Source organism: Sturnus vulgaris, chromosome 9, assembly GCF_052056855.1.
Source record: "Sturnus vulgaris isolate bStuVul1 chromosome 9, bStuVul1.hap1, whole genome shotgun sequence".
Taxonomy (NCBI): domain Eukaryota; kingdom Metazoa; phylum Chordata; class Aves; order Passeriformes; family Sturnidae; genus Sturnus; species Sturnus vulgaris.
The window spans coordinates 12,593,580-12,737,758 of record NC_142251.1 but is presented as its reverse complement, the minus strand read 5'-3'; the positions used below and the strand labels follow the sequence as shown (position 1 = coordinate 12,737,758).

Here is a 144,179-nt window from a genome sequence, read left to right as displayed (position 1 = left end):
TGAGCGATCTGACACCTTTGCATGTCAACCAGGCTCTGTCGAGGGTGTGATATTGATGTCTGTAACAACATAGTAAGAAAAAGTATCGGAGTGATGGGATGGATTTGGTTGTTGAAATAGATACAGTTGATTTATCTTATGGTTGTCTAAATCTTGTCTGATGCTGCTGCCAAGCTCAAATCCCTCTTGGAAACTCCTCTGCTATGAAAGTGAGTCTATTCTAAGCAACCTGAGTGTCACACACCAGGGCTCGCTCTTACACACCTGTAAGAACTGGCCCATTCTCTGTACAGGGAGCCAAACCTGCTCTAGGAAAGTGATGTAAAATGTCATCCAATGTTTAAAGAAATACAGGAGTTATCCTAGGAGAAGCAGCATCTCAAATGTAAATCCAGTATGTGGATGTGAAACTAGTCCAGGTGTCACCTAACAGTTTTGCCTCCATATCAAGCACAATTGGGACCAAACAAGACAATTTTTGTGCCAGCATGCCAAGGCAAATACAGTCAGAGACAGAAAGGAGAACTGAGACTGAAGCGCAATGAATGCAAAGAAGTTACCAGGGATTTTTTAAATTCAAATTATTTTCCTCTGAATTCAGGGGAAGTATATTTCTCTGAATAAAATGGGATCCTACAGAAATTTTGTTTATTAGTAGAAAAATTGATACATTGTTTCAAACTAATTAGTCCAATAGAGAAAACTGAGGGAAAAAAAAAAACAACCAAAACTCAGTAACATTTGGTTTTCATCAAGCTGACACAGCTGTCAGCTTGAGCTACCACAATATCTTACATAAGTTAAATTCTAACATTTTAATGTTACCATTTTTTGTATATTGGTTTTTGGTGTGTCATCCTGGAAAAGGAAAATGGAATAATAAAACCATTTGTGTGTTAATGATGTGCATAGCACTTCAGTGACACAGATTCATACTGAAACAATCCTATTTTGTTTAGTTTAATTGATTCTTAACATTTTGATGCTGGAATATGATATTTGGGTTTTTTGCAAAAAAAAAAATCCAAAACCATTATTTCTTTATTTCTGTTTTCCGTTTTAAATATAAATGTGCTTTAGGAAGGAAAACAACTTTTCATCCTGATTCAGGGAGGAAAGTCAGAAATTTCCCATGAGCCTGAAATTCAAATCTTTATTAATATTTGTCTTTGAGCAGCATGAGTCAAGATCCCCTTCTTGGCAGATAATACAGTGGATAAATATTGGCATTGCTTTTTCTTAGTGGAGTCAGTGTTAAGTTATTGGAGTTTTTGCTCAGTTTGGTTTTTCTCAGTGTTGTGTTTTGGGGAGGGTACTCTGCTATAAATGAGGATACTTGACATTTCTAACCCTTTTAGCTGTGAAGGACTGGATCAAATTATAAAGGGTTATTACTCTGGAGGAGATAAGATTGTAGTATGCCCTTTTTTTGGGCCACCCAGACTCTATCCTATAGAGTATACATTATAGAATATACTTCTTATCCCCCTGCCTCTAAGCTGATTGCTACACCCAGCCTGAATTCTTTTATATTGTTAAAAAAAAAAGCCAGAAATTTTGAAGATGAGCTGATAACCATGTCAAATGTTGCTAAAAGAGAACATATATTAATACTCTAAATAATTGAATATGTTTCAAGTTCTGAAGAATTAAAAATAGTTTTAAAGGTTCTATAGATCAAATTAATTTCTTGATTAGAACTAGAAATTTCCCTTTCAGGACAATAAGTCACTGGAAAATCTCCTTGATACTTTCTATTCTCTTCAGTACTTATCTTATTCATCTCTTTTACTAAAAAGGATTTATCTCTTATTTAAATAGCACTAGATACATTTCATATGGAAAACCAACTTCAAAAGTGTGGAGCTTTCTTCTTACCAGCAGTTATTAAAGCCCTCCAAATGCTTAGTCTTCTACAAAATTACAGAGAACTTCTTAGGTTTATGACAGATTCAGGGGTCTTATTTAACCAAGAAATTCACCTTCAACCTCAAAGACTTATCTACTCCTGGCAAGGTGATTTTTGGTTTAATTGTCCTCTTAACCTGAGGTTTATTATCCCTATATATTTGTGTATAAATTAGGAATCTTTTAAGGTTCTTTAAGTATCCAAATGAGGACCATTTACTTATTTCGCTGAAATTGTCATGACATAAAGCTCTTACAAATGGAGAATGTAAGGATTTCTTTAATGGTCATTAGAGGGCAAAGGATGTAGGACCTGGTGCCCTCATTGCAGCCAGACTCCAAGAGCAGCTGGCACTCACTGCTCACCCACAGACAGCCTGGACAAACACTGGGGGCAGAACTACAGGTGGCTTCTGAGTGCTTGTAGCACTGCTGCAAACATGACACCTCTGAAAATCAATTCAGACTTGTGTTGTCTTCTGTTCTCTCTCTTTCTGAGATTTATTTCAGCTGAATGGCTGCCAGTGCTCTCAGTATTACTGGCTCTTGGAGCCTGCAGTTGCTTTAGCAAACCAACTCTGTCTGACTCTCTCTTCAGTATGTTTTGAAGTTGTTTTGGCTGAAGGAGGAACTGGTGATGGCAGAAAAAGCCACTTTTTCTCCAAGCCATTGCTGGGCTTTACATTTTCTAACGCTGGAAAGAGATCAGAAAAGAGGAGGGGTGGCAAGCTCCCCAAAGCTTTTCTGTAAGACTGCTCTGCTCCCACCCTCAGGACAGGCTCTCTGTGAAGATCAGCTCACATCTGAGATGCAGCAGCTTCTCAACACGTGCCAGCAGAATCTGCAGAGTCCTGGCAGAAGCATGCTAATGTCTTTGGGGTAGTTACTTTATGTTCATTTAAAATGCAATTAAACAGAACAAATACTGTGAGGAAATGGACAAGATTTTACATTTACATACAAAAATTAGGGGGAAGATCTTCTCATCACATTATAAATTTTATATAAACATTTTGGAAGGGAAATAATATGTGGCAATAATATAGACTGACATAATGAAATAACTAGAATGATGGCATTGTCGTCCATAGGGTCAAAAATTGTTCCCAGGAAAGAATTAATAATTTATGGAAGTGTTTATCCCTGTAATTAAATGCTGGAATTGGGAGCCATATCCTGCCTGGTTGTTTTAGGTTCTGCAAAAATTAATCCTAAACTCTAGAAACAGAAAGTTGAAGGTTACTGTATTTTTGTCTAAAAAGGCTCCTTTGCTCTGATTTATAATGGGATGAGCCTGATTTTCAGACAAAATGCAGGATGCAGGCAAGGGGAATTGTCTTGGAAAGGGAATTGGAAATGAGTAACCAATCTGTGATTTTGGACCTGTAGTGCAGTTGTACTAAATGGTAATAAGATATTTCAATGTATTTCTTAAGAAGTTTATGGTGTGTAGTGCTAGACACTGTCAGCTGGAGCACACCTATGTACCTACCCACTGATAAACGTGACAAAGTTCCTTAGGTGTTCTTGGTGTTCTTGAGCTTGTACAAGGAATTTCTGTATAAGGTCACAGAACTAACATTTTAATAAAGAAGTTATGTTGAATGCTACTTTTCTACAAGCAACTTCTGAGCCAGTATGGCTTGTACAGTTCTTTGAATACACCAGGAGTTCAATTCTAATCCAGAGTAAAGGGATGAATTGCCATTTCAATGAACTTTACTTGAATGAATGCAAAAGTGAAGGCATAGCTTTTGGCAGGTTACCTCCTGCATTTTTTCTCACTAATGTTAATGAGTTAGATATTATCATAATGTAACAACTGCATTTCATTTTTAATCTGAATAATTAAAAAAAAAAAAAAAGCTGGAGGCAGGGGGAGAATGGGGGAGTGGGAAAATTACTTGAAATGCAATCTGCCCTGGTTTCAACTCTTAGGTATACTAATCTCTCTTGGCTAGGAGAATGCACTGGTTTATTTATGCTGCTGAATGTAAGTTTGAGAGAGCACAGGTAAGTGGGAGAAAAACAGGAATTCCCACTTGCCCTTGAACAACTGGCCAAGAAGTTCAGCCCCATCATTCCTTATGCCCCATAAATCCACACAAACACAGGCACAGGGGAAGGCTTTCCCTAAATAGCCAAGAAATATCTCTAGCAAGAGGGTTTGGAAACACTGTGTGCCTGTGGGAGCAATGAGGAAATGCTAAAGGACCAAATCCCTCTTGCTGCCTCTGGGTCTGGAAGGCCATGAGGTTGAATATGATACTGTGGGAGTCACACTGACCCAGGTAATACCTGGCCACATCCCCATATGCTCCAGCCCCCAGTGAGCCTGGTAAAAGTCCCATCCTTCCTCATTACCACCACAGAAACACACAAGTGCCACAACTGGGCACCATTAAAAACTTCCTTTTGGTCCAATGAGCACTGACTGATACAGCTGTGGGGTCATCATACAAAAGCAATCCATTATTTTGATTAGTGTAACACTTAAAGGCCAGCTTGCACATTAACTATTTTAATTGTCAACTACAACAGCACTGTGGTGTAACATTAAAGATGCTCTAAAGTTTTCTGCTTGCTGACAGTGCATGACAGTTCTGCAAACCATAACACTTTCCCAAATGCTCTGAGGCAGGCAATATATATTTTATTTTTTTGCCTGTGCAGTTTGAATTAACATGAGTTTGTCTGAGAGAAGTCCAGATGGCTGGTTTGTTATTAGTCACCCATACACACTGTTCTCTTGTAGAATGAAAATTTAAGTTCTGAAAAAATAAGGATGAGGTTGTTTTGTGTTCAAGTCTTTTATTGGTTTGTTTTTAAAATAAAATTACATCAATCCCTTAATGAAAATGTTATCTTTCTTTAATTTGAATGAAATATCAGGGAAGCTGCTCTAGATTTATTCAGTAGAGGACCAGTCCCCTTCCTCATAAATGGTTATATGTATGCCCTCCTCAGCTGCCTTTAGATGTTTTTTGAATAAGTTCTATATTTTGATATTCCCTTAACCCTTAAAGGTTAGAATGAAATTGCCAAGGAGTCTCTTGCTTGTTTTCCTGCCCTCAGGCAATGGTCTGCCTCTGACACCTTTATCATCTTCCTGCATCACCACCTGGGACAATATGAAGTGGCCTTGTTTCCTTAAAGCAAGGAAAAAATACCAATGATGCATTTTTCTCTCTGAATCCCACCAGTGTCCTCTGAGGCAGCCTTCTTCCCTCAGGTCTATTTCATCCTTTTTTTTTTCTTTTTCAAGTCTATAGACAGATAATTTTTTATTTATTTATTTAGCTAGTTTTAAACATTCTTATGAGGTCAAACAGGCCAGTCAGTATCTGCTGGAGCTGCTGGCTGCCCCTGCAGCCAAATCAAGTCTTCTACCATCACATATCCTATAAACTCTTTTTTTCTTTGATGCCAGTATTTGAATTCAGAGTTTATTTTGTAGTTTTTTAGCGTTGATGAGATAACGGAAGAGATTTTTTCAAAGGCATAAACAAGACTTCTATGCCCAAGTACCTTTAGTTTTCAGCAGGACTAGTTGGTGCCAGAAGCATTTTGTGCCCTTGACAATATTCCCGTTTCTCAAACAAAGGTGGTATAAATAAAAGGTTCTTTCATTTTAAAGGCATTTATAGAGATCATAAATTGAGGCTTGGACAGATAAACAATTTAAATCCAGTGTGCTTTGTGGTGCAACCATGCCCCAGAGTGCAGTGTGTACCGAGACCCAGAGCATGTTGGATCAGCAGTGGGGCCTTTGCTGGGGAATGCCAGAGGTGCCCGACCCACCAGGATCCCCAAATGCAGGGAATGGGGTGACAGTGGAGCCTACTGGGAGGGACAGTGGGAATCAGTCTGGGACTGGGAGGACAGAGGTGTCCAGTGTGAGGAAATTAATATTAATGGAGAAACCAGATGGAGTAAGGATTTCTATTCCTACCTGGCTTCTCTCTTTATTTGGGGAGGTCTCTCACTGCAATATCACGGGACACAAAATTTGGCATTTGTGGTGACTACTGAAGGAGGAAACTGCTAATAATATCAAGCTTCTAGCAGGTGAAAAAGCAATTGGATATGAACTGCTTTCTCCACCTCTCACCTCCACAGATCGAAGTACTTAACTGTATACTATTCATTAGGTAAAATCCCACTGCTGAATTCTGTTTACCTGGTAAAGAGACTTTTTTGTCACTGTTCCAATTAATCAGTGTTTCCTGTGCACATGGAAAGAATCTCTAAGATCTGATTCATCTAGTGAGTCCCCTGCTGTTGCAGATAATAGCAGGGTGTGGGTGGGCATGGCTGAATAATATGCCTTTAAATTCCTTTTGAGTTATAAGCTCTTGAGGCATAATGACTTTTTAGGTACTCTGTCATATGTCACAATGTCACATCATATAATGTAAATATGACTCATGTAATCCAGTTTGATATATTGCCATTAGAATATGCTGAAGGGTTTTTTATGCAGTGAAATAATCCACTAAAAGTGTTTTCCCCCTGCATTTTACTGTTTCAGGTGGCAATGTTTGCAGAAATGCAACCGATTCTTCCCATTTACGCTCAGACTGAGGAGTCTCAAGAGCCTTTTCAGTCTCTTGACATGGCAGAGCATGGCACAGTCAAAAAACCTCCTGAAAATGGTGTAGAAGTGGCAAGTTTTGACCCTCAGGAAGAGAAAAAAATGGCTATTTTAAGAGAAAGAACCACTTAAATCCCTCTGGTAAACAGCAGGAGATGCAGTCTGTCATGTCTCGAAGTCTCTGAAATCTGCTGAACCATTTGGCATTGCCTTATACTTGAAAAGGTTTTTTCTTCATATGATAATAGGAAAAGAAGTGATTTTGTTGGGTTTCTTTGTTTTTGTTTTGTTTTGTATGGAACATCAAGAAGATGCCTCAGAGTAGTAAAAAACTGTCCCAAACAGATACTTTTTCTACATTTGCTTGCCAGGTAATCATAGCACTGATTTGGCATTCTAGCTAACAGGAGGTAAACACAGAAATAAGGAAGCATTTCAGCAAGCAGGTCACTGCTATCTCTTAAAAGAAGTGTCTAAAATAAACTTAAAAAAAAAAAAGTTCTTCCATAAACCCCTGGAACAATAGATCATTATTTTCTCTCCCGTTTTGGTGGGGGTGGAGTTGCTGAGATGGAGGCGATTACCCCAGCTGCAGGCAGTGTGGCATTGCACAAACAGCAGAGCACAGGCTGTGCTTTCCAAGGAGAGCCTTTGGATTGTTTGGAGTCCACCAGGAAGTCAACTCTGCCCTGGCTTCCGATGCGATTCAATAGGTTATTTTCCAAAGATGTTTGGAGCCAGAATAAAACCCGTCTAACAGGGCCATCAAAAATATTCCCATGATTATAAAACCACAGGGGGACAGCTTGTTTTGGGAGGTGTACTGACAACGAACAACAAAACAGTGTATGCATTATCAAGCAGATATTGTGTTCTTGAATAAAAGACTGATAATGCCTGGGCACACAGGGCTGCTTTCTGCTCACAGCTACAAACAGACTACTACTGACTTCAGACAGCTGCATGTAACTTGGAGGAGAAACTCAAACTTTTTCCTCTGAGGTGTACTTTATTTATTATTAATTCTCTCTGGGCCCTCCACATTTCAAAACTCACTTCTGCAATGCACTCACTTCTTTGATCTGAGCTGTAGCCTCGTGCACCTCCAAGAACGGGGGTACAGAGTGAAGAGCTTTGCCTTCTGAACTGTTAATTGATGCAGTCACAGGACAGACAGTGCCACTTGTCCTTTTGGCACCGGTTTTCCCCTTCCTACAAACTTCCCCTATAATGGTGACACAAGTGAGTGAGACACCACTGTCCCTGTCCCGCCCCTTCTCACAGCTGCCTTTGTCACACAGGGTGGTCACAGTCTCCTTCTCACTGCCTGTCCTGCCCTGTAAATTCAAACTCACCTCTGGATAACTGGGGCGCTTGTGACTGTGCTTTTCTTCTTTCCCCTGGTGTTTATTTCTTTTGTTTGTGATGCTTCCTGCTAGGTACGTGTTATTGCAGTCAAAAGGGCTATGCAGATATGAATTTGTAGCCCTTGCCTGGAGTAAACTTTTGCTACAGTCATTGTGACAGAGGCATCTGGACGTGCACAGAGCCATTTGACTCAAGTACAGCAGTCCTAGTCCCTTTTACTTTGTTCACCTACTTAACACCACTGGGTGATTCTTGTTAAGGCTCCTCCTTTGGGCTGAGGCTGAGTGAGTCCAAGCATGTGTAACACACTTCCCTCGTGGAGGTATTAATGTATCCTGAAATCCTACTCCTTCCCCTTTGGGCACAAAATGACTTAACAACTGATATTCTTCTGTGCAGGATGGCCAAGGGAGACACAATGATACAGGAACACTTAGGAACCGTATTCAGTGACATTTTGTAATGATGCTGAACAGGGACAACAGGGTGTTCAGTTCATCTGGTAATTTGGAGACAGACTTCCTTGCAGTGGGATGGACCAGGATTGCCTAAGTAGCTGGAATATTAACTAGTGTCCATGAAATAACTTGAGAAAATAATAGTAACAAGTGAAACTATTCTAAATTTCAAGTCTTGTCAAGGACATATTCACGACTCCCACTCTGAATAGTGGTTATGGGGGAAAAAAAGTATCTAGAGCACTCATGTCCTTCATTGTGTATGATGCTGAACACAAAGTAAAAATCTGCACCAGCTAAAGGCTAACGATGCAATTCTGATAGACTTGCTAAAGATATTGTACTCACTGTTTAATATTTTCCCATCTAATATCCTTTTTTACCCAATACCTTTGCAGGGAAATGTTAGACTGTTTCACTCTGTCAGTTTTTAATTGGGAGAATGTGATCTGCTGTAGTATCAGTTCCAAGAAGCATATACAGGAGTTTAAGAACTTGTCTGTTGCTTCTGCCAAGTACTTCTTTCAGAGAGGAGAGAGAAGATATTTCTTCTCTCACTGAAAGCAGTGGGAATCAGAGCAACTCTCCTGAAACCACCTTTCTGTCTGTTGCAATGATCAGCAGAAGAGCAAGAGTGGCTTTTAAAAAGACTGCTGGCATATGGGCAACACAAAGGAAGCTGCACATTGTGGTACTCCTAAAGAAAGAGGCAAGAGGTTCAATGGTTGCTTTATGAATATCACAGATGGATCACTAAGGTAGGAAACATAAGCAAGCGATCATGTGACTCTTACAGGAGTGGAGAAAAGATCCTCTCACTGCCTGGAGATGCTGAGATGCTGCAGTACTTCTAATCAATGCAGGTTATATAGAGTATTTCTGAGCTTCAGCTTTAAAAAAATGAAACCACAAAAGTGCAGTGTGCTACAGCTTGTGTGAGATTGTGGTTGGGTTACAAAAGGATTTCAGATGAGTTTTTTTCTGCTAACACACAGCCTTGCTGATGTGCAACTAGACTGACTTGGGAGTATTTAAAGGGGAATAATAAAAAAATTGCTTAAGGGCTTGAAGATTAATAAGCATGCCAAAACCTTCCATAACTAGGCAACAGTCTCAGGCCTAGGTTGTTGCATGCCTTTTCCAGTCTTTTTCTCTAATCCTATTTCACTGCAGATGGATGCGGGGTGGAACAACAGTGTATGACGTCAGGACAGAGATTATCAGTAGAAATTAGTTAAACTTTCAGTGTTCTCACAATGCAACCCTTTCCTTTCTCCAAGAGAAGACTCCTTTGCTGGTTTTCCCATGGCAGGATGATGAGCATTACCAGTTCTATGTGATGGAGATACACAAACTCTAGAAGAGAAATATCACTATATTTTTTCAGAAGATTTCAGACTAAGCAGCATTTTCCAAGTAATATCTCTCACAAAAGCCTTTGGATTTTGTGTTATTTGAGAATTGAAAAGACTCCTCTTTATGACTGGTATGTATGGGCTTGCATACAAACATGCTTCTCTCTCGTACACTTGCCAACCAGTAATACACTGAACAATTAAAATATTTCACTCTCAAATTACTGGATGACACTTCAGTAGTCTTCCAGTATTTCTCTATTTTCATTCAGAAGAGCAGTGATGCCTTAGAAGTTGCAAAGACACAAAGAAAAAAGTTGACATTTTTGATTTTTTTCATGGAGAGTGGTTTACAAAAATCCAATGTGCTTTTTGTTTCTGCTATGAAAATACAAAACTTGTAAAATGGAAAATTTATTTTAAACATTTTCTTAAATCATTCCTCATGGCATGTCTTTCAGAGTTTTTTATCTAAGAGTTTTGCTTTTACTAAAAAAATACAAAAAGCTCACTGAAGTGTCATAATACTAGTACTCCGCTTTTGTCTCTGAATGCTGAAATTAATTCTGTTCAGGATTTAGCAAACATCCACCTTCAAAGAAATCAGAATGTTTGAACTCAATTTATACTACAGTAAATGCACAGGGCTAATGCATATGGAAGAAAAGGCTATGCTTCTCCACATCTAAAATTGTGTAATATGTAAAGGCACAGGGGCTTTTATGTTGGCCAATACTTTTGAAATATTCAATTGCCAATACTTTTGAAATATTCAATTGCCAATCAAAAATGTCAAAGAAATCATGTCCTAAAGCCATGTAAATCTTTGTAGTCAGCTAAACTCAAGATACTGAGTGGGAGGCAGAGTTTCTGGATCTGGTCAGAGTTAGGTATATATTCATGCTGGGAATATGTACACTAAGGTGCTCATACAGAGAAATAAGAGTAAAAATACAGCCTGAAGGTTAAATGAAAAGCAGTGGTGTTAACTTCTCTGACTGATCTTAAAATTCTGTGAGAAGGATATATAAAGTCTCCTAATGCAGGGGATGGTTGCACAGGGAGATGAGGAGGAGGTTAATGATGATGTGGAAGGGTGAATGAGTTCAACAAAGGCCAATGAGTGATTTTTAAGTGTATTTATAATTCTACAGAACATGCTTTTTAGAAATCCTGAGGATTGATGAATTTGCCACATTGATGCAAACTGAGTCTGTTCAATCAAAATAATACTACTTGGGTAGTTTTTTTGGGCTTTTTATTGTTTGAGTTTTTTTAATTCAGGATGATTAATCCAGATCCTAAGACTGACTCATTCAGAAAAATGCATTTGAGTATATATTACAATGACATTTTTTGTGTCATTTGCCCAATGACATTTTGGGCAACATAGCCACTGAAAAGCTCATGCAGGAGAGAGAAAAGTGATATGATTTCCTGAGGAAGGTGGGGATGAAAGTAATATTTTTTGCAGAAGTTTTGGAAACAACTCTTAAGTGGGAATGGTGCCCAGGAGAAGGTGTGGTGGGGAGCAGGGCTGCAGGCAGGGGCAGGATGTTCTGCAGTCAGTGCCCAGTTCCCCAAAGGCCCCATGGCAGTGCAAGGGGATTCCAGAGCAACCTGGGCAATTTTTGGAACCTCCTCCACAAGCTGCCTGTTTAACAAAAGATTGTTTTACATAGGGATTTTTACCAGCTCTTTTCATGCAACTTATACACCTATTAGATTAGGTTCAAGTTTCACTTGCATTCATGCTGTATGCAGAAAACATGGATAAACTGTCCAGGCCTACATGCTGTTCTGCACATTAATTAAGATCCATAGCAGCCTAGCAGAGCAGGCTGGCTGCCTGGCTCCTACTTCCTACCCCTTTCTCAGCATCACCATGCAGTCATAAAGGGGAATGTGTCTGTTAAAAGGTGCTTTTTTCTAATTGAGGGTGAAGTGTCTCGGCCACAAAGGAAGGATGCTACTGTGCAGAGGCTCTGTCTCCAGAGCTGGATTATTCAGTAGAGCATTAGTCCCTGGATTGTTATTTTTTTCTTAAACTTTGAAATCCCACACTCATTCAAGAAACTCAAAGTGTTAGGAACATACTTCATGTTTCAGCAAATGTACAAGAGGTTCAGGGAACTGGCTACCACATTAAACAGTTACCCTGTGGCCTGCACTGTAAATGAAGAGGAATAACAGTGGTTATTGAAAGTTGTTCTACTTTGTCACAGAGCTACTGGAGCTGCCTGAGCAGCATTGCTTGCTTTTTGGAAACCCTAGAGGAGAATATGACCTAGGAACAATCATACCTTTGTAGTCCAATTGTTCCCATGCTTTAGGAAAAAAAAAAAGTGAAAGGAAAAAGTGATCAGGGTAGCAATATTGTACAATGTGGCTATGTTTTAAAGTTACTCAGAAAGTCTATATATTGTTACATTGCTTTCAGACACAATAAAGGGCCAGTTATTAATCCTGCAATTATCCAGCCTTATCACTGCTATCCACACAGGCTGACTGAGGCTGGACTTCTAGATGATGTTTTCATTACAGTGACCAAAGTGAAATTTAATTAGAGACCCATCTCTCAAATGGACAATTGAAAAATTTAAGGATTAGGAAATTAATCCTAATTCTTAATTACAATAAGATATTTTGCCATTCTGGATGGGGGATTTTTGATAGTCTGGGTAGCTCTTCTATTAATTCACTCTTTAGTGGCTGTAAAGCACGATTATGGGGATGAGGGGAAATGCTGTTCATGACATTAAAAAGCATATCCTTCCTGTCAGCTCTGAGCATGGAACAGGAATATCTAATCAAAAGGGTTTGCACTGGATCATATCAGTTCCTTACTGCAAACTCTAAATCCACATTGTAGGAGCAAGACAAAATGATCTACAGGTAACAGAAATGGAAAAAATGAATTGATAGGGAGATCAGACTGTGACTAAATGGAAGCAGAGAGGCTGAAAGACAGCATTTTAATAAGGAAGGCTTTTGTACGGTTTTCAGGTACAATTGGGCAGATTTGTATGAAACAAATTTAAATGGAGACCATTTAAATTTCATTGATAAGAATGCACTTCATTGCTTCATTTAGAAACTTCCACTGTGGCTTTCCCCCCACTTATTTCTTTGTATAAAAATAAAAACCATCTGTAGGAAAAAAAAATAAAAACCCACACAATTTGTTTGTGTGACTTCTTTGCTGTTGTTGTTTAGATTTCTAGGAAACAGATGCATGTTTCTCATTTGGGGAAAGCATACATCTGTTCTGCCAAATTCTCTCCAGAAATTCTTAATTTTCCAGTAAGAGCTCATTCAACTACATTTGAAAATAAGAAACTTTCCCTCCATCATCTGTGTACACACAGATATGTTAGAAGGAAAAATGGTCATTTTGACACAGCAAGGAATTGTTTTCTCAGCAAATCCATAAGTGTTTGCAAAATGCTATATAATAATTTAGGTGAGAAGAAAAGAAGAGAAGGTAGCAACAAATTTGCTTCTGTAATATGTGTAAGAATATTTGCACAGTTGGAGCTCTTACAGTCTCATATTGAAGAGAGGCATACAATTTAACAAGGCTGAAACCAATAAGGTTGTATAGAAATTCATGTGTAAGGTTTAATAAAAATGTAATTCTGTCTACAAATTACCTAAATCATTGAGTGGAATTCTATAGTAGGAGTATTATTCTCTTTCATGGTTTAAATATTTTGTAGGAAGGTTATCATTCTGTTACATTTACAGGTCTTCTCCAGAAGGGGAGCAGGGGAAATAATTTCAAGAGTTGTAAATATTAGTCTACTTTTGGATCTACTTCAAAACATTACATTGTATATTTTCCCGTTGTTTCTTGTTTTGAAAAGAAACAAGAACTGCAACAAAACTGGTAATAGCACAGGACTCATGTTCATATGTGCCCATTTCAGGGTTTGGATTAAAGTATCTTGCATTAAGGCATCTTCCTTTGCCTAGGGGATTTTTATCTTCAGCTTAGAAATAGAAGATGAAAAAATGCATAATCAGTAGTCAAATCCCAGTGCAGAAGAAATCTATGAGTACATCAAGTAGAGCAAACCTATTAACTTGTTCACCTTCAGGGAGAAGATCCTACAGCAGCGATGCATTTTGGAAATGAATTCGAAGCAGGTGGACAGAGCAGCAGGAGGGCAGGATCAGGCTAATACAGCAGGAGGGCAACACCAGCCAGTCAGGAAAAAGTGAATCGTATGGACTGTGGGGAGCTGCATATTAGAATTGCCAAACCAAATATTTCCTACTGCAGGTCTTAAATAAATTAGACCTGCACAGAAATGAGGGCAGTGATATCTCCCCACATGGCACAAATAACAATGGAAAAGAAAGCTGCCCATGTGTGCTCCAGTAAGGCTCTGAATGCCCAGGTGGGGTGTTGCTTCTGTCCTATTTAAGCTTGTCACTGTAAGTGAAGCCTGTGGCTGGATGTAAATAGGCCCATAGGTATTTCTTAACGTAGCTGGTATTGTCTACATAGCAGTGAATTTCATTCAGTGCAACAAATACAGCTCCTTCTGCTTTATATTCCTCTCTAAATCCAGTACTGATGCCATCAGGTGGTGGTGGTGTGGGACTGGTAGGAGATGAGAGCTCAGCAGGAGGTCATGGCTTCCTGAAGGAATGACAGGAAGGGAGAGACATCCCAGAATATACTGGAGTGAGAAAGCTGTGCTAAGCTCCTGCTGCAGCCTGTCCAGTCAAGGCACCCTGCAGCCTCCAGACATCCTTTCCCAGGTCACAACAGGGACTCTGTTTTCCTTTGAGCAGTGGATATAAACAGCTGCCTTGAGTTAAAAGTGAGTCTCCAAGTGGCAATACAGGGATGGAAGCTTCAGTGCCAGCCTAACCACTAACACCTCAGAAAGGAGTGGAAGGGGTGGCTTTGTTCAGACACTCTGATAATGGACTTAAAATGGGCCTTGAGTGTACTGCAGGGCTGCTACTTGAAGCAGGACTGATCCACTCATCCTCAACCTTTGTCTGTCCAGAAGAGTCCCCGAGTCCCTTGATTTGTCACGCTAGCTAAGCGTGGCTGCTTGCACTGAAGTGCATCAGTTTGTCTGTGCATCCACACCTCTGCTGCTCTGCTCCTGGAGGCCTGGGCTGTTGGCTGCTGCTCCTTGGGCAGCGTTGGCATCCGCTCTGCCTGGATGTTGCCCACCTGCTCATCTGTCCAGAGACGCTGATATTCTGCCTGCTGTCACTCTGGCTGTATCTTTTTTTTTCGTCTGTGGCAGCTGGCCTGGTTGTGGGTTGATTTGTTGCATGCAGTGTTTTTTCTCCCCTGACTGTATACCTTAGGCTAAAAATTATACTCTGAATTTTCCATCCCATAAGGGTGCAATGGGAAGCCAGTTGAATGCAGAAGAAATCTCCTGCTGACTTCAATGGGACACTAATCATATCCCAAATCACTGACGCTACAGGGTTCATCACGAAGTTTAGCTCCTTGCTCAAAATACTGCACATCTGAGAATAGTTTCCAGCAAATTATATTCTTTTGGAAATGTCCCTGCTCCCTTATTGAGGCTTCTTAGCATTTGCGCTTCCAGGCTTCACCTCTTCTTAAGAGCCACTCTTGAGAATGTATCTTTAGCAATTTCAGTCTGAAGAAAATTCCTCCTACTAAATGTCCTGGTCAGCATTTCATTCCATTTAACCAGTAGAAATGGTTTCTTGCTGCTGAAGAAATTGTTCTTTCAAGGCAGATATCCTCCCTTTAGCCTCCTGAGAATGGAGCTGAATTTTTGAAAGAGCAAAGTTCTCTGCTGCACCTTTTGAGAGTTGCTGGAGTTTTCCTGGGGTTTCCACTTTGTCCTCCCAGTAGATTACACAAATTAGTGAGACACTCAGCATTTTTAACTCCATCCTCTTTAATTCACTGCTTCACAGAGAAGCTTGAGATACCGGGAGAGTCTGCCCACAGCTGCGTCCCCAGCAAGCTGAGGTGCCTTAATTTGATTATGCAATGTTGTACCATGGGTACATTTGCAATGACCTTCTTGTGAAATTCTTTTCCCTCTAATTAGTTGAGCATCAATATTTGTCTTCTAACCATGGATTTAGTAGAGCTTCAACACTCAGCTATAAATCATAATCTGAAAACTGACAAGTATTTTAGTGCAGAAACATGTTCCTAAAACCTTGGTGTGATGAGTTTGTTGTGATTAGGTTAGAGAAGGATAGCAATAGAGGCATCAAACAGATTTAGGTGGGGTTTTTTCTGATTTGTTAAATTAAAGAACTTATGCTCAAAGTTAATTCATAATGCTAATGTTGGAGCTTTCTGGGATGTGTTCTGCTAAGGCAGAAATTGCATGCCAGAATGGAGCCTCACGATGACTGTGCTGGGGGCTATCCAGGCAAATAGATTGGGTAGAGCAGCCTGTGATGCTGGTAGCCTGTGCAGACCCCTGCTACTCCCACCTTGCATCACCACAGACCATGCAGAAAGCAAAAGCCCTTGCAAAAATGAGGTTATGATGTCGTACTCTCAATTGTGAGGACATCACTTTCTAGCAGTCTCTACTTGCAGACCACCTAAGGAATAAAATAACTTCCCTAACTATAAAAAGAAGATCTCCTTTGCAAATAATTGTAATGAGGTTTGAGACTTCAGTTGTTACAAGTTAAAAAAATTGCAATTGAACATAACAAAGGTGATCTATGCTAAATCAATTTTATGTTCACAAAAGCCATTCATGGATGCTTATTGTTAACATTCTAGCAAAAAATGGCATGGGCTTTGGGCTTCTGCTCCATTACCTGCTTTATTTCTTGGGGTACACACCATGTCTCAAGATCATGAGTTTTAAAAGTTTTCAAGGGGCTTGTTCTGATTGTCCTTCATGAGGTCTGGTTGCCAAAATGTAATGACTGTGTCGACATTGGTTTATTTCTTATCATGCTAAGGTGTAATTTGGGGTTTTTTTTGCTTGAGAGTTGGGATTGCACTGTAAGGTTTTGCTGAAGTATTTATTAAAAAAAAGTGTTAGTGACTATGGTGTCAGGTAAAAGTCCCAATTTACATCCATTTTTTTAAGACAGGAAGCACATTTAAAAATTCAGTTTCTACAATAGGTCTATTGTGAAGCTGATCTGGAGAGTAAAGTTGCCTACAGAACTGACCTACAATTGTCAATAATTACTGGAGGCTCTGCAGCATGTTGACTTCTCTGTCAGATACCCATTTTGAATTTGGTACCTCAGGAGAAAAGGGTCAGCTCTGCCAGTTCTGTGAGAGACATTTGCTAGGAATCCCGTGGACACAAGCTCTAGCTCATCCATCCAGTCAAGAGAAGAATTTGGTGGTACACTCCTCAGACTAGACTAAGGAAGTAGAATGAAATTAAAAACAGAATTTACTGAGTTAAAAAAAAACCAAAACCCCAGAAGAGTTTAAGTTGTACCTATTCCTTTCCATAGAGATCCTAAAATGTAATGGATGACTGAGGGATATAAAATCAAAGTCCTTTTCTTCAGCAATAAGTTGACTTTATCACTTAAAAAATATACAAGGTACAGTGTGATCAGAGTCAGGTTTAAAATGATTAATGTGGTTGTGCTAATAGAAAATCAAACTTCACTCTTTTTTAAAAGTAAACTGCCTCCAAAATATTGATTCAATACTTAAGGGAAAATATGGAATTCTGAAAAGTTTAACAGGTTCAAAGGCTGTTTCAACCAATGGGGTTAGCTATTCCCCTTATTTTCTAGATATTCCCTCAATGAAAAGAGTAGAAAACAGAGGTGCACTACAATCACTGATGAATGAGAAAGAAAATCAAAAGCAGGGCAAAAAGTCTCATACACAATTGATAAAAATTTTGCCTGCTTCACCCGACACTTCACTATTGACTTTATATAATGTGGAAAACAATCATAACAGAAATAGTAATACACACTACTGGTAACAGAAAGCAGCACAAATTGAGTGCAAACAACATGAAAAGAGAAAATCACCAGTCCAGTTAGTCAATAAAGATCACAATTTTCAAGGACCATGCTCAAATCCTTCTTATTAATCAGACTCCCAATTTACAACAGATGATACTGTGCAGCTGGTGATTGATAAACCTTCCAGGCATAATGTTGGTTCTTCCTTGAACCATGAAGACACAGCTTGTATGTGTTTGAGAACTCATAGATTGGTGAGCTCCACAGTTCACCAGCTGCCCAAATTACTTTCTATTGAAAAAAATGTTTTTATTTGGGGGGTGAGGAGGAACTAATTCATAATATTTCTCTTTTCTTCTCTTTTCTTTTTTTTTTTTTTAGATATGGAGGTAAATGTGCAACACTTTGAACATAGAAATGAAAGCTATTGGAAGCAATAATGTTGCTAGAATACAAACATCTGTCACTCATGCAGACATGATCCTGTAAACCCACCTAACTATATCTAGTTTCCCTTCTGATAGTATGGGGGTAGCTTATGGCATGGCAGTGATTTGAGTGACAGATGTCCAATGTGGAACAGAGCTATGCATATTTATATTTGTTTACAAGGCTTCATTTCTCCTGAAAGATGTACATTTTAAAGTTTGTTTTATTGAGAAAAGAAATTATGAGGAAAAGGTTGTTACCTTGGAACACAGAGTCAAAGTTATTGTAGGGCTCTGGCTTTCATAAAAATTTCACCAAGTCTTTAAATTATCTAATGAAAAAATACCCATGAATAATTTAAATGGAGACTGCCTTTTCTATATTAGAACCATACTATGCCAATACAACAGAAGAGACAACACTTGAGACAGCTTAAGTTAATCCTCTTCCTCCCAGACTTTGATTGCAATTTTCAGAACTACTACAGAACCCCTATATTAATGGCAGATTTTGCCCTATCTTCCTATTAAATTATTTTTAGATTATTGGAATGCAATCTTAATAAGTTTAATCAATGAGATTTTAATTTTTGTATGCAGCCTCAGTAACATAATGAAAATTGGATAACTATTTAAACTTTTAGATACAAACCACTGAAGACTTTTACATTCTGAGATATTAAACCCTTTCTATGTAATTTTTAAAAATATTTGTTTCATCAGTTATAACAAATTAATTCCCAATTCTGATGGATCTGTGAAGAATCAGACAGTTTTTTCTGTGGTAGGGGCTTGATAATCCAAATACTTTCACTTTTAGTCCTATTTGATGATATCTGTATTTTCTTTACAGTGTACCAGATGTAATGGGTTACATATCCCCTATAAACAAAGCTTTCTGCCAGAGATCTGCAACGTAGGCAAAATATGGTCCTCTGCCAATAAAACCATGGTCTCTCTTTAATAATACCAATCTGTAAGTTGGCATTTTGCATTACATGCTTATTTGTCAAGCAGTAAATTGATTTGTTCAAGAGAGAAAGAGAATAATGTGCAACCTAATAATCCTCAACTACTGCAGCATATGACAGAAAGGTTTAGGTGCTTATTTTCCAAAGGCCATGCTCTCATTTTAAATCGGTGCTCTCTGACATGAAATAAAAAGAAGGGGAAAGAAAGGTAATTTCTACCTGATCAGTGTTTCCCTATCCTGGGCCCTCTAATCTGCTGTCCAACGGGTAATCAGCCTGATCAGATGACCTCTTTCAAAACTGCACCCATTTCTCTTTCTTGCTTGAGGATTTTTGCAGAGGAAGCCTGTGAAGAGAGAGAGAAGAAGGTGAAGTGCAGGTGAATATCTTGGGAAGGATCTCTGGATGGAGTTTTTTACACGGCAGGAGAGAAAGCTGTCTCAATTAAAATTACTAGGAAAAAAATTTAACTAAATGAAAGTAATGTGTAATCAATTTTAACTATTAGTCTTAAATTAGAGATGCAATCTTTATACAGTGAGCCAGAATATATAATTTTAAATATTTGCTCAGGATACTGGACCAACAAATATTCATAACTATAGCTGGCTATACTTTTTGTGATAACCACTTATTCTGTGATAACAATGCTTGTTTTCACAGAAATGAAAAGCTTGTGCCTTGAACAGTTTTTCATTTTGAAGCCTGTGTTACCTTAAATCAGGTACTAAATGACTAGTGTCTGATTCTCCCATAGTAATAATAAAGCAGCCTCCCCCAGTGGCTCCCTTCTCCTCAGACCTCACTGATTTATGGCCAGCTCTGGAGCACCAGTTTCTGTCATGTCTATTGCTTATTTTATTTCTTTTAAATTATTGTTACTGTTGTGATAGAGCACAGAGTATCTTGTTGCAAATGCTATGGGCACTGGTTAAAAAAATAGAAGACTTCCCTTTCCTTATCAAGTTTAAAATTACTGCATCTGAAGATAGAAACTGTGTAAGAAAAACTAAAGCTATTTCAAGAAATAAAAGCATAATAGTGAAATGATTATGCTTCCCATCAGAGAGGTGGTCCAAAATGTGAAAATGTCATCAAGTATCTTGGGAAAGACATTTTTTGAAATTACAGCCAGATCTACACTTCAGCCAACAGAACAGGCAAAATGAGATGTACTCTGACTCTTTATACAGAGAAAAATGGAGGTCTCTTAAATATCTGCTAGACAGGTAGAAATTTTGGAACTGCAATTTTGTGATTGAATTAAACTGTTCCCATTCCTAATTTTATTACAGGCTTTGTCAGAGGAATGGCTAAATGTCTGCTCATTAGTCCTGATCTTAATCTTTATCTCAGGAGACTTTTATAATAATTAGTGTTAATTTTATTAAGTTAATTGAGAGGTTGTTATTTTCGTCTCTGAATGGTGTGTATTTTTGATTGATTGGTCAATGACAAGTCTCTTTTCATTTTCCACTATAATAAGGCTATGAAAAAGAAAAGTAGAATAGTTGGCCAATTACTTATACAATAATGACAAGGTCAGGGCAAAGAAAGTACATTGTGGTAGTTTACAAATTACTAAGGCATTTGAGTTTTTCATGTTCCTTACAGAAATTGTAATGAAAATAAAAAGTGACACATGAATCCATTAACATGACAGCACAATAAAAGGGAGGAGAAATAATTTTAAACATACAAGTATGCATCAAAATAGTTTGAAGGGATCAGAGACAAACCCACAAGAGAATTGACTCTTTCCAAAATAAGACAATACACCACAGAATATATACATTTCCCATTCCCTCCTAAACCCCTGTCTTTCCCAGTTGGTTTCCTGTATTTCAGGAATGCTTTCCCTTGCTTTATCTCTTCGATCTGCCCTACCTCTGAGTAAGACCTCTGAGTCATGCAAAGATGGTTCTATTCATTGAAGTCTTGATGTTGGTGTAATGAATGTGTTGTTTTGCCAAGAAAAGAGCAGCTCTCATAAAAAATGTGTGAAGCTGTGCCAGTAAAAAGTGACACATTTATAAATATGGAACAATGTAGTTGTACTAAACCTATGCCTGCAAACATCCTGCATATTACATCACTCTGGTTGAACTGCTTTACCCAATAGACTCGTGGAATTCATTTGCTGAAAAAGAAGGAGCTGGGCTCCTGTCTTAAAGTTTAGCAGAAATAAAAAGTCTGGAGGAGGAGAGTTGTACCACTAGCTGTTTGCAGCTTTTTTTGTGGTTAAGGTGCAAGCGCATTGTGTTACAAAATAACCATGAAGGATTTGTTCTGTTTTGCCTTTATAAAATAAGACAAAAAATATTACTTCATCTGAACGTGCCATCAACTGATGTAAATGTCCTCTTCAAAGATCTGGGGTACTCTAGGTTTTCTAACAATAAAATTAATATTGTCCATCATTTATCTTGCTCAGTACCTGCACAGGAAGCTCATGTGAATGGATGACAAAGATTTCTCCTTAATGTATTAAGAGCATGGTCAAAAAAGATAAAAGGTGGGCTTCATGCTGACTTTCCCTGAGAACTTTGCTTCGAATGAAGGTGACCCCTAAAACACATAGGGAAGTTAAGAACTCTTTTAAAGTCTGCAGAATGGGAGAGATCTTTCTGAGTCTGTTGTGCTCTACCAGCACAGTTCACTCTGCACCTGGCCAGAACCTTTCTTTTGGGCCCACCCTGGATTGTTCCCAATGACTGTGGGTGGCATAGCACTGCCTATATCAAAGAAAACACCCACCATCCTGTTAAAATAGCTCTTCATTCTCTTGGCACGTATGGCAGAGTACAAAGGAGACAGTCAAGGTCAAACTTCAATACCTCATTGCAGAATATTCTCACACTGATGCTCAGTTCATGTAGGTACAGCAGATTTATCTGGGGACCTTAGATTATTTTGCAAATCTAGAGCAAAACAAACTCTTCTATTTGTAGATCTTGACTCCATCTGATGCAAATAGGTGCTGCCTGAGGTCAAGCTCCCAAAGGGATTTTTATGTCTGCTTTGCCAGGGAACCTGTATGGTCTTGCACCGAGCAAGGTGACTGTTCCAAACAGTTGTTTCACCAATACTCTAGACTGATATAATCATTTTCCCAACACAATTACTCTCTCTGGATGCCTTATGTAAATGTAACAAATTAGCCTTGCTGCTATGGTTGCAATGTTTTAAAATAACAGAATGCACAGCTTTCTGCAAGCTGAGTCTGTAACACATCCCATCCAAGTTGACACATTAGGGTGTCAGGTTTCAGACTGTTCAGTTATCTCCTGTTCTTGTGATAGCAAATTTTGTGGGATTTTGACACCTTGTCTTTCAGTCTCTCTCTCATTCATCCTTTCTTGCCTTTTGGGAATGAAGAAGAAACTTTCCATCCTGTGTCTCTTTGCAGATCAGAGCAGATCTCTGAGTGATTCCCTCAAGACAGCTTGTGAATTCTCTGACAAAGAATGAATTAATGTGGATTTTTTTTCCCTGGCTTAATATTAAAAGGAAAAAAAATACATCTATTTATGTATCATCAGCAAAATTCATTGACTTCATCCAGATTTTGTGTGTCTTTTCAGTGAACACAGTTGCTATCTCCAAATAGTATTTGGTAAATCTGTTCTTTTAGTAGATAGTATTTTCTCTTAGAAAAGGATATTAATGTGCTGTCTTTGTCTCTCATTATGAATTTGAGAACCTGATAAGGGTAAAGATCATCAAACATCAGAGCTGCAATAAATCTTTCTTTTTTTTTTTTTTCTTCACCTAAGAAATGTCTGTGAGGTTTTTAAAAATGCATGGTAAGCTCTGGCCTCTTGATCATAGAATAGTTGAGGTGGGCAGAGATGTCCCTCTGGACATCATCTACTGCAAATACCTGCCCAAAGCAGGGTCAGCGAGAGCATGTTGCTCTGGGCATGGTCAGGTGGATTTTAAATATCTGCACAGATGGAGACTCAACCTTCTCGTTTAACCTGTTCCTACTTTTGATCATCTGCACAGGAAAAAAAAATAATACTTTTTGTTAAATTTGAAAGGAATTTCCAGTGTTTCCGTTCATTTTTTCTGTAGGAACCATGAAGAAGACTGGCTACACCCCCTTTACTCCCTCCCACCAGGTATTTTTATACATTGGTGAGATCCCCTTAAGCAATTTGTTCTCCAGGCTGAAGAGCCCAAGTGTCTCTTTACATAATGGATGCCCCAGTTCATCTGTCATCTTCATGGCTCCTTGCTAATGTTTATTAATTTTAGGGCTCTATGTGTCACCAAATTAGAAACCAGTTAAGATCACATCCCAGACAAGCTCACGTCATCTCTGGAGAGAAAGGGGCATCCCTGGAGCTTTTTAGATTGCAGAGCATGGAATTTCTAAATTGGAATAGATAAGTTTTTTCTGCTAACTACTTCCATGTAAATGCTATTCTTAGAAAACTGTGATCTATAATCTGATTAATGAATTTACCTGGGTTTTCCTCAGAGTAAAGAGGCCTCTGCCTCTTTAGGTAGTATTTTTATGAGTACCTTATTTGATTGTGCTTTAGAAGAACATAAATAATTTTTCCTCCAAACACTAGAAGACTAAGAGATGGATGGCAAAGTCAGCTTGCAGGGTTAAAATATGATTCTGCTGATGAAAGAGTAGGTTTGTAGTGCTCCTATCTAAATCATATACTGATGGCAATAATGACTTGTCCAAACATATATCTTCATAATCATTTTCCCCCTACTGATTCAGATATCAGGAACCTAACACAGAGAGAGAAGGTATGGGTAGAACAGGAGGGGACAGAATCACACAGCCCAAGCTTTCTGACCCTTAGTCTTCCAGATGGACACTGTCCATCCAACATTCTTTGAGTTATTTTTTCATAAATAATGTTAGGTAGATGCTTACTGAATACTCAATTTTGTTTTCACAGCTACTGGACTGCAGTAAAGAATATTCTTTCTCTCAGGCAAGGATGATAAAGAATCCAAAAAGGCAGCACATCTCAATTCTGTCACTGCTGGCTTCTTGAGCATGAGCTAACACACACCATGGACTTTGAAGATACAATGATTGAATCTGTGCAGAGTGGAGGGAAAATACATTTGAATTCTATAGCCTAACACTGTCTTTAGCACAAACTAACACAGGACATTAAAATTACCATGGAAGAGAATGCATAGTTAAATGTATTGACTTTTTTTCTTCTAAAATAGCTTTTATAGGATCTTTTTTCATAAATAATAACAGAATAGAGCATAAAACAATGTTGCAAGCCAGTGTCACTATATGGTGTGAAGTATAATTGATGCACTGTGACAGAGAAGGCAAAAAGTATGCCCAAGGATAAATTTCGCAGTAAATTGACTAAAGGACAGCAAAAGGCATAGGAAAAAGAAGCTGGAAACATTGCTTATGAGAAATTTATTTATATTCAAATATGCTGCCACTTTTGTACTCTCACTAAGCCTACCACACACAGTATTTGCAAAAACATCTGTTTTTCCCATACTTTAGCTCAATATTCTTTATTGCTATTTTCTTGTCCCCCATCCAATCAGTAATTTTAATTATTTCCATTATCATGTACTCAGCTAAGAGTTTAGTTTCAGTAGATTAGACTGAGTCAGTTTGCTTTTATTATTTTCTATTTGTTCCACTTACTGCAAATTGTTCTCTTTGGTTGTTATTATTTTTCATTAAGTCCTTTGAATCCTTCAAATCCTTTCTTGAAATACCCAGCAACACAGATATTTAAACTAAATCTGTTTTCAAAATTTATTTTATGCTTTCAGTTTAAAAAAAAAAGCCAGAAACCAAACGACAACATGGTCTAATTCCTCTATTCTAAAATCTAACACCCAGTATTTCTGGGGACAGAGTCATGTTCTTTCCTCATGGAAGTGTTCCATCATAATTCTTTTTAGCTTCTTCTCTGCTACAATATGATTGTTTAATATTACAGATGATGCCTTCCCTTTTAGCCTCCTGATGCAAAGGATGTATGTATGCAACAGATGCAAAGGATTTATGTATAAATTACCTATGTCTTGCAATGTGGAGTGACCCTCAAGATGTTCATCTGGTTTCCTCAGCAGGGAAAAGGACATGTGAGGCTCAGCCAAAGGCAACAAGAAGGCAACAGAAGACTCTCAAGCAAAGTAATACCTCTTCTGAGCACACCACATGGCATGTCCAACAAAAAATGGGAAAACAGCCATGAATCTTGTACCTTTCCCCAGGTCTGTGTGATACACGAACCTCCCTGGCTGTCGTGATTGTCCTCTGAGCTCTGGTGGCTGAGTGGCTCCTCAAGTGCACCGAGCCTCTGCCAAGGTCTCTGGCTCAGCACACTTTGGTTTCTGGAGCTGGATGTCTCACCTTGTTGAACTGTTTCAGGACAAGGGTGCCCTGAGAGCTGCAGCCCTGGCTCAGCCCAGGGAGGAGCCTCTCCAGACCAGGCTGCATCCACATGGGAGGCAGCTCCTCAAATCAAATATCTGTAAACAAATTGCTATCAAATATCTGTAAACAAATTGCTATCAAATATCTGTAAACAAATTGCCAACCATTGCAACTCCCTTGCACATCTTGTAAAAGATCAAGATTCTTAGCTTAGCTGGCAAGGTTTTTTTCTCAGCACAATCAATTTGTTTCAGTCTGTTTTATCACAAGTTTTATATCTACTATTTACAAGAGAATTTAAACTACGTAGGTTATTTGCTTATAAAATACATTTTGCAAAGGTGGATCCAGGAAGGTTTTTGGAGATAAATACTGAATCATTGTTTATTCTCATTCTCCAAGCACTGAATTTTTCTGTAAAGTACAAAACTCATTGCCACAGTTGTCATGGATTTCTGGTATCCCATACAGTAGTAATTAAATATCTGTAACAAGAAATAAAAGGCAAAGATGCACTGAATGAACATGTAGTCAAAAACACCTCAGAAATAATTGATTTTAGTGATTAAAGAAGTTGAAAGCATACAATAGAAGTGCATAGCTTTAGCTGGCTTTAGAGAAGAGGCAATACTGTCTGGCTGGGCTTAGCACAGCATAAGTCATCTCAGGTACATAAATAATGAATGTCACTGTTAAAAATTTTTCTGTGTGACAGTCAACAAAGTACGAAAGAAAAGACAGAGGAGAGCAGATTCAACAGCAGAGAGGCATCTTCATGCAGAAATTACTAATGTTTTGATGTGAGGTAATTTCAAGCAACAAGTCCTGGATGTGCCTGTAATGATTCAACCCAGTCCTTTTCCTATCACAATGAAGAAATGTAACAAGGAGAGAACAAATGACAGAACTTCCCTGCAAATACCAGTGAATCTTGATTGTACTTTCATCTCAAGGCACAGCTGAACCTGTGAATGGAACAAGCCTTGAAGATGTCTCAGCATAGCAGACACATGCAGAACTAACTGCCCAGGAGCTTCTGTGAGGTGGAGGGGGGGAAGGACTAAATTCCACACATGTTGGCATTTTATTAATGCACATGTAGAGCAAATGTAAAAATTGTTATGCTTGTTTGAAATATCTTAACATTACATTGATATTCAGTACTTAATATTAAGAAGAGTCTAAAATTTGGAAACAGGATGCTTTTTCAAACATAATACTTTTTTTCCTTAAGCACATGGCTGTCGGTTTTTTTTTCTGATCCTATTTTTAATCCCTGAAGGTCTGCTGTTACTTTTTCATTACCTTTTTAATTGTCTTCATCTAATGAGTCAAAAGCTGACCTGTAAAACACTGGTCTTTAAGTGTACAATTCCTAACACCAAAATTCATACTAATTGCAACAGAAGAATAATGTAATCATAAAATAGCAAGAACTAGCAAATTTGCAACAATCTAATCAGGTCAATGCTGCACACAACACTATCTCACAAACTTGCATGTCTTCTCCCAAGAATTACTACTTTGTTTGCAGCAACTTGCACACAAGAAAACCTGATGGGAGTGTGCTGGTTGTAGGCAGGTGTAACATCACACTGCTGCTGAGGAGAAATGGATGGGTCAGTACTGTCTGAAGGACCAGGCATAAAAATTAACCCACACATTTCCTAAGTGAGACAAAACAGCTTGGGATGTGCTAATTTACAAATGTGAGTTTTTGACAAGGTATTCAATTTATGTCCCATAAGCTGTGCCATTAGGCAAGAAGAGAAAGAGATGAGAAAGGGCAGGAGGGAGTGTTTAAGTTTCCATGACTCTATAAAGGCAAGGAAAGGGCAATTTAACTTTGAGAGTGTGCTAAGAGGGTTAATTCAGGAGAAGTTCTGCAATTTATTCTCCTTCTCCATAATGTTGGACCTTAGGGCTTAATGTAATGGAATGTGATTTAGAGTTCTGAATGTGCTAATTTTGTAATTCAGGTGTCCTGTGGAGAGGCTGTGTTCATGCCAGCTGTCTGGGGAATTAAATGCAGCTGATTTGTGTTGGGGAAAATGTGAGGTTTGCTTCAGGCCAAAATTGTTGTAAAATTTAAACCAGTGTATTTTTCTCTCTTCTTAATTTAAAGTATGGGATACAGGTGGGCCTGAGGGGAATTACCAAGGGCTCTCACATACTTCCTGATGTTTAGTATAGAAAATTCTCATATTGTTAAATTACAACACTTGATAACCAACATAAACCAGTTTTATTTATATCACTGCTCTTCCGTTTTCCTTGTGCCCTGCTTTGGGTGTCCATCTTCATCAAACACTAATTAAAGTAGGATTTTGAGCCTCATGTTCTCTGCAAGGGTGAGATGTCTATCTAATGGCCAATTTCTTCAGAAGAAACTCTTGTGCTAAATAGCAATTTGATATTCCTCCACGATAGAGATCTGGGGTGGGAAAGTGGTTTCCATAATATTCTTGAGTCAGACTGGGTATTTGTGGATATTGCTGTGAAATTGTGAGTTAATGGTGCCTGTCAACTGAAAGGGCTGTGCTCGAGCCTTGGCTCAGCACAGCGAGTCGAGCTTGCCAGGTGAATAACACAGCCTTGAATTATTTATTTATTTCAAAACATATCCTCAGGATATTACAAAACGTGGTTCTGGAAACACAGGACCATGTTTTTAGTTTATGTAAATCAGAGTTGCACCACTTGGTTCAGTGCGACTGTGTTGATTTATGGCAGCTGAAGAGCTGGGCCACTGTTCCTTGGGCTATGAAAATGCTTGTTGCTCTAGAAATGACTCTGCATCTCAATGGCATTATCACACCATAACACCTGACCTCAGAGGTGAAATTGGTTAGCTTTATTGAAATCAAAACAATTATATGTCTATCTTTACTGCTTTCCTTGAGCTGCCTCAGGAAAATATTTTAGGAAAGCAGGAAGATGAAGTTCTTTCTCTCTATGTTTTTGCAAAGTATTGCTTTTTGGAAACACAGCAAAGACCTCTTACATAGAAATGTGTTGAACAGAAAATAAAAGATGTCTCCTTTGGTTTTTTCTCTACCTCCATCTTAGTGCATTTATCTCATCTTTGTGCAGATAAGTATGAGGAAAATCTCTTAAAATTAAAAGCAAAATTCTGGGAAAACAAAAAACCTCAAATATGTTAATAGCAAAACAGAGTGAATAAAGGGATCTACCCAAACCAGAATCTGGAAGTATAGCAATTCAGACATTCAGCACATGATACCTATGTCCATTAGACACGTTTTATGATGCACTTTTAAGCAGCAATATTCTATATTTCCTAGAGGGGAGATGAAGTTTGCAGAAAATACAAAGGAAGCAGTGTGCAGAAGTGATGTATGTGCTCCAAAGTGACATTAAAATCAATTTCTGTTATACAGAGAATATGTATGAGCTGATTTTTATTTCGTTCTGTTTAAGCATGACTTAAAATATCTTCTTCACAAAATCATTTTAAGATGCCAGTGTGTGAGAATGTGGGCACATATTAGCATTCCACTAATATCTGATAGATAAAATTTCATTTCTAAAAGGGCAAAGCCTGGCACCATGGTACAAAACCCTTATTTCAGAGTGGATAAAATAGAAGATGAAAGTTGCCCTTAACAGAAATCAAAATTGTTTCAGATTGCAAAATTATCGCACTCTGACTTGACCCTGTTCCAAAGCTTTGCATGTTGATACATTTAGTCCCTGCCTTTAGATTTATTCAAAGTTCAAGAAGTTTGTGATAACTCATCCACTTCCTCTTATATTGCCAATGACTACTGAACTTAGTATTTATGTATTATTATGGTTTTAATCTGGATGTAATCCTCTTGTTGTCACTTCCTAATTAAATTATCCAGTCAATAGCTAAAATAGGTTTCTTCCTGTGTCACTTTTGTAATGAACACCTTTCCCTGTTTTTAAATTGTCAATGAAATGGTTGCCCAGAAGTGAGAAGTCAGTCACTATTGAATTAGACCTTATCTGCATGACTACCAGAAAATTAATCTGAATTGGCCATTTAAATAGTGGAGCTAAAGCACATTAAGACCTTCCTCTGGACACTTGTATTCAAAATTAAATTAGTGTTAATTTGATTTTATTTCCTTCACTTCACAATATGATAACACTTTGTTACAACACTTTCTATTGTAAGTCTATCAGAGGTTTTAAATGGGCAGAAAAAGAAAAAAAAGAAGCTGTAGGAAGAGGAACCAGTTATTCAATGCACATCATTTCAGCATCCAATTGTAATTAAATTAAAGATGAAGGAAAGTACTTGGGGTAATAAGCTATTGAATATGAAAATCCAAAATGTGAAATTGAGGTCTTGACCACTCTGCATAAAAGTATGTCCAGACTACAGCTCTGAAGTGCTATTGCTGTTTCCAGTGGAGAATAGTCTTCCCACCTGATTAAACTTTTGTGGATTGTTTTTGAGTTTCACACCAGGGCAGTTTTATTTCAGCTTGTAATTATCCATTCTCTGTTGTTTGCATAAGTGAAGTGATGTTTGTAAGTCATCCTGGCTTCTTCAGAAAAAGCAGCTGCAGAAGTACAAACTCTTACTTACCTCATCCAAGACAGACACTGGGCATCATGACAAAATATTCTGGTCTTTTTCTGGCATGTGAGTTTATCAGAATATAATTGTATTACATGGTTCATCTGCAAATCATAAATTTAATCCAAGCCTTTTTTATTAGAGCTAACTAATTTTGCCTTCAGTCAGAAATTTGCTGTTTCTACCCCTGATTATGCCCAAGGATTATTAATATTTGGCGTCAAGTTCAGTTTTATTTGGTGACTGTAACAGAGATCAACCTTGTTTGATCCTTTGCTTTTCCTTTAGGGAAATTAATTCCAAATGATGCAGCTAAATTGAAGAACTGAGAATTTAAATTTATCTTCTCTGATGGGTGAAGGAGGATGCATATTTATAACAGGAATAGCAAACTCTACATCTTGACTTCCCATACTTTTTTACTTGCACCAGTAGCAAAACTTCAATGCTCTCAGCAACAGCATTTCTAGTGAGTTTTGGGGGGTTTTGTAAACTCTCATATCTAGGAGTTAGTAGTTCAATCCCAGAATTTGATAAAGGAATATTCTTCTGCTTTTATTGATTTAATCTTTGTCTTGAATTTTGTCATAGATGGGTGAAAAAGAAACATGTCTTCAGTTCCCCCTTATTTCTATCTGTTCTCACTGCCTTGTTCAAAGTATTCAGATTCTTCAAGTGCACTTCATGTTCTGTTTCTTTACTTTGTCCATATGTCAGATATTGACACAGAATTCATTGGTAACTCCTTTTGAAGGTTACTAATGGAAAAAGACAACACAGAAAATTAGTGGGCGGTATTAATATTGCCTTATTTGGCCTGAAATATAATAAGAATGTTGTTCAAGTCTTTTTATAACCTCCCCCACCAAAGAACATTGTCTTCTTGTGAGCTGCATCAGTTGCCTTCTGGTCAGAGACTGATGGGCTCTTCCAGTCATGGCCTTCTTCAACCCCAGAGAGCCACCACCTTTTCTCTTGCCTGTCAGACTGAGTGATTCAGAGCAGACATATGCTCTCAGCTTTCTACATCAAGCTGATTAACTATTTTACTTGGGTGCTTTGCATCTCTTTCACAACTTTTTTCCTTCATCCCCTAATCCATGGTAAAGTATATAGGAAGCATCACTGTTTTACCTTCCTGTCACTTCTCCTACAAACACAGCTTCTGCAAAAGTCCTGGAAATGTGTCCAGTGAGAAAAATGGGCCTAGTCAGAAAATCCCTTCCTTCTAGACTTGTGCTTTCTTTCCCACAGTGACTCCCATGATGAAAGCAGGACTAGCAGGAGGTAAGAGGCAGAGTTCCCGAGCACAGCAGGACAGGGGTGCCCCGAGCTTCTCGCAGGTGTGATGGCTCTGCACAAATCCCCTGCCCATGGGTGATCACAGGTGTAGCTGGTAGAGATGGTGTACAACCCTTACAAAGATTTCATCCATGCAAAAGGAGGGAGAGGAGAGCCAGCAGCCCTCTGTGTGCTACACGCTGGTGAAGGAATTTTATTTCATGCCGGCTCCCTTAGCACACTCATTTTTGTTCATTTTAAATTCAGTAAATGCAACAATCTGTCCTATCCTGACTCACCATAATTAGCTGGGCCAGCAATGGATACCACCAATGAATTTAGGGACCAAGTTGTTACTAAAGATTAGAATATTTTCTGTGCCCTCTCCTCTCTTGGCAGCATTACAGGGAGAAATGTATGGTTATTTCAAGGTCTTTTGACAAGGGGCTTCTGTAAGACATTCAAGCATTCTAAGCAACTGACCCCGATCGTGCTTCTTTTTCTGCTTATAGAGCCAATTTTAGTCATAACTACAAAACATTTAAAATGTCCGTAAAATTGATAGGGCATTAAAATGACATGTTTCCAAGGTGTCTTTTTATTATTGCTCTGTGTCGGCCACAGCCATGCCCACTATGTTATAGAACTATTCAGCAGATCTGCCCACATGACCATGAGGCTTTTTCAAAAAGCACTTTGGATTTAGAATAATAACCACAATCTGCTACAAGACAAATGTTGATGAAAAAAGGATGCCAGCAACAGAAAATGTGACAGAGCTGGAATTTCTATTAGCAAAGCTGTGTGTGCAGCAGTGTTATTCACACTTCAAAATGCAATCTCCCTCAGATAGCACTGCCTTCTGATCTGCAGCATGGGCCTGATCTAAAGCCTATTTAATTCAGTGGACTGATTCCCAATGACTTTAATGGGCTCTGGATTACACTCTAATTGCACTGATGTTCCTTTTAGTAAAGCTCTTAGTTATAATGAAGCTCAACAATGCTGTTTGTTTTTCCCTCATTTCCAGGTGTTAATATTTTCCATCTAAGCAAAGCCTCAATTACCAGGGAGGAGAGGGGAAAACCCACTTTTTTCACCAACTGCAGTGATCTGCTGCACACAGATCACTAATGCCCAGTGCTGAGTCACAGCAGCAAGGTAATGATTATCATGTGAAGGTGGTTAATAAAAGCGAAAGTGCAGTGGCATTTCAAGCCTGATTTGACAAGAAACGTCTCCATGTGTGAATGGCTCACTCTAGTGAGAAAACCCAAAGTACCTGTGAAATAGGAAATGACCAAATGTGAAACGGGACCAGAGATCAGGGGGAGAAAAGATCTTAAAAGAATCAGTGAGGGAATTTCTCCTTTGCTTGTAAAAGCATAAAGAAAACAACTCATAGTTCACAGGGCACTGACAGCTTCTAGAATTTTTCTCTAAAAGGTATAAAAAAACAAAAATCCTGCCCTGGTATGCCTGTTTTGAACAGGTCTTGTAACTGCTGGCATAAATTGTCTTCCCTCCCTGGTGGGCAGCTGCCATGAGGACGGGGCTGTATCCTTCCACTATAAACAAAAGGTAGATGAGATGTCCTGTCCCTATTTCCGTGATGTAAAGCAGGATTTCTGACAAAATACCAACATTTACATCATTAAATTCTCATCTGACAACTAAAAATCATCTTCCCACTAGTGAGATGGGATACTCCTATGACAGCTACTTGCTAACTAAACATATTGACACAAGCTGCCTATAAATTAATTAACTGCTTAAGCAAATTAAACAGATGGAAAATGGGGAATTGGCTATGAGGGAGGGAGAGAGGAATGGACAGACAGTGACACACATATGCACACTGCTGATCACAGCATTCCCTTTCTCTTCCTGTGGTCTTCTCCTTTCTAAACAGAGAATATAGAGTTTTGTTCATTCAATAAGCACTGGTCCAGTGAAGTCAAGCAGTAGAGACCAATGAAAGTGGATGAACTGTAGTATTTGTTTTAGGTTCTAACTATAAGCAACAGATGTAAGCAAAAAAAAATTAGAGAAAAAGCATAGGTCCACAAATAATGAAAACTGGAAAATGTTCCTCTTATGTGTTTTCTTAAAGATAAGGAAAAAACATTTTTCTTTTACCTTGAGCAGAATATTCTTCCTCATTTAAAGAAAATTTAATTTTTTTGAGCCTGTTTTTTCAAATAAAAAAATTAATTTCAAAATAAAAATTCAGAAATGTTCCCTTAGAAAATATCAAAGTGAAAGATTTTGGTATTTCCATAAAGGAATATTTCAATTTCAAACGATGTCAAAACAAAATGTTTCATTTTTTGAGTAAAAATATTTCCATAAGTCAGCCTGAATTTGCTCATAACTTTTCTCCTCCCACACAAAAAGGAAGGGGGGTTGTTTGTTTTACTGAGATTTTAGCAAATTTGTTATTCATTTTCTTTTCAGCTCTACTCTTGATTTAATGGGAGTAGTTTTTTGATGTGGAAAATATTATTTTACTTAAGGAAAAGGACACTATCACACTTTCTACACTAAGGTAGAAAGCTTGATGTGAAAAAGAAAATGGGTGAGATGGACCAATAGAATGATTTTCAGAAAGCATCTTACATACCCTGGCAGGTAACAAACTCTTTGAAGAGTTTAAATTTCCATATCTCAGTATTTCAAAGTTTGCCCAGAAAAGGGATGTGTATTCTGTATACTATTTCTAACCACAGATTGTAAAGCATGTTATTATTTCTAGGTACAATAAAAACAAACAAACAAACAAACAACAAACTTCTAAATCTGAAAAATCTTAAGAAATGAAAAAAAATTTAAAACATTAAAAAAAAAAAAAACACCTCTCTAAAGTACAAGTTCCTCAAAGATTTCCAAGAGTTAAAAAGTTTAATGAAAACTTGCATTTTCAAAATCTTTATGGGACCAAAAATACCGTTAAAGAATGTTTCAGCAGCTAAGCATCTCTTTGCATGACTATGAATCACTGTTGTTATTTTTGTTCTTATAGCAGGAAGACTCAGTATCTGATGATAAGTTCTTTCTATTATTTTTGGGTTCCAGTTACCTGTTTTTACCCATGTGAAATGCCTGTATTAAGCTGATATTCTGATTCAGCTGAGGAATTGTAGAATGTTACTTGTTTAATAGTAAGTTTTTCAGCTTATAACATAACACAGTTGTTCTTGTAAAACAAACAAAAAATTATTTATCAGTAATATTGTATAAAACTATGATAAATGACATCTAAAAATTTGTTTAGTTTTTAAGTAGTTTAGAAGAGACACTGACTGTCCTGTTTTAATAGAGAATTTCCCATCTCCTTCTGCTTTTGTGCTGTATATACTATGCAGTAGCTGGGTGAGCTATGCCCATCTCAGCGAAATGTACTTCAAACTTAAAATCCCACATATAACACCTTGATCACTTCTATTCATATTACTTACCTACTTGTGTATGCCACACCCTTAGTGCACCTAATTCTTCAAATATTAGGACAATCATGCAATATTTACTCATTTTAGCTGTCTTTTTGGTATATGATGCTGGACAGGAATTAAATTGTGAGCTCTAGCCTAAAAAATACTTCAAGACAAACCTATAGTCCAATTTTTGTTGCAGCTATAATAATTTTCAAACATTTCTACAAAAAAAAATTAAATTAAGTTAAAATATGTGGAAATATTTGTTTTCAGTCCTGTCTCTAAATATTCATCACTTCAGTTGTCCCCTACTTTGCCTACACTGCATCACCATGCTTTTTTCTGACAGTCACTTGTTTTCCCTTCCATGACCTGCAGCACTTTATTGTCATTTGCACTCACTTAAAGTGCACCACTGGTGTCTCTTTCGCAGGCAGTTAGGGCTTCTGAATAGGTGATTTACACTTTCCTTTGGTCTATGCTTGGCCTGGCAGCTTTTCTCTTAAAATGCTGCTGTGTCAGTGGAAGCTGCAACAAATAATCAAAGGCTATCTGCATTAAGGATAACTGAAATCTTAACATTTTTATTTGATTTTAAAAGCATAAAAATATTTAGGCTAGTTAACATTGATAAGCTATATTTCCATTAACACTGAAATGAGTAAAGTGATGGTGAATCACACACTGTTAGTATGGGTTTTGTTTGATCTTGGTCATAGATGTATTATTTTCTTCTGAAGTCTGAGTGTAATTTACTTGTCAGGTTGAATGGTCAGAGAGAAAGTTGTTCATTGACCCAAAGAAATGTATGGTGTCTTCATGATGATGAAGAACATAAAAGAGTCTCCTTCTTGGGAAATATTAGAGTTGATAGGGAGTGTTTGAAGAATAATGTGTCAAAGAGACTGACAGCAACATGGACAAAAGGAGGAAGGGAAATAGAAGATGAGAGGCTGAATTTGTTCTCTTTGGGATTTCACATTTAGGAATTTTAACAAAGAAAGGGTCATTATCTGGGCAGCATAACTTCCTGGACCCATCTTTTATCTCTCCTTGTCCTTTTATGTAATTGAAAAAAAAGGGGTCTTTCACACAGACAAACAGTAGAGGAACTGGAGGAAGCACGATGGACAGAGGAGAAAATCCCTGTGGCACAGCTTTTCAGTGCTCTTCATGGGGATGTGGCAACCTCTCACTTGCACCCAAGGTTCACTGCTCTTTAGAGCCTCTGCTCTTCTGAAGCTGGGAACTATTTGTTGCACTCTTTTAATGTTCTTCTCTCTCTTTTTTTTCTTTTTTGCTAGTTGCTAGGCTTCTCAAGAGCTGTGCTAATTCTTTCCACAAGCTGTTTGATCTGAGGTTACTCGTTTCCTAATCCAGCACTACTTAATCAAAGAGAAATTCGACCTATTATTCATAATCCAATTGTAATATTATACATTAAACCAAATACTTGCTATACTGTATGGAGTCCATATAGGTTTGTTGTTTGCTTTCTTTTCCGTGGATGGGGTTATTGGATTGTACATCCCAGTAATAAGAGCTGTGAAAGGCAAATAAGCTCTGAAGTTACCCGATATTCTCCTGGCATTTGATTTATTATTTCTCTCCTTGGCCTCCTCCTTTACCCTACCCACCTTAAACTTAGTCTAATTCAAATCCTCACCTCTTGCCTGTCTTCAGTCTAGTGATTTTCTTCTGGCTTAGTACAAAAGAAACATCTCACATCCAAGTGATGAAGCACCCAGGACTGAGACTGTCCTGCAGCAGGGAGTTTGGCCATTGGAATAAAAAAGGTGAGGAAGTGAAGGAGTTATGGGGCTATCAGGCTTGCAATGAAAAGATTCCAGGCAGGAATGAAGAACTAAATTATTCACTCAGATCCTATACAATTTCACAACCCATTTTTCCAGTCCTTATGATTAGCTTTGGGTACGTTCTCTAATTCTATCACCTTGTTATGCGTCTCTGCAACAAAACAGTGTTATTTTCCCATTACAGTTATGATTGCATGGATCAAAGTATACAAACATAAAAATCCATGATTGTAACAAGCTTTAATACAGTAGTGATGATATGATATGATATGATATGATATGATATGATTGATATGATATGATATGATATGATATGATATGGATGGATATGATTATGATATGACAGGAAAAAAGGACAAGTGAACCCAAGGAACAAGAGAGTTATTTTAAACACAACAAGAGCCTGGGTGAAAGGTCTCCCCTACACAGAGCTCCAGTAGGTTGGTTGGCTGGTTTGGCAAAACAGCAGTTTGTGCTTCATTCAGAATTTCCAGATTTCTATGTTGGCAGTAATTTACCAAGTAAAAACATACCTGAAGGACTGTAAGGTGTGCACATACATATATATGCACTTAGATATTTGTGAAGTTTCCTGGACTTGAGAACTGTAAAATCTAAGAAAATGAGACACAAAAAGAAAGCTGTTTCCTTTGCAACTTTCGTTTGCAAATATTTAATAATTGTGCAGTAAATATTTACTAAAGAAAGTAACTAGCAAAATTCTACTCTGAAGTTTTACTGTGCCAAATTTAGAGACTACTCAACCATTAAAGTGTGAAATAAGGCTGTTTCAGCCTTGATTTAAATGCAAATCTCTGCCCAATCTTAACTAGGGAGTCATTAGTAATACACCATTATAAAAGAAATCATTCAGTGTATTTACAGTGTTCAGTTTTCATGCCATCTTCCCTCCCTCAGGGCACTATTCACCAGGAAAGAGAGCTTTCTACCTGATAAGGCATTGGATAAAAGATGTTGCTGGCCAAAATCCAATCCTCCTGTTTATAAAGGTTTTAGATTAAATTCTCCAGCTTCGTCCAGATATATTTGTAACTGCTATATATGACTGATAACATAATTTATGTTGAAAAGTATTTAACATTTATAACCTCCTGTGCACCTTTGGAATGGCCAATATTAATGCAAAAAGTAATTCACTTTTTTTGAGTGTGTGTGTGAAATACACAACAGTTTTGCTACAACATATTAATTCAGAAATGCTCATGACAGATGTTGAACCCTTTCTTTTGTCTGAGGTTTTGGCTCCAGATTGTTTAGGGCAGTATTTAGGTTTACTGAATCTTTAAATTCAACTCCAAAGTATTGAGGAATCCAGGCATCTCAGTTTCTGGTCCAGGTAAACAAGATGTGAAAGAACTCTTCTTACTTTCAGACCTGCACTTACAGATTTTTTTTCTCATTTTAGCTGATCAATGAAGTGCAACCTCTTCTGACTGACTGCAAGTTTCCATTTATACAATGGTCCATCATACCATTTCTGATGGTCTTGACTATTTGCTATAGGTCAGTCCAGTTATAAAGCCAGCTTGCATGAAGGCAAGGCTTTAAACATAGATTTTTCAGTTTAATGCCCAATCAATTTCATATGACAGCTTAATTGGCTCTAGTATGGTTTTTTAGTGGATAAAGGAGCAGCTTCAAGGACTGTTCATGAAATAAAAAAGAAATACTTTGATGTTATAAGAGAAAGGGTCTTGATCAGCAATCTGCAGATTCCAGCCCTGATCTGATGTACCTGAATGCTCAAAGGTCTTCCATGAAAGTGTTTTTGGGGCTTAATTATCTCTTACAAGGAGCTAAAAATGGTATCAAAGCAGGAGGGTCCCAGGCAAGACAGGTGTAAGCACTTAACCTCTCTCTCAGTTTAATACCTGGGATTCAGCTCTTGTGAGCACAGAAATACCATTCATTGAAAACTCTGGGATGAGGTAATTCAATCTTCCAGGCTGCAGGGCAGAGGCCTTAATCAGAGTTAAGTTTACAAAAGAAATGCTAGTACTAGTATCTAGATGCCGTAATATACATATGCATATACATATATATGTATATATGCACATATGTAAGGGAAAGAGAATGAAAGGTCATCATTTCACTGTTACTGGGAATAGCTGTCAGTAGAGTTAAATAGAAACTTAAGGTAAACATGTTGTGATCCTCATATATTGCCTGCAACGGAATGTAGATTTTGGCTTATTTTATAGTCTTTCATTATTTGAAAGTATTTATTCATTTTTAATCAGTGTGCTTCCTTTTAGAATAGCATTTCACATTTCCTCCAAGCCAACTCTTTGTACTTTATTTTAAAGTGCCTGATAGAAGTGAATATCTGATTATGGAAACTCACTGCAAAACACTGCCTGCTTACTCATTGTAAAAACAAATCAAACATCCAAACATGATTTTTAATACAAGCTTGAGATCAAAGGACAAAGTGGCTATGTTCTTCAGAATACAGCAAAGAATCCTTATTTTAATGTATTTGAATAGGACAGGTGGCACCAGCAAATTACATTACAATCCCTGGGTAATGCAACAAGGAAAATAAGCAATAAAATACACCTTATTGAAACTCACAGCTACAGTGAATAGTTGGTTCTGTTTTAAAAAGCTCTGTCCTTGCCAGTGTATTGTCATGAAAGACAAAAATTTTGTGGGGCTTGCTTACAACCTTTTCTTTTCAAGTAAGGATCCTACACAGCTGTATCTTAACTAAATCTTATTTAAAGATTTGTTAACAAGGCTTTCAGGTAGCAAGTAGATCACAGACAGTGATTTCTTATTGGCCTCCTAATTTGTTTTGGGTGTGAATTTTGAGATGTAGGTTCCATGAGAGTTTGGAATCATTCTAATGGGATATCTGATCCACGACAGAAATGGTCAGAGGCAGTGCACCACCTGCACCCCCAGAAATTTTGAGTCCACAAAAGTGACCAGACTTCAGAGGAGACTGGGGAAGGTAAATAACCCACCAGGTCAAAAATAGCCTGAGTTTTTGGTCCTGACAGCATGCAAGTGGGAAACCTGAGGAAAGGACAGAAGCGGGGGTGGTGTCTGCAGAGACATAAACCTGCCATGGTTTAGGTTCATGATAGGAAAGGAAATTGTGCTCAATTTGTTGCTGGAAGAGTTCTGCTGGGAAACTGAAATAAAAGACTAAATTATATCTGAACATTGCTTTTGCCAGAACTCAAAATTCTTCATGCACTGGAGAGACAATGGGTCCAAATAACTGCCAGAAATTACTGTTGTTTGGGGAAGGGAGAAGTGGGGAGGATAGGAAGGCATGTCAGAGTTTCATAACATTTCTATAGCTTTTACTGGAAATGTCAATGTATATTGCTTTATTCCTGATCTTAAACTCACCCACGTATGCAAGATGTGCTATAAAACACTGAGCCATAAAAATAGATAAATAAATAAATAAAGACATTGAAACTGCACTTGATAAAAACAAACTAAATCCAGAAAAAATTAACTTGACTCAGAGCCAAAACACTTCTTTTCGTTGGAGTTGGCTCCTAATTGAAGATGAAAATAAAACAGATGCTAGAAATGTCAATTAAACACATTTTTCAATCTGTTTTTTATCGTTTTTAGCTCTTTATACATGGACAGACTTCTGTTTTCAGATCATTACTAGTCCTTTTTATTTTATTTTTATTTTTTAAGTAAAGGAATTTTGTTTCTCCCATGGAGCATGACTCAGTGTATACACAATTAGTATGCCCTCACAAGACTTTTGCATGTCACTTTCCAGCATTTAATCATTTATTTTTTGTAATAACTTTTTAATCCATTAGAGCCATCATTTGTAAGTATTTCTACAACGTCTAGTGCAAATTACTGCTACCTCTACTGCTCACCTTCTTGCTGCTTTATTTTAATATGAATTATAGAGTTAGACCCTGTGATAGCTGCTCTGAAGACTCATTGTAAGATGAGAACCTGAAGAAATTATACATAAGAGACTTCAAAATTTTCATTCACTTCTTGTTCTATTTGTTTCCAGTTTTTTCGAACTAAACAGCATGACCTGAGAAGTCTGCTTTATTGTCTACTTCCCTGTTACATGTGTCTTGTGAGGAAGATTTGCCAGAGCTTTCTAAAGAATCAGTACAATAAAATTTTAGAAAATATACACAAATTGCTCTTTTGGTTTTTCGGGCTTATTTGGAAGAACTCTTGAAAAGTGTCAGCCAGGACCTGTATTTGATCTTTCTATTTTTCTAAAGGCATGGTTTTCTTCTTCAGTAGAGTGGTTTGAGAGGTTTGACGTTCAAAATGTTTCCAGTCTGGCAGCTGGTTGTGTAAAGAGGCAGCTGAATTTGGTGCTGAATTTTGTGCACGGTCTGTAGAGCTACGGAGAGGAGAGGAGAGGAGAGGAGAGGAGAGGAGAGGAGAGGAGAGGAGAGGAGAGGAGAGGAGAGGAGAGGAGAGGAGAGGAGAGGAGAGGAGAGGAGAGGAGAGGAGAGGAGAGGAGAGGAGAGGAGAGGAGAGGAGAGGAGAGGAGAGGAGAGGAGAGGAGAGGAGAGGAGAGGAGAGGAGAGGAGAGGAGAGGAGAGGAGAGGAGAGGAGAGGAGAGGAGAGGAGAGGAGAGGAGAGGCTGCACCTCCTCCCTTCCACCACTCCTGTGGGCAAAAAGCATTGCAGTCACACACAGCAACCCACCACACTGTGTTGGAGCTCTGGGGAGAACTGACCTGGAACCTCCAACTATCATTTTCAACTTGACTATTCCCAGCTGGAATGGCTATGGGCTTGTTATTTGTAAAACAGCCATGAATTTCACCTTTCTAGCAGCACAGAAGCATCAGTGAGTCCAGCTGTTCCCCAGCTGTTGGTTGGTCCCACCACTCTCCCAGAGCACATGGCTCCTGTGCATGGCCAACTTCCCATGGGAAGGATGGGCTCATTGCTGCCAATAAAAACTCCTTGCCAATGGTTGGACTCCTTCAGTGCTCGCTGGCACCTATGGATGCTTCAGTGTCAGCCATTGTTTCAGTCCAGTCTTTGCAGGCCATCAGAAGCACACAGGGTGATTTCCTACCTTAAAAAAAAAAAAAAGTGTTTCCATTAGAAGAAGTAAATGAACAAAGACTGTGGAGAATTGAATGAATATCCAACAAATGTTGTTCGAAGCTTATCTTCAAATGAGCAAATCAACTCCAAAGTCCTTAATAAATGGCCTTATCAATAAAACTCAGAAGTTAACAATTTATTTTTACAATGTGGATATATTTTAGGTTTTATTTAAAAGCTTTTACTGATAACTAAATCGTAGTACTCAGTTATTTTTAAGAAATACATCACATTTACAGATTGGTGAAAACTGTTTGGAGCTTTACTTAGTCGGTTCATTGTTAGACAAGGGCAATGGAAAAAAACATCAGAGACTAACAAGGGACTTCACACTTGGAGAGAATTCTTTGATTTTTCAAGACTATCTATTATTGTTTTAAATTACTAACACAAGACATCTGAAGACTGTCATGTTCAGATAGGAATACAGAGACTTAGGAGCTTTCCAAGGTTTCATTGGAGTCTGCCTAAAATCAAAGCTGACCACGAATTTTTTAGGTTTCATCCTGCAAGACACAGGGAAATACTTCTGGTTTAGAAAACTTAAACAAAATTAATTAGTCTGTGCTATTGATCAGAGAGATACATGGCCTTCCTCTGTGTAATGGAGAAGCCCTAGTCTCTCCATGCATTGGAACAGAAACTTGTAATTTTATGATGAGAACTGCCAGGCCCAAAGTGTACTGGGTTATTACTGACTTTAAGGGATTTTGCATTTGATGATGATGGAGTCATCATTCTCTTTATTCCCAAGAGATCTGCAGATTTTTTTTTCCAGGGGAGGAGGTCACCCCCTAAATGTTAGTTCATTATTTAAGATATTATAAACTTCTCAGGTGGCAGTGACAATGTAAAAGCAATTAGTGAATTAAAATATGGGATTGGATTTTCATATTTTTTAGTCTTGTTTTTCTATGGGTAATTTTATCACGGGAGACAGCAGAATTCTCTTGCAATTCATCTGTCTCCCTGGGCAGAGGAGAGAAGAATAAGACACATACATCTTGTCTGATACAGCCTTTGAAAAGAGCCATCAAACACTGGTGACATATAGCCTATGTAAGACATATTTACCTGGAAACTGAAGCAAAATGGGACTGAGACTTGCCCAAACACATAGCTAGGAAAGAGGATTTTGCTCTGTTGGAAGACAAACTGTGCCACTGAAGCAAAGAGTTAGAATTTCCTACATTAATGTGTGTGACTTCTTTTCCATATGTGACCAAATGTATTATTTTTTATTACTAGTAGTAGCAACAGTATTATACTCTTACTTGTGTAGGACAAGTTTACAAAAATACTGTGCTGTTCATTTTATTCTGGGCAGTGATCATCAAGCTCTCATTGAAGGAACCTTCACACAGCCTTCACTGATTACACTGAATGTATTGGTTCTTTACTCCTGAAGATAGATACCAGCTATCTTCTCTGTGAATATTTGGTGTCAGCAGGAAACACCACTGCTTTAAAAAAAACAGAACAATCCACTGTGTCACGTTTTTGGAACTCTGTTCCTGGTGCATATGAGCCAAGAAGAGGCTTCAAGTCCTTAAAGTTCAGAGAAAAGAAAATGACCAGCTGTGCAAAACTTGGTTTCGTTTGTTTTAAATTAACAAATAAACAAAAATTTTTTAAAAAAACCAAACCAGAAACCCTCAGTCAATGTTTATTGTTTTCATTCTAGTTTTGCTGTAATATATCTTTGATATTAGGATACCTAGGTTATTGGATCATCTCAGAACATCTAACAGTGAAGGGGATCTATTTATTTATTTTAAGTGGTCATTTATTTCCTTTTCTTTTCTATTCTTCAGGCTTATATTCTGACCTTCCTCAGCTAAAGGTGTTGGATGGCTTAGCCTAAGTTTTCTGAGGAATTTTTTACATCAGTTTTTGTATCAAAGAGAATTTCAATCACTTTTATTTCAGAGACTTTTAACCTAGCTGAAACATTATATTAGGCATCTGAGAACACGTAGCATTTGTGTGTTTCTTCCTCTCCCTCCCTAGTAATATATCTGCTATACTGGTATAAATGAAGATACACTGTAAACATATAAAGGCATATTTCTTGTACCCTTATCTTGCAATGCTCTTTAACGTACAGGTTTGGTGAGCACCTGGGAGCAGAACAGCCGGGTGGAGCTGGTGCTTTCTGCCATCAGCAGAGAATTGTGTGCAGGTCACACAGGACACCCCAGCTGGGTGTCCCCACCGTGCTGCTGCACAGCCCAGCCCCAGGGCAGAGCCCTCCAGGCCCAGCTTACAGCCACTAATGACTGTGCACAGCTGCATCACAGCAGCTCTTCTCTTAAGACAATTCCTGGGAATAGTTTTTCATTTTTCTCAATGAATTAGCTAGCATTTCTGTTCCCTCCATTTAGAAGATGAGGATTAAGAGGAACATCATACCACAGGTATTATTAGACAAAAACAATGGATATTAAGCCATTATTTGTGCATTAGCAAGTTTTCCCCAGGTAGGCTTTATCATTTCAAGACATTTTGTTTTGTGTTGTTCTTCTTTTTTTGTCTAATCACCTCTAAAATTATGAACACTCCAAGAATAAAACATTCTGAATAGTAAAGCAGCTTGAAATATTCATAACTGAGAATGCAACTGGTAATGCTCATAAACAAAGTTGTTTGGAGACCCCTTTATTAATTTTTAATTTATTTTCAGTCAATTCCTTATTACTTCCAAATTCCTGTAGGGGATTCTGTTAATTAGTCATGTGTAAAATATTCATTAAAAACAGCTTCCTATTTTCTTCTTTTATTGCAAATTTACATTTCTAATCTTATAACCAAAATAAATGCCATTGGGTAGAGAGGCCACATTAATTTTGATCAAACCCTTGAAACAGAAACCCAGAGAACAAAAGATATGGTAATAAAATCGTAGTTACATTGTGCTTTCAACTCACTGGAAACAGGTATGCATATTTTAAACTGTTGTCTTCTTCAGATATAAACAACAGATACTTTAGATTATTTTAGGAATTCTTGTTAGGGGAGAGAAAAAAAACAGCAACAAGCAAATGGGAAATCACAGTCTCTCACTGGCATTTTCTGTGGGTACTTACCCTGCTGAATTTGACACTGTTTTAGAGATCTGGTCCCAAAATGGAGGCAAAAAGGTTTCCAAACAAATTGAAGTTTTTCTTCAATCTCACTTTTTATCTAATGATTAAATAGGAGAAATGTGCTCTTGTGATTTAGCTGGATCTCAGAGGTCTGAATTCAATTTTTCTTCTGATATATAGCCACTTCCTGGCAACTGCATCCCTCTGGACCTCAATTCTCTCCGTGTAAACCCTGATTCATATTTCTGGCCCTGTGAGTTCTTAGGTCTTATACTCAACTTTAAATATGTGATGAGGCCAGTGGAAAGGTTTGATTACTATTAGTAGTAGAAGTTGAACCTGTGCACAAATGTTTATGGGTCAGAATATCTGCGCTGTCTATTCCAACGGGGAGGAAAAAGGAGATATTTCTCTTGTAACTGTATCAAGAAATGTGAACCACAGCTGTGTTTGAACCACAATCTTGTAATATTGTGTTTATATTATTGCATTTATATTATGGTATGCTGTGATATAGGTCCCTTCTGTGGAAGTAAGGCTAAAACAATATTTCTTCTTTTTCCCATCTACTTTGGTCTCTGTCAGCATAAGCATAGAGGAAAAATTCCAACAAACCTGTGAGCATTGATAAATATGTGTGCAGATCAGAAGCCAAGCCCACGGCCTGGCAAAGATCTCCATAGAATCAGGGGTGATTATTTCCTCTCAATGGGGCACGTCTCACACTGATATAAGGCATATGGTTAATTTGCTAAAATATAGCCAACTTGGTTTCTTTGTCTTTTTTTTGTCAGGATGGCTGACACTCCTAAAAATGTTATAATTTTTCTTCATTTTCCCAGAGAATAGACACTAAAAAAGCAGGGAAAAATACTTTGGAAATAGTATCTACTGTTGAGAAAAAAACTCTGTGAAATGAATAATGGCAAAATATTGTCCAAAGTCACCATCTTGAATCTTTTATCTCTTTTTACTTTAAATACAGAGAGGCTTGTCTGGTTTCCTGCCAGGAAGAGGAGTCAGGAAAAAGTAAAAACACATCCTGTTAGAGTTATGGGAATACAAAATTTTGTATGTATAAAGGAAAAATCAAGAAAACATTGAACAACAAAGACTGTTCTTCCAGTCCCAGCAGATCTGGATTGGGACTGGAATGACTGATTTCTGAATGAGCACACAGAGGCAAATCAGCATACCTTTCCTACTGCCAGCATTTCTGGGTTTGAAATCTTTCTTCCCCCATCAAACCAATCCAGTTGCAAGAAAGCAGGGCTGGTACAGAGCATTCATAAGGTGATCAGTTCTCTTATGAGCTGTTATCAGTTCAAGTATCCTGAACACCAACCAGAATGGTGAGTAGCATGGGAAATAGTAAGACAAAGAGTCCAGAGGCTGTTCCCTACCCAGGGAGAAGCAGCTGAAGCTCAGTGCAGAAGTAAAAAGTGTCAGAGCTGTTGAATGTTCCCCCTACCCAAGTGCAAATTAGTTATTTCAATCTCCAAAGTAATGTACTTTTCTCTAAATTCTATCCTGGGCACTAAACTGGAGGACAAAGAATAGGACTATGTGGAATGGTGCTGCTGCCAGGCAAAGTAGAGCCTTTGTAAGATTGTTGTGGAGAAGGAGGCTCAATGGCATCTTGACTAGGGAAATCTGCATTTCATGTTAAATTTCCATTTCAGGAACCACTTTTCCTTTTGTGACGTCATTTACAAAAAATCCACTGGACATAAAATGCATATTTTGTGGTATTCTAAATGTAATTGAGGCCATTTAGAATGGCTTTGAAGCTTCTTTCTGAATTGGGAATGCTGCTGACCTGAATTCTCCACTCAGTACCACACACAGTCTGTCACACTCCTGGAAGCAGTGAGAAACTGCAAGTGCTTCTGCTTGGTGGTCTTTTGTACTCAGCTCGAGCTGAATACACATTACTATGCTATAAGCATAGCTTATGTCCCCCTGTATACATCCCAGGAGAAAACTGGCTTTTCAATGGCCATTTTATGTGTATTCTTCCCCTTCTTTATTCACTGCTTTTCCCCTATCAGTATATTTGTAATCATTTTCTAAGTAACACTTAAAAAACTGTTTTATAAATTGTGACTCACTATCTCTTCCATTCCTTGACATAAGAGCTCATAACTGCTGCTCCATCAATACCCAGAGTCCCCCACAGATGCTTTTAATGTATATAACAGTAACTCTAAGAAAATCTTTATTGCTGCTCCCAATTCCAACAATAGATTTGGCCAAGACCAAATTAATCACTGCCTTAAAATCACTAGAGATTATGTAGTACGGTGCTGGCTGAGCTGAACCATGACTCAGCCTGATAATACTCTATCTGAAAACTAATCACCATCCACCATATCATCATCCTGAGCCAGCAATTCATCTCCATTATCTCAGTGGCTCTTCTGATTGCAACTAGATCAACACATCTTGCTGCAGTCCAGATTAATTTTACCTCATCTTTTTTTCCCAGTTCAGTATGTGGAAAAAGTCGATTGGTGATGTTAGCCTGAGTTCAGCAATGCAAGCTGATTCTGCTGAGATGCTTTCCACTCCATCAGTTCTCATAAATTAATTTCTCTGTGATCTTTTCAAGTTCTTCACCTGGAACAAAAGCCAGGTTAAAAGTTTACATGTCCCGGTCACTCATTCTTTCCTCTCTGTTTAGACTCGAACACTACATTTTGTTTAACATTTGGGTGATGGAGCCTGATCTGCAAAATCAGTCCCATCAGCAGATGCCCCCTGCTATCATCTCTGCTAGCTCCTTGTCCCCAGGTAGCAAAACCCTTCAGATGCCAAAATATTCTTTGGTTGACTTAAGTATATGCTTACATTCCCCTCACTGAAATCAGTTTTACATTTTCCTTTTGTTTTCTTGGATTTTGCATCCAATACATCTTTCCTTCTGATTAATTCCTATCATAAGTATGAAGAGAAGTGTTTGCACAGTAGTTTTGCCATGCCTAAGTCTTTGGTGATTGTTTTTCCTTCTCAGTTATTCAAAAATCTTACTCAGTCTTTTGTTTTTCTTTCCCTTGGACATTTTTAAAAATTCTGTTCTTTTGTCTTTAATATTACAGCATAGAAGTTCATTATATTTTCAAGAATTTCATTTCCTTCCTTCAGTTCTTGACTGCTAGCAGGTATTTTAGGTGTTGTAGGGGCATTTTTAATCACGGTCTCTCTCTTAAGAAGTCTTATGCAAATCTGTTCTGTACTTAATACACTTCTGTTCTGAAGGAGAACGTTTTTAATGTTCCAGTTAAAATTCTTCAAATACAAAATTCACAACACAAAAATGTTAAATAATAAAAAGTGTGACTTTACATCACAGCAAAAGTTTTAACAAGGGACTTCCATAGGTCTCAATGAAATAATTAAGAAAGGAGCCATGGGATATATTACTCCAATCGCAAAGTTGTAAAGTACATCTCTTTGGAGATATTGTGTATTTGCACAGAAACTGAGACAAGTTCCAATTAGGCTCACGTTTTGATTCCTTTGCCCTTTTAATCTGGTCAGCCAGTACAGGGACAATTTGGAAAGACTGAGAGTAAGAATGTCTGCCTCAGCTCTCTGTTTGGGATTTGGCGGAGATTTTCCATTTTTTCCATTTTTCGATGTTTTCTGTGTATTGCTGTTTCCTTTTACCTACCTTTTTATTCTTGATTTCATACTAGTGTGCTAGGACGATAATTGTGCTGGGAATTTTATACAAAACACATGTTAATTTTTTTCAAGGATATTGTGCATATGCTGTAGGCTATAATTGTTTTGGAAGATTGCACTGAATTAGAAAGAGTACTTCAATTCAAAATGAGACAATATTGTGCCCTCTAGGACTCTCAAGATGTATATTTAGATCCTGCCTTGACAAAGACTTTGTACATAACCTTGGCATGTCCCCTCATGTCTCTGTTCTTCATGTTTCCAGCTACCCAGCCAAGACAGAAATACTCCCCATCTCTCATCTCTTTGGGGTAGACTGCAGAATGCTTTGGTGTTTTGCACAATTTTTTCCCCAGAACAATCACTTCGATTTTAGTGGGATATCTTTGATGCATGGAGACTCTGCCAAAGGCATTTTTTTCCTAGCACTGGACCTCATTAGATGCTTAAGAGGTTTATAAAGCTTTATCCAAAATAATTTCAGTGCTATATGACATATGTTGTCTCCAAGAAAACACTACATAAATTTGCAACTAATATGTCCTAATTAAAAGCTGTAATTAAATGATGTTAACCTCTGAAATGAAAACTATCCAATAATTTTCTTATGAAAAGGCATAAATTTTGAGCTTTTCCCCTGTAAGCTTGAATCCTTTCCTTTAGCTCGTGAAATCACTGTCCAGTTGTTTTCTTTCACAAGTGTATATCCCTGTTAGAGAAGGCATGTTATTTCTATCCAAAGTGCTTAATATACCATATTGTAAATACTTTCCCAAAAGAATCCATCTTCAGCCTTAAAGGTTACTTCACTTTAGTGTGCAATATACCACAATTTCTGCTGTTTGATCAGTTTGAGCTGGGGAGTTGCTAAGATTATACATGGTTTATACTGCATGGATTTTTAATGTTTCACACATTAGCTTTTAAAAATTGCCTTCATATTCCCTATATTGATTTTTGTGGCTCCCAACATACAGCACCTGCTGAGTGGCTTTGCCAAACTCTCCTGATGAAAAGATATAGGAATAGATATAGGAATCCACAGCAGGGGCAAAGACAACCATAGATTAAAAAATCTAGCATTCAGTTGACCATTTTTCTTAAGCCTCATTGTAAGGGTTTTTTTCCTTTCTTTTTTCTTCTTTTTATGATGGCATGCACAGTATAACTGCCTAAGGGCATGCTTATTATAGACTGTATTTTAAAGCTGATTAAAAATAAATTCTCCATGCCTGTCTGAAACTTATTCCACAGAGAATCTTGTTTCATATCGGATGAGTAAAAGGATCTGTTGCTTATGTTCACCTTTTACCTCAGCCCACATTTAAAAACTCATATCAAATTTCCATTACACTTCGTTTATTATCCAGTCTTTCTGCTTTCATCAGAGGAAGCATTATAATGACTGTGACTTTGAAAACTTTTATAATTAATGTGTGCATGTGTACAGAGATATTTATATATTATTATATTTTATTTATACTCCATATAAAAATTAGGCTATCAAGTCTGACAGAATGATCTTGCTACCATAATAAACAGACCTCTCTTCACAATCATTCTGCAGCACACAGGACTTGGCAAACTGTCAGATGGCAGGATGAAGAGGTAAAGAGCAGAATCTGCAAATTCTGTGTGTGCACATGGGAATAGGTTCTGGGCTTTCCAAGAACTTGTGGAGAAAATGAAACTTGGCAGGATCCATTCGGAAATTCATTTCATCTGTTTTCATTTTACACTGTCTGTCATCTAGTTTTTGATCACTAAATGAAAAAGAAAAATGAAGTTCTGCCATATGCATTCTATAAATTTCAATTTAGCTATCAGGTGTCACACCTGCCACAATTTTGCTTTTTGCTGCATTTCAGACAACAGACATAATCATTTGTTTGTGTTACCAATGTTAGTTCAGGAAAGTTTATTTATGGTGGTATTTGCAGTAAATCTGCTCATTTCCAACCATTGCTGTATAAACCTACCACTTGAAATATAGACAGTTGTGTCAGCCTGTATAGGAAACATATTGTACAGTGTTAATTAAAGGGCATTATTTGTGGTCTCTGCCCCTCCACTGAAATGCCCTGAATCCTGAAACTGGCTGCTATGACATTTTGAACAAAGCCACACTCTACAGGTTTCAGGCCAAGATCCTTTGCATGGAAGGAATGGTTTATCTGTTCTGTGCCAGTCCCTTGCATGGAAGGAGTGGTTTACCTGTCCTGTGTCCTGCATCAGGCTGGCATTCCCTGCAAGGACAGGTGACAGTCATGTTTGCTGTCCTCCACCTCCCCAGGGGACTCCTTTTCCCTGACCCCTCAGGCTTTGCTTGGGTGAGGTCAGTGATGGACTCTTGGGAGCGTGGCCATTCCAAATTTCCCTTGCTGCAGTTTCTCTGGCTGTGTAACATTGGCAGGAGCCTTCCCCACTTCACCCACCCACAGGTGCCACAGCCCCACCACAGCTTTGGGATTTGCTCCCTGTGATGCTGCCCACACCCACCCTCACTTACCCAGCCTCAATGCACCTGCACTGTAACAGCTCACTCACTTTTTATTTAATATGTCCAAACTTGGGTGTTCATACCTTAAGAGGAGGACTCTGTGCAGGGTAAATTTATGCTGTTATTAGCCAGCGGGATTAATAGCAGCAAGTTATCTCTCCATGAGCTGTCAAATATATTTATGCTGGAACCTCTTCCCCAGTTGTGCTTGTTTTTTTCTATAGAAAAACATAAAAAGTAAAGTTGAAAAATTCATAAATAAATTAATCTCTTTGCCAAGCACAGGAGAAAGTAGGGGTAGGTCAAATTTTCTTGGAAAACACTGATTGGGTGGCAATGAATTTTTTCTTGGCTCCATTTCAATTTTTCTGAATTGTTTGGGTCAAGAAGAGATTGATGGAAATTTAAATAAAAACTGAAATAGAAGTTAAATTGCTTTGCTGTGATTCAATATCTTGATATTCCAGTATTCCAAATTGAAGGATTTTTCTACTTGAAGGTCTTTTTTCTTTACCATTGTGATTTTTAAACTGCTATCTTATTTTTTCAGGTAGTTCATGCTTTCTCATTCTGGCTCAGGTGGTTTGGAACTGTTTCAGATTTTTGGAATTGCTGGAAAATCAGAAAAGGTTCATGTGGTTCTACACAGAGTAGAAATATAAGCCTATTGAATTAATTTTTTATTTCCTCTTTTCATATTCTCTTCATTAAAGACTAAATATTTGAGACACAATATGAGACCAGGTATGCAATGCAAAGTGCAAGAACTATCTATTAAATACTATTGTATTAATAAAACACAAACCATATAGGAGTCTTACTAATGAAACAGCATGATACCATGTGTCATGCTGTATACGTGGGTATTGTTATTTTGGATCATAGGAGCACAAAGTCTTTTTTATTTTTTAAAGTTTGGGGGCAGGATGGAAGATTAACAAAAGCATTCTTGTTCTATAGTTTAATTTATACCGTAATTTTTAACGGCATTTCATTTTAGGGCTTTATTCTTGCCTTCAGATAGGTAAGGAATTTACAATCAATTACAGTAATTTTGAAAAGTCCCAATATATGTTCAGATAAATGTTGGTCCAGGATTTAAGAAAAATATAATTCACATTGAGGAAATAAAGCAGAGGACTCATAGGGTGACAGTGAACATCTGCAGTGACTTACTGGATACATAATTTTGAAACTAACCTACTTGAGTTATAATGAGAAAGCAGCTGTGGGGGAAGTTGTCACGTTAGGCATTAAGCTTGAGCATACTGATAAGCAGAGGGGCCAACACCCTCCTCACACACACACACACCCATGCACTCTGTCATACTTATCTAAAGGGGAGCACATCTCCCAGTGCAGGATTCATACATTTGTTGGTTTCTTAGAGCAGAGATTCGGAAAAATGGTGATGAAATTAAAACAGCAATTAGCCGGAGTTCATTTTTTCTCTTATTCTTTCTCTTTGATTTCCTGGTATTTTACAGCTTGTGTTTGTTACAATTTATTGTGATTTCTTTCATGGAACAATGGCAATGTCCCTGGTCTTTAGTGACAGTCAGCCTCACTCCTGCTGCTGTACAGCTCTGCAGCCTCAGCAGTTCAGCAGAGCCAGCCCCATGGACAGGCACGGTGTGCTCACCTTGTGAGTCACACTGTCGTGTGCCTTTCATAGGAAATCTACTAAGTGTAAAAATATACTGTGTTTTATATCTGCATCTCTAAGGAAGCTGAAGCACCATACAGCTATTAATAAAACTGTTGGGAGTCAAGTATATCAGAGCATGTATCTCTGGCTTTTTTAGAAACTGACAGATTTAATCAATTAAACTCCAATGTTCTATTCATAGCTCAGGTTTTTATGGTACAAAGATTTGCATTCCAATTAGTGCTTGCAAAAAAGTTTTCATGTTAACCTGATCAGTAGTATTTCCCCCTCCTTGGTGTCTGTCTTATTCCAGTGAGACTGCAGCGATGTGTCAGGAAGAGCATCTCTGTTACCTTCTGATTGAACAAAACTCTCTTAGGGTTCCTTTGAAATCTTGAGGGCTTGTCACTTGAGGCATTATTTTTTTAAGCATGAACAAGTCTTGTCAGCCTAAGCTGAGAAATCAGCTGTATTTTATCAGCACTTTGGGATCAAACTTCATGTTCAGTATTCAGCAATGGGTGCTGTGTGTGAGACAAAACTGGAGGTTGCACTATGCTTTAGGAAGACCACCTCTGGTGACAGGGGGATCAGTTTAATACTGTTTCCAGAACACGTTTACAAAAAAAAGAAAAAAACTCAGATACTTTTGCTAACATGCTATATAAAGTGCTTAATATCTTTCAACCCTTCCTTATTTATGTAGGCATATTATGTTGAATTAACTACAGCTTCTTTGACTTAAAGTGCCTTGAATCCACACACAACTTTTTAAAAAGAATTAATTGGCATCATAGGTCTTTTGTAATTAATCCTCCTTAAGGCTGAGGTAATGCTGCTTTGCAGCAGGTCTATCACTTACCCAATTACTCACTGATTGCTGTGCACTCTAGTCTTCCATCTGGACATCTGTAGAGCTCTGGGACTCAAATAGCTGCATGCTCAGTCCCATCTGGAAGGGTGTCACAAAAGCAAATGTCTACAAGATGTTGTTGGAATAAATAAAACTGAGATGGTAATTCCTGCCCCTACTCCCTGTGCCAAGTCAAAGAAAAAATATTCTGTGGTAATGACTGAAGACAAGAGAGGACCAAGCCTCAGTCAGTGCTCCCAATACCTCCTTGTTTTCCTGGAAAACAGAGAGCACTTTGGCAAGCTGTTCTATCACTGCACACTTACCAACACGCTGGAAAGTTTCTCAAAAATCGTTGAAGCCAAACAGGAACCCAAGAAAAGGTGACAAATTCCCATGATACCATAATGAGAGAAAAACAACCTTTCTACACAAATGCTGAGATCTGACCAGGAGGATACTTTTAACAGTGCTCATAAAATATATGACCTTGCAGACAATGAGAGCTCTTCATGCACATCATTTCTGTGTATGTGTTCTGAAATTTGTAAGAGTCAGGGCTGGAACTTCGCTCCCAAGACTGAGCTGTGCATCAGTGCAGTAGTGCAGACAGAGAGCACTGGATCTGAAATTCTGCATTGATGGGTTAATGTTCAAAGTAGGAACACTTTTTAAGACATTTTTTATAATTTTAAAACATTCTTTTTATGTGGGTGTGAAGTGAGATGTGTGGGACTGGATGTCAAAAAGGACAGCTCACAGCAAAACAGACAGTCTGTTTTAGTGTACTTGTTTCAAGACAGGTTTTATCTTGTGAATTGTCCAGCTCTTCTTCCATTTCTGAGGCAGTCATTTCTCACCCAGAGGCAGCACAGTATGTTACAGACCTAGCCAAATGTCCTTAATGTCTGTAGGGGACATCTATAATACCCAGTGCATTTTCCACTTGTTGATGCTGACTTTCAAGCTTTTATTTCTTCAGTATTTTAAGCAAGAAGGGTATTAAATTATAGGGAGAAAAAGGTTTTCATGTGGATACTCTACCTTCAAATGAGCATCAAACAGCTTAGTGGGATCATCACCGTCTCTGGCATAAAATTCCTCAGCAGTGCTTTTCCTCCCAGGAATTCATCCTATCAGACACTGACAGCTTGCCAAGGAAAGCAGCAATGTTGCACATTCTGAATGCATTTGCAGAGAGAAGCCTCCAAAGAAAATCAAAACTAAACCAAAACTAAATACACAAAACCAAAACTACCAATAACACTACGAACCACACACTGGTTTTTACTTCATCCTCCAGATTTCTTTCTTCTGAAATCTTAGTGCTGCTCCTCCAAAGCTACATGGGCAAACCCATCTGACTGCATGAGTGCCAGTACAAGACATTATCCTGCTTATATTGAAGACTGCTGTAAGTGAGCAGTGTGTCTTCCAGGCTGCTCTCATGGCAGTTTAGAAATGGAGCTGGCAAAACACAGCTGAGTTATGGGGAAAGCACCATGGCAGTTTAACACAGCCAGTCCCAGGCCTCCTGCCAGGTGTCGGAGACATCTCCCAAAGCACGGTGAGAAAAATCACAAAGCTGACACACAAAAGTTTGCACTGGGTTCCTTGCCAAAAATGACAACTATGAAGTCAGAAAAAATCCAGAATCTGTAAATGAAATGGTTAACATATGAATTTCTGTAAATCAGCTCTAGGTAGTGGCATGGGAGTGCCTTCTTCCATTTAACACCATCTAGCATAGACTTCTTTGACTCATTCTAAAATTCCCATGTAGACAAACCTAATACACTAAAAAAAAAACAAAATAGCTTGAAGTTTAGAAAGCATTATGTAGAGTAGCTTAAATCAGTTTCTTTTGGCCTTTTATACCTTACATCAGAGAGAAAAATAATTAAAAAAATTATTTAATCTAGTATCTTGAGAACACAGATAAATAAATCTTTTAAAGAAATGCTTAAAACATTTTTATTGTAATGTAGACCAATGTGAGAACCCTGAGAAAAGAATAAATTACAAGAATGTATAACAACCACATGTCAATTTTAAAACCATGCAATAGCCAAGCATGAAGGGGAGAGTTAAAGGATTATATGTGGAAGAAGTAACTCCAAAATTTGTATTTGTTTAGGTTTAAGTCCCACCATTATAATTGTTTTTAGTGGTGTTTTTATATGCTGTTGAGTAATAGTTTGTCCACACCCTGGCTTTTATCGAAGGAACTGCTTGCATCGAGATTGTGCTGACAATAACCTCTAATACAGCTATGGTCACTTAATTAAACAATTTGGAAGCTTAATTTAGGTGACATTTAAAATTGAAATTTCAAATATGTTATTCTATCGTGTTCTCTCTTGGTATTGTTCAGTAAAATACTGTATTCAAGGAAATCCATGAAATTACAATTCAAAGACTGTGATAAGAATGGATTATTTTTGTACCATTTTTAGCTCTCATTACAATTTTTGTTGCAAGACTAAGTCTACAGATTGCGTATAAAGCATATCAAGCTTTAAATTTGGTGATAAGTCATTGTTAGGAAAGAGAATTTTGTGATAACACAGGCAGTAGATTAATCCACTCTGATGACAGCCCTGCAAGTCTATGAGGAACAGAACACAGAGCAAGATTTATCCTTTGCATTGACAAGGACGGTGAGGGGAATGGGAAATGGAACAAAATTAGTCCATTTGCATGACAGCCTAAGACTATAATCATATGGTTCCACTCAAATCCTACAGTAATGGAACATAAAGAAAAAAGCATGAATAAGGCACATCATTTAGAACTATATTGTACTCATCAACCTCTCCAGCGTCTGTAGAAAACATAATCAGGGAGGAAAAATTAATTTCAGCCTGCTAAATTGCACTGTAAATACAGAGGGGATACAACAGAATTGTTCAAACAAACTTATTCATGTGGCTTTCATAAGTTTGGATGAATTCAATCTGCTCTGTATTCACAAAGATGAGACTATCAAACTAAATCCCCAGCTTGCATAAAGCAGCATAGTTCCCTTGACTTCAGTGAACTCAAAATCTCAAAATCTCCAAGGAAACCCTCTTCTTGATAGAGAGGCTTCAAAAATATTGAAATAAAAGACAATTCAAGATACCTAGGGGAGAATTTTTAAAAATGAAGATTGACAAACAATGTGAAATATAGAATTGCAAATGTATACGTTCATCTTCTGCATCCCTTTAGTTCCCTGAGACACACTGGAATTTCTCACGAGCACCCATTTGTGCACCCAGATGTTTCTAGGATCATGGCTGTGAGGTTATAGGGAAGGCCTTTGTGTGCTGAAGTCCAGCAGATCACCATTTGAATTAATGAAAGCAACTGGGATGAGTGTAAGGGTTATAAGACATCTGCTATATAATGCATATACTATAAATCTGTAGTTGGTTTATTCTTTAAGCAATTAAACTGCAAACTAAGGCATAGGCACCAAGTAAATATGATGTCACTATTGGAAAGCTCTTAAATGCTTTGTCTAAAGGTCAAAGTCAGAATTACATTAATTTAGTCATGAACCTTTGCACTTTCTCATCTAAACAATGGAATCTCATTTTAATTTCCTTTCTTTTTCCACTTTAAATACAGGCATTTCTGTGAAGGAAGTTGCATATGACTATCTGCACGTCTCCTTTCCTGCAATCTTATGAAAAAAGCTGTATCATATGATATAATCAGCACTGACTGGGCCACATACATACAGCAGCAGTGTATTCTGAAAGTATTTTAAATATTTAATCTGAAAACATCTGATTTAGTGAAGACTTCAGTGTACTAGTGAAAGCAGTTCATGAGCAGACTTATTGTATTCCAGTTCTTTTAAAGAACAAGTCTTATAGCTATGCATGAGCAAAATTTCCACTAAATTTAGCTTGCAGGCGGGAGTTTATTCAGGAAATGCCTGCCACACCTGGGTGTTCAAGCACAGAACTACATACAACTGAGGCAAGCACATATTTCTTGCTGCTTTTTAAGTACTGCAAACCATTCCGTCCTGTTTTTGTCATTACACTAATGCGTGGAGCAGACCTTAAAACAATTTAGGCTAATCACCCAAAAGGCCAAATTGTCCACTATGAGTATGTGTGTGTGACATTGTGTTCACGTGGAGCATAGATTTGAATTTACTGGAGCAGCTGTGATGCCGTTTAGGAAGATGCTCTTTTCCTTGTATGCACACTTAAGAGAGTATTGATACCATTTCTAAAAAACTGGGAATAAAATATAGGGACAATCAAATTAAACTGCTCATGAGCTACCTTGATTCAACTTCTTCTTGGCATTTGGAAGACAAATCAATTTAATCACCTGGCTGCAATGGTATTTCTCATGCACTGTGTCACAGTATTGCAGATAGCCTGCCTCATTCACAAACCTTGCTTCTCTTTCTCTCTTTTCAGCATGTACATGGATTCCAAACATAACTTTGATCTAGGTTAGAGCTGCTGTGCAACTCTTAGAATTTCTAAAAGACTGGATGGGTTCTTAACTGCCATTATAAAAAAAGCTCATTCTTTTATGGTCTTCATTTATGACACATCTTGTTATGCTGTTTCAGAAATGCACAGGGTAATGTTTTAAAAGGGTCTGTGCTTGGTGTAAGCAGTGCAACTTCTGTACAGGTGAGGGAGGCTCTTGTTTCTTGAAATGGCAAAGGTGGCCAGGGAGCCACGAGGTGCAGTGAGCTGCCCAAAGCTTTGTCCGGGTGTGCAGCTGCAGAGCAGAGCAGGGCCCATGGCCAGCAGCCTGCAGCTGGGCACGGCCAGGCAGTACCAGCGCTGGCAGGGAGTCCACCATGCCCTACCATGGCACTGGAACAGAATGCCAGCATGCATGGAATAGCCAATCATAAACCAAACTAGCTGGAAATAGGGCCAGGAGCCCATGCAGATGGCAACTGGGCAGAAGGCTGCAGGTCTTTGCTTTGGTGCAGATGTTGAAATGGGATGTGTCAGAAATGCCATTCTCTCCTCCCTTGTCTTGTGTCAGATTGTCTCTGCACGAGAATGGAATAGGCCTTTCAAATATACTCTTAGCTTCTGGGATTTTGTCCCCTTTCCAGAGATATCTCCTCTACTGAAATGTGAATTTTATCTAGAAACATGCAGGTGGAAATTTTAGGAGGAATTATTTGTATATGGGAACAAAATGTGAATCTTCTGCATGCATTTACACTAGTAAATTTTTAGCACTCAGTTGTTTGCAGAAAGTGAACAAGGGCTAGTCACGAATGCTGTGAAAATGGAATTTGCTTTTAACTTCAAATGAATATTCATGAATAATTTCCTCCGCTATTTGCTCACCACTCATATTTAATGATATGGGAAATGGAATGAATAACAAGGTGCTGAAATTTGCTGACAATACACAATTATTTAACTTATAAACCAAGGAGCAAAGTAAGGAATTTCAGGAGGAGCTAATAAAACCTGAGTGACTGACTAACAAGATACCAGATGAAGTTCACTGCAGACAGGTACAAGATAATGAACACTGTAAGAAATAATTTAAACTACTTGTGCCTATTGATGGGGTGTAAATTAGCTCTAACCTCTGGGTTAGGATGGACGCACTATCCAGCAGCAGAGAGGAAGGAAAAGTGTTGTAAGCTAGGGGGAGGGTAGGTCCAGAGCAGAAATATCTCTTCAGTCCTTCTCCAGCCATGAGCAGGGCTAATGTAAGATAGAAGTAGTGACCACTAGACCTGTAAGGAGTCCAAGCTGGGAAACAACAATCACTAGATTTATTTATTTATAATTAATTTCTTTTTTGGGGAATAAAATTACATCAATTTAAGCTAAAAGGCAACTCTGAAAAGACACAGTCAAACAGCTCCAAGTGAAATGGCAGGTACATGTGAGAAGGGGTCTGAAGGATACAAGTTAAACTTGCAAGTTTACTTTCAAAGTCAAGAGAACATCAAGAGCACCAGCACTATACAAAACATGCAATTCTGTGAGGAGCATATTTTGAGTTTCTTTAAGACATGCCACAACCCAATGTCTAGCATGATAGAACAGATAGAAAGTTTTAGCTATGAGTTTATAGACTTATATAAGGATGCTAACCATTTCAGCATACTTCAGGTTTTCATTTTAAACTGCTCCAACAGAAGTTGTCAGCACTCAGCCATCAGTGCCCCAACAGCAGAGAAACGTGACCCTGTAGCATGAGTGAGAAGAACATGGCTCTAAGTCACTGGCCCAAACAAAAAACTTGGAATTTTTCCATAGCTGCTACAAACTCTCTGCTTTGTGGTACTGGGGTCCAGAGAAACCTCTTTCTGGAGTCAGTCCACATGAGGAACATGCTTTACCAAGTGACTGATGTGATAGAAAAAGTAATTTGATAATAGCAGGGTTGACTGAGGACCTGTATTTCCTGTCCAAGCTCTCTCTCAAAGCATAATCTGTGCTGTCATTGAATGGAGAGGCCTCATACTCTGCATGCTACAGGCAACTTTTCTCCAAACATTACAAGTTCCCAGCAAATTCTCATGTTCCTGAAACATTTAAGGAAGGAGATGATATCACAGAGAAGGAATATTACAGGATAATAGTTTTATTGGCCCATGCATCACAGAGTACTTTCTGCCTGGGAAGGGATAATGCAAGAAGTCAGTGATTGTTCTTCGTAATGCAGATGTTTGGGTTTGACTTAAAGCACTCTTGGCAGTTCATATGATGAACTTTCCACTCTCAGTCCTAAATGATCATTCGTTATTTCCCTCTTCTGAGGATTATTTTGTTTCCTGTCATGGTCCTCAAGTATTTTTCCTTCTGTGAGAGTTCTCAGATAGGAAATGAACAAATTCTTGAGGAGTCAGTGGGAGAAAGGATGAAGGGGTAAAGTGGTAAGAAAGGAAGGAGGGCAAGGGAAGAGGGCATTGGGCTTGGCAGGGCTGTGAGAAGTGAGGCAGAACACAGCAGCAGCAGAGCGCCAGAACTTCTATGAACTGTTATCCAGGACATCTGTAATTGTGAGAGACTGAGAGGATGGAAAAGAGCACCTTCTTTTCCAGTAGTGTGTATACCTCATTCTGACCACAGTTCTGTCCATTCCTGTGGTCACACCTGCTCTCTGCTCCTTTTGACCTGCATCACTGCAAGATACAGCCCCATGGTACATCAAGGTTCCTGGGAATGCAGGACCAAATTCCAATATCCTTGCTTAGGATCAAGTCATTCTTCAATAGACATTGAAGTAAATTGATAAAACCCCAAATCTATATAATAATTTAACCTGTTTTCAGAGTGTTACCCGAGGACAGAAAATTCACGGTGGATTTTGTGGGATATTGCTCTGCTGGGAGATTGACTGTAGCATTGAGAGGGGTAAACACCTGGACAGGTCAGGACAGGCTCTGCCAGCCTGGGACTGTGTGGTAGGCAGACAGGAAGTGTCAGAACTCTTCTCCCATGTGAAAACCACAAAGATGTCATTGTGGGCCTGTAGGACCCAGTCTGGTTGTCTGGTGGTTCAGATGTGAGCCTGCACTCTGAGAGCCCTTCGCTTCTGATGCTCTGGTATAAAATGAGTGCATTCAAAGGAACTGGTAGTCTGGCATTTCATTGGTGTAATTATTCATGGAGTTCACTCTATTCCTCCTGCAGAGATGTGACTATTGTTACAATTTCACTGTAGCATGACCAGGAGAATACAAACAGACACGGAAACTGAATTACTTTATCCCTTTTAGCTGTGGGGAACTTTATACTCAATCTGTACATCTCTGCTGTATTATAGCAGATGCAGAAACAGAGCCCAATTTCAGGGCAGTTAATCTGGCTTTCAGAAACATTGCATTCACTTTAAATTCCCTTATTTCATGACTTCATCCGAGGTAAAACAAAGAGAAGAAAGGAACTGTCTTTGAGCACTGAAATGTGCCATTTCCTTCAGATGGACATAGCTACGCAGATTTAGGAGGATGTGTGCATGCATATGTTTATGTGACTTTGTGTGTTTATTGCTTCAGAATTGCCTAGAGTTACATCATCCCAAGAGATCTATTCAGCCCTGTATGCTCAGATGGAATATGATGTTTGCACATAAAATGATAAGGATTTGTAAAGCACTCAGACAGGAAGGTGAGGTGAGACAGTTATAAAACAGATGCTGACACTACTTTTGAGCTAGAGCCCTCTGAGATCGGCTGTCCAGTGATTGAGTAGCCTGTATTTGAAAAATACTTTCCATGGATTTTTTTTATTTGAAAATAATTTTAACCAATAATGGAAATTCATTATTTTGATCTGACATTTAAGTACATTTTCAATTGTATCCAGATTTCTGTGACTAGAAGAAAAAACCCTATAATTTTCCTAGTGACAAGGATAAATGAAATATTTCTGAAGTATTAAAAAGACCATCTAAATTTTTGAAGTGATAGGACTTGATTTGAAATCAATAAATAAATTTGATATAAAAAAAACACAGCAAGCATAGCAAGCATCAGAGGAAAAGCTTTATCTGATGCATGTGTGCATCCTCTCTCTGTTTAACATAATATTTTCTTTTTGACAGGAAACTTGGTGACTCAACAGTCACTCATAAAAAAAAGGCAAAGACTGAAAGATCATTATCATAATTATCATAATTTTATTATTGCCATTAAATATTTATTATCCCAGTTCAGTAACTGGTACATGAATGTACTTTGTGATAGAGATAAATGTGTGTGTTGCATGCACATGCCTTTGACTGTTCTGCACATGCAGGGTGGATTATACTGGAGCCATATATATCTATCTGGGTTAGATACTGGCATTTGAGGGTGCTGAAAATACACAGAACTCAACACCTAGGAGGCTGAAGTTTTATCAGCCCTACCCTGGGCATTCAGGGTCTCTCAACCTGATACACCCTCTCACCATCTCCTTTGAGGATGATCTGTTGTGGTCTGAAAGTGGGGTCTGCAACCTATGGCAAACTGCAAATTTAGTGAGATTCTTTCTTATATATTCAACTAGTAGTCCAAATTTGATCACACCAAACAGTATCTTTAATACAGCAGATCATGCTTCTGCTCATTTAAAAAAACACACCTAATACTAGCTCCGTTCAGGTTGTTTCCTTTGTTGGCACGATAGGCAGTTTCTGGAATGAAAGCAGTGCTCTGTATTTATCTATATTTATCTTTTGAAAGCAATGTAAGATTGAGCTCTAGAAAGTCATCAGCTGTTCATGTTATTTTCACAGCATTGTCTGCACAATCAGCATCCCAATTACCTTTAAAATCACTAGAAATAAATGGGTTTTTTCATGATACAAAGCTTGGAAAATACCCAATAATTTATAAAACCAGGCTGCTGTCTTCCTATCAGTTCACCAGCACAAAAATCAGCTTGAGAATTCTACAGTCACGTGTAAGACGTTGTAATCACTGTCATCAGTAATCAGAAATATGTGGTTTGAAGTCAAGCATGTTAACCTGTGTATATTCATTTACTTATTCCTTCCTAACTCAGTCCTGCAAAGATAAATGAGCCTATGTATAAAATGATCAACATAGTTAAGTATAGAACTGGGGTTTTGTTCTCCATGGATAAGAATGGAAAGATTTTTGAAATATTTCCACAAACCATTAATTTTTAATGTTTCTTAATGATGGATTCTGCAGTACTGACATTCCACATTCTTGTACCCATTTTATTTAGCTTAGACATATTCTCGGCTCTTTCAGGAATATGCACGTTTGTGCATGTCCCTCCTCCCTGCCTATAAAGACAGGAACTCATCAATACTTCAGTTTTGTGACACCTCAATATTTTTTTCTCAGCATTTTTTGAAATTTTTGACAGCACAAATTTGAAAGTGTCTCCTTTTCATGTGTTCGCTTGCTCATCTCCACTTAGTTTAACTCCTGTCCCTGTATGCCAATAGATATTATCAGTAAATCCTCCTGGTTTAATCTCCAAAATGTCTCAGAAATCTCTTCTTTCCTCTTCATTCTCCCCATAAAATCTTTGTCAAGTCCATCCTTCTCCACATCCATTCCTATTGCGACCTTGCTGTCTTCAGCCTCTAAATGACACTCACATTAGCCAGTTTTTAAAGCAGTGTAATGCAAAAGTAATCCACTGCTCCCAGTATTGAGATCTCATTAAGATATTCCTAAATCCCTCTTCTTCACTGTCTCCCTATTGCCTTCTAAATCTGATCGAAGCTCCTTTTATCACCGAGTTGCTCTTGACCTAGCCTACCTTCTCCTATCCTTGCTCTGTTCTTCCTCATCTTTCTTCTTTATGTGCTCCCTCCTCACCCATTGCCAGTCACAGTGCAAACCAGTTGCAATTAGACCTGTGCACTGCCTTCGATGTCATCCACGACACCTGTGAGTGCAGCGAGCAGGCCAACAGCACCATTCCAGATGGAAAATTCCTGATGTAATGGGCATAGTCCCCCTTGTAATTTTGAATCATTGACTAGTGAAAAGGTGTTGTCACATCCTCTTTTAGCAAAAAAGCAAAGGAGGCATTTGTCTCCCAATAGTTAGACCATGGGGTTTTTCTGAATCATCCACAATTTCTCCTTTGAATCAGAAAAAGTTTTTTACTATAACTTTACTATCACTGGCATTATGAAATTGCTCTCCAACCAGTCTATCTGGACACCCCTCACAGAATACTGATGTCTAGATAAAATTGAAATATACATCTTTGACCTGTAAAAATGCGTTTCCAGCTCTTAAGACTTAAGTTGCAACTTCCTGCTCTCTTGCTTACTGTTAAAATCTTTTAGCTTGATTTTGGGAAATAAAAAGACACAGAACAACAACATATATTTTCTGCATTATAAGCTTTCAGCCCCTATTATTCCACTGAAGTTTAGCAGCAGGATCTGTAAGTTAGTACAGCCTAGCTGAGCTTACAGCACATGCCAGCACAAGGGACAGGACGTGCAGATCAAAGCTGTCCTCAGGTCATCTGATTTTCTGTTCCTCTGTGTCTCCATGCACTAGATTACGGGAAAAGTTAACAAAACAAACAAATTCCTAGTCCCTTCCTCTCTTACCCTTTAAGTCCTACCCCTATCACAAAGTCAAACAGGAGGAAAAAAGTCTTCCTACACCTGGACCCTTTGTTCATTATTCTGCAGTTCATCAGAAATTAACATCCGGTTCCTGGAGCTTCATCTCCAGGACTTTTTTTGTTTGCCAAGGTATTCCAGAAGTACTTTGTGCCAACCAGACACCTACGTGCTACTTCTACATTCCTCACACCTCCCTGGCCTGAGTAGAGTTTTACCCACTGAACTCCAACCAGCAGAGACCATGAGGCTGGAAAATGGTGGTGAGCAAATAGTTCCTAAAAAGTTTAGAAAAAATTGTTGCAAAATCTAGAGATAATTCCCAGGAGCAGACTGACCCATCTGGTACCTACCAAAGTCCCAGCCTCAAAACTTTCTAGTCAGACATGACATATTTTGTCACAGTGACATTCCACAGCCTCATGTGTTTTATTTACCTTAGAGAGATTCTCCATTCTCCCAGCAGCACGGCTGTTTGTGCACATCCTGCAGCTTGCATCTATAAGGACAGGCACACGTCATTGCTTCAGTTTTACAGTGTTCAACATGAGAGCTGTCATCTCCAGAAAGCTGGGAAAGACTGTAGGCACATTGTCCCTGGCAAGATTAGAGAAAATAGTGCCACATCAATGCATGATATAAGGACACGCTGAAGTCTCATCATGCTATAATGAGAATAAAACTGCTCTTGCATTAAACACAGACATGACAAATGCTGTATTGAACATGTCTTATTACACAATCCACAAACTCGTAGAAATTTGGTCTCCTTCAGTTTCTGAGTTTCCTGCCTCTTTCCTCCCTGCCTATGTCTTTGTTTTCCTCACAAAGCAGAGTTCAGTGATTTCCTGTACCTCCCTTACATCCCATTACCCTTAAAGCAACCTTGCTTGACTGCAGTAAAGATCCATCTCAAAACTGAAGAAAGCAGTAAGAACAACTGCAGTTAGCCCAGATTGATTCCAAACAAAAAGAGTCTGGGGCTCACATATCCTCATGTCAGCAGGAAAAGGTGGAAGGAAGCATGTAGACCGTTACCTCTGAGTCATAAACACTGAGCAAGTTACTATTCTCCTCCACCTCTTCCTCACTCTCCCTCATCTGCTCCACCTGCTGCTCCTGCACTGCCACAGGCTGCAGTCACCCCTTCCAGCTTCAGCCTGCCCCTCTCCCAAACAGCTCCATGCTCCTCTAACCTCCTCACCCCGCAATCCTCTCTGATATCCTCTGCAAGACGCAGCCTCTTCTTTCCCTTTTGCTTTCTCCTTGCTTTCCTACTTGCCAGCAGACCAAGTCCTCAGCCCCTCCTGACCCTTCCTGTCCTGCCTGAGAGCCTCAGGAACTTCTGGAAGCGTGAGGCTTGGGACAAAGAGCAGTGTCAGGGCTGTGCCTGTCCCGGGACATCGCTATCCTGACAGTCATATGTGCGTATTTTGCACATGGTCGTATATTTTAAAGCAAGGAGGGTTTTTCTCTGACACAGGGGCTCTGCACCAGGCACTGCATCAGCACAGCAACAGCATCACCAATGAAACTGCTTCCATTCCTAGGTAGGTGAAATCTCTGTCTCTGGGGAGTGTGTGGCAGGTGAGAAGGGAGTGGGGTCTGGCAAGGAGAAATTATTATATTGGGGATGGTTGGAAGGTGCTGGATACACAGGACTGGAAGTCCTTGTAGCTTTGATCAGTGCTGATGCTGGATTTGGTAATTGCATGGTTAGTATCACCCCACAACCAAACCCCAAAATGCCTCTCTTTATCTCCCTGTGGCTTTTGTATTATAAAAGAAAAACAGAAACATTGTGAGTTTCTGTGCATTTGTTTTGCGTTTTTTTTCCTTCTCCCTCTCCATCTGTTTGGGAAATTTTTAGATTTCACATGCTGAAAACAGTAAAAAGACAACAGAATCCCACAGGTTTCTGTTTTTATCCCTATGGACGACAGTTCTTCCTCTCAGAAACACAAGAGAAAATGTGAAATTTGTTGATATCTAAATTGACTTGGATTAGATAGAATTATTTAAAATTTGTGTGTAATTTTTAGTCTTTTGAATTTTTTGTGAAGGCTTAATTTGTCCAAGAAAACAACATATTGGTGAGATTTCATGAGGCAACTAAACTGTAACACTAGGCTAGCAAATATCTGGAATGGCATTTAGGTAGGGAAAAGCAGAACTGCAAGGGAAGAGAGCACCCAGAAAGATCTTAATGTTCTGTAACTTTCACTACATCCTGCTAACAATTTGTAAACTGCAAAGTAAAAAACTTATTTTCCCTTCTGAGCTAAATGCCTTATAACTAACCAATTATTGGGTGTGTGTGATAGTACAGTGATCTGTAAGTTTTCTCAGAAGGGGAGATTCCTCTTTTACTTTCTCTTGAAAACCATATGCATTCATACAATGACAAAGTAGTTATGGTATTTTAAGAGATTAAATTTAAATAATTTGCCACACCATAAATAACTTTTAAACCACACTGTCATAATGATGTAAATATGTGACATTTCATCTTAAATCTACCAGACCATGCCTATGTGCTACCTACAGAAGTATAGGAATAAAAAGAACATTTATTGTAAGAATAAAATGTCTGATCAGGGGAACCCTATTTGGTATTTTTCTGTCGGACCTGTAGGGCAGTTTGGATTACACTCCATGCATAATTCAGAGTGCAAATAAATGCCTGGGCTTTACTGGAAACTACTAGAGAGCTTTGAAAGCCATCCAAATGTTTCCCTCAGATCACCGAGTAACTTCTATGCTGTTTACCAATTTGATACTGGTTGAGAACACATTTGAGTCGTTTATTTGTGGTGTCTGCTGTTTTACCAAAGGTGCCCCTGTAGCTGGTGGCCCTTGCCCTATCCTGCACTACAACTGAGTCTGTGATGATGTTTACTGGAATACACCCATTTTGTGGAAACTTTTGGCCCAGATCTTATTTTAGAGCTCAGAATAAAATTTTTAGATAATGAAACAAGTCTGATTTTCCTTGTTCCAGTTCTGATTTCCAGTCTGCTGGACTATGGCTGCTCTTCTCCAAGCTGCAACATGACATGCCACAAAGATGCCAGGTGTGAAGTTCAGGGTGGGACAACAGGCTGCTATTGCACCCAAGGATACACAGGAAATGGCATAACAGTCTGTAAAGGTAAACAGATTTTACCTATAAGTTTTTTTGTTATTTGCTCACTTGAAAAACTTACCCAAAAGCCCACTAGCTCAAGGATTAAACTTTATATCACAACAGTGTCAGACACTAACATGTTTTCAAAGCAAAAAATATTAGTATTTTCTGAGACATTGTACAAATTACACTCAGCCTGGTGTTTTGATACAGCTTGTCATGTATGTCAGTTGAGTATGACCTGTTTTCCAGCTCTCCTTTTCCATGAGAGCTGCTAACTAATCTTTGCTGATTCACCTTTGGCAATTTCCCTTTGGCTCAGGATTTCTGAAGTTAGGGCTGGTGTGGTGGCTCCCTGCCTCACACACACAGCACTTGGCCACTCTTCCCAACAGCTGATCACCATCAATCAGCAGCTCCTGGGCTGCTCTAGAAAACCAAGGAGGTCTGTATGCCACAGAGATGTCCAGCGTTGATTTTAATACTGCAGCTTCTTGCAAGAGAAATATGCCAGAAATCCTATGAAGGGATCTACTTTAGGATGACTTTGTCTTTCATCTAGAATATTTTTCCTGACATCATATTTGAGTTGTCTTCCACTATGAATAGCTCTAATGTTTATTTTCACTGTTAGGTATTGCTGTGTCCAGCTGCAGACAGGTTGAAATTCACATAGTCTTGTCAGTTTTCAGTATTCTGAGAAATAGTTATGAGCAGTAACCACCTACCAGATCGGTTTTTGTGTTTCAAATATCTTGGGAAATTTAGCAGTTACTACTTAGCAGTAACCCTTTGGTTTGGTATGAGTGTAAGAAAACAGCCCACAGGTATTTTGGATTTTTATACCTCATTTGCCATGCTGTGTTTTGAAGTATGTTTGTTTAGGAAAACTTAGAATGCAAGGGCCTGTTTTCTAAGAAAGGTGTCTACCCTTTTATAAGGTGAAGATGTTTAAAGAGAAATATAGATGGCTAAAATAAGAAAAAAATGAGGAATCACAAAATCATAGAATAATTTAGTTTGGAAAAGACTTCTGCAGGTCATCTGGTCCAACTCCCCACTCAGAGCAAATTCAATTTATAACAGGTAGCTTAGGGCTTTGGCCAGCTGAATTTTGATTATCTCCAAGGATGAAACCTGCACCTCTCTGGGCCCTTGTTTCAATGTCTGACTGCCATAATTCTGAAAATATTTTTTCTGATATCTGGTTGAGGTTTCTCTGGTTGCAGCTTGTAACTTTTCCTTCCCATGTGCCTTTACCACTACATATCTAATAATAGTTTAGCTTCATCTCTCCATAAGCCCTCATGACCTCCCATCAGGTAGTGTAGGCAGCATTATTATTTGCCCTTTGCCTTCCCTTCTAAAGTCTGAACAAACTCTGTTCTGTCAGTCTCTTCTTTGTATCATGTTATAAAGTTTCTAAATGTATTGCTTGAATTTAATGTTAACCTTGCATGATCACTTAATCATTATTTGTCTATCAAGCTGGTCAAAAGAAAGTAAGAAATGACCTTCACAACACTGGTTTTGCTCTTGCAGTCGTTCAGTTTTAGTACCATGAAAGCCACCTGGTTTCAACAATAAGTGCACATCATGTTTGCAGAGTCAAGGACCTACACTTGTGAATAATGTAGAGAAAGAAGAAAACCAAGTCGATTTTAACAATACTGCCTGGAATAAATCAAACCAGCATTTACTTACCTAGCATCATCTGATACCCACTCCATTGTCTGTACTGGTCTAGAAAGTCTTTTTTTGTGAATCATCAATTAAATTTGCAGTAAAGACACCTGTTGTTCTCACTGCCATGACTGATGTTCTTAAACCCACCCATTATTTATGTACCTATTATAATGTTATTAAATCCAAATTTGTGAAGACAGATTTATCTTGCCTTCTATGCTCTTTTATTTCTTACACAATACCTTTTTCTTACTTTCTCTTTTTCCTGTATTTTCTTAGAGAAATCTACATTCAAATTTCATAAAAACATTTACTGAGCCCTTAAAGAAAATTCAGTGTAGTGAAATATGCATTCACAAATCTTGTTAATCAGTTAATTATTTATTAAGAATTATACTCAGTGTTTGAAAACTCAGTCTTTAAAATAAAATTTCCAGTGTCAGTCCAGGCAAACAAGATGCTAGATATATTTGTGGTGCTTTGCAGTTAAGTGGCAATGGTTTGAAGCAAGTCTCGTGTCTGGAGACCAACATTTTCTCTGGTAAAATACCTCAACAGCCACCAAAGTCACTTACTCTCCAGCAAGGCAGCAAAGCTTATATCAGAACTGTGTGGCTGAAAGACAGACAATGTTTCTCTAGGGTAGCATTTAACACGGTGCATTACTAATACTGTGCAGTAGTCCTCTAATAGCATGAAGGAGTAACCAGAATTTTAATTGGGTAGGTTCTTAAAAGGATTAGAAATGTAGGCTACACCCTATCATAAATAGTTTAAAGATGAGAAAATGTAAAGCAAAGCCCCGGCTGTTCAATGATGTATGAGATCTTGCTGTTCTGTGTGGCAAAAGCAGCAGGTGTGTCTGCTGTTCTAGAGATAGCTACCCATTTTTATTCAGCTAATAATCTTAGGCGTTTGCAATGATAGTGCACTCACCTTCAAAGGAGATCATCAATTAAGTGCTAATAGAGGCATTTTCGAAAGTGCCTATATAGTACATTGTGTTTAAATATTTGCCCCTTTAGTTATTCAGATACATTGTGAGAGTCATAATTAGTCAACAACATAAGTAATTTTGCATAACATAGAACCAATTTCTTCATTGTGCTTATCCTGGTAGACAATTAAACCAGAACAGTCATTGTTTTGGGACTTTATTCTGAAACAAGCAATTCAAATTCTTCCTTCTTATAAACATGTTGAACAGAAAATGTTAATTTTCAGGTTAGTCCTCTTAAGCTTTCATAGCTGAGAAACTCTTCATTTTTATTTACAGGTACATTCTTACACTGAAAGGTTTACATTTGTTTCTCTACTTCCACTTGCTTGTAACACCTCTTAAATACTTGTAAAAGTTATTTCTTTGCTAGCGCTGTCTTGTCACTGTGACACACTTAGAGATTTTCCCTTGAGTTTTCTCTGCTGCAAAAGGCAATAATGTCCTCTTACATTTATTTCCTAGCACCATTATTGATGAATCATGAATCACTGATGTCAACATACCTTAGGAATGGGGTTTGTTAGTTTTGACTTTGCTCCCTTTGCCAGCTGGCTAAGTGACTGCAGAGAGCTCAAGATTATTGGATTTGCTGTGTATAGATAAAGACACATAGATATGAATTTAATTTCCTGGTGTCAAAGTCATGGCTTTTAAAATAATTATCCTTTTACAATCTTTCCCACAAGATTTCAACCACTTTAAATTAGGTCATGTTTTGGACTTTCTGAAGGCATACTTTGGCCACTCTAACAAAAAGCTAATCCTCTTCATAATCTCATTGTCTTCAGCAAGAATATATGCAGGAATGCACATAGTCAGGAGAATAACTGATTGTGGTATCTGGCCTCTTTTATATATTGGAATTATAACCTACATAGCAATAAATTCCCTCTGTACAGTATCTTCTAGAAAGCCATAAATGAGTCACCTTGTCAAGCTTTACACCTCTGAGGTACAAAATACTATACCAGTTTCCTTACTTTTTCTTTTGTATTTATATTCCTTGCTTTATGTAGTATTAAATAAGAGAGAATGACCTCTGATAGTACATCTATTTGCTTTTTAGGACTGTTCTTGGGTAGATGTGTATTCTGCTTGTAATGCACCAGGCTTAACATCATCATACACCTAATTGAAATAACATGGGCTAAAGCTCTTGGCATAAAAAATAAAGATATACCCAGAAACAACTGATTTATAGACAAGTTAACTTGCTCTCATGCAAAATGCCACGGATTTTTTTACAGATAAATAGACTATATCTGCCACAGTTGTAAATGTATTTTTTTATATAAGAAGAGTTGGACATATAAATTAGGTGTTGTTCATAATTCCAGCTTTCTTCCAAAAGAAAATTAAAGGAAACAAACAAAATTTTAGATCCTTTAGAAAAGATAAGAGTAGAAGTAAAACTTCATAGAAGCCAATATTTTATTTTTAAAACAAAGGGGAAAATGAGTTGGCATCAGTGATGCTTTCCTAAGCAGCTCTGCTGTTTCAAATGCTGGCTGCTTCTTGATTGCTGACTGCCAATTTGCTGCTTTGCTGGCACACTGCAGGAAATTAAAGTAAACAGTGTGATCACAGTGTTTACTTTAACTTTGTAAAATACGGAAGGAAAATGAAGCAGTGCTGTTTGTTCCAGGAGGGTAGGCAGGCAAGCAGGAAAAGCCTGAACACAATATCCCTCCCAGATATCCCTACACAATATTCCCTTGTAAATGTCACTTGCAAATTATACTGCAAGATTAATCAGTGTTACTTGTAAAATAGTTACATCTCTTCCAGAAATATTGAGCGAGGACTTAGGCTGTCAGAGAAAGTTTCTATTGGAGCAAGGCAGTAACTCTGTTCTGAAGTACAGCGTAGGAGGATTTATCATTTTACAGAGGTAAAAAATACATCAGTGCAAAGTGGTATTTTGTATCAAAACACAGAATCCCTGTTAGAACACAGGGCGATTTTTATAAATCCAGCTGAATCAAATTGAAATCATGCTCAATATCTGAACACAAACATATTTTCTTGTTTTATGGAGGGTCAAAAGACCAACTCTCTGGCTTTTGCCAGCTATAAAAAAAAGTTTTCCTGTGAGACCTCAGTTCCTGGTTCTACTGTGATATTGCTGAGTCCCACCATTGACTTTTATTGCAGTCACTGAATTTGTTTGGATTCACTGGTGTCATTGTTGCCATTCTGCAGCACCCAATTTGTGTAGAGTTTTTATAGAGGGAAATTTTGCTTTCAAATTAAAATGACTCTGTAAAACCACTGTGCATAATAATTTTATTCTATCTAAAACTTTTCTTCAATAGAAAATTATTTAATTTAAATGTTGATTTACCAAAGGAGAATTTTATTTTTATTTTTTTTAACAGCAGGCATACATCACTAGATGTCACTTCTGTGTTTACCAAATAGTCTGAAATCACTGATATGGAAGAACCAATCTACACACTTCCTAAATTCATTTCACTGCTATCAGTTACCACCAGCTATAAAAAGGCAAATTGCAGCTGCTCTAACATAGCACAGCAGGAGAAAGATATGCCTTAGCCAAACACTAACAGGGCTCAACTCAGCGTGTGACAGCTCAGAAAACTTGGGATGTGCTATACAGGGGGCCAGAGAAGATCACTAATTCCCAGCCCTTTTGACATACTCTTTACCCTTTTTCCATTCTCCTTCTCTTCCTGCATCTCCTAATCTCTACTGCTTTGCCTCTATATTCTGCTGGAGCTTTTACATTGTTTCAGGGAAAGAGCAGGAGTCACCTTCAAATTCAGAATTCCTACTGCAGGTTTAGGTGTTGGGCATTTTGGTGATCCCAAAAGTTGTTGGGAGGCAGCATTCTGTTTGTTGCATATTTAGGTATTTTATATTTAACTGAGCCCATGCCTTCAGGGTTCCTCTACAGGGGACAGAAAGTTTTCTTCCCTTGTGTGTTCTTTGGTAATAATATAGCTGAATGGTTTTTTACTTTTCTTGGAGTGCAGAGATTGACTGCTGAGCTGTGAGATGTTACCCAGCTGAGGTATCTTGATTTCACATTCCAGATTAAACCTGTAGGCAGATCATGGGATTGAAAAGTCCCGACAAATTAACTGGGAGGATTTGATTTTCTGGTGCATAACAGTCCACTTGCCTAGGAAAGTGCTGGTGCTAATGTTAACATAGCAGGCTCCTGGCCATTTGGGGACCTACAGCTTTATGTATGTCTTTTTCCTTTCATGTGCAAGATGTCACACTTTCCTGTGAATTTGGGAAGGGCTGATGGCTGTGATGTCCATAGGCTGCTGGGGACTAACCAGCTGTTGTATGGTTGCCTTCCAGCCACAAAGGCTGGAGTTATGTTTATGTTCCTGAAAATAGCCATACTCTTGGCTAACAGTATTAGTCAAAACAGCTTCTGTAGCACTGAATTCATTTTTTATAGCTACTATTCAAATTATGTTTTAGTTGAATTTTTTAAGAGTAGGTCAGGAATTTGAAAGGGGAGCATGTGTTACAACAGTGCCCGGTGATGCATGAGAACATGAGTCAGGAAGAAAGCAGTGCAGGATGTCTGGAGTAAAAATACAACCCTGCTGAATAAGGCAAGGTGGAGGCTGCCTCAAAGAGTTTTATGTATCCAAAGTGTCAAATCCAGAAAGGAAGAAATCCCTCCCAGTTCCCCACTCAAATGAGAGGGACGGGGGATTAGCTCTTCTTTCTACTGTCAGAAAACAGATTTCACCAATAGGCCAAAGACACAGCCCACAATAACCATTTGTAACATTGACCCTAACTTTAAGAAGCCTTGGACAAATTCCATTTTAGGGGCGTTTTAGATAGACTCATTACATTCACAGATTTGAGCCAAAACAAAAGAAAAAAAAAAAAAAGAAAACCTCTATTTTTTTTCTTTTTTTTTTTTTTTACATTTCCTTGAAACGGTACTTTGAGCATGACTAAAATACAGTAATGCATTTTTGAAAGGACCAGAAAGAAACAAAACTTCCTCTTTTTATATCTTTAATCATATCCAGACTCTGTTAAATTAGTCCTGTTTGCATCTAAAAAAAGTTTTTTAAATCTGTGTAGATGATGTGGTAGAAAAGAGTTATTTGTCTCTCTCAAAAATTTACCCAAACTTTTAGGCTGATCATCTGCACTTGGATGGTTTCTTACTTGTTTAATTCAAAATGTGTTTTAACCCTTGCCAAATAATGCTAATTTCCTTTCTTGAGAAAATAGTCCTTTCATCCTGCTTTATAGTAGTAAGAATCAATATGTTACATGTTTAGAAGATGTGGGAAAATTCATTTAAGGAGCTATAAACTTGTTATTTCAGAGTTTGCTTACTTTGTGTTTACCAGAGATATGATTCCCTTCCTGTGTCCCTAACATCTGAAGTAATCCCAGGAGGTCCAACAGTAACAATATGTTCTTCTCACTTACTGGTTTGAAGTGAAAGGATGAAAAGTATTTCCTGAACATATATATTCATACATGTATATTAAATGAACACAACCTTGTAGACAGGGACCTGTGTATAAGTAAGCATGTGAATAAAAGCAGACTTTTCTAAGGCAATCTCAAAATTGTCAGTTTTACTCATTCTGTGATTGTATAGTCAAAATTAGCTTTTGTAAGGGAAAGACCAGGATTTATTGTAAAAAAATTGCTTCCATACATTCCACTTCCTTGAGATTTCACAACCTAGACTCGCCCATGGTAGAGGCTGCTGCAGCCATCAGACTGTGCAGCTGCCTTTGGGGTGATGCAGTCAGTGTCACCCACAGAACAATGGCTGTATCATCAGGAATTACACACATGAGATGATGTAATTTCTGCACAGCTACACTGCTTTATGTATGGTAGCCCAATAATCTCCTATACTAGTTTTATTTTTTTTTCTATAACTCTGTATTGAACTCACAGAGTTCAATTGCAAACGTGTTCCCTTTGGGATTTTTTTTTTTGCCTTTTTTTATAATTGTTGTTTTTTATTTTCTTCTGCCAGAATATACAGGAGTGGTGAAGTTTTATGTAACCACATTTGAAATGTGTAATTTATCTAGGATGATATGCTGGTGCACAATTTTTCTGTGTATGACTGTGAAAAATTGCCGACTGAGCTGTTGGCAGACAGAATATCAAACCCAGCTCAGCCCTGCGTGTATGAAAGAGTTTAAGAAGGTAATTGACACTTTGGACCTCTATTTGCCAAAGAAAGAGATAATGACGTTCTCCAAGAAGATTAGAATCTAACCAAACATTGTGCTCTAAATATAGAGAACAAAGCCAGGTGATGTTTGTGAAAATGCTGCTGGGCTGCAAGAGAAGGAGGGGGCTGAAGGACTGCAATTTTGCACTGTATATTTTTTAGGTACACAGATTTAATTTAGAGATTATGACTTGAAAATTAAATTTACAGTATGTGTGTTTTTCGGTGATAAGAAATTGATTTTGTGACCTTGGTACACACTAATTGAAATATCTGGCCCTGTGTTTTGCTGAGGTTAAAGGAAGCCATACATGCCTGGAACCGCATTCTTCTTTCACCTTGAACTGCGCGGTTAATCACAGCCCCAATCAGGGGCAGGAAGGAAGCTGCTGTTTACTGGGGTACAAGGAAGCTGAATAATCTCTGCTCATTGTCTAAGGGATAGCTTGTTGTGTGATTACTTCTGGCTGGGTTTAGGAGATTCATGATTACTTTAAAATGGAGAATTCTGGTGGAATTGGCATTCAGGGAACAGCAGAGGCCAGAGGCTCAGCAGCTGCGGTGCCGCAGCCGGAGCAGACACGCCGGGGTGCAGGGGGCTCTCCTTCCTTCCACCTGCCCTCCACAAACCTCCTTTGGGGCTGAGACAGCTCTGTCCTGTGCTCTCTGACGCTGTGCCAGGACAGCAAACAGGGAAAAGGTCCCCTGGCTGTGTTCTGCTGTCCCAGAGGCATGGAGAGCTCTGCCCCTGGACTGCTCCTCCTGTGCATCCTCCTGCTCTAAAGGCTGATTGCAGCACTAAGGAACAGCAGCTGTGTCCCAAGGGACTGGACTGGTGGGGTTTTGATTGAAAATGTCTGCTTAAATTAACTGTTAAAGGGTTTCTGCCTTAGCTTGGACATGTACAACTGTGACACTGAGTTTGTCTATAAACTAGTGTGGTAGGGTGTCCTATTATTTAGTTTATTATTTAATGTTACACATTTGCTAGGTTGGCACAGGATCTTGTTTTTCAAAAAGGAAAATGAAAGCTCCTGAAAAGCCTTGACAATAAATGGTTATTTGTTCGAAACAGCCAAGTCTAATCTTTGTTTATGTTACTAGGCTTCATGTAATGATGTTGCAATAAAGAAAAACAATTCTTCAGGATATGTCCTGGCTTTTATGTTTTATTTGTAATGAAAGCTAGACACATAGGCAGCAATCTACATAAGTTACAGTGAGGGAGAACATAAACTTGGATGGTGACTTGCATGTTTATATATTTACCTTTTATTTGTTGTAAAGTGTCTGAACCTCAATTTTAAAAAATGTTAAATTAGCCTGAGGTATTGCAGTTTTCCTCCCCAGAATTTTACCAGTGGAAGATGAAAAGGTGACTTCATCCTTTGCTAGGAGACCACTGCTGCTCTCCTGCCCCATCTGTGCAGATGAGCTGTGGGTCCATTCCCACGACCATTGTCCTGTCTTCTCATGTTCATTCCCCAGCTGGGACAGAGTACAATCATCTACAATCACCTTCCCTGCCCTCCTCATGTTACAGTGGGTTTTGGGAACCCCTAAAGCTCAGAGGGGCTGAGGGTAGCACAGCTTTGGCTCACAGTTTGCATCAGGAGTGTCGTGGCAGGCAGGGAGATATTGCAGCAATAATCTCTGCAGACATGACAGTCTTCATCACTGATCCCTGCAACATCAGAGGCCCTAAAGAAATGCCAGAGAAACTTCAGGATGTTGGCATGGACTGAAAGAGAAATTCAGCTAAGCTCTGCAGGCCTAAATAGGAGCTCCGAGTCCTGCATTTCTTCCTTGTGGTCATGGGAAAGGAGTAGGTGGAAAATTGTATTACAATGAAGGCTTTGCCTTACTTTTTCTCTTGAATAAATCATTTTCATGGGTAACATTGATCGTGAGGAAGCTCTACCTTTCCAAAATCGGCCTGTAAGTTCAGAAGGGAGAGGAAGCTGGAGGTACTCAGACAGTTTCAGGTCCTTTGTTCCTATCCAAAATGTTCCATTATTTAGAGCTGTGATGAAGCATGCATCAATTCATAAATATGACCCACTGTGCAATATGAAAATATCAATATTTCTCTCCCATTGTGTAAGGGATATCTGGTACATACAGAAAGACTCTCATCTCCTTAGCTACCACAGGGAAAATGAGAAAGGCAAGTAGCCTTCAAAAGTGACTCAAAAGCAGAGATGAGAAGTTTCTAAAACTTAACACAGCTTTTCATCTGAGTGGATCAAAATAGAAACTGTGCAGGGCAGCAGTTGTAAATGATGCAGAACTACAATTGGGCTTCTTTTTCTGTATTGTCATGCAAATCTTGGTATGGTGATTCCACAACTCTTCCATCATATTCAGCTCTGTGGTTAAAACCTAGGAAACTCATAGTAAAGCTTGTTTTAAAAAATGAGGTCGCTTCAGGGATGCATCATAGGGAATCACTGGTCTCACAGAAATCAAATATTCAGTCCTAGGCATGTTGGGACATAGCAGTGGGTTACACAAGTGTTGAGCTCCATTTATATCATTTTACACACTATGTCTGGGGTTTAGGTGGATGTCAAAGGAGAGACTGGGATAATATTTACACAGCTGTAGACTGAAGAAAAAAAAGAACTGTTAACTGAACTTTTTGTATTTCCTATTGAATAAACAGGTAGTATGTTAATACCACCAAATGCTTCTTGTTTGAGCAGAGGTATGTGCTATAAAACCTCTGGGCTTTATTCTCTATTCTTAGAGAAAGCTACTGCAGCTTTCATTTGCTGTAAATTATTACTCAAGTTTTGGCCTTAGAATGATGACTGATGCAGGAAACTTTTAAGCTGGCAATGGCACATTACCCTCAAGGAATGCCATGCAGACAGCAACGTTCCATTTTGAGCTCGGTATTCAAGGAGTCTGTGCTGTGATATGTACATCTGGCTTTGAGTGCTGCAAGGGAAATCCAAGAGCAGGGCTATTGCTGCTTTCACTGGCAGTGTGGTAAAAATAGACCTGCTGCCTCTGTTCTTGTAGCAGCAAGCAGTGGCAAGGGCACGGATGAGTACAGTCAGGTATTTCATTACAGTTCCCTGCAGAAGGGGTGATGATGGTGACATTCCTCCAACAGGGAGGTAGGTGACTCACGACTGAGTCTCGCTAGCCACAATGGCTGTAGGACACAAAGCCACAGTTAGGGATGGATTTTCCAAAGAAATATGTGTTGAGCACTTTTGAACTGTGTGGCTCTATCCGAGGTGCCTAAAGGAGGACTGAGTTGTTTCAAAAGAATACTCCCAGTTGTGGATGCCAAGCAATCTGTCCCTGAAGTGCCTTTTATTTTCCTATCATCTGATGGCAGTTTTGGTCTTTGATTGATATAGTTCTTTATTTTTAACTGTAAAGACCTTTTAATTAGGGAGAGGAGCTATGTGAATGAGCTGGAGCTGCTGGTGGTAGCAGCTCCTTGCCATTAGAGATTGGGTCATTAAATAAGTAGATAATATCCTCCTTATTGAGGAGATTTAGAAAATCATAAGGACTTTGCATTATTACAGTGTTTAGCATTCACAAATGGAGTAAAAAACCCCATAATGGCAATTTTCATCAGCTGCAATGCATGTGGAGGGCTCTTTTCTTTCTTTGAACAGCCAAACACTAAACAATCCCTAAATCCCTCCTTGTTACTTATGTTTTCTTCTTGGTGGTTAAAAACCCCATAAAGCAGAAATTGAAGACTTGCTATTAAAATACTTGCTGACAGCTCCATTCAAAACATCCTTTCAAATAGTGCTATACCACATTGTGATTCATCTGCTATTCTGATAGAGTTGCTTTAACAAGTACCTTCCTTCTTGGTTAGGGCCCATCTCTTTTTACTGGAAAATTCTTCCTTTAAACACTTTACTGAATCTGTGCTGTAAACAAGCCTTTCTCTGGTGCTGTACTGTTTGAGCTGCAGAATACACGTAACCCCTAAAAGGCACAGTAACAGGCTAATTTGGCATGAAAAAGGAGAAAACAGCAAGAGAAAGAAACTCTAGGTTTTTTTCCCCTCCTCACCTGTGTTGTGGGGGGGCGAGCATCCTGTGAAATTAGCCCAAGTCAGGGTTTCTGGCTCAGCCTTGTGTCCCCAGGAGGACACACTGCCCTGCAGGGCTGCCACACCTCCTGGCACCTGGGCACTGCCTCTGCCAGGGCCAGACCCTGAGCAGCAGCACCACTGCAGCACCAGCGTGCAGCTTCCACCTGCTGAAGACCAAACCCAGGAACATCCTGGGGACTAAGTGGTCCCCAGTGAAGCAGGGTGAATTTCACTGTTGAAGCTTGAAGTTAGAATTATTTACAGTCATTTTAACAGGACAACAGCTGCTCTTTACCTAGAGATGAGCCAAGAGCACTGAAAGAATTTGGATCTGAATTGCAGATGGATGGATTTCAATTTGATTCAAGTAGCTGGACTGCATGAGTCTGTACTGTAAGCTCTCAAAGTCAGAGCTTGAGAGAAAAATCATTAATTTGGAAGCTGATACCCTGAAAGACTTTTATGAAGCAATATATTTTCATAGCAGACACAGATCAATTTAAAAGTAGTAATCAAGAGCCATGTGCTACGTGTTCACAGACAAAAAATGTAGGGAATCCAGCCAGAGCCAGACACTTAACATTCAGAGCATTCAGACTAGCACTGAAGATATTGCCTCCATGGAAAATAGTAGGGTTCAGAATTAAAGTATTGTGAATTTGTGAGATAATCACAATGCTGTGCAGATATAAAGATGCTGCCAGATTGCTGCCAGAAACTAGCTCAACATAACTTTTCTTAGACAAATTTGTGTTTAAGTTCTGTAGAAATGTTGGAGGAAGGAAGAGTCTCTGCAAATATTCCACTGAAAAGATGTGTTAAATTCTTGAGAAAAGAGAGAAAATTATAATATGAGAACCCATTAAAAACACTTTCTATCATATCTGAAAGGCATTCTCTAAATTTAAAGTAACTATACAAGCTTTCATCAGATGAGATTCAGGTCTGGGTACTTTTCCCCTTCCCAGTCTTAAGAAGTTTTAGGTGTAACATTCTCTTAAAATATAAAGCATCCACACATCCGTGTTTTATGCCATGCAAGTAATTGCATGGCATAAAACCAAAATTTATATTTACTTGGATAGTACTACAACTAAACTCCTCCTAGAAATTTTTAGCCTTGCTCCCTAAGTAGTCTCTGAAAAAAAATAGAAGCCACTAGCAGTGATAGGCATTTCAAAAAGTGGATTAAAATCATCTCTTATCAGCTTCTCAAACATTTGGAATTTGTACTTGGAGCCAGGCATGATTTTCATTCCTCTGCTGAAGTTGTCCTCTGTCATGACTTCAAGCAACCTGAAGAGACTTTCGTGTGTGCTACATACACTTTCTTAGGTTCATTTTGCTCTAGTTTTCCATACCAGTGTTTTCCAGCCAGGAAGGAAAGTAGGGAATAGTATAATCTTTAATGGATACCTTAGTTTTAGCTGACATGTTAAGGTTTTCAGTGTGTCATGGTTCAACTCCAGGCAGACACTCAGCCCCACACAGCTGCTGCTTTTCCTTCCCCAGTGGGGTAAGGGACAGGATCAGAAAAGTAAAAGTGAGAAAACTTGTGGGCTGAAAAAAAAGACAGTTTTACAAGCAGAGCAAGAGTAATGCACACAAGAAAAGCAAAGCAGTGCTTTCATTCACCACTCCCATGGCCAGCAGGTGTTCAGTCATTCCAGGACAGCAGGGCTCCATCATCTGTAACTCAGAAAAACAAAAGCCATCACTCTGAATGTCCCCCCTCCACCTTCTTCCTCCAGCTAAACATGCTGAGCGTGACACAATCTGTTGGGGAATGGTTTGATATAGTTAAGCACTCTGCACATATTACATTAACAGTGGCATATTTGCATGGGTGTTTCCATAGCACACACAACATAGTGCTTGGAAAAAATCTTATTTTTCATGAGGAGCCTGGTTTAGTGAAAGCCTGCTCATAGCTGAGAGGTAAGAACTAGATCTTTATGATTCCTTCAAATCCAAACTATTCTCTGATGATTCTATGATTCTGTAACATAGGACCTATTGGGCACATGCAGAATTAATTTTTTCCTTTTACACTTCTAGGCAGATTCCATTTGGGTGGATTTTTTGCTTGTGGAGAGTGAAATTCCTAAAAGAGCTTACTGCCTCTGTGTCAATTTTTACTACTGTTCTCATCATGTTGATAGCATATACACAGAAGTCATACAAAGAAAATGGTAAGATTTTTACCACTGGTTTCTCCTCAGAAAAGAGATATATAAATATATAAAGACACATGGCTTTGTATTACATTGCTACATGCTACTCTGTAGCGTGGAACCACACAAAATCTTGGAAAACCACAAACATTGAAATTTACTGAGACTAGAAAATGGGAATTAATATCTGGCATCTTTAGGAGAAATGTTATAATTAATAATTACCTCCTAGCTGATTTTGTTGTTATTTCTCTACTCCAGCCTTTGACAGACCAGATGTAAGCTGCTTTTGGCTGGACTTTCAGTGGCCTCCCATTATTATCAGCTGGGACATAAAACCCTTCCTCACATATTTGTATAGCTGAGTCTGTTCACAGACTCTTCCCATTCCCATCCTCTCTGCTTTCCCTCTACAGAATAACTCTGATTGATTTTGAAAGCATCTAGTATCATCCATGAATTTAATTCTCAGAATGTTCATCTCTTTTTCCAGAGCATTAAGAAATATGTAAAATGAAACTGGGCTTTACACCAGCTCCTGGGGAAACTCAGCTGGGTTCCCCTTCACAGCTCAGTGCAGTGCTGTTTGATATCACCCATTGTCCTTTGTTTACATTCCTGCAGCCTGTTTGCAATCCCCATGACAGCACCCTTATCCAAGACAGTGTAAGATATTTTTTTAATAAGATTTTGTGAGCCACTGTATCAAATTCTGTGCTACATCCCAGATATGTTGTATTTTCAGCCATTGTTCAGATTCACACCTAAGGTTTTCAGGCAAAGGGAGTAGTAAATCCCAACTCATGTACTTCAGCAGTGGGAATCTCATATGAGAAGTGCCACCAGAAAACGAGGAATGGCAGACAGGTGGGACTAGTTACATTTAGGAGAGACAGTCAGAATGAAAGGACAGCAAGGCATGGTATAGCTGATAGCAGAGGGAGGGCTGCCATGATGGTCTGAACAGAAGAAAGGAGAAGGGCGAGCCAAAGAGAGTCTCAAAACTGGGAATTAACTCGATGGGGGAATTCTGGAGCTGTCAGCTCCAAGGGAGGATCTCCAAGCTGTCATTCATTCAGTGATTTTGTTTGATTCTATTCAAACCAGGAGCCATGCCTTACTCTCCTTCATAGTAATTCTGCTGCCATTTGCATCACATGCTACTTGGGGGTTTGGGAAGCAATTTCAAAAGTATCCAGCAATTCTCTGCATGAATTCAGATGGAGGCATCTTGTGTGTGCACTGTGCAGTTTGTACCTGTAGGACATCTCTTCTCATGCCATCAGGGCCATGTGGATTGGTGGGGTCAAGAGCTTTTGCTCTCATAGCTCCATGTTTGGGACTTGTCCCTTACTCAAAACGGAAATACATGGACAGACCTTGCACTGGCTTTACCAAGAGCTACTCCTGCCTGAGAATGGCAAGATCACACTGAGGATCAAATCCTCTTTCTGAAGGGATTACATTTCCTGCCAAATATGTGACATGGTTCAGTTTCAAGAACATACAAAATAAATCTCCATCAAAACAGACATTTAACAGTGCCTTAGTATCCAGGACTGTCATGGGAGACAGCTCTCAGCATCCAATCTAGCAGGATCTTCTGGCCAATGTCTCCAGGACCTTGGGATCTAAGTCTCTTAAATAATTTATAGGGATAATATCTAATGAAGCTTTTGTATGAATTTATATGTACTGCTCCAGTGTGGATAAGAAGAGTTAAAGTTTTGGGGGAGATGACTTCTGAGAAGTCACTTGTGAAGATATTCGTTTTCCTTCCTGCCAGCTCCTGTTGCCGCTTGCAAATCCTCACTTTCTTCTTTGTGTCACTTACCCATGTTCTTCCTTGGACTTTAAAATGCATTCATCAAAGAGATAATAGATTTCATTTTGTACATCATCAAGGATTATCCTGTAAAAACAATACTACTGAAAATATGTGATGGCTGATTTGTAAGTTATGTGTGGACACTTTATGCATATTACACAAATTTCAGTCCAGCTCCTGGGAAAAAAAACAAGAAGCAATATAATCCTGCTCAAGAAATTCCTGTTTCTGGCAGTGGTGGGTGCCTGTTCTGCTGAGAGCTCCCAAAAGTCATACTTCCTGTGCTGGGACAATCAGAGGCAGATGCTGTCATTTCCACCCTGGAAACTGAGTGCTAATATAGTTAATACCCTGCTCAAGAATACTCACATTGGAAAGTATGGATAATGGTGTCATGAGATTTTTTTCCCTTATGAAAATATGCAAAAACAAAAGAAGAAAGAAAAGAAAATATAAGGATGTTTAAACTAGATATGCCAGCCTTAAATATTTCACACCACCTTCCTCCCCTGGAAATTACGAATGTTTAAAGCAGACTAACATAGGGGTCTGTTGGCATGGCTATGTAATCCCAAAATCTAATCCATACTTCAAGATTGCACCAGTTGGAAGAATGCTCTCATGAATAAAATAATGGGGGATAAAGTGTTGTTTATGATTTCTCAGTAGATTAACTATGTACATCTTGTAACAAGACTGACTTTTGTGGAATATTAAGCACTTCAAGAAACCTGTTTGAAAATAAATTACATTATCCAGCCAAAGCAATATCAGAAACGTCCCAAAGTCTACACTATCTTAATGTTGATTTAAAATCATATATTCATATTACCTTTTTATGTCTAGTAAAGCAATGTGATGGAGCATTTCTTTTGCCAAAGTTGTATTATCTCATTTCTCTGAGTTAGGTAACTGTAATGTGTCTGCTTTACAGATGGGTAAAGTTAGCATAAAGAGAGGGAAGCCACTGCTTTGAGTTAAGAAAGCCTAAATGTAAGCACTTTCATCTATATTGGTCAGTCATAGTGGCAGTGGCTCCTAAAATGAGCCTCTTTCCATTCATTTGTATGACGGATTATTTTACTTTAAACAATTCTTGGCTAAAATACATTAGGCATCCCTAGGGCAGGAACCTGAAATCAAGACTGGCACATGAGACATTACCTGCCCAGCTGTAGAGATGCACTCCTGGGCTCGGGGTGATTGAGCTGCTCTTGCCAGCTGAAATAGCCTTGGTAGGAAGGATGGGGTGGAGTTCAGGCACTGCCTGCAGCTGGGTGATTAGAGTGGTTTTCAGGACAAGCAGGTTTGTTTAGGACTGCCTCTAAACTCCTTCATGCTAAAACGCTGCTAATGAAGAGGATGTTGTCATTACCTCCTGTCTTTCTCCTTTTCTTCTTCCTGTGCTTGAATAAAAGTGACCACAGCTGTGCTGATCATAGTACAACCTCCCATAGGTGTTTATAGGACCCCAACCCTTTGGCAAAGGGTTCCCAGTGGAATTGAGGCATCATTACAAAATAAAGAGTGCCCCATTTATTGTTGACAGGGTCAAGACAGTCCTGAGCATATCAAGAAGCACAATACATGCATTTTTCAAAGTGTTTTTGGTGCCAAAATTCTTTCTTCAAGTTGTGATTAAAGAAGGAAGTAGTCATAGAGAAAGGAATTAGAGTTCCCGATTCAGTAGCCAGTCTTTTTCAGCCAGCATTTTGAGAAATGTTGTAAAAATTATAGTATAGTATAAATTATAGGCATGTAAATTACAACTAGTATTATGAAACATTGGACCTGCTGGGGGTTTTAGCCTGCATATATGGAATAGTCAACATACTGTTTCCATCATTTTAATAACCTATATAGAGCAGGTGGCTGATGCAGTTAATGCTGGCATCATTTTTCTTTCCCTATGTGATTTACTGTGATGACAGTTCTGTCATTTCATTTTGACTATTTAAGGCTATTAGGAAGCATTTTTAGGTAATCATCTAGTACACATATTTTCAAGCATGCCTAAAGCATATAGGATGTCACCACCTTTCACACTGCATATTTCTAAATAAGTATATGATATATTCTTTGTTAATCAATGAAAAAACTGTGGACAAGATCACCAGCTGTGATAAACTCCTAGTTTCATTTAGTTAGATGGAGTTATACTTTTTTGTTCCAGATGGAGATCAAGTCCAACATCGCACAATTGTAAACATTTCAAAGAAGCGAAACATTTCTAAGATCATTGAAATATATATTTTGCATTTCAAAGATAAAACACCAATATGTCATCAAACCATTTAATTTTCTTCCAAGTCTGAAAGTAAATTGAAGAGAGATCAGCAATTGGCAGGAGAACAAATGAAACATATTGAAAGAGCCAATTTGCTGGTGTCGAGGGAGGCAGATGTGTCAGTTTTACATCTGCTTCAGCAAAGTTCTTGTTGTTGTTTTTTCTCCCTCCACCTTTCAAAACATATTTCATTATCTAAAGGTTTCATTATTAGATAATTGAATAATCCTTGATAAATGGCCAAGTAGCACTCTGTTCATTAAAGAGCCCCTTTTATCTCCATGCTGTGATTCAGGTTCATTTGGGGGAGTTTCTGACTTTTTTCTCGGAACTCTTCGCACCTGACACACACACAAGATTTCAATTCCAGCTGAGAAGTTTCCCGGGCCCCAATACTCCAGATGCCAATCTATTACCCCTTTCCTGAACTAGCTATTAAAAGGGAAGGAAGTGGAAGCAGCACTGAGATTTCCACTGACAGTCTGTTTCAGGGTATAGGCAGACATGGCAGTGAGCAGCAGCAGAAGGAAGAAAAAAAGCAGGAAGGGTAAGTGCTTCCGTGATTTTAAATGTAGAAAGCAAGGTGAGACCCTTCCACAGTTATTTACTCTGTGAAGCAGGTAGGCACACATGAGCTAAGTCTGTCAGTAGGTGTTAGTCAGAGCTGCAAGACTGAAGTGTGCCAGAAGCTGCTGTTTGAAGAAATGTCTACAGGTAATGGAATGAGTGATTAACTGCCATTGACTTTCCTTTGATTATTTGCTGGTCTCTGACTTCTTGTTAGTTTATCATCTGTCGCGTTCTTGTGAGGAGCTTCTCAGAAATGCATCAACAAAACAAGGAGGCAAAATTATTTAGCTCAATATTTTATTAATTTTCAAGAGGTTTGATGGTTGGTATGCCCAGGATGTATTTGCAAAACTGAAAAACCAAAGAATTTAATGAGATAAATGGTAGGACCACTGGATTTGTAGAGTTTTTTTACCAAGTTATATATCTGTGAATCAGACCTCATGTGTGCATTATCCTGAATACCAGGAAAGTAGAGCCATGAAAATATTTGACTTTCTTTTATTTAAAATAGATTAAAATTTCTGTTGCTGGGAGCTGTTGATACTTGGGTTTGGGGGGGGGGGGGGTTGTTTAAGTATTAGAGTTCTTAATGGGATTTCAGGAGCTAAAGCTTTAAGTAAAAAAAATACTGAATGTTGTAAGAGTATTCATTTCATATACTGGAGGCATTTCTAAAGACTGAGCACTTTAGCCTTTAGGTGCCCATTGATGCATGAAAATAACAAGCAAATCTGCTCAAAATAGACTATCACAACCCTCTTTTTGTCTGCAATTTTGACCTTAGATTCTACATTAAAACATTTTTTCCATAGGACAAGGAACTTTTCTTTAGACCAGGGTTTAATCTGCTTGAGAAGGTTGCTGTGAGGGGGGAAGCTGCTGCCTGGGCTAGAGGACCTCACCTCTGTGTCTCCAGGTCATCTCCAGAGCTCAACAAGGGAAACAACATTGCAGGGCTTAGAGACAACCATGAGCAACGTGTAACTTCTCTGCAATACCAAAAGGGTATTCAAGGTTAAACCTCCCAACCACTCAAATCCATGACAGAATTTCCTTTTTAGCTCTGCTTTTTAATGGGGTAATAAGGTACCTTTCTAACTGTGCAACTTAATCTTGCACCGTCCTTTGCTCGAAGTAAAAACATTCTGGAGAGCAGTGTTTGAAAGGAAGTTTCAGTTTGTTTCATTTCTTAAGATTCATTATGTGGTTTAAGCTTACCCAAACAAGATCAAGGTACCAAATGAGTTCATATTGCTATCAAAGCAAATGTGACCTTTAAGGGTTTGAGCTCGTTTTGTTTAAATCAAAACAGACAAGGTAAATGAAAGGATTTTGTAGATGGGGAGCTGAGACAAAGGCAGGCTAAGTGATTCCGCAGGCTTCCATGGGCTTCTACCCACAGTTTATAGGACAGTCAATAAAAGAAAATGAAATCTGTGAGTCTCTCAAGGTCATATAATCAAGGGTGCATCCAGCTCACAACCTTCAGTTGTGGAGGCGTCTTCAGGAACATGTATGGAGGTGGAAAATCAGGAAAGCAGACTGCTGTGTAAAGGAAGTAACACACCTTTGACATTTGGGAATAACTCGGGGCTTGGTCAGGTGTCATTGGCTTGGCAGGGAGAGGTGTCATTATGTCAGGGCTGTTGGATTGAGCATCAATGGAAATGCCTGATTCTCTAGAGGCACATGGCATGTGTAGAACTGTGAAGGTCAACAGAGATGCTGGTATTTGCCAGAACAGTTTACACTTGCTTACTTTGCTCTTTGTTATCAGGGGCAACCCCTTGCTGAGCAGCCACCGAAGATGAGATTTCCTGCTGGGTTAATGACTTTTAATTGTACTGTTCCTGCTATCATTCCAGCAACACCCCTCATCACAAAACCGTGTGCTATGGACCTGCTGGCATAAAAGATGTGGGCAGTATTTGTCATGCAGTCCACTGGACAGTCCAGAGCACTTCCCTGTGCCCTGTATAGATGAGAAGTCTTCAGTAGCATCAGGCAAATGTTGAATTATTAAATTATGTCTACAGCACTTCATATAATTCTTGCCCAAGTGATGGTACAGCGAGAAAAGCCTGGTGTCGACAAGCAGACTTTTCCACCTTCAGAGTTTGGTTAACAGGCTTGCTATTTTGAAATTCAAGAAAAGTCCACTCTCAGGAAGAATTTAAATAGAAAATTAAATGGGTTTGCATATTGCTCTGCATGACAGATTTTTTTGTTAGCCTTCAAAGTCTGCATGATCTAACCAAGTATGTGGAAGCAAGATACATATTTCTGAGTGCTATAATTTTTGTTATTGTGGAAAATTCTTAAGGTAAGTAGTTACCCCAAATGTGATTTTAATTCACTAAATATTCTGTAGATTAATAATACTGTATGTGGAGACAGTGGAACAGGAATGGCTGGAATCATTTTTGTGTGGCTTCTCAGCTGGCTGCTTTCAGAGGGAATTCACTCTCTGGTGATTTTTTCTTCCTCAAGGAAAAGTATTTAGACAAGAAACGACTCCGCAATTATGTCTTGGCTAGAAATTACTGTGGATAAGCTCTGTTTGGTCTTCCCATTCCTTTCTGATAAAGTGCAATTAGTACATCCCCTGACTCACTGTGAGATGCTTGTGGGCAGGGGTGTTGTGAGGGAGCACAAGCTGCTACCACAGCCATTCTCTAAACATGCAGCTGGAAACTACAGCTCTGCTCTGGTGACAGAAAACATCAAAGCAACAAAACATGCTATTTTATCTGATGGGGGTAACAATATCTCAGCTAATAAAATGGCTGTCATCCCTGCCTATTGTATAGATAAGGAAGCTGAGGATGTTGGGATGCTCTTTGTTGGTAAGCCAAGTTGCAATTATCCTATGACAGAGCCCTTCTGGGCTATGATTGATGAAACATTTTGAGGGGGAAAGTGCCTCAATAAGTGAATTTCATTCGATTTGATGAAGATATTGCTTGCACAATGGTTGGCAAAAACAAAAACATTTTGAGTGGAACTAGGAAAACGTGGCCTTATTTAATCCGCCAGAGATGTCCTTGCCACATTCATTTATTTGTATTTCATGTTGGATGTAAACAAGTCTAATTCTGAAGTTCTTGTGTTGACCTTTTCTGGCATTGAGATCAAAGTACTGTCTGCAATAAAGATGAGAAGACTTTAAAGACTTTGGTGGCTTGACAGAGTAGGGTACATTTAAACATAAAATATCACAACACAGCAGCCTTTGGCTAGAACAGGCACCAAATGAAGTTCTAAAGAAATTCGTTGTGCCTCAAAAACCCCATCATTATCTTGCAGTTTAATGGCCTAAAAGTGGGGCCTGCTTAGAAGACAATTTTTCCTTCTTGCCTGAACCTTAACTCACAGAGTGACTGCCAGTTGTCTCTAGCAGCTGTAACATGGATGTCACCAGTTCAGAGGAAAGGCATGCCCTTTCTTTACTCAAATCCCTACATAGATTTTAGGACTGGTAAAACACTCTTCTGAACAGCAGTGAGCCCTCTGTAAAATATCAGCCTTCCTGAAACATGGCATGCTGTCCCATCCCCAACATGCCCTTTTCCCTGGCTCCAGCTGTTCTGTATCCCAGATCTTTCACTGAGTCTCTGGAGGAAGTCCTGGAGGTTAACTTTACAGTGCCTGATCCTGAGCCAAGGCAGCTGGTATAAGAATTTGAGCTCTAATATATTATTTTCTTACATAACAGCTTGACCATTTGAAAATAAATGTCTTTTTATGCACTACTTTTTGTGTCCATAGTCTGAATTTAGATTTAAGATGTAAACCCACTCTAAGTGAAATGTTTAATGCTTAGAATAATGTAAAATTTGCAACAATTCCAAGCATAGAGAACATTTCCCAACAAACTGAAACTGGGATTTTCAGTACTTTGATTGTGTTGGGACTTTTGGAGCAAAATTGAGGCTATCCTATAGAACTGCCTGTACTGATGCATTCACAGGTGGGTGTGGAGGACAAAAGGCATTATCTTTTGATAAATAAAACATCTGATACATGGTATAATAGTTTTCCTAGATTGAAAGCAAAGTAACCATCTTTACTACAGCTTGCAACACGTCACCACATTTCCAATAAACAGCCCAATTTTCAGGGATGCTTAACATGCTGCAGAAATCTACACAATTCTACAAGTTCCATTGATTCAGTAATAGTAATATTTATCTTGATTATTTTTGCTTGAACTTAGTTTTAGGCACGTTGAGGGATTTATTTCAATATGTGAAGGAAAGGTTCTTTTTGTATTTTTGAGTGATTTTCTTGGGAAGCGAGATTTAAGCCTTTTCAACTGAGAAATTTGAAGCTGAGTACTCGGAGAAGAACGCTAGTGAAAGTTTCTCTCAGATGGAACTTCAGCATGGCAGTCTGTGGAAATCTGTTGTGTTCTACGTGTATTTATTCAGTACCTTATGACAATCCTCCTTTTCTGTCATCTTAGTATGTAAATTATACCCCTCATTTTAACCAGTGTCAGCCGTGTTTTGTAACTGGGACTTTTTCTCTGAGTGTCTCTGAGCTGAGAGAGGGCAGTGCTGGATAAACCAGGTCAAGCAGCAGCGAGCAGTGCTGTGATGGCCAGGCTAATAGAGACTGAGATTAATAGACATTTAAGGGGCAAATTGACCTGGCTAGAGAGTGGCACTGCTGTAGCATCACTGCCTGTGGTAGGACACACCTCTGAGCTCACCCCAGCCTGTCTCCTGCTGCCAGAAGATGCACAGCATCTTTTATACAACATATCCACACCCTCCCGCCTGTCAGTACTCCCAGGCATAAAATGCACATAATAGCACTTTATGTGGCAGGTTGTATTATGGTAGACAAACTTTTAAGTGATTTCATCTCTGACTTGTTCCACATTTCAACTTTATTCCATGGTTTAAGTATTATTTCTGTCCAAACTCTAGATATGTTTTTAATGGAATTTTATATTTTTGCCTACTAAGTGTTTTGTATCTTTAGGATAATAGAGTCCTTAGGCCCTGTTTCTGAGAAAAAAGGCCTTCACTAGAAAATGACAAATTTATGTAGACAACAGTGATTATGAATAAACAGAATAGTTCAACTTAGGAAGTACTAACTAATGAAAGGTAAAGTTGTTAGTGTAGTAAGCAAGGGAAAAGTCGCTTTAGATTATTTAGGATGGCGTGTACTCCCCTCACAATCAAAAATCATTAAGAGATCTGGGTAGCTTTACTCATTCTGCTGTTTGACATTAAGCTAAAATTTTCCAGATTTTATGCCTTAGAAAAAAAGGTGCAGAAAGAGCTACCCAGACTATTTGGCATGAGGAGACCATGAGTTCCATCACTTCAAAGCTGTATGTTTCAGGAGGGAGAGATGAAAGAGGAAATTTGGCCTTAAGACCAGTCTGGTGTTTGGAAGAGGTTGCTACAGAAAGGAGGAGAGCTAGATGCTTTTCAAATTAGCAAATTCCACTAAGATGATATTTGACCATTATAATCATCCAAATACCTGCAACCTTTTAACAGAGCCAAGCAGTACCACAGACCTAACTGCTCCTATGTTTTATAACCTCCTGTTTCACTCCTATCATTACATTTAGCTTTTATTCACATCAGAAGGGGAAAAAAAGGGGGGGAAGGAGGCTGTGGGGAGTACACAACATCAAAACCTGTATGATTTTATAGTGAATTTTTTTTCCAAAATCATCCACCGGGGTAAGTCTCTGAGAATATCACTGTCAGTAATTAAGATGTTTTGACTATGGAGTTAAATATTTGCAGCATTGACAGTAGCTGGAAATACTTCAGTGGTTATTGTTGTAGTCATTAGTCCAGCTGAAATAATGCTGGCATGTTTTCCCTCTGGGTAGAATTCCTCAGCCTAATTGTCTCCTCCTTGCCAGACCATATTTGATATCTTCAGGTTTGGAGACTGGATGTATTCCAGCAATTAATGGCTTTTCTCAGTTATAGATTGAAATTATTTCCTTTTGTGATTTAGTCTATTATCCAGAAGAGAAGCTATTGAATTCCAGAACATTTAAATGGGATAACTCACTAATAGGACTAATATAAAAAAGCACAGTCATCAAGCCACTTGAGAGCTATGTGGGCCACTGTAGAAGAGGAATATTTCACGTGTCATTTTTTACTTTAAAAATAAAATAAATAAAACCATTATTCACTATTGTAGCATCTTCTTCTAATAACCTAACCCTAATGTTAGCTTAGAGCAATATAGGTCCAAGTGTCTCATAGAGCAGGATTAGGTCACCTCATCCTGAAGAGTGGCAATCAGATTTTGTCAAGATACTCCTGTCTTTCATACTGTAAGTTGAGTTTGACAAAAGTAAATAGTGATCTCCGTGTCTCAGATTCCCAGACCAGACTCCTTAAGGTACTTCATCCACTCAAAGCATAATTAGCCTGTGGTTTCAGAAATCAATGAATACTGTTCCACAATGGAAAAAAAATAGCTTCTGTAGTCACTGTTTTATGGCCTCCAATGTTATTTGAGTTACTACTTCTCTCAAAGAAATTTTACCACATCTTCTATTGTATTCTGGTTTTTAAATCCAAAATGGAACATAGTGCACTCTCAAAAGTAATTCTTAATGCTGTTTCAGATATGTTACAGGGAACTATCTGCAATAGATTTGTCCTTTGGAAAAACATGTAGCACAGTGATACCTGGGCTTTGTAATGTACTACCTGTTTTTAAGCAGCAGATTCAAAAGCTGAACATTGATGAGCCAATTTATCCTTTCTACATGTCTAGCTGTCCTTGTTACCCAAAGAAAGTCTTAATGCTATGGTTCCAAATTTAGGATTTAGCAAAAACCTTCTAAGTAAAGTTCAGTTCCTCTTTTCTCTTCCAAAAGTGCTGGTAAAATGGGAAATGTAAGCAGACAGTTTATCTCCCATGGACTAGGAAGGTAGTCTGGAAATGTGAGAGGTAGGAATTCATGTTCACCCTGACCTCTAGCTTTGTGTTTCACTTGCTGTTTGATGGGTCATTGTTGAGGAAGGCAGAGAGATCAGTGCCTCTGAGTGTTACCCTCTGTAACTGTCTGTAGGAGACATCCATCTAGTAGCTTTTGGGATTTAGATGTGAACAGACTAATCCTAGTGTGGTTATACTGTCTTTCCTTAGATGCATTTAACATCTGTTGCATGCAGATCAGATAGATCACAAGATTTGGTGCATGGTAATGTACAAGCTCTTTGCAGCTACTGGAGAATTATGTCCTCTACAAGAGTGTTTATGGTTCTGATGTAACATGCAAAAAATTCTGTCATACTGAGTTTGTGTTTCAGAAAGTTCTGCAAGCAGAGATTTGAGAAATTAGTGCTGGAAATAACAAGAACCAGGTGCATTGGTAATTGAACAATTTTGAGTCTTATTTTCCTTAATACTATTATACAGTGGCTACTGGAGTATTGGACAGATGTGTATACAGAATAAGTAAATAGTCTAAAGAAAGAGTTAATGTAATCAAGACTTCACTCTCACATTCTGATATATCTACTTTCCTGGATGGTGATGATTCTATGCTAAAATTATGGAAGAGGGAAAATGCAATGGGAAACCTGAGAGAAATTAGAATGCAGACTTTGTCTGACTGTAGTTTGTTTTGGGTTTGGTTGGATTTCTGTTTTTCTTTGTTTTGTTTTTTTAATGCAGTTTTATTTATGGTGCTGAAACAGAGCTTCTACTTGGGCTCCCATTCAGTTCTGCAGGAGTGGGGCATGGTTATCTACTGGCAAATCCCTTTCAGTAGGGGGCTACTGTGCTGCTTTCCTTTAAGCAAAAATATTCTGATTGTGCATTTCCTGTTTTACTTTTCAGTTAAAGGATGTTTTTCAGTGAAAACAAGCAAGTTAGCAACAAAAATGAAAGCCAGATGGGAAATTATGTAATTTAATAACAGCGAAGTTTCTAAAACACTTCTGCTTTTAGCATTCAGGAAAACACTGACACCTGCACACTGCCAGCAGTTCAAATCCAGCATATCCCCATTCATCCATTTGTGTTAATTCCTTGGTTTTGAGGGAGGTGAACCAAGAAACTAATGATATGTCTCAATTACATTCTGTCTAATCCTGAAGTAGCAAGCTTGACACAGGGTGCCTGCCAGGATGTTGAGGTTGGGTTTTGTAATTAAATCTGTGTAGGGTGAGGAAAGTAAGAGCAGTGTGATCTCCCTTCTTGACTTCTGCTCCTGTAATAGCAATGGTGTAGGCTAATGGGAGTTCCTCCTTGGGCATCCGTGAGTTTGAGGCTCTTTTACGGAAACAGACTTTTCACACACTTAAACCAAACATGAGCATATTCATTTAGAAAGAAATGCAGAAACAGTCCTTATATTTCTGAGCCTGCCACAAGGAGCAATGGAGCAAATCAGCTAGAGGAAATCCTCCTTCAGAATTAGATATGAAACTGTGTTTGTCCTTTAGTTCAAACACACCTGTCTGCCCACTCCAGGGAGGAATTCAGCAACCCAGTCTTAATTTCTGGCTCCCAAGTGTATTATATGAACCACCCCAAAAAAAAATAGATCCCATCAACTGCAATTAAAACTACCTTTACCAATTAGCTCTGTGCCTGAGCAGATATTTTATGAATCATTGCAGAGCCCCACATACTTACTCATTTGTGTCTATCACTGTGTGCCACCTGTGCAACGAGCTCACACACCTCAGTGTCACTGACCTTAAATGTTTGATACTGCCCTTTGTGCTTTCCAGGGGCTCCCAGAGCAGCACAGGTGCATTTGGGTGCTTTCAGCCCCAGGTGCCTGGCACAGTGGGAACACAGTGCTGCTGTTGCCATGTGACATTCCAGACCCTAGGATGTAGTCCTGAGTGACTGAAGGATGATAAGCCCATATCCTGACACAGAACAGCACCATTTCTTATCATAGCCTTTGCTGCATGTTTGTAGCAAGTTTGATAAAGCTCATCAGATAATGCTCAATGTTCCCCTGCCTCAGTCAAGCTGGGTTATCTCTCAGTTACACCTTCTTCACATCTTGCACACCCACACCATGATGGCCCCATTCTGGATTTCATATAGAAGCTGTAAAGTGCTGATGCATTTCCAGGCTGTGTTTTCTGAATAAATATTTTTTTTTGTCTTGAAATTTAGGACAGTGTTGTCTGGAAGCTTTTATTCACCCTTAATCAGACTATTTCCTAAGCTGCTTTCCTTCTGTCTAATCTCTTGCGTGGGACAAAAATGTTTAGATTTGAGTGGTGACATCTCACTCGTTCACATCCTGTCAGATGGGACCATTGTGTTGTTTGAGTTCACAGTATAGCCATCCAGGAGCTGCATGTGACTGGAACTGAAATTTGGTTTATTTTTTATCCACTCCTGTTCAGTATCTATTAGCCAGTTTTCCAAATAATTCCCCTAGTCACATCTTCTCACCTCAAAAACCAGTCTTGGAACATCAGCAGACCATTCTGGGGCTTTTTCCCACTGTACTGTCTCTGACATCACACTACTACAATCTCTCTCCTTCTTTAGCATTGCATCTTAACAGCTCATCAGACCAGCTTCTCAGCTGGTAAATCAATGCCATGTTCTTGGGAGAAAGGCAGAAGGGGATCCTGGAGTACGCCAAATTCAAGGAGGTCATGGTCTGCTACCCTGAAGAGTGAGTGGCAGCTCCCTGTCCCTTGTGCCTGAGCTGCCACTTGGGCTGTGCTCAACACCCACACCCCTGTCAGGGACCTGAGACCCTGCTCTCCCCAAACAGGGGACGCCTGACCAGCTCTGAGTTTTGCTGCAGCAGAGAGGGTGAATCTTCATAGCACTCCCAGGTCTTCCCCTCATGACCCAGCCAGGGAAGGGGTGTCAGACAATAAATAACTAATTTGTGGTTTGGACACCCAAACTGATGCTCTGCACTTGCAGCTCTGAAGTTTTCTTGCTGAATGTTGGTCAGTGAGGTCTCTTCTGGGAGAGTGATGGGAGGGTGTTGATGCACTGCATGTAGACCTCTGCTCTCCTGAGGTGCAGGGGAGGAAGTGATGTGGGAAATGTGCAACAGGACTGCTCAATATTTATTCCCACCTTCAATTATTTGATCTCCTTTTACTTCTGTTTCACTAATCTAGGCACGTTGTTCCTTTTTCTTCTCAAACTCTTGCAAATGCTTCTCTGGGTAAATGGTTTCTTTCCAGTCAAGGACTAGTACCTTTAATGATATATACCCCACCACAACCCCATTCTTCATATATGAGTGATCACAAATTATAGATTTCCTTTTTCAGATATTTCACAAGTGTTGAAAAGGCCGGATATTCTGTGTGGCTAAACAAATGACAATTTCTTCATCAGCACTTACCCGATAATAAATGCTGTTCATGTTTAATTTATAATGTCTAGAAATATCAGCAAGAGATGAAGGAAAAAGTTTAGATAATATATTAACCTCTCCAAACCTTGTCCATTCTCTGAAACTCAACCTGAGTGTGACTTTAATATGTAGGAAGCTTTCCTCCTTCTTTTAGACTGTTCTGTCCTGTTCCTTAAACTGGGACAAAGGGAATTTTCTGTTGTGAGGCCCTTTACTATATCCAGACATGAAAGAGCTGCTGATCTGAAATCATCCCTTTATATACACATAGCCTATGAAGATGTGAGAGAAAATATTTGTTTGGTGTACTAAGACCTTAAAGGAGACCAGCTAGTTGCAGATCCACCAAGTTAAAACCAGTTAAATACTCCTGCCGAGCTACAAAACACCCCAAGAAGACATTTGTGAAAGCTCTTGAAGGCAGAAGGGAAATGGGAAATCTTAACAAGGCAGAGCTTGCAGCGGCAACATTTTCTGTGCAGCAACTGCATGGTTCCCTGCCCAGGTGTAGGACAAAGATGAATCAGGCCCATTATGAAAGCAATTCATATTTAAATGAGATTTCCAGCCCAGTTTCTACAGTCTCAAGTGGTTATTCTAAGCATCTGCTCTTTCATGCTGATTTAGACCAAGCTCGAATGCTGAATCTTTGGAGAATCATAAACAAATTGTGTTAAATTGCCATTAATGGAAACAAATCACAAGAAAGGAAAGGCAAGGTTGTTAATGGTATTGCTGTTCTTAACTCGGGCTTTGATGGCAGCAGAGCAGTCCTGCAGCACAGCAGTAATGTATGTAAAATCACCCACTGCTCTGAGACCTCCAGACAAGCTAAGCACAGCGGGGGGAGTACCACTGGAATTTGTTTTACAGGAAGCCTTTCATTTCCTTGCTTTTGAGGGGTTAAGTGAGGCACTTCAAGCCCTGTTCTCCCACGAGGGTTACACTAGGGAAGGGTAGTTTTTGTTTCCCCCAGGGGCTCCCGAGCAGCTCTGGCAGCAGAGGCTACTGTCAGAGAACAGCCGGATGCAATGAATCTCTGTATTCCCCAGCCGCCCTGGCTGCATTTCCTTCCTCCCCTCTGCTGCCCACCTCTCACACTGAGTCCCATCCTGATGGATGGCTGTGCCCCAGGGGCCTCCAGCCTTGGTTTCCACAGATAGGTTTGCACAGATTAGGGAAAAAATAATTGTTGATGTTTTAAGTGCGTTAACTTTATGTCATGGGGCAATGCACTAAATAAAATGTGCATATACTGTAGTGTGAGAGCTGCTTGTAGTCCTTAGTAACACCCGGGTTCATTAAACTTATGAAAATCACAGCATTGGGCCTATGCTTGTTCCAGTGTGGCTTTGGAAAAACTCAGGTTATCAGATTAAAGCTCTGGTCAAGAGTTCTTAATTCATTAAAATTCTTCTATTCTCTTCATTTCTATAAAAATCTCATTTTGCATAGATTGAAGACTGAAGATGCACAAATCAATCTGTTTAACATTGGATTCAATTTTTACTTTTTTTTTTACTTGAAGTGACGGGAGGAACAATTTATTTCAAAATTTATAAAACGGAAAACAAGAAACTTCTCTGTGGTTGTGAATCAACATGACAAGTTTCACCCCAAAACTAACTTTTTATGTTATATGTCATCATATCATCAAAAGTCTATCACAGAGATGTGCCCAGTGCAATGAAAATCTTCCATATCTGTTTGATAAATACACTACCATGACTTTTCCTTGTGACATTTTGCATGTAAATAAGGAAACAGCATTATAACAATACTTATTAAAAATAAGATATATATATAAAAATAATGATAGCTCGAAGAATTTTCAATGCTTCTCACAAAAAAACCCCCAAATTATGTAATTTTGTAGCTGTTTTCCAATTGTAGGTTGTAATTTCATAACCATACATTATTAAAATACCATATATTTCCCATATATGATACAGTAAATCTTGCCCTTTAAAAGAGATATAGAATACAACAAAAAAGTGTTCCAGGTTGGTTTTTTCCCCCCTAAAATCTTCTCTTAGATTCCTCTAGCTTCCAACTGCATCGTGACCCTAAAATCCACACATCATTCTTCCTTTTTGTATTGGTATGTTTAAAAGAATTTAATGTTCTCTCTGCAAAAATGTACTCATATTAATGAGCCCAAGTGTTTTAAAATAGAATTACTAGCTCAAATCAAAATGGAGTTCAGAGGTATATGAGTTCTTCTTTTTTTTTTTTTTTTCTTTTGAAGATCCATAATACATTCTCAAGAGACTAGTAGAGGTATGATTACATTACATTGGTTACTATAACAGTAGTTGATTCTATCTAACCACAAAGACATTTATATACAGTAAAGTGCATGCTAGCTGTAGTTTTAAGGTAAAAATGGAAAATGGGTTTTATTATACAACTCTACCATGTAAACATCCTACCAGTATTCAGGTACACAATCCTATATCTCCCACATATCTTTGAGTTATTCAATACAAATTCCCTTGGAAATTATTTATAAACTTCCTTACATTTTGATTGGTAATGATGAGACTTTAGTGCAATCCAAATCATAGAACTGCCATGTAAAAAACAATTAACCAAAAATGGAAAGCAACCCAAAAAACCAACCAAGCCTAGAATTCCAATGACCTGCTCCATGCCCCTGCTGTCATTTCTCAAGACAGTGCAGCCATTCAGGAAATGCCTTGTGGATCAAACAGACTTGAATGCAACATTACCATTTAGACATGATAATTAACCTTGTCATTTGGCTAGTCTTGTCTCCAAATTTTTCATAATTTACTGGAGACAAAAAAATCGTTAAAGCAATGTGTATTCCTGAAATACTGCCTGCAGTGTTCAATGGGTATCTGTGCAGCTTTAAATACACATGCTGTAATTAAATTAGGTAGCAACAAAGCTGGTGGGTTATATGAGTGCTGTCACTTAAAGTATCCTTTCTGCATAGGCAGAAAATTTTGTTAAAAAAAACATTTTTTCATCTATAAAATCCCATTGTTTTTTCCTGACATCCTTTAAATCACAAATCCAACAACATTATAAATCATGTAAAATTTGGAATATTACTTTAAGCCCCTGGGCTTCTCATTGGAGTGCTGTCTGAATAAAAAATTCAGGTTGTATGCACAAAGAACTTCATAATATTTTTGCCATCATTTTTTATCTTGTAGAATATTTTGTGTAAAAAAGAATGTTTAGATAGACTGTATATTAAAATCTTTTCTGGTTTTTTTCAGACTTCTTCTCTTGCCTTTCTCATTAACCCAGTAGTTTTCCATAGCCTACTTACGTCAGTAACTTTCACGTCATTGATTTCAATACAAGAAGGATGTGGTCCAGTAAATTATCCCCAGCACAGTCTGCTCAGTATTACTTTAGACCATGGGAATAGTGAAAAGAAAGCTCCATATGAATTTAACTCTAAAATATTCATTCTTGTGTTTGCAATGTAAGTTATTGCAGTTCTTTAATGTTCAAAATATTTCTGTAATGATCTAAAAGATATCTCAATAAGCAAACTTACTAAGGTTATACAGTCACCATTAAACCCTTTGCAGACATCATAAATACGGAGAAAAAATACCAATAATCTAGAGAAGTTATTTAGGCATAAATGTAGAGAATTTATTGATAACCACCGTGTGAGTAATTTTAATATTGCTTATAAATCCTTCGGACCACCTGAAAAAGTCAATATTGCTGGATATTGAGGACTGTGGTTGAACTCCTAGAAAAATATCCAAAAGGTAATGTTCTTGCATTAGCCTTTAGATTCCTTAGTTCTGTTATTCTTCTACTTTATATCAAGTCCTGCCATCATCAGTGACCTTCTGCTTCTCATCTTCCAAGGCTACTATCCTATGAGCTTTCCAAAGTCAACACATACTCTTCTAGGATCTGCAATATTTTCCCAAGACCAAATTTATTTTACAACTATGATAAGGTAGTCCACTCTTTTTTTGTTGTCATTAAATGCTAGGGTCCAGGAGCGAATTTGGGTTGCAAAGGAATCAGACACACAAAAATAACATTAGAAGTGGATTTTGTAATCGAGGTTTGCAAACTTTTCTGGGACCTGGTCTCTGCAATGCTACATAACAAACCAGATTTTTTCATATTCTCATACTTTTTTTTTAACTGGGATCAATATCACACTTTTTCCTCCCTACCATAATTCCACTTAGTCTAATTAGGTTTTACTTTGGCATTCTTTTAGATCCAAATCATATACAACCTCTGCTGTATTCTCATGAATACCACGGCTGTAGAATAAAAATTGTTGACTTGTGTTGGCAAAGTGCTTTTATACTTGGATTCCTCACTAAATTACATTACACTTTAGTTTTAATGAGCATAATCCATTTGATACTGTTGACCCAAATTCCCCTGAGGAAAACTGCAGCTCTGAATTGATATTTGCATGTCTGAGACAACTGAGTCACATTCAAAATTATGTCAGACTTCAAATCCTAAAAAATGCCCTGTTTGAGATCTGCTGGGGGTTGTGACTAAGTTATATTCCAGAAATGTATTCCTGCAAGGCTCTGTGGCTCTTGCTGTACTTTAATCATGTCACTGTCCCAGCTTACATGACACTTTCCTTATCTGCATCCTATCTCTGTAAACAGCTTATGAGAACTCTGACCATCAGGAAGCAGGAGCACCTTTCTAAAGCTCATCCTTGGGTGTCTTTTCTGAAATCATATTTCTTCTCCCTGTCATGCTCCTAAATCATTTCTCTTCTGCAATAAATTGTTATTTCTCTCCCTGTTAGAATTCTTTCCTGTCATTCATCATGTTATGAGTACCTTTTGCTTGAGAACAGGAACAAAATCCCAGTACATTTCAGGAAGCCTTTAACTCTTTTCCTTTCTCATGATGTAGAAAGAGAGAATTCCACTCAACAGTGCCACCTTCTTTGTGAGACTTTCATTATTTTTTTTTGCTCCAAAGTTTTGGGGTACTTCAAAAAATGTGCTATTGGAAAGATGGATTTGTCAGTATTGTGAGAGTTTCTCTCAGTTTGATAAGTAGTCTGATTGGATAAGGAAGCTTTTGAAATTTTTTTCAAATTTGATCTGAAAATTACTCAGTGGACAACAGGAAACCTTGGAAGATTTTGGAGAGGAAATGCTTTTATTGAGTCATTGCAGGAGATCAACATTGCAGGAGAACATGCTTTCAGTTCAAAGCATGAGTTTATGATTCTGCTTGACCTTTGATTAAGATTGCTGGATCCCCATGGTCGTAATGACAGCACATGGTGAAGCTCTGCAGAGATGACAGTCCCAAACTTGTGTATATCATCCTGGGATTAGTCCTGTAAAATTGTTCATGTGAATTTGCAGGTACCAAAATTATGACTTGCAGAGCAATTGCTAAGCAGGAAGGCTCAATACATGAATCTTGCTCATCTCTTTGTTAAGACCTTTGGGATAACTAAGAAAAAGCAATATACTTAAAGATTCAGGCCAGTAGTAGGATAAATCTGTAAGTCTGTTTTCCAGTAATGCTGAGAAATACCACAGAAAGTCTTTTAAAACAGGCCTTAAAAATTGTGTATTTAGCTGCAATGGTTCTGCTTTGATGTCAGAGAATCAAGGGGGTGATTTCTTTATATCTTTTTGACCTCTGTGTTTTTATAATTCAGGATTCCTAGACACATCCTTAGAGTGAGCTTCTAGTTGTGGATTTTTGAATAGGAAAAAATATTATTAGTTACAACTATAGCAGAACATGCACTTGTCTCAATCCTTTATTCCAAGTGTATATCCAATTAAACCATTCATTTTAGTATCCCACTGATTGTCTCACTTGTTGACTCACACATGATGAGGGCAGATGAGTGCTGCTGAGCACCTGATTACATCCTTGGCAATGGGAAAACCATATAGACAAACACCAAGAGTGCCAGCTCAGCATTCAAGACTTAGACAAGTGAAATACCAGAGCCAAATTAAGCTTATACAATACTGCTTTCTTCAATCATCAAATGTAAATATATTTCTCCATAATTTGTGTCTTGCAGATGATAATGAGTGTGAAAATGCTACTCAGCCTTGTGGAGAGCATGCCAATTGCACAAACACAGAGGGAAGTTATTACTGCACGTGTATGTCTGGTTTCAAACCCAGCAATGGCCAACAAATTTTTGTTCCTAATGATGGAACCTCCTGCGTGGGTAAGTTATTACTGTCTGCCAGATAGCTTTACATTGTCACTCTTCTCTTATTGCTTCTCTTAATTATCGAAATCTAGCAAAATGTTTTCATATTTGTGAAGTTTGGAGTCTGGGTATAAAATTCCCACATTTTGGACTGGAACAGGCTTGCTTAATATTCCAGTTCAGGCCCACACTTCTCCCTGGCAACAGAACAGCTACCATTGCTTTCAGTATAACACTTGATTCTTGACTATGCTTGCAATATATTTAAATCCACATGTCACAGATTTACACAGTAAATGTATAGTTAAGACAACATAGAAATCACCAATTCACCCACTTATGCCACAATATCACTGATCTGTGAGCAAGGTGGTCATAGTCTCTGGAAAAAAGTGACAAAATATTCTGCATTCAGATCAACAAAATTCTCTATAAGTTTGAACTAGTATACTTGAAATATCTTTTGTTTGGAAACTTCGTTAGAATATTTTTTATAATTTTTCAAGTCTGATCAAAAGCAATGAGCAAGATCAGTGGTTATCCTGCCTCCTGTGCCATTCATTAGCTTCTGTTTCTGTAACAGTTGAATGGAACATGTTCAAGATTACAGGGGAGGAAAAGTTCTATGGAAAAATGTTATTTCTGAACAACCATACAATCCTTCAGGATTTCCTCTGAATGGAAGAGCTGTAACTATTTCTCTTTTTTCAAACTCCTGGTAATTTTCTCTGTATGTTGCAAAAGTCCTCAGGGAATGGGAAAATGAGAAATAAATCTATTGCCCTTTACACCTTTATGCTGACTGTGTCTCAGTCTAGGTATGTCTCCTGTGAGCTTGTGAGTGCTGACAACCTCTCTTCTCACTGCTCTTAATATCAGCAGAGTGGTTGCATATTAAGCCAGAAAGTGATCTAATCGACATTTCTTGCCCATTGCTCACATCCATCTAAAAGTGCTCTGCTTTATCCAGCTGCTATGAATCATTCTTAAATTAGCTGGGATGGAGACAGTTAGCACATTGAGCTGTAAATATTCTCACCATTTCTGCTCCAGGTTTTGATTTTTACATTATGATATTTCCTCAGCTTCAGAAGTTTGTCTTCAAAGTTATTTCTCTGACTTTTTTGTGTCACTTTAACTTCTTACCATTACTTCTTACCATGCCTGGTAATTTCTTCACTTTTTCCTCTCTTTACTGGGCAGATTGATCTTTTTTATTCTCTTCTAGAGTTTAGTTTAGTACTTCTTTAAAATCCACAGGGAGGAGCCAAGAGCTTTCAAAACTCACACTGGAATTAAAAAATTACCTGTGGGCACCTTTTTCTCATTAAACAAGTGTACCAATTACTTTACCAACATGTGAGTCCTAAAGACAACCTTTTGATCCACAATTAATTTTTTTCTTTATCCATCAGGGCAACCAAAATAGGATATTTTGTACCCAGTGGTTCTGCTGCTACAGGTAGCAGATATGACTTGCACACAAGCAGCTGAAATTTGTGTGTTCAGGCTGATAGCTGAAGTAAATACCAAAATTTCTTTGTAAATATAGTACAAGTTATTTAGTACAAATCACAGAACAGAACTACCAGATATCCATTCTAAACAAGTTTATAGGGCCCCACAATATATTTTTAGATTCTGCAAAGTCTTAAATCTTATTTTTAATATATGTATATATGTACACAGCAGTAACTTTAAAACTACAGTGGTTGAATTTTGGAGAGTATGCTAGTATGAACCCCATTTGTTTATGCCCTCAAACCTACCTTCCAGTAGTGTAAGTGTGGTACATAGCCATGGGTGTGCAATTCACTTTCAAAATCCATGCACACACTTGTCTTCCCTCCTTGGAAACTGCAGGCTCCCAAGTAAGAAGTGATAATGTTCCCCAGTGTAGTAGATCAAAAGAAATCTTGTGACAACAGCTTTGAGAAATGTTGGCTCACTCTTAATCCAGTCAGAATGCTGAGTTTTGAGTTGAGGGTCAAAAGAATTTCACCCATGTTATCAGGTAGAATTGGTGAAGAGATGACAAAGAAAGATGCAGATAGAGGAGGAACGGGACAGTAGGAAGGGAAAGAGAGAAGAAAAGGATAAAAGTAATGGAGAAGAAAAAAATAAGAATGCAGAGATGTGACATTTCTGAAGACATTTTTCTGCTGTCCTGAAAGTGAGCTATTAAAATCTATTTTTTGATTTGTGAAAGCCATACTTTTCCTTAGACTTCACAATTTATTGAAAGTTCAGCTGCAGATAAAAAAGTAAAATATAAACCTACTTTTTTCACCCCAGTCAACAGAGTAAAAACATGAAAATGGCCATCTGTGAAATGAAAGTGACGTCCTCACCACTCTGCTTTTCTGGGAACATGCTATTAGTTCTCTTCAGGTGTTTCTGAGAGCACTGGGAAGGCACCCATTCTCCATCTCATCTTTTGCTATGACAAGGGAGCTGTACAGTGGATGGAATCTGGCATTGGGCCACATTGCTAACTTTTCTTTTTCCTTTGCCATTCATAGCCTTTTTCATTTCTACTTTGTGTGTGCTGCTGCCTTCCACAGTGTGGAGACACGGGGAGGGAATATCTAGTCCTTTGCAATTGGACTTTTCAATCACTTGCAAGCTACTAATAAGCAGAAGGTGTAATGTAGACATCAAGCTGTCTTGACTGGCTGGTGAGGAATCAAAGCCATGTAGGTACAATCCTGTAATTGGCAAGACTGAACATAATAACTGTTCTCCGTACTTTTAATTTAATTGGAATTTCCTTGCCTACTGCAGTAAATGAGGAGTGACAAAGCACAGAAATAAAATAAAAGGTTATGAATCTATTTTCACACTAGCCTAAGTGGTGTTGGTGATATTATTTTTCTGATCGCAGCTATTATAAAAGCTTCAAAGTTCTGCTCCAGGATTTGTTTTGAATATTTACTGAAAGGCCAGGGCTTTTTTTACAGACCTATGGCAAATGCTCTTCTGTTTAAAAAGCTGCTGTTCTTCAACCTTTGCTCAGGAAGTGCTGTCTCTGAAGACTGCTCACGCAAGCCCTGGCAGCCCACTCCTGCTCCCACAGCACATCAAGGAGAGAGTGTGGGATCCTCACCCCATAGCTCCACTAAAATTGGATTGCTGAAAGCACTGACAAGCTGTTGTCCGTGTGTGGTCCAACAATTACATATTTGGTTAAAAAGGCATAACTACAAAATATAGAGAAACAAAAGCCTACAGCTACTGCGCACAGCATTTCAAAGCAGGAACTTAAAAGCTGCGTGCTTGCAACTGTCACAAACTGTTGGCTGCCCCTGACAATCTCATTGATTTAAAAGGGATACGAAGCTGATTAGTACCTTGCGAGATCAGGCATATTGCCTTTTAATTTTGTCATCCAGGAGTTGTTTTTTTCTTCTGGAAACAGTAAATTAAATAGGCGTGATATGGACCCATTCCATATGGACAACTCAACTGCAGAAAGTCTTTTTGCATATACTCAACAGGGTGTCTCCGTCAGACTTTAAATAGCAGCCTTGTTTCCAGAGATGTGCCAAAATACTTGAATTTCTGCTGTTGTTTTGGATAATCATGTCTTCTCATTAAAATCTCCGTTACACTTAATATCTGACATAATTACAAAAAGAATTTGCATGACTGCCCAATAATAGCAAATGAATAATTTACTGATATAAAAGTTTATGAAAAGTATCATGACAATTTCGAAACATTTGTATCAGTAAATTATATGGAAACCTGATCCTTAGTAACAATATTCTCAACAGCATTTAAATATTACTTTTTTATTTATAGGTTATAAATAGTTTTATAGTTTTGGCAAAGATTGTTGTCAATTGCTGGTTTTTAGCATTAAATGATGAATGGCTTATTCAGATGTACATGTCCTCCATGTAGCTGACAAGGCCAAAGAAATCTTTGGTTTAAGGGTGATGTGTTTTCTTTTCAGACAAACTGGCTTTGTCATGATTTTCACCCTTGCCACTTCAATTCATTCAAAGTCTCTCTGTCTTACAGTCACACAACACGGCATTGACACACACCCACTTGTTTCAAACAGAGCTTCATAATTTACTGGTGTGAGAGGTTATTTAAATGCCAAGAGTAAGAACTCTAGCCTTATGTCTTTAAATGACAGCATTTAATTATGAGGTATCCTGTGTGTAGCACTATATCATGCTATTTTCCTTCCCTTTTGCCAGATTGGTTCATGTACAATGTGCTTAACTCCATAACTATGAATACTGAGGTCACAGAAACCATACAAATACGAATAATGCAAAGCTCAGTTCCTGAAAGAGAAACATTAGTAATTTGGAGCTTTAAATATGGAGATAAACTATTGCCCTAATGCAGAAAATCAAAATCCTGCTTTAAACTTCCATGCTGGCACCAAGCCATTTAAACACATTGCTTTCTTGGTGGCTCTCCCTGCAGAGCAGTGGTGGCTGCGCTGGGGAGGGCAAATGCACCTCCAGCCCCACATCTCCTTCCTGTCTGTGCAGGAGTCTGAATTGCTTTTTCAATGCAGCTTCTGAACTTCGGGCTTAAAACACAGCATATCAGGTGCAAATCAGAGCCAATGGCTCTTTGAGAAAAAGAGATATATGAGAGGGACTTCAACCTTGAATCCCAGGGAGACCTCTGTCCATATAGACAGATGGCCCCCAAGTATCCTTCAGGTATTTTTTGCATTCCCTCGATATATCCATATAAATGCAGTATATCTCTCCATTTTTCAAGAAATAACCTTATTTTACATGCATTATTACTCATTTTTGTGCTCCTTTTTGAAAAGCACCAAGATTCTTGTATCAAAACCAGGGTGTGAAACTAGTTCCTAAAAGCTAAGAGTGTATTTCCAGCCACCTCATATCTGCCTTCTGCTGCTCTGTTCCTAACACCCCCCTGGGTGAGCAGAGCCTGCCTATCAATTTAGATAGCTCTTCTCCTCCACTGATCAATTAACCACCTCTCCTTTTTTTCACCAATTTCTTTCCAAAATTTAGCATCATACCAGCTCTTGACTGGAGTTGTCATCCTCCTGCATTCCCTGCACTCTTTCCTCTCCTTCAGTTCTCAGGCTGTTACTTTAAAACCACTCATGTACCACTTCATTTTTCAGGTATACCTGTCCCAAAGCTCTTCATTTTTTTCTCCTTTCCAGCACAGCACTTCACAGTCCATTACTTCATTCTCCAGAATTATTTGGTATAGCTCCCAGTTTGCTTTCTCCATTGAGTTATTTGATCTTTGTCCTTAGCCAGCCAAATAATGCAAAATAATCAGTACTCTAGCCAGGGATTTAGTACCCAGCTCTCCTAAATTGATCAATTCATGGATTCCTTTACTGGAATTCATTGGTTTTACTCTTGGGCCATGCCCCACCCAGTTACTGAACTTGTCTACCTAATGGCAATTTATTTAGAAGCACAAAAGACATTTTAGGCAAAAGCAATGTAAATATGGATTTAAAAAAATAAATAAAGGATATGCCAAGTACTTTAAAGGGCACAGAGTTTAATTCTTAGATTAACAAGATGGACAGAGTGAGCTTTTGCAGCATCCTTGTAAAGCTGCAACTTAAAAGACAAGTCTGCAGGGCTTTTTTTCTTTTTTCTGACTGAGCAGAGAAAATCTATTTAGTCTAATCTCTGAAAAAATGGATTTCAGATTATTTGCATCATGCCAACCATTTTGTAATGATAGAATTAATATAGCTTTAAAACACAAGCAGTGTAGTATTATATAGTAATAAAAGTGGTGGTATAAAAATATGATCAATTTATCTTTCTAATCCTTAAGTATTATAATTGGCAGGGGTTTTCCCATTGAGATTGTGGGCTTAGTTTTTGCTTTTATTTATTACATTAAATTTTATTATGAAACTGCTTGTAGTGTGTGGGGCTATTATCCACAAAGCAGCAAGGTGTTAGTCTGTAAATACTTAATAAAAATTCAATTTCTCACGATATTTGCAGATGTAGATGAGTGCAGCAATGAAGGAAGTGTTGCCTGTGGAGATCATGCAAAATGTGAAAACGTGGATGGAGGGTTTAACTGCTCCTGTAAGGAAGGTTATCAACCATCCACAGGAAAATTGCAGTTTAAGCCAAATGATGGCACTTCCTGCCAAGGTACATGATATTATAAAGGTTTATGTGTTATTATAGAGATACATCTTCTGAGAAACCCACCAGTGCCTATTTATCTTCAGTTAGATTAATCAGCAAGACATGAAAAAGAGGCAAGGCTGTGGCATCTACAATTCCTGAGAATAGAATAATTTTGTAAATGTGTTTTTGCTAAACAGTGTGATGAGATCCATTTGAAATAATGGTCACCTCCTCACAGTTGTCAGATCTGCACTCCTCTCTGTAAATTCAAACTGTCTCTACTCCACCTGTGGAAGTCCCATAAAAGAGACCAAACTCTCTACCTGAATAAAACAGCTCGTTCCTATCGAGTGCTGTAACTTCAGACAATATAAAGTCTTTGTAATTGCAGTTTGAGAATGGAATGCTGTGTTTTATGCACATAAATTCAGAATGCTGGTGGTTTGGGCAATGACCTAGACAAGGGCTTTTGCAATTAGTATGTATTGAATATTGATTGAGCTGCAATGTATAATTAGTTTTCCTTTTTATTTTTACAGAAAATCCAAAGGCAAAGTGTGAGTTATCCAAAGACTGTATAGCTGAATATATTAATAGAACTTTAGCCAGAGTAAGTAGTATTGGTTTGTAGATTAATTTTCAAATCATTTAATTGTTTCTCTTTGAAACTTCTGTTTCAATTACAATAGTTCTTAAACAGTTTTTAACAAAGGCTTGAAGCATACAATTGAACTTAAGCGTGTTTACAGAAGGCTTTTTCATAATTTCAAATTATTTGAACTGGGTTGTATGTTCTACTCATGATAATAACTTGCTGGGAATCTGTGTGTTCCCTTTCCAGCAAGTGAGTCATGATGCATGAAAAATTCAGAAGTGTGGTAATCACTCAGCTGTTTCTGTAATTTCTGGAGTTACACACTGCTGCATTTACTGATGTGCAATTATTTGCTTGTTCAGAAGGATGGCAAGATAGCTTACAAAAGTAATGTCAACAAGTGACTAAATAGAAAAGGGAGCCATAACATCTTGATATGCAGGTTTATTTATTCCTCAAAGGCAAGTGTGTAAAGTGATACAGGATTTATAGAAACAAATACTCTGTGGCCAGAGTATTTTTCACCAGAAAATACTTCTTTTCACCAGAAACAGAGATTCCTGAAGCCAATTAAAATATATTAATGAATGCACTATCTATTATTCTACAGCTACAGTAGTATCTATTTTTAAACAATACATGAAGCATAAACATTAAATAAATTAAAAGCAATTTTATGTGTTTGCATTTGATATTAAGCAATTTGATTAAGTTACTGGATTAAAAAGATATTATTTAAAAGAGTTTTATTAACCTAGTATTATATATATGTAGTATTAACATACCTATTATGTTTACCTGTAATGTAATGCATTATATCAAATATAATACCTGCTTATCACACTTAGGTGCAAAACATGGTAAATGTTTCAGCAGAATCTTAGAGTGAGATTTTTTTTAAAATATATACTCAAACCAAACAAATTAATAATTCAAAATACTTTCATGTAAGTAACTGTCAGATTTTTAGGCTATTTTCCAGTTTTGTACAGTTGCAGTCAAAGACAAAGCAAGCCCCATAAAAGCTGTTCAATAGCAGAGAGATCATACAAAATCAGATGTTGAGTGTTTTTTAATTAGATTCTAGTATTGTGAAGAATTCTTCTCTTATTCAGCCATGAGACTGAAACGTGGAAGGTTAATCTTCATCTCACACTCTCCTGCCTATATTTTTAAAGTAGGTGTTTTACGTAAGTGCATTTAGCAGTTTATAAGCTGAAGCACTGAAAGAGAAATAGGCAGTAGAGTTCACTCAACTACATGCTTTATAATTTGCATTTGAGAAAAAAACAACTAAAAAAATTAAAATACTTCCCATCTGCTCCCACCTCTTCAGTTAAAAAAGTCAATAGATTAATACAGAAGCAGAATAATCATATCACTGATATTTAATTGTTTTTGCAGAACATTTAGTAGTTCACTTTAAATCATCAGAATAAATAAAACTCAGCTGCTCTAGGGAAAAATTTTGCAATGATAGCACACGATTTTTTTAATTGTAGTTGCTTGTGAAGGTTATACTAGATGTGTAATATCAGTAATTTGTCAATAAATCTATCAATCACTTTATCAATAAATCAACCTTTTGATTGAGTAGGGGTGTTTATGCACAAGTGTCTTATAAATTAGTATGTTAATTAACAGAAATCAGGCTATTGGGTTCATTTTCACGTGCAGAAATATGGCTTTAATTGTTTAATTAAGATATGAATTCTGGCATTTTTCAGATGAGTCATTTGAAAACACCTCTGGAGAAGCTGCAAGAAATTAATAAAAATACGTTGGGACCACTTTCACCAGTAGAAGTGGTTTCATATGTTGAAGCACTGTCTTTTTCATCGTGGAACACCACGAGTGACTCTGACAATGAAGCCCTTCACAACACCACCATTAACGTGAGTGCATCAAGCCTTGCACTTGTGGGGTTTATCCTTATTCCAAAGCTTCTTCTCAAACACATGCTTTTACTTACAGGTTTTGGTCAACACTGTGAACAATTTTTTACAAAAAGACAAAATTACAGTGTGGGAAGCTCTACCTGTAGATAACCAAAGGCGGAGCCTGACTAAGCTGCTGCACACTGCAGAGCAGGCAACACTTCTCATGTCACAGGGCTTCAAAAAGACAGCCCAGCTGGATGCTAATGCAAGTGACATAGGTAAGATAAAGAAAATTAATCTAAGATGTACTTTAGATGTGGATTAAACTGAGGAGTTTTTCAGCACAATTATGAAGATTAGAAATGGTGTTATGTGAAAGACACAGGTGTTAATTTGTATGATTTTTGTAACTAACACCTGACTTTCAGTGTAGGTATCATAATTTTCAAAGACTAAACAGTGCAAAAAAAATAAATTGAGAGTCTGTGGGAACTTGTTTTCATATTCTCTTTAAATGTCTCGTTATGACCATACTCACACACACTAGATTCATTTTATAAGCACAAAATTATCCTATGCATCTTATGTGTATAAAAAACACCAGTGGAACAAAATTTTGGACTTGTTCTCTACAGATTTTTTTTTATTCTTTTTGGTTCAGCATAGTTATTATAAATTAACTTGGAATAAGGATTGTACTTGGTGAGTTTTATCTTGAGAGGCTTTATCTCAACAGGAATTTCTCATTTTAAGAGGAATTCCCCAGGAGGAGAAATGGTTAGTCTCAAGTGCACCATTTTGCTCACCTACCTTCTCCCTGTGTGCTGCTGTCTTTCCCTCCAATACAGCTGATTTTGCTGTGGTAATAATAGTTTTACCATTCCTTCACTGAGAGAGGAATAAGGCTGACACCAGCCACTTTTGAAAACCCTGATAAAGCATGGCTGATTCCTTTGTCAATGGCCACTCTTTCATCTTTATTTTTCTGAATGTCCCCAAACTGTATGTGATCTGATTTCTTATTTTAGATTTAGTGCAGTCCTTCAGTGTCTCTCACCAGCTTGCTGTTTCATATGATGACTTGATGAGAAAGATTCCTGCTGTGGTCTCGAGGCAGGTCAGACCACCTGTTCTTCCCTCACCTTTCTGAAAATAAATTAGTGATGAAAAAGTAGGGAGGGATTTATTCCTTGACATAGACTCAGTAGAATCAGAGTTCTGTCACTGCAGAGCACCTCTGGGTCTGCAGCAGGTCCAGGGCAGTGCCAGGTGCTGGCTGTAAAGCCCCTGTGCCCTCTCCTCACACTTCCCTTGCTTCAAAGCAGAGGCTCTTATCACCAAAGAGCTGAGGCCATGAAAATCAGGAAGAGAGGATTCAGGTGCAGTCTCCAGTGGAACTGGATATCAGTCACCAAGGTGACAGAAAAAGCAGAAAGAGAATGGAGAGGAATTCCTATGTTGAATGGTTAATGATTATATTCTTTTTTTTGTTGTTGTTCTAAAATTACAAACTGAATGAGTCTATTTCCAAATTGTACCCAAAAATTGGACCCAAATATCTTTTGTTACTGTTTTTCAGCATGAATAAATTTTTCACAGGTTTCATATGTGCCACATACAACTATTTTGGAAAATACCTACATAAGACCTACACCCCTCTCTCTCCACTTCTTTTTTTCGTGCAGGCTCTTGAACTATGAGCTTTATAAAACTCCAGCCAAAGAAAACAATTTCTTATGCCCTTACAAACATTTTCTGACAGCTGGTCTATTGAATAGCTCATATTATTTTTGTGTGCTATGCTATAAGCAATGCAGATGGTCTAGCTTAGTGATATTCCTCCATCAGTCAAGTTTTAGATTTGTTTGTTGTTTTGTTTGGTTTGTTTTGTTTTGTTTTCAAAAAAAGCCTGATTGACTTCTTTTTGTTCCCATCTTGAGTGATTGAAACTCAGCACTGTAATGAAGCAAGTAAAGAGCTCAATAGACTCTAATGTAGTTTTTGTCCTAAGGGGTGATGCTTGTTTGCTTTTTGACAAGACACATCATTAGTTCATGGTGCAATGTGTGTTTGGTAGCATGGATAGATAACCATAAAATATATACTTTTCAAAAATTGGCTTTTATCAAATGTTATTATTCACTGGAGAATTTTATGCTTTCCTTTTTATAATTGTGATTTGTGGCCCCTTTCAGAAATACATTTTTAATAAAGCAATAGCTCTTCCTAAAGTAACCTACATTGTTTTTTCCAGTACCTAATTTAAGGCAAGGTAAGTAAGAGACTATATTTTTCATGGAAAGAGTAAAATGTATGAGAGCAAAATGTATGCATGAAATAAAACAAAACATAGATGTTTAAACAAACATGTTATATTAATGAAATTTTTCTTGAAATATTTTGCACAAGGATAGAGTCTTAAAATTCACAGTAATTATGCAATTCAGTAGCACATTTATTAACCCAACTCTAAATTATGGTAGGCCATAATGGAGCTGTGATTTGTACACTATTTTTCTTCCTTTGCAGCACTCAAGGTTTTTGCTTTTGATTCACATCACATGAAACACATCCACCCTCATGTATACACAGGGGGAGATTACATAAAGATCTCTCCAAAGAAGAGAAAGGAGCCTCACCCAAATGGTAAGAAACAAAGGTTGGAGAGTAGGTGGGTTAATAAACACCTTGGATAGAGTTGTATCCATTAGAAAACTCCCAAATGTGCAGTTAACCAAGGCTGAACTTCCACACTGCTAACCGCAAAGAATACAAGGTATTTTTATAACCCTTTATCCTTTTTTGTCTCAAGACTGATATTTCTAACATATCCAATGGCACAGTGAGTATCCAGTGAGTTTTCACACTAGGTATTGGTCTCACAGATCTGAGCTTTATCCTTTTCTCAGCCATAGATCTGTTGTATGGCTTTGGACCGGCCCCTTCAACTCTCTGTGCTACTTCATCAAAATTTGGTGCATTTTTCCATTCAGAGAGTAGCTCGCTGGGGCAAGAACATGTAATCTTTAGTACCAAAACCAGCAGGACCCAAATCTGCCTCAGAGTGCTACAGAAAGGGCTTAAAACTACTGTCATCACTAAATATAAATGCATATGTTTAAACAGCTCTGGAATTAAAACACGTAATTTAATAAGCATGGAAAATATTTTTTCAATTCTCATCTTCTATCTAATCAGTATCTCGCCATGTATCAGTATCTAAAAATGTGGTTTACTGTGGTACCAGGGAGAAAGTCACTACATTGTTTAAGATCATCACTGAATCCAAAAAATACCTTTTTCCTTTTCCCTATTTGTATTCTATCCTGGGTCCAATGTAATGGAAGTCATTACAAAAGCAAGCCAGGTACTCCAGAAAGGTCCAGTATTTACTTCAGGTGTGAGACATTTTACTTTATAAGAGTTGACACCACATGTGTAACCAGTTGCAGAACAGCAGCAAGCATACATCACTCTAGGAAAAATACATATGCATATATCTAATTAGTATTTCCAGTGCGAACACACATTTTTATTTCTAATGCCAGTTACATTGTTTTAAATAAAGCTATATTTCATTGTCTCTAAAACATTTTTATAAGTATTCCACAAAGGCTCCATCTGTTTTGCATATTTTATGCAATAGCAGCAATAATGTCTATTGTTTATTGTTTCCTTAATGTCTTCAATTTTGTTCTTCCATAAAAACCCTCGCACAGCTAACCATGGTGTGTTTGATTGATAGGCACTGTTGCAGTTGTCTTTCTGCGGTACAGCAACATCGGTTCTCTGCTTTCATCACCTCAAAACCGCTCCTCCAAAGATCCTTCAGAGCACACACAGACTGTAGGCTCAGCACTTATAGCTGTTGCAATTAGCTCAAATCCACCCACGCTCTATGAGCTTGAGAAAATAACATTTACCTTAAAGTATGCCAAGGTAAGAGAGGTTTTTATTATCAGCTTCAAGTAAAACAAAACATTAGCTAATCATTTTATGTGATGTAAGCGTACCTGCATCATATGATAAACTGAGACATAATTCTGTTGTTTGCTGATGTGAGGTTACCATTTATTACTCTAATAAGATTAATCTCAAATGTGACGTCCTAAGTGCAATATACTAAGTATGGTACAGAGGAAAATTGCTGTGAGACTACAACAAGGGCAATAATGCCATCTTTGCTGGGTTGTAGTATGGATAAAATGTAGATGTCTGAACCAGAGAATATTACAGGATCTTGAGTGTTCTGTATATAGGTGGGTTTTCTTTCTGAAAGTTGATCAGATGGTTAAGAATGGTTTCCCTTTAAAAAAAGGGAAGTAATATTTCAAGGTAAATGCAAAAAAGGTCACATGGAATTAGGGGGTAATAGCAGAACCTATAGTTTTGAAGCTTTGTTATTTCTGAAATCTGAACACATTTTTTAAAACTCAGAGGTTTACTTCCAGCAAATGCATATTTTTGCTGGCTTCATTCATATGTGAAAAATCACCTTACATGGCACAAAGAAGCATCAGAAACATAACAAGAAAACAACAGTAGAGAGGTGAGCAATGGGACAAGGTGCTAACCTTGGTTACACAGCTTTTAAATTTGTTACTTCTCTTCTGAGTTAGAAATCACATTTATATAAATTTGCATATATAAAGCCTATATTACAGGGGAAATTTAGTCTTTGACTAGATTTAGTAAGCATTAACTGTACTAAATAATACTAATGGTCTTACTCATCACTGTTGTGTAGCAGGTGATATAGCAGGTGTGATATGACTCTGGCTTTATCCCAGATTGCTTTGTAAAATGGGCAGAATAAGTCTCAGGTTTTGAGCTGCCCATTTGGAATGGGTAAGCAATGTGGCTGTAACCTTGGAGTCCAGTTCAGCAGGTGCAAGTGTATACATACCAATGTTTTCAATAGGTAAAAATTCCAACATCTTTGCAGGTGCCAGAAGGGTTTAGTAATCTGGTTAGAATACATGTTTGGTGGGGTTTTAACTATGTGAATAAACTGCTTCCATCCCCAGCCACGTTCTAATTGCTTGGAATAGGCCTTGCAGAACGTGTTTTTTGTTTCCCAACCTTCCAATGATAACAAGGATTTTTTCATGAATTGCACGGTCTAGCATAAAAAAGGTCTCTTGATGGGAAATATCCTGCCTTTTGCCATCAGCAGAACATCTTGTTTCTGTTCCAGACTGCAGATAAAGACATTAAATGTGCGTTTTGGAACTACTCAGATACAATGAATGGCAACTGGGCTACAGAAGGCTGTGAGCTGACACATTCCAACTCCACTCATATCTCATGCAAATGTAATCATCTGACTCATTTTGCTGTTTTGATGTCCTCAGGTGGCTCCGTTGTAAGTGCTATTTTAATTTAGTGTTTTACCTGATACTATCTTCTGTTTTCATTCCCTATGTTTTTATTTTAGTGCAACCTGCATACTTACCCCCCTTTAGGTTGTCTCTTGGTTTTGTTCAGCAAACGCACAATTTATTGTGCACAAAGCAAACAAAATTCGTCCCATATGTGTTTGAATTTCCTTATGTCCTTTCTGCAGTATTACAGAGCAGTGATGCAGCAAAGTATCTTGTTCCAAAAACACAGTCTGTTGTGCTTATTTTTGGAGCATTGCATTTCATTTTAAATCTCACTTTAAGACTGCCGTGGGATTTATCTGCCATTCACTGGTGGTCAGCAACCATATGGCCCTGAATTTCTGTCTCTCGAAACTTTGCCACCCATTTGTCTAACCTTGGCATCTAAAAATCTGCTTTAAATTCTCTCTGGAGAGTTTGCAGCAGCATAATCAGTCTGAAGTTTATGACTCTTAAACATGGACACTCACAACCGGCACAAAACTGGGAGAATGGCCATTCAATTTCTGTCCTTCTTATATTAAGAAGCCCCATAGATTTCCAGAGTCTCAGTGGGGATCTGCAAGAGCTCAGGTCCTGCCTCAGGAGGCAGCTTTATAAGGTATCAGAACTGACAGCAAGCAGAATATTAGCATGAATATACTGTATTGAGACAGTTCTCTCACACTGTGAATTTCATGCTGATAGAGGCTGTTTCCTGGTTGCTAAATAGCATCCTAAGTCTTCAGTTCAAATTTAAAACCTTTGCAGGTACTTATATAGTTATTTTGAAAAGAAAGGCAGGGAGGTGAGGAATCTCTCATCCTTTATTTTGTAAGAAAATACTTGATACATTTTCTGGTCAGCTGAATACTATCCTTTTGCTGATGTACAGTCAGGTATTTCAGAGTTTCTTTGTTCAAATAGCAAACAGCAAAAGAAATTGTATTATTATATAGAAAATATTCACATCCGGTATTGAAGTATCTTGTGTTTTTCTGGAGAAAGTTCATGTTACATATCTGGAATAGCATTTGCTTGAAGTGATAGTTATTTCAGAGTCTTGTTTTGATCGTGTTGCAAATTCAGTAAGACAGTTATTCAGTCTTGCTTATCTAAGTCACTGCTGTGATAAGTCCTTTTATATTAGAAAATGTTTGTGTCATATTAATAGATGTCCTACTGCCAGTGTATTTGTCATTCACTAAAATGATCTGATTTTGAAAATCTTATTAGGAGATACTGATGTTAATAAAAAGTTTTGTTAAGAAATATCAGAAAATGCAAGAGCAGGAGTATATACAGTTTATTACTAATTTCCCCTAGAATTATATCTGTCTCATGAAAACCCAATACTTTTTAGATTATCCAAAGTGTACATTTCTAGTGAAACTTACAAACAGTTTTGATTAATATTTTGTAGAAAAGAAGTAAAGAGCTGTATTATAGAATGAGGTCTTTCTTGAGAAGTTACAAAGCTGTTCTTTTAAATACTATATTATAATTTTCCCCCAGGGTGTTACAAATTATAGCATTCTTACAAGAATCACTCAGCTAGGAATAATTATTTCGTTGATTTGCCTCTCCATGTGCATTTTCACATTCTGGTTCTTCAGTGAAATTCAAAGCACTAGAACGACAATTCACAAAAACCTCTGCTGCAGCCTTTTCCTGGCGGAACTTATTTTTCTGATTGGAATTAATATGAACAATAATAAGGTGGGTAGTTTTCAATTGTGCCTTGATTTTGTATTGCAAAATAAATATACAATAAAAGATATGATCTTCCTTCTACTCCCCACATTTCCTACCTACAATAGTGACCCTGACTATCCAGTACAGTGACAGGAAAAACAAAATGGTCATTTAAAGAAGCATTTAAAGGGCTTTGTCTGAGCTGCTGTGTATTGACGTTGCTCCATAGGTTTCATCTAAAATTTGTCACCTTTACTGAGACTGTGATCTCAATGTGTTTAGCATTTTCACTTCACTTAGGATGCTGTATAAAGCCACGTTGGCTGCTTCCAGGGTGACAGTTTTCTCTAAAATCAGGCCAGAGCTGCAATCCCAAGCTGACATCTGAGATATTGAACTGTTACCTGAAGGACCTCATGTGAGGCTCTGACCAGTCCCTTTTGCTTTTCAGAAAGCTAGGGTGTTGATTTTTGCATCTCAGATTAGTTTTAGGAACTAAGGCTATACATAAATGATCAAAATAGCCTACTATAAGTAGCTGAATAGAATTTAAAATCACTTGAAAATATATCAGCTGCTATCCCTGAGGTAGCACTGATGGATTGAAAAATATCATTTTACAAGCACTTTGTATAACAAAAGTTATTTCAGAAATAATTCCTTGTTATGCCTAATTACAATGTTATCAAAATAATAAAAATTAACATTGTGTAGATCAAGCATATAGACCACTCAGCTATAACAATAGGATCAACCTAGTCAAACCATTTATACAGTTTTTCTGGGAAGACATACACTAATTTTAAAAGTTGAATGTAGTCTCTCTATTTTACTACTTGCTAGAGAAAACACTCATGAACGAATGTGCAAATGGGTGTAGGCCAAGTTCTTGTTAAGCAGCATTACAACCAGGCTGAATCACCACTTTAGAGTCACTGGGTTGCTATGCATGCACTATTATAATATATATTGACAAAGGCCTATTAATAGAATTGTGACTCCTGCTTTCTCTGATTGAATTTCTAGCTCTTCTGTTCAATTACTGCTGGACTACTCCATTATTTCCTTCTAGCTGCTTTTGCATGGATGTGCATTGAAGGTATTCACCTCTACCTTATAGTTGTGGGAGTCATCTACAACAAGGGTTTCTTGCACAAGAATTTCTATGTCTTTGGCTATGTCAGTCCAGCCGTGGTGGTTGGAATCTCTGCTGCACTGGGATACAAGTACTATGGCACCACAGAAGTGTAAGTCACTGTTAATGTGTCTAAATCATTGTACAGAAGGAGGCAATAATCACAAAAGCACATTTCAAGGCATTTTTTGCTGTTTAATTTTCAGATGTTGGCTCAGCACTAAGAATAACTTTATATGGAGTTTTATAGGACCAGCATGTCTAATAATTCTTGTAAGTATAATTTTAATTTTTTATTGTAGTACATAAAGCCAATAATAAAAGGTGTTTAATAATCCCCCACCCACTGCCAGCATAGCTGTGAGTGCTAATTATAGGACAGAATTGACTAATTTAGATCTTTTTATAGTACCTCTAAATTATTTATATGCTGTACATCTAAATACTTTACTAGGCTGAAAAATGAAAATTTTACAAAAAGTTCAATATAATATCAGAGGATTTCTTTTTTCTTACTCTCTTTCTTTTATCCCAATGGTTTAAGAAATTCTGTGAAGCATTTCTGGCTTTTACAGAGAAGTGTCTTTGTATGTCACTGGCGTCTCAGCATGGCTCAGCAGGAGGTGTACACAGACACCATCCTAGCAGACAGATAATCTGGTTTTTCAAATGTTGTGTGACTTAATCTCTTATCAGTGATCGGTCATCTTGGTAAGATTAGACTGTCATCTTTGTGGTTTTATCATTCGCGTGTACCCTGTCATCATCAAAGCCATTTTAAACTAAATTGCGACGTCAGAGAAAAGAACCCGCTATTTCACATGGGCAGACAAGTCAAGTATTGATAGCCCTATTTCAGCTGTGAAGAGGGCCTTTTTAATTCCAATTGGAAGTGGTTTCAAACCTGCAAATTTGGCAGGTATTACATGTTCAATTCTGAATGGAGAGGTTTTTGGTGTCTCGGGAGCATTTCTAAGTGCTCTAAAGTTTAAGGAACCATTCTAGCTGTAATGGGGCTTTATTCTGTATGGCACTGTTGACAGTGACAGCTGGAGCTAACAGGAGGAGAGGGTGCAATAGTGAGGCCTCACACCTATGGTCAAGTCAGTTACAACCATGTTGCTTTTTAAGCTATTTGGTATAATGTGAGGATTTGTAAAAACGAAGTGGAAGATCCTAACACATATAACTTGGTAGTGAAACAGTTTTATTTCAAGGCATTATCCATTTCAAAGCTTAATAAAGTATCAGGCATCATTCTGGTCGAATTTCATGCCAAATTCCCACTGCATATTGGGTACAGCTGGAAATAACCTGCCAGATATAGCTGCAAGGTTATGCCTCCCCATCTCACCCTTCTGCTCACCACAGAAGATTTTGAGAGGAAAAGCACCATAACCTCCTTTGGCTCAGTGCTTCTGGGTCAGATAGCTCTGGTGTCCAGCAGGTTACTAAGATGGAATAAAATCATGGCAAGACATCATCCTTTACTAGGAAATTCTTACAAGTCTTAGGTTTAAGTTTACAATTTCCTATTTCCTCCTTGGACCTTATCTTTTCTTCCAGGGAGGCAGCAGGGCTGGAGTTTTTGTTGTTATTTCTCTCATTCCTGTTCCTCATCTGCCTTCGAGTAAAGATTTATGCACAGTGATGTATCTTTGTACGGTTAGCACACGAAAATCACATTATCAAAACATATAAAATGCCCCAAGTGCAGGCATCTGTAACCTTGTTTTCAGCTCCAGCCGAGCTGTGCCCAGTGGGGATCTCAGGTACACGGTGCAGAGGCAGAGCAGGTCTGCAGTAAAGGCTTTGCTGTAAATCTGGCTGGCTGCAGAAGCACATCCTGCAAGCTGGGCTCTGAGGCCCGTAGACATTTTTTGAGCACTCCAGATCTTCCAGCAATCCCTGCAAATTAAAAGGGAGGTGCTAGAAGTTGACCCAGGCCTGTGTGCCAGTGCAGCCCTCCTACGGACGAGGAGAGCAGCCAGACAATTTCTTTTTCTCTCACTCCTTTGCCTAAGTGAAGCCATGTAAAGGAACTCAAGCTGAACAGCGAAGAGCCCTGTGATTATTCAGCTACTTTTTGTGTGTTCTACAAGTAGTTAATGCTAACTTGTTTTACAGTATTTGCATAATTTTATTTATTGTCTCTTCATAACAATGTGCCACTAGACCATGGAGGGAAAGGCAATCTGCTTTCAGCAAGGTGCTTCAGCTGCTCCAGGGTGTTTTTGAGGGTTTGGACAGCTTGTTTTGATGGAGTGATAGCAAAATGCAGCCTGAACTGCAAGAGGGATTTTTTCTTAGGGTGCAAGTAATTTGTTCATGCTCTATCCAGGTAATAAAGGAAAATATGGAAAACTCTATGAAAATAGGCACTGACACTAGAAGATGAAGTTGGTGTCAGATGTCTTCTCCATGGAAAGCACATTGTTGGTAGTAATTCTGCTTCCATTGTCCTGCCTTCCTGTTGAGAACACTGCACGGGCTCCAGCATGACAAAGATTAAACTCTTTCCAAAGTAGTGCCACTCAGGCAGTCCTTTTGATTACAGGAGCCAGTCTTTTACCAATATTTCCATTCTGCACACAGCTAACTAAGGAGAAAGTAGAAAATTAATATTAATTAAGGACTCTGATAAGAAAATATCACTTTTGTTCTGGAATAACCAGATAGGGCACTGCAACCATCATATTGAAGGCTGAAAAATCTGTCAGCTTCAACTTTACATTTAATCCTGAACTTCATCTACTACTAGCATTGAATTTGCTGGTTTTCCAAGATAGCTGGGAGACCATGGATACCAATTCTCTGGAGGGCTACTCACCACAAAATTCTTGCACAGAAACATTAAAATCATTGTCAGGACAAATGCCCATGTATCCAAATAGTGATTTCCATTTCTGTGAGTGGGGGCCCAGGAGATTTGTGGTTTGGATTATACTGTAATATGCCTCTGAGACAGCATGTAAATGATGAAGAACAGAACCACTCCTGTACCAATGGGTTAGCTGTCTCAGAGCACGTTGTTTCAAACACATTCTTGGGCTGTAAATCTGTAGTAATAATGAAGCATAGGGAGCTCAAGTGTTTATCAGGAGTACAGATTAATTTCTTCTCTGATTGCCTAAGCAGAAACACTACTTCTGAAGGTGTTTGCTTATTAATACTAAGGTTCTATTAGAAGTGTTAAGTGCAAAGCAATGGCATTATTGATCCCATCTAAAAATTATTATTATTATTAGATTGGTGGCTGTGCATGAAAAGAAGTAGGTCAGGAACTCTTTAGATGGACTTAGCAAAAAAAAGAGCATTTAAAACCTTTATAAAACAAGCTGCAAACTGAAGATAATTTCTACAATTTATTTCTTCCTCCTAATATTTGTAATCTTTAGAACCACAACCATTTTAACTAAAACTATGCAGTAGATTAGATCAAAGCATACAAGTATGGAGAAATTGTTTATAACAAGTATTTAAACTTTTTAATAGAAATATGAGTTTATCTCAAGCTTTAAGGGACAAACATTTGTGCACACAGCAACCCAAGACTGATTGAGGCAATGACAAATATAAATCCCAGATTTAAAAATATGAAAATGGGAGGAAAAAAAAGATAATAAAAAGAAGCCCTAGAAGACTTTCTTTTCTATTGTAATGCACTTTTAAGACAGTAATCTCCCTGTAACAAGTATGTAGAATGGAAATTACTATTTGCCACCAGGGTGATGTGGCTGCAGTTTTGATTAGCATGTAATGTCTGTCAACAACGAACTCTTTCCCATTGTGGAGGATTTCAACATGGCTTTCCCCACCTCTGGCATCACAGCTTTCTGAGAGGGAGTAGACCTATGTAAGGGCTTTATTCTGCACCCCTGGTGTTTTTGGAAACTTCATTTTTTAAACTCTATGGATACTGCATAAGTCCTTGTACCTATTTTGAGGTTCAGCTATATATTAGTTATCCACTCTGGAGTAGAAATGATGTCTGGAAGGTTGGCCAAGGGCTATTAACACTATAGTTATGAAAGTCTATGAGACATTAAAAGGAAAATTTGGAAAAGAATCACTGCTATTCCAAATACAGCTTTAGCCAACCCTTCTAATATACCTGTCTCCCACAATGTTCTCCCATCAAATCTGTTCAGCTGAGCTTTGTGAGCAAGTTCAAAGTCACCCATGAAAACATGATTTGTACCTTTGCAGTATCGACAGAGTCATGCAGACCTGACTGTTGTACCTACTGCCACTGCCATAATAAATTGGCACACCCCTGTGAGGAACCAGGACTCAGAAGTGTGACGTGTTGTAACATTAATAGGTGCAATTTGCCATTTGACAGTATAAATCTATCACTATCATTTGTTGAGATCACCTCTGTAATAAAAAAATACAGACTTGCTCTTTGAAGTTGGAACATTTCCAAAATTGAACATCATCCAGATAATCCTCTCTGTGGCTTTTATCCAAACATCCCAGTGCTGTGCAGTGACGAGGTAGCTCCAGTATGCTATTCCTTGTTATACTCCTCTAATGAATGTTTTTAGGGACTTTGAAGGCGTCTGGCTTGGCTTCAAGTTCCAGTTTCTTGAAACAATTGGTAATTGTAGTGTTTGCAACTATAAAAGTGGCTTATACATGAACCCTGCAATTTTCAGAGCATTCTTATGCACTTGACTTGGAACGTACAAGCCAGGAATAATTCTTGGGAGCAGCGTCCCTAGAAAATCCAAGCCCTTTTTAATAAATGTAATGAGTAATCAACTGTAAAGCAAAAATATTCTAAGAACTTCAGTGATTGATTAACCATTCTGTTTTGAACCTTTCTTATATAAATGAATGGGTAAATGAATAAAATATACAGATTGCAGTTGCAAAATACAAAAAAGTGACATATGAGTGATGAAAGCAGGCTAACAGTAGAGTAATGCTTTTCATTAAGGAACTGCCTGCATATTCATTAGAGCTAGTCGATTACTTAAAAAATACATTCATCAGATAATTTATTTGATGAATTTTACCATTATTTGTCAAATAATTTATTCAACAAAAAAAAGGTAAAATTAATGGACTAGTGCATTTATCAAATGGGCAGCTCTAATACTTATTCAGTTCTGTACATTCAGGTTGATTCAGGATTAGTAATACTGCCACAATCAATGCAGAAAAATTTCCTGGTAAAGCCATTACTGTGCCGTTTTCTCATATACTCACAAATTTCATGTACTTAATCTAGGCTATTCAAACTGAACATCTTTCTTATGAAAAAATAAATATTCTAAGAATCTAAGATATTACATTTTCCCAAACTTTACTAAAGAATATGGTCTGACAGGCATCGTTACCATTTAAAAATAAATATGAAAAGGAAAAAAAAAAGAGAGAGGAAAAAGCATCCCCTCTGAGGTGAGTCACATCACACTGATGTCATCAAGTCCACTTCCTCTTTGGGCTTCCTCACTTTATTATCCCTGCTCTTCAGTGAAACATTGCACGTTCAGTATTCCTGACATTTCTTGATATTCTAAGAATTATTGTCAAAAATTTTGATTGACCTCTGACTTCCACCACAACAAAACATAGAACCATCTCACATTTTTCAGTGAATATTTATGCTCTGAAAAATTCTATGGGTTTTTTGTGATAAATGCTTAGTTATGTTTCTTAGATAGATGTGCTCTAAACCATTTACTGTATGTTGTTCAGAAAATAGCCGTTTTAAACATTTTTTTATATCTAGTGTTATTTCTCAGTCTGCCTTTTTAGTGGAAATAAATTCCTACTGGGACTAGCAATGCCTTTATTATTCTTTTTTAAAGAGTAATAGTCCCCTTTTCATTAGCCCCTCTGTGGCTTCAGTTAAAGGTGTCTCCATGGCATTTCTTATGCCATTGTGGATAAAGTGGAGAGAAATAATTATATAGTGGCATTAAAGACTGAGTCTGCAACTTTGCTTGAAACAGATTAGTTCAAACCACAGCGCTGTTCAGCAACAATACCTGCTGTGCTAAATAATAACTGAGTCAGAAAATACTTGCCCTGTTCAGTGGACAGGATCAGCTTCAATCTCCAAAACACAGCTTCCACATTGCCAAACCCAATGGATGCAATTTCTCAGCAAGACCAGAGCTTTCACATGAATCAAGGTTTTATCTTCCTTCTCTCTGCCATTAAAGCTGCAATTCTATGGTCCTTGAAGATAATTAGAAAAAAGAGGGAATGTCCATTAGTCATATTAGAGTAATGTAATTAGAACAATTACTTGATCCTATGTTATTGCATAGGAACAAATTCATCACATAAGGCTGAAGAGTTCTTGACGGATGTTCCAAACAAAAGTGTTTGTTTTTTAAAAAAATCAACTTAATAGTTCTGTAAGAAAAATTATATGAAGTTCTCCCTTGCAGTCACTGAAAGGACACTAGACTTGAAACTCAAGCATGTCCTCTGTCACCCAGAGTGAATCAAGCAGACACAGCATGGGAGGGAGCACAGGTGGATGTCAAGGGAAAGGAGAAGAGCACCTGCATGTGCCAGCTGGCTGCAGATTTCCTGAGATGTTCCACAGCTCTGTGCAGATTAATGTCTCACACATCCTCCTTCAGTTCTGGAAAGATATACCGTGTCCACTCTTTTAATGGATCCATGGATAATCAGCTTTTGTGGATATTTTTTTCAAGAAAGCCAAACAACTGACTAAGTTGTTTTTTATTTTTAGGAGTTTTTTAATTGTTTAGTATCTGCTTGTTGGTTCTGTACGTTGCCTTGTTATAAGCACAATTACTATAAACATATATACTTACCCTAAATTGTTCATTGAAAAGACACCATAGGTTTGCTTTAGATAGTTAACATAGACTGATGATGTCTTTTGGACTTTCTTAGCAATGACATAATGACTTTATCTACATGACATATTTTCTCACTTGAATCAGATTTTGTTCCACTATTCTACTGCCCCTTTGATTCATCCCTGACAGGCATTTAGAGAGGCAAATTTAAATTCCCAATAGTAATTTCACAGGAATACTCTGCTTGGAAATCTCACTTGGACACTGAAAGAAGTTTTTGTGGTTTAGAATAAATCACGCCATGGGACTTTGCGACCATACCCACAGTAGAATCATAGATATTTCTGAAAAAGCAAATTGTGAAAGATATGGATAGCTTTCTACCAAATATTCACACCTCCAAAATGGAAAATACCTCTTGTTCTCAGACTTCACATCTCTGTCGTGCTCCTGATATTTTCTCCTTCCTGGTAGCTCATCCAGTCTCTGAAGCTAGTTGTACTAAAACCTGATATACAACTATTTCACTCCTCTTTGCCATGTAAAACTCCTCCTGCCAGGCTCCTGCATAAGGCTCCAGATGCAGCCTAAGAAAGGTTCCCATGTATGCAAGGAAACCATAGGATAGGAGCAATGTGTAGTCTGAACTTTTTGATGAATCGGTTCATTAAACAGCCTGATTTATGTCACTCCCAACTCACAAGACAATACATCTTCTCAAAAGCTTATTGGAAAAGGAGAATAAACCTAGGAATTATTTACACTGCAAGCAGAATAGATGCCAGTCCTACCACTGGATCTAACTGGGATAACATTTATGGCTGAGGTCAGGTACAGCTCTGTTGGTTCATCCCTCCTGCCCTTGGCTGCAAGTAAATGATGGCAAATAATGTATTTAGTTTTGCAATCCAATAAGAAATAACATTGAATCCACAAGTCTGCAAAGCTGTTTACCCTGATGAAAAACAAGGAAACTCCACTTATTTATTTATTTATTTACATATTATTTTAAGTGTTCTAAAAATATAAAGGAAACACTTAATTGAGTCTATACCTATAGTTTGAAGTATGTAAGAGAAAACTTTGAAGTATTCATAAATAAAAAGCAATCCTATGTGAAATTTTTTTTCCTGAGTCAGGATTTGTAATAAACTCATTTGGCTATGTTTTAACTTTTAAAACAAGTGAAATCATTAACATCTCAGAAGCATAAAATTATACCCCTGAATGATTGAAAATATTTCCCAAAAATACAGCCTAAAGGGGGTTCATTAATGTTTTTGTTCCATTTTCTACTCCCAGATAAGACTGTATACTTAAAGCATTTGAGAAGATATATTCACTAGGGACATGGTAATGAGATAAATCAGTCAGGAGACAAACCCTGACTGTTTGACTGCCAGCTTGTGTCCAATTTTATGCAATTAATATAGCATACATTTTCATTTTGAAGCTTAAACTGTTGTATTGTTAATAGCTTAATTCCATTCTCCCCTGTCTGAAATAACGATGACCCACTGAATGTTGTCATTTTACCCAGCCATTAGCCATCCAGCCAGAAAGACAGAAATGTATTGCTCTCTGTGGCAGAGCTCAGACCATCACAAGCTCATTAATTCAAAAGCTCATAATGAGGGTCATTGTACAGACTGATACAGATACAGCTGCTCTGAACTTCAGACATTTTTTGAAAGAGCCAAATTCAATATGATATATGTAAAAAATTCAAGTATATGCCTAAGAGAGCAGCAGGAGAAATTTTCTCATTCTTTTTTGTGAGATCTGACATCAGCATATAGATGGTTTCATCAATTATTGAGACAGAGACTAAGAAAGGAAAAGGGAATGATTTGGGGGTTTCATTTTTGAAGTTTGAATGTAAAGTGCTCAGACTGAATCAGAACTAGTATGTCTGAGTCTTTAGAATTAGCTGCTTCTTTCTTATACCTTCTCTTCTTTGTAGCACTAGAGAGCCTTTTTAAAGGCTGGTATTTGAAATGTTCTAATAACTTTTGAAAGGCTGGGGTGTATCTTTTACACAAAGATATCCTACATGAAATTGCAAATTCCTTTCTCATTCTATAAATAATGTGTATTGGAAATAGTTTCAAAACCTCAGTCTCATATTAAACAATTACAGCAGTGTTTGAAAACAAAATTTTCTTTAGATAATCCTGCATGAGGAATTGAGGGGTGAGGGAAATCCAGGTCTTTCTGCTCCAGTGAATATTTAATTATTTATATGCCATGGAATAGATCCAGCAGTAGCAGTGAATACAGAGCCTGGAGAAACCAAGGGTCATAGCTTAGTATGAATATTAAGTAAAACAGAAAATTGTGCCCCATGTCTCCAACATCTTGTATAAATGTGCTGTCCACAGGGATTTTCATTGTTTAGGAGTGTCCTTTCTGGTTTTATTCAGAAAAGCTGTCCTAGTCAGAAAGCGTTTCCTGGTGAAAACGCAGTCTAAAACAGTAATGTCGTTTAGTGCTAATGAACTGACATTTTTCAAGAAAAGAAGTATTGGACTAAATTTTTTTGAATGCCCTGTCCTGATCCATTTAATTTCACCAGAAGTCCAGGTGCTAACTGAGCTACTGCCATGAAAGACAGACCATTCCCCTCTGAGCTTTCAAGTGCTTTTTGCCTTGCTGTAAAAAAGGAAGGGGGGGAAGAAGGAAAAAAGATGTCTCAGTTGTCAAATTTGACAGCTTTCAGCTACCTTGATGGGGCAAAATTATGATGGATCACTTCACACAGTGTCTTACAATTTAATTGTAATTAATTATGAAAGAAATTACAGCTCTTCAGCATGAGTGCAAATATTTTTATTTGCAAGTTTTATTAAATTTTGTGTAGTTCATCCTATTCAGTGTTCAACTAACAATAACTATCATTCTGTATCTACACAGAGAGAGTTTAATGCAGTGTGAAGCAGTAACAACATATTTACTTCAGGACAGACATTACTCTTCCAGTATGCAAAATATGTACATTTAGGAGTGGAATTAAGGATCTATTTTAAATATAGCTGTTGCTAGGCAATGTGTCATTAGCAGAACTCCAGCAGCCTGGAACATTTAGGATTTTAGGACCTACATACTCATTTTTATATTATTACTTAGTTTCCAAAATACTAGCAATCTACAGAGAAGTTGGTAATTTTCTTAGACAATAGATGAGATTGTTCCTCAGTGCTCTCTGCTGGGACAGTCCCACACCTGATAGGAGTAGCACCAGAGCAGCAGCATCTTGCTCTGTCCATGCCCAGCTTTCCTTCCTTGCAGCAGCACCTCAGGTAGCCACGGTAGTAGGGAGACAGAGGGAATCTGCAAGCAGATTCTCAGAGCTATCCTAGATGCAGGTGGAGGTAGGTTAACTCCACACGCTGCCTTTCCAATCCTATTCTAAAATAACATATGATTGATTGAACAGAGCTCCCCAGGCTAACTCCTGTGGCAAAGCCTCCTTATTGTTGACAAGATGATTAGAAGAGCACCAGGAAATTTCTTTGAATTCTAAATTGCTTTTTCTCTCCTACAAGAGGAAATTATCCAGATCAGTGCTGTGGGTCACATCTGATCCTAGGACTTGTACCATTCCAGACTGCTCTGAACTCTTCCTTGTGTGCCTGTTGGACCTGACCACCAACATCACAGTTCTGAATGTGGGAACTGTATCGTGGAGATCCCCAAAACAGCTGCAGGGAAATTTCACTGTCCTGCTCTTTACCAAGAACGCATCCATGACACATCTAAGTGCTAATCTGCAGAGCAAAAGCTGCAGCAGTGTCCATTGTTGCCTGTGAACATCTTGGGACTGCTGTTCTCTGTGATGTGCAGTGATAAAGCCTTGACAATGCTGGTGGCAATAGGAGTGCTACTATTAAACTGGAGTTCTGCATATTGGCTTAATGGGGCCAGAAGTGACTCCAAAACCCTAAATCCTTTTGACCCTTTTCATATATGATGTCCCAGAGAGAGATATACCAAACACTTGCCATTCTTGCTTTAAACTCCATTTCAGGTGTACGATACAACCCAGCTCATGCAGGTTTGTGTCTCCTCAGAGATTATCCAGGTTTAATCAGGATTATCCAGCCACATAAATGCAGTGGCCCATATCTACAGAATCCTGATTTCATGGCATCCTAATAATTGCTCTTGTTCAATGTCTATTTCACACAAATATATTTTAAGTTTTTCATTTGTTCATAAATATACCACAACATTTCTAGAATTTATGAAGGCTAAAAATACTTTTACAAATATCTTTAGGGAGACTTGATTCCCTGAAGATGCTGTGAGTGGAGGCTTTTTCTGTATCAGTCCTTGACTTTGATTAACCACTTAAAAAAAAAGGAATAGATTAATTATTAAAATTAGTCCTGTAGTGCACCTGAGCAATGATGAGTGAAACATGATTCCCACTGAATTACAGAGGAGGTAGGGCAGAGGATGCTCAGCACTTCAGAGAATTGCCCTGGTAAGGAGAAAGTCAGAGTAAAAGGACTGAATGTACTGTTTGCCCAATTGCAGTCTGGGGTGGTTTGTTAAATAAATAAAATACAAAAAAATTATTCAGTTCAGGGCTTGGAATCAATGCAATTCCCCTCTAGTCTATTAGACTTGCCTAGAAGCCCCTCTCAGGACACACAGCAGTTTCTCTGACTGCTCAGCCATGTAATAGCACTGCAAACAAAGGCACCAGTACTCGCCGTGTCACACTGTAACATCATTATTCACTCGATAAAACCGTGGCCATGCCACAACACCTCACGCTCGGGGTTTGCCCCAAGCTGCAGACGAAGTGTGCTCATTATTCAGGTGTCCTGTCCCCAGGCTGGCCCGCCCCAGCCTGTGCAGAGCCTGTCCTGAGCTCGGTGTCACAGCTGCCGGCACATCCTGCCCGGCCCCAGCTCGTCCCTCTCCGGGGACAGCAAGCCTTGTGCTTGCCACACCACCTTAAGGCTGGCTGAATCATCATATCATTTCAGGTTTGCTCAACAACATCTTAAGACTGTGGTTTAATTACAAAAATGAAAACGCATGATTACAACCAAAGTAAGTATGAAACAATATTTGGCTGTAAGGAGCAATTGAAACTTTTTAGATGTTTCAGTGTCTCTCATCCAGAAGCCCCTCTGTCCCAGGCAGAAAATTCTGGGATCCAGGTTTTCTTGTGTACACCTATATTTTAGACTACTTTTACAGCCTATTACTTCAATTTCTGCTTGTTTGAAATTCAGTTTTGGATACAAATTCAATGTCTTAAGGGCTTGTATCTTTGGCCAGGCATTTTAAGTGATTTGACTTCTCATTCCTTTTGTTGGAGTACATATAGCTCTTTGGGGATATCAGTTCTATTTCCCCTTTAGTCCTAATGCATCCAACTTATTAGTGTTCCTACTCAGTCCTGCCATCCAATATGAACTTTTTACTTTACATTTCCCAGAAATAGTTGAGGCCATTGGAATGTTCCTAGCAAAGAACATGCAGAGTATCAGGTTGAAGCAGGATGCATTAAGTTTAGGATACCTTTTGGGATATCTTTTGGATTACCAGTTTTCTCCAAAGGCCACACTTGACATGTTATTTACATTAGTTAGTTTTTTTTCTCCTGGATTTACCCATGAGTTCATGCTATTGTTTTCCCTCAAGTTTTGTTTCATTTCTGTGTCACAGGATAGTTGCTACAACTTTGTTGTTGTCCATTTCATCCCCCCTCAAAGGACAAAATGCAGTTTTTAGGCTTCTAATTTAGGTTGAAGCATTGTGTAAAGCCAGTCTCTGCGCTTTCACTTTGCTATGGAATTTTTTTTATTAATGGAGTGCTTAAAAATGGGGCAAAGACCGACTTCAGACTTTAATAAATCTTGGAAATGACCGGGTGTTTCAGAAGTTAAGTTCACCCTCATTACCCTGTAACACTACCTCCTGTGAGGCTACCTGAGACATATTGTACAATAATTGTGTTCTGGCAGCTGACTCCAAGAAGCTGGTGTTAACCTCTCCTGTTCCCCTGATACATACAGATTATTCCCATTAGAATGGGTTGGTGAATGAAAAGATCATAGTTAATGGGTATTACTTTAATGCAGAGGGCCAAATCCTATTATCCTGTGAAACGGACAGTGCAAATAGTATTTGTGTAAAGGAGCCCCACCGGGACAAGGAGAAATGGAGCCTGCTGCCCTCCCCATCCTTGCTCAGCAAAACCTTGCCAGTTCTGCAGCTGTTTCTGTGAGTAAGGGGGGTTGGCCCATAGAGCTTCTCACAGAACCTATTTCTGGCAGTTTCTAAAGAAGTAGCAGTGTGTTCTCCATGCTTCTGCTATTTTGATCACATTTCCCGCTCCCTTTTTCAAATTAATAAATACATTAGGGGGGTTATGCAGATTACAGTGTATGCATGAAGTTATTTGATATATTATTCACCAACAAATACAAGATAAAAAGTAAGTCTGCATATAATTATCCACAACTGCTGACTGATTCATAATTAACTTTGAAAAACTGCTGGTTTAGGAGATACCATAGATTACAATTTTAAATATAAGGAGCTTCAGAATAGCTCTCATGATCAGCACTAGTACAAGGCATTCAATGCAGGATTAATTCCCTAAACTGCTCATCAGCTCTATCTCCTGTCTTATCAAATTGTAAATATATTATGCTGCATTAAACTATGAGCATGCAGCTAATTAAAGCAGAGCCTGCTTTAATATCAGATACTCCCCCCTTGACACAACAAAAATGTTCTAAGGACATATCTTACAAGTGTTAACAAATGAAAGTGATTCCTTTTCAAGTCATGCTGTGCTCCAACAGCTCTGTGTTTTTATTTCAGAGCCTTTTGTTTGTTTGTTTGTTTGTTGAGTTGGGTTTTGGGTTTGGTTTGGCTTTTTTTAAAGAAAAAGAAGCAAGGGGAAAACCATACAGTCTTTCTGGAGAAACAGCTTGAGAAAGGCATTAATTCCATTCATTGTACAGCTGGAAGCCCACAGGAACTGACAAAGAGATTGTAACCAAGGATTTACAAATAGTACCTGAATGACCCACAGCTAAAATTGGTTCATTTACTAACATTTTAAATATATTCTGATGTTAAATGCTGCAAAGTAAGAAGGCAACCATCCACATTTTTAAAGGATTGCAGTATAAATTTAACTGAAAGATCAGTGAAGCCCAGCCAAGCCAAGAGGATCAGAACCACAACTCAGCATCATTTGAAAAATTGTTTATTTTAGTTGCTTTTCTTTGTTTCAAACTCAAATCAAGCAATGGCATTGTACAAAAATCAAGGAAAAAATACCAAAACTATTCATCTATGAAAAAAACATAAAAGATATGCAGCAAGAAGCCTTTCAACAAAAGCTAGATTTTTTTTTAATTATTTGTGTAAGCCTCTAAGATTTTTGTGTCACTTGGAAGTTTTCAAACCCTAAAGACCTTAAAATGTATGATGCTATTAATGTTATTCAGCAACAAAAGACACAGATTAAAAAAAACCCCATAGGGCAGACAGGTTTTTGTGAGTTTCTCAATTTCTCTTTCCTTATTTTAATTCCTTTTTTTAAATTCCTTTCCTTTCCTTTCCTTTCCTTTCCTTTCCTTTCCTTTCCTTTCCTTTCCTTTCCTTTCCTTTCCTTTCCTTTCCTTTCCTTTCCTTTCCTCTCCTTTCTCTCTACTTAGGAAAAATAATCTCAGCAGGAAATCGAAGAGATTTACCAATTAAATCAATAAACATTTGCAGACTATTGGTAATGATACTGTTGAGATAAGGTAGGGTTACGTCCCTGCTTGATCAATGTTTATTACAGGGCTCATTTTTTTTAATAGAAATGAATCAGAAGAGAGTGTGTTTTTTCCCCTCCTGGCATGGGATTCTGTAGATTTCAGATACACAGAAATTTTATCTGGCTTGTTCCATTTAAATGTTTAACAGTTATTGGCATTCAACAGTATCCTGGTTTGAACTAAATTTTTTTTCTTCATTCCCCCCAGGTTAATTTGTTGGCTTTTGGAGTGATTATTTATAAAGTATTTCGACACACTGCAATGTTAAAGCCAGAAGTCAGTTGTTATGAAAATATAAGGTAAGTTTGCCATTCAGTACAAATTCTACCTTCTGCAGGTTTAAATACAGACAGAGATGATAATGAGTATTCCAAGGTAACAGTTTAATATCCTGAGACTTGTAGAAATAGAAAGATTTTTTTGTCTTATTACCCTTATATAAATTTGGACATAAATTTTGCAATCATTATTCCCACTGAACAATACCTTGTATGATAGGGTGTGTGTGAAAGATGCACAAAGAAAACGAGCAGCCCATCTCAACCAGAGGGTAAAGGCTGAAGGCAAAGTTAAAGAAGTAATTGTCCTTTTATCTTAAGTATTTTCCACAGCCTCTATGGAATACAAACCAGAATTCAAAACTATGCCTGAAATGGGACCAAAATGTTTGCCTTGAAGTAACAAGTGATAAGAGATGGAAGTCATTCCTGTTACTTGGGAAAAGTCTGCAGTAGGACATTATGCTTCTGTGGCACTGGGGGGATGGAGCAGATTCTTTACTTTGCATGCTGCTGATTTTTCCATCAACTCACTCTCTTTAAAACTGATTTATAGGGACCTTGAAAACCGTTTGTGCAGGAAAAGCTGAAGTGTACTACAGGGAACATTGAAAACAACGTACTGTTTGTGTTGCTTAGGAACACTCCTGCAGTTTCAATGCATTGCACTAGATTTATAGTTAGGATTTAGCAATTGTTTGATTGATTACTTTCTCTTATTCCTCACCTTTCATAGCTTCATGTGGTGACCTGTTTCTAATGAAGTCGAAAATTATTCATTTTCAGGGGAACAGTGCTAAAAATGTCTGCTGTTCTAAGGAAGTCCTTCAATAACTGAGCTGAGAATGAATAAGAAAGTAATCAGTGGCTTCATTTCCAAGACAACATGCTGTAATTTACTCAAGTCTGTGAACAGTGCTCTACAGCATCTTGGAAAAAAAATCATAGCCAATCAGTTCCTACAATTTTAAGGCATCAATATGCTGACCCAGGAACTATTTGAGAGTACTTGTGTTCTAAAAACAATTTCTTTTTTTTTTTTTTTTAAGAGACAATTTAAAAAAGAGTCTGGTTTTACAACTGGCACCGTCCTCTGCAATGAACCTGAGAGGCAGCCTGGGAATCCTTTGATGTCATGCACATGCACTGACCTAAGAGCATACTGAACATTTTTCTGGGTTGTTTTTTTGAGGAAGATAAGGGGGAGGAGGAAAAGTGGGGGAATGCTTCATAACAGACATATGTTTTTCCTTGGGGAATTACACTAACAGTAGATTTAAATCAAATCATATGGTGCTGCAGTACACCAGAGAAAACATATCTGAAGATTAAAGAAGCCAGTGTTTTAAGGCCCTCCAGTTTTACTCCCTTGCTCTTCCAAAGTGATTATATGACTTTGTTCATGCTGCAGTGCCACAGCACACCCTGAAGAGCAGCCCCTGCACCTGCACTTGTCAGGCCTTTGCAGCTGTGAAAAAATTTCCAAGGCAGCATTCACCACCCAAAGTGGAGGAAAAGGAGAGTAGCATGTGCCTGCATGTTGTTCACAATGTTTTCTTCCTGTCTAGATCCTGTGCTCGAGGTGCCCTTGCTCTCCTGTTCCTCCTTGGGGCTACCTGGATTTTCGGGGTTCTCCACGTGGTCCAGGGATCTGTGGTTACTGCTTATCTTTTTACAATCTTCAATGCATTCCAGGGGATGTTCATCTTCATATTTCTTTGTGTATTGTCTAGGAAGGTAAGTACCCCATTCCTTGTGAGAAGTCACTCAGTCTCATGTCCCCACAATGTCCAGGTGCCCAGCCCTGAGAGCTTCTGCTTTCAGTGGAGACAGAACCTCTGTCCAGTTCTTACGTTCTCACATATTTTCTCCAGTTTTAAAAATGAAGTATGAAACATGAGAAAATGGGGCTTTTTAACTGTAGAACTGGTAATGTGTCATTAACCTGATCAAATTAGACATTGTGTGCAATAAAACTTCCTTCCAGTCTTTTCAATTAGCAGCAAGATTTACCCCCACTACCCTGGGATGATACTTTCTTCAGAGCTTTGTCCTAAAGTAAAAGTCAGTCCCACCTTAAAGTATGTAGTCACAGGAGCAGTACAAAATGGGTTCAAAGACATATTGACCTATTAATAAATCTATTTCGTCATTGAATTCAATATTTTTATTTCAGATTCAGGAGGAGTATTACAGATTGTTCAAAAATGTTCCTTGCTGTTTCGGCTGCTTGAGATAAAGGGAAGGAAAACACCCAAAAACATCTCAGGTGAAGAAAGAAGCAACCTACATGGTGTTGTTATGGATATTACTGCAAAATATGGTATTGTGAAAGTACGAAATGACCCAGTGAGCATGCATATCTCAGCTGAATTAATGGTTTTGTACATACATGTGCATTCATGCAGAACATCTGTATTATTCTGTATACTAACAGTATACAAAACAAACGGGATCATTGCAAAACAAATATTAATAAAGACAAGATAAAGAAACAAATTTTAAAGAACCTCAAGACTTCATGACTGAGGTTTCGTTTCTGATATTAAAAATATCTGCAGTTCTTGAAAGCAAGATACCAAAAACCAACTGGCATAGCAGATTTTTTATGAAGTGCTTTGCTAGTGGAAACATGTTCACCATCCTTTTGTAGTAATGAACTTCATACACTAAGTTGTATGTGACCATCTGCAGGGAATGGGTTCCATTAAAGAGTCAATAGATAAAGATCTGCTTCAGCTTAGACTTTTGAAAACATTTCTTTTAATTTAAAGTAGATTAAAAAAGGAATTTGTTTGATATTATTCTCTTATCACTCTGAAATATATATTTGTATATTAATCAATCCTTTATTTTTATAACTTCTAAAGAACTGTTTATATCTAAAGAGCTGAGGTCAGATCTGATACAAGAATGGTGGGATAGTCATTTTATAACTGAAAGATTATTTTGTGAATACTTTGAAAAAGATCTGGTTCTTATTTTATTTAATTGCCAAAAAGACTGAGATCTGCTTAACTGGCACTATGATTTTGGAGGCTGTGGGAAGAAGATGCTTTCAATGTTGTTCATTTCATAGAGATACTTGGAATCCAGACTTTGTAGGATCAAATTAAAGTGGTAGAAATCACCCATGCAGAAGAACACAGATTTAAATTCAAGGTAATGTGGCTCTGTACTGTGTACAATTCCAATTACAGCAGTTTTCTCATAGCATCTTTGAGTCAAGCAGTTGTCTTCCTCTGAGGGTCCTGGGTTTGAAACAATCCTGCACTTAACCTTAGGAATGGCTCTAGAACTTCTTAAATCAAAGGGAGTACCAAGGTGCAAGTTTGGCAGATCAGAGCATAAACACAATGCATTGACAATTCCACCTATGGCATCTGACTTATTTGAAAAGTATGCTTTAATTTCATCCTTTTAGCACCCAAATTATGTGAAGTGCTGAGCAATTTCCTGTCCACATTGCCTTCTCAGGAAGTGTCCAGGATCTCAGATGAGGCCCAGTATTTTTGCCGTGAGGCACTGTAAATATGTAGTTGTTAATAAATCCCACTGTTGTGTTGTCTGTTAAAATAAAGCACTAGTCTGAATTTTATTTATATTAAAGGAAATCTTTTTTAGTAATGATCTACTTTGGTTCTTATCCTTTTTTCCTTATACACAAGGTTTTCATTGTATGCACTGCAATGATAGGCTTCATTAAGTATGTTCCATGCCTGCGTCAAGTTTTTTGAAAAAGGAGTAGTCTATTTTTCAAAAAATTACTAAAGAATTCTCCTGGTCCTTTGAATGTAAAATATGTGAATAAACTGGAGTGCTTTGCTTTCACATTTTGACATTTCCATTCATTTAAATAAATACACTGGTAAAAGTTCTCATTGTTACATATCATTTGCCCTCATTATTTGCTGTATTTCCTTTGCTGTTGTATATGTACTTCTAAAGTTGGGAAATGCAGATATATATTACTTAAAAGAGTATTTTTAGAAGGATATCTACCAGCCCATCATTTTTAATCTCCTGCAGAACTGTAACCTACAGTAAGCTGATCTGGACAAAGCATCTCTAGTAACTATATAATGACTTCAGCATGCTCAGGGAGAGTGAAAAAAGTTCCTTGGAAAGAAAATATATCATAAATGTTTAGCTTACAATAGTCTTTGTAATGAAAGAACATCTTTTATAGGAAAACTGCTCTCCTGTCTCCAGGTCAGATCTTCATTGAAAGTCTGTTTTCCTTAAATACAAGGATGAGTTTTCATCTTTTAATACAGCACATAAAGAGCAGAAATATTTTTTTAGATTCCCTGCCTCAGACCCTGAAGGATATTGCAATTGTCCTTCCTAGAGCTTGCAGATGTTCTGACAAGCAATTAAAGGGTTTGTTTGTCACAGCCCTTAGTTGCATGAACCCCAACCCAGCAGAGAGAAAAGGACTGACATTGGACATAAACTGAAAAAAGAGAGGCTTCAACAAGATATGAGGAAAAACCTTTTCACCATGAGGACAGTGGAATGTTGGAAAGGATTGCCCAGAGAGTTTGTGTACTTGTGTTAAAATCTATGGAAGATTTTATGACTGCATAAAGTTTGCAGCAACCTGATCTCAACCTGACCCTGCTCTGAGCAGGAAGGTGGATGAGATAACCCTTTGAGATCCCTTCCAGCCTGGATTGTTCTTAGTCTATGGTATCAAATCAGAAAAATAATAATCAGGCATTAGTTACAATTTTGTTATGCAAACTGTTTTTCCAAAAGTAAATTAATGTAATCTATTTATCAGATCAACTAGCTGACTGGTTTGAAAACCAAGAATTTTGTTCAACACTTTTTAAGATTACACACTTTTTAGAGGCATGTTACATATCCAGTGGGGCCAACAGGAAAAATCAAAAAGTAAAAAAAATCAGTGATTGACCAGAGAGATAAAAAGTAAAATGTTACGATTTCACTCTGAAAATAAATGCTTGATGAAGAAATTTTTTCCATTAAACCAAAGAGAAATTTCTCTTCAGTGTTGCATTTCAAGGTGTATTTCAGAATACAGTAAATAAGGTAAAGACTCATCTATTCTGAAATTAATATCCCCTCAAAGAATTAGAATTGTATTTCACAGAAACTGCAATATGATCACCATAGCCATTGGCAGGTTCAGTCTGCTGGAGCTGTGCTAATAAACAGATCTTCTGTCCTCTTTACCTATTGGAATGAAGCAGGGAGTCATTTAAAACAAGATAAATGCAGTGCAAGTTTATTTTGGACATTTCTGCAGTCTCCAGTTGTCACAGACCTTCAGCTCAGACAGAACATGGTGATGCTCCAGCCCCAGGACTTTGGAGATTTGTGCACCTTGTGGACCAGACATATAAAGCAATGCTGCACATGATGACGTGAAACACAACAAATATTTTCAGGACTGATTCCTCCAGCTGCTACACCTCCAGCATCACTTGTCTCATCAATAATATCACTTTTTATATCTTTATCATAATAGTTCTCTAAAGGCCAGTTCATAATCACAGTCTTGCCAGTTAATCCCAGGAGAAGCCCTATGTCCTTCTCTGAAATCTATATAGATGAGATTAAAAAGTCAAAAGCCATGAAGAAGGTTAAAGCTTTCTTTCCTCTGGGAAAGAGGTGGAAGGAGGAGGGCCACTGGCCAACAACTTCCTCCAACCTGTGTTCCTCTTTCCCCTTGGTTCTCATACATTCAGTGCTGTGAGATTACAGAAGCCACCTCACCAGAGTCCTCCCCCATGCAATTTTTATATAAAATTAAGCCTTTAAGATGGAAAAAAAACAGACTTGAAAACAGCTGATCATCAGTGCACTGATAGTCCATTAAAACACAACCAAATTGTCAAGTGCAAATGTGCTGAAGCATTTTCACAAGTTGCCTGGCTCCCTGCCAGCTCAGCCCTCATGGCCATCGCTGGGGGCAGCCTGTCCATGGGGATGCAGTCACAGAAGGAAAGGACTGCTGTTTTCAGACTCTGCATCTCCATGACAACCCTCCTGAACATCCAGACTTTGCCAGGAGTCAGGTCCATGGCCACACATGGAACCCGGAGGCCCTGGAACTGCTGCTTCAAAATAAGCTGCAAGATGTGACTAATGTGAAATACAATAATTCCATCAGCTTTAATGCTACACAGCAATATTGACAGCAGCAGTCCTACTGGGTCAGAAGAACAGAAGGTATGAAAAAAAATCCATACACACCACAAAGTAACAGTGAAACTGACATTTCAGAATGTACTCTTTTTTTTTTTTCCAAGTGGAACAAAAAATGCTTTAAAAGCACACTGAAATTATCATGAAACATAAATTATTACTGATTCTATTTATGATAACAATTATGTTTAGTAGAGGCCTTATTTTACATTTTCCCAATGCAGGGTTGCATTTTTCCCAGAATTCCTTTTCCAGAACTATCTCTTTAAATTTGGCAGAAGCTTTACTTCTACAGATGTTGTTTTACAGCTCCTTGGTTTTTTTCTTGCCTTGCTGGTAAGTACTCAAATTTTATTGTATTTACTCTTCTGGATTTCCAAGAAAAAAGTGTATTTTCATCAAACACAGGGGAAGCTCCTCTGTTTCCCAAAGCATTGCTGAATATTCTAATTAAAACTTGCTCCAAGACTGACCATCAGTCTTCACTGCAGTGCAATAGGCACCTCCCTCCAATGTAAGCCTTTGTATTTATTGTAACTATTTATATAAATGCTGCAGTCAGCTCTGTATGCACATAAACCTAAAACCATTTAAATTAAATTTGTAAGACTTTTGTGAGACACTGCTGAATAATTTAGTCAAATCCAAGTTGATTATAAACTGTTCTTCTTTATAATAACTAAGTTTGAAGACTATGTTTTTAAGAGACAATCCAGTTTACTTTGTTCAATCAGTTATATTTTAATCTGGGCAGGGATGTTTTCCTCCTGTGTCTGGACCACCATTATTTGGTCTAATGGATTGAGTCAAAGACAACAATCTTCAAAATCCCATTCCTCCCTCACTTTGAATGTTTCTGCACTATGCAGACTTCTGGCATCACCTTGGCTTCTGCTGGGTTTCAGAAATAATTGTTGATGATACAGTAAATTTGTTTTCTCTCCCTTGTGTTTAAATCCCAATCTTACAAACACTCATGTATTTGCTCAGTTTTATGCACGGCTAAGTCTTTGGCGTTAATGAGGCTGCTCATGTGCATAAAGTTAAGCATATGTGCAAGTGTTGTATGATCAGGGTCTTAGGATGCCAATTTGCAGTAATAACAGATTTGCATAAACTCATGATCCCAAGCACTGGGCTTCCTGCTCATTATCAGTAGTGGAATTAATTTAGCTGTTTTTCATTCCATGATCTTTATGAGCCTTTTCTTTTTTTAAGAGAACTTCAAGTTGTTTTGATTACCACTCCTTAGCCATTTTTTATTTTGTCCATATCACTTAACATATGTGGGGTTTTTCCCTCCACTTAAAAATGCCCACCTTTGCCATGTTAGCATGAGCTCATTTATGCTCAAGATGAAACATCAGGTCACACTTCTTAAGCTGAAAATATGCTCCTTGCTGTGTAAGAGAGCTGCAGAAATGCCAATTGCACATACCCAGCTAGGACTCATCAAAATCCTGTGCACAAGTCACGGCTTCTGTCGTCAAGGGGTTAGGTCCTAAATGAAGTGAGTAGCAGCTGTAACCCATTTAGTGTAGATGCCAGCTAAGGGAGAGGCAGCTTGTACTCCTCTCTGGCAGGTGGGTCGCATTGAAGCAGAAAAAAGTAAAGTATATCCTCACTGAAATTACAGTCCTTGTCCTGCTGAAGGATAATCTCCCTTCTGATGCTCAGCTCTGCTTTGTCTTCATTATGATTGACACTTAATACCTATAATACAACTCCTAAAGACTTTGGGGTTTGATTCCTCATTCTCAGGAGCAGTGCTGCATTTACTCCCTCTCCAAGTGGATGGGGCAGGACCAGGTGTCCACCCTTCCCTGGCAGCTACTGATGAGGACACCCCTACCCAGAGACCCCCCCTCTGTGGTGCACCCAGCTCCCACAGCTGACCTGCAGTTGCCTTCCAGCCCCCAGCAGAGCTGAGAAGGATGGAGTGCAACATTTGGCTCTGGAGTGAGTCAGGGATGCCAGTGCTGCAATGGGGAAACAAAGGTAAAAGCAGTGATACTTGGTGAGTAGCAAAACAAAGGCATGAATGTGTCCTAACCCTAATATGTAAAGTTTTCAAAGAGGGGAGGAAAAAGATAAAATAATAAATTCTGGTACAAAATAGATAGTTGAGAGCTATCATCTAGAGAACCTCATGGTTCCCTATCTGAATAACTGTATTTGCCAAAAGAAAAGGGTGCTGAGGAAGCTGAGTAGCACTCAAAGGAGGGTCAGGGTATAGGGGGCAACGCAAACAGATTATGGATTATTGGGAAAATGAGAGTGGCATTCAATGGTAATTTTGTAATGATGTCTTCCCTGAAGCTAAACAAAAGTGAAAAAAATCAACTGCTCCTTGAAGCAACTCCCAATTATATCCTATATGTTATCTTTTTAATGAATTATTTGTGTGCAAAATTTCTAGACTAAAAATATTATGCATTAGTGAATCAGACAGCATAATCTTGCATGAAGATCAGGAAAATGTTTACAGTAAGAGAGAAAAAGAACAGTAAAAAACCCACAGACGCTGTGGTTTCATGAAACCATGAGCCTGTGAGATCTGCTTATCCAGTTGCATGGCTTGAATGGTATTGTTTAGTTGTTTTTTCTCCTTTAATACTATTGTTTTGTTCAGAAAGACATTGTATGCATAGAATACATGTGCTGTGAGTTACAAATGAGTAGCATCCTTCTGCATCTGGCAACCTTAAGCTGCATCCATTTTAGAGATATTTTCTCTACACATGTTGTATATCTGTGCAGAACAGAAATGTGCTCTCTATGCATAGTGTACAATAGTTACATAAAACCATGGTTCAAAGTAAACTGTCATTTCAAGTGGTCAGTGTTATCTTAACTACTTGAATGACCAAAATGTTAGATTCTCTCTACTATGTACCAAGTACTTCAAGGCCATTCAGAAATGATCCCGTGTTTTGTGGCTATTTTAGGCCTCCTCCCCAGTCCCAAATCAAAGCCATACTAATGGAGGATGGTACAAGTGACAGCTGTACCAAAGCTCTTCTCTGCCCAAGAGCTGCTGGGGAAGGGCTCTGTGTGGTGACAGGGAAGCAGTCGTGAAGTGCCAGTGCAGGCTGACCTCAGAGGCTTTACCTGTCAGGTTCTGCATGGAAGTGATGCAGGCTGGGGGACAAAGCAAATGTCCTCTCCAGGAGTGCAGCCATATTTCAGGTCTCCCCTTTCTATATTAGGAAGAGAGGAAGGGAATTTGTACCTGGCATGCTCAGGTTCTCAAATATGTTGGCTGGAGGTGATGAAAAATTCTGTCCACTTTCATGACAACAGCAGTGGCTGAGATGCATTCTGGTTATTTTAGGTGCTGGTTGTAATAAATGTACTGGAATAGCAGGGCTGATTCCAGGATAGGAT

At 38.2% G+C, this 144,179-nt stretch overlaps 1 protein-coding gene and 1 long non-coding RNA gene across 5 annotated transcripts; one reads left to right on the top strand and one right to left on the bottom strand.

The window, feature by feature from the left end:
- Positions 1-41,087: 41,087 nt before the first annotated feature.
- On the bottom strand, positions 41,088-65,843 carry LOC148222813 (uncharacterized). Of its 3 annotated transcripts, none has more exons than XR_015805380.1 (6): positions 65,656-65,843; positions 64,889-65,048; positions 53,403-53,492; positions 50,976-51,110; positions 47,176-47,324; positions 41,088-41,587 (listed from the first exon to the last, which is right to left on the bottom strand). It is a non-coding gene; the product is annotated as an uncharacterized LOC148222813 (long non-coding RNA). The 3 variants fall into 3 exon arrangements; XR_015805381.1 differs by lacking the exon at positions 65,656-65,843 and adding an exon at positions 65,337-65,448; XR_015805382.1 differs by lacking the exon at positions 47,176-47,324 and having other exon boundaries at positions 65,656-65,840.
- On the top strand, positions 65,522-138,446 carry ADGRL4 (adhesion G protein-coupled receptor L4). Of its 2 annotated transcripts, XM_014872189.2 has the most exons (16): positions 65,522-66,001; positions 67,453-67,602; positions 102,814-102,966; positions 108,942-109,097; positions 109,616-109,686; positions 111,399-111,566; positions 111,646-111,829; positions 114,081-114,197; positions 115,297-115,490; positions 116,749-116,916; positions 118,430-118,633; positions 119,636-119,856; positions 119,951-120,017; positions 134,545-134,636; positions 136,184-136,352; positions 136,792-138,446. In XM_014872189.2, exons 1-16 carry the CDS (start codon positions 65,980-65,982, stop codon positions 136,852-136,854), a joined length of 2,199 nt encoding a protein of 732 aa, XP_014727675.1. In that variant the 5' UTR covers positions 65,522-65,979; the 3' UTR covers positions 136,855-138,446. The 2 variants fall into 2 exon arrangements, with proteins under 2 accessions (XP_014727675.1, XP_014727676.1); XM_014872190.2 differs by lacking the exon at positions 108,942-109,097.
- Positions 138,447-144,179: the final 5,733 nt, after the last annotated feature.

Excerpts from the sequence above, each read along its gene's own strand:
- ADGRL4 (XM_014872189.2), top strand. The coding sequence starts at position 65,980 with ATGAAACTGCTTCCATTCCTAG. Across the intron at positions 109,687-111,398 it reads TTAATAGAACTTTAGCCAGA|ATGAGTCATTTGAAAACACC; the intron begins GTAAGTAGTATT and ends GGCATTTTTCAG. Across the intron at positions 119,857-119,950 it reads TACTATGGCACCACAGAAGT|ATGTTGGCTCAGCACTAAGA; the intron begins GTAAGTCACTGT and ends TTTAATTTTCAG.